Source organism: Peromyscus californicus, unplaced genomic scaffold (assembly GCF_007827085.1).
Source record: "Peromyscus californicus insignis strain IS unplaced genomic scaffold, ASM782708v3 Scaffold_5__1_contigs__length_169319896, whole genome shotgun sequence".
NCBI classification, from domain to species: Eukaryota; Metazoa; Chordata; class Mammalia; order Rodentia; family Cricetidae; genus Peromyscus; species Peromyscus californicus.
Genome location: NW_026294573.1, coordinates 103,232,576 through 103,376,754, shown reverse-complemented (window position 1 = coordinate 103,376,754; position 144,179 = coordinate 103,232,576). Strand labels below are relative to the sequence as shown.

Sequence of the window (144,179 nt, the reverse complement as noted above, 5' to 3'; positions counted from 1 at the left end):
CAGTCTTTCCACTGCTGGGATTACAGCCCCATTACAACCCCAGAGCACCCTTCCAGCAGCCGCCAAGATGGACCGCTCTGGTACTGTGCAGGACAGTAAAGAAACAGCTGACTTTAAGGAGTCGATCTGGACAAAGGCCTTAATTAATTCATTTGCTAATTAGTCTTTCTCTTCCCTCTTTTTGTCAAGCCTTACTTCCAAGACAATACCGTAGGCACTCGGAGTCTGTATCCTTAGGGGTGAGAACGAAGGGAGGCAGGGAGGTGATGCTAAGGCCAGCATGTGTCTATAAAAATATTACAACTGTCCTTACTCAAAGAACACGAAATTACATCAGAGCAATAGGTAAACTCTACACTGCAGACAGCCTTCTTCCAGCAGAGACCCGTGTCAAACTTAGCACATTTAACTCCCTCTCTGCAGCATCACAAGCGTTTCTCTCCAAACTAGCTGCCCTCCTCCCTCCCCTTCAGCAATCCCTCTGTCTCCCTTCCCCCACAGTGACTGCATACCCTCTCCTTTTCCCCATTCCACGGCTGCTACTGGACTTTCTTCAGTGACAGCTAGCCCTTTGCCGCTCTCTCCCTCTCCTCTGGAACTGACATCCTTTCCCCTTTCCTAAGATGCACTCAAAGTAAAAGCAACTCACCTAATCACCCACCCACCCACCCCACCCCCGTGAAAACGGACTTCTCCCGCATTGTACAGCAGGAGAGGGACTTATCCCAACCCTCCCAACTTCCTTCCCCCTTCAGGCCCGGGACAGCTGCTCTTCCTCTGGGAATTCTCTAAGTGCGGTAAGTCCAGACCATCTTGAAAAGAACTCGCATGGCCTTCTGTGGCATGCACGCTTTTTACCAGGGCCAGGTATGTATGTATTTGTGTTCGGGGCAGGAACAAAACTCGGGCAATTTCCTGGAAAAGACACCTTATGAGGAGGCCTCTTTCCCCATTCCCGCTGGGCTGGCTTAGCCTGTGCAGTGATGAGAAGCATGACCTGGAGGAGACCAAACGGTCCCCGAGATAAGTTTCCAAAGCTCTTCTCCACGAACTCAATAAAACCTCTCGGAGCACATACACCCCCCCACCCCCCACCCCCGGCAGGAGTCTTTCTCCCCCCCAGCTCCCCAAATCCGCTTCCCAGGGCACCAAACTCCCAAGGCAGCTCCCGTTCCTCCCTCCCACCCCTCCAGGTCAGCCCCCAAAACGGGTTAGCTAGCTACCCTGGTGGGTGTGCCAGGGCGCAGGCCCCAGCCCCCTCCCCGCAGCCACTCTAGTTCTCCGGGGCTAGGGACTCTGCCTCCTCCCAGCCCCCTCGGCCGGCGGCCCCGCGCCAGCTCCAGGGTGGCCCTGGTTCCCAGCCAAGACACGACTCTAGCTGGCTTTGTGACCTTGGGCAAGTCACTTCCCCCGGTAAGCCTCAGTTTCCTTCCCGGCCGGACCGATCCCTCCCGAGGTCCTGCCCTGCCCACCCCGCAGGAGGGGGGCTGCCCAGCGGGTGCGAAAACGCTTTGTGAGGCGCTCGGCTCGGCAGAGGTGCGGGGCTCCGGGGGGGGGGGGGGACTCCCGGGCTGGACAAAGCTGTTGGCGGACCAGGCTCCTCCCTCTCCGCGGGACCCCGGCCCCGGACTGACCCTCGCCCCTCCCCGCACAGCCCGCTCCGCGCCGCCCCGCCCCGCCCCGCCGGCGGACCCCGTACCTGCTCCGGACGCTCTGCCGCAGGCGCCGCCACCCTGCGCCCCGGTCCGAAGAGGCCCGTGGCCCGGGGGGCTCAGGCGGCCGGCGGCGGCAGGCTCGGGCCGGGGCGGCGGCGGGGGCGGCGGGGGGCGCGGGCGGCGCGGGGGCCCGAGCTCGGCGGGGCCCGGCCTGGGAGACGACGGCCGAGGCTGGAAGTGCGCGGCGGCGGCGGCGGCGGCGGCGGCGACCGCGACCGCGGCGGCGGCGGCGGCGCTTCCGCTCATGGCGGGGGCCGCGGGCAGCAGCTCGGGCTGCGACTCGACTCCGGCACGGCGGGCGCTGGCTGGGCCCGGGCCGGCGGCGAAGGAGGCTGTGGCGGCGGCGACGGAGGCGGCTCCCGGCGGGCCAGAAGGCGGAGCCCGGCCGCGGCGGCGGCGGCGGCGGCGGCGGCGGAGGGGGCGGGGACGCCGGGGGGCGGGGAAGCCGCGCCGCGCCGCCAATGAGCGCCGGACTCCGAGCCGCGGCTCCCGGGCGGCGTCCAGGGGGATCCTCGGCCGCCGCGGCCCGCCCAGGCGGGGAGGCCCCGACCGAAGCCCTCGGCAGCCGCGCCTCCCCCCACCCCACCCCACCCCGCGCCGCCCCGCCCCCGGCCCGCCCCCGGGGCGCGGCCGCGGGCCTCCGGGGCCCAGGCCGACCGCTGCGCAGGCCCTGCCGCTCCGCCGCCTCGGGCGGTGTCTGCACCGGGGAGTGTGCCCGGGTCCGCCCCGGTTAGCCTCAGCCCGCCCGGCGTTCCACGGCCTGCGCGGCGCCGGCCTGCTCCCCGCTGCTGCCCCCGCTGCACGTCGGTCCTCCCTCTCGGCTGTTTCCTCAAAGTTTGTGCCTTTGAGACACTTAGCGAAGAAACTCTCCCTTCGCTTCTGAGGCTGATTGGTGATAGATCGGTCTCCGCGGACCCCCGGAGGACCGCAGAGGCGGAGACCGAAGAGATGGAGACGGGCGCCCTTTCCTGGGTCCTGGAGACCCATTTTGAATTCCCAGCCAAACCCAGTCGGGCTTCAGCCCTGGCCCTCGCCCCCAGCTCTGACTTTCTCTTCCTCTTTCTCACTTTAAATGTCCTTGTTGGTGAAGCACTGACAGGAAGCCGGCCAGGCAAACTGGGCCTGATCGCAGAAGAGGGAGAGGCTGTGAAGTGAGGAAACACTTGGGGATGTACTGAAGGCTTCCCTATTATTGGAGGAAGATTTCTGCGGATTCAGAATCTCCCCCTCCCCGTCCCCCACCCTCCCGGCCTGCCCTCTCTTTCTCAAATGCGATGTTGGCGGCTGAACCCATTTCCTTCCCTTCCTTCTCTGGCTCTCGTTATCCGTGGAAGAGCAAAATAAACTCAACCATGTGCCGAGTGCCTCCAAGTACAGACATGTGGGTGAGGGTGCAGCTAAGCTGCTGGCTGGATTGTTTTAATAAAATATTATCCTCAGCCTTTCCCTGCGTCGTGCTAAGCAAGGAGGGCAGGGCAAGGAGGGCGATCTTTGGCAACTGGAGTTGAAAAGAGATGCTTCAACTCCACATTGACACTAGACGATGCTGCATTGTCTTCCATCTCTCCGGTCATTAGCAATGCTCAGAAATGGAGAAGCGATGGTAATGAAGATATTGTCTGGGCCTTCAAAGAGCTTGCAGTCTCCTTGGAGTTCAGAGTCTCAGACGTTAAGCATGAAAGTCTCATGGGGGAGGTCATTCTTAATCACGTAAGAAATCTGTGGCCAAACTTCTGAGCTACACCCAACCTATCTCAAAAAAACAAAACAAAACTCTTAAAGGTGAGTATTTCACCAAGAAGGACAGGTTGGGGAAAGCTGTACTGGAACACAGTGAGATTACCTTTGACCAAAGGACCTGAGTTCTGTCCATGAGTGTCTTGTCACAGAATCTCAGGTAATGTATTTTCAGGCTGGGGCCTCCATGCTAATGCCCACTGAAGAATATCTGTAAACCACTGTTCAGGGGCACCTTTCCCTTCATGAGTCTCAGCAGTCTTAAGCAAAGTTTAGTCTCTTTTTATCCCCAGAGTTCACACACCAGCTTCCGATCTTACAACTGGAAGTTGGAGCAAACACCTTAACTTACAGCGCTAAAAGGAGCGGGCTAGTCAGCCCAAAGAACTCATCCAAGGATGCCTTGAGACCAGGCAGGAATAAGGGAGAGGGGCCAGCAAAGCCCTGAATCACGTCACCATGCCCCCAAGACAGGCAAATGAAAGCACGGCCAGATCCTGTCTGCTGTGGCCCTTATCACTTCAATGGCCACCCTCCGATGGTGTTAGCAAGGAGAGATGAACACTGTGGGTGTAGGAAAACCACAGGTGTAACAGGGTTGGGGCATAGCTGAGGTGTGAGCGCCAACTGGGAAGCGGAGATGTGGTGCATGTACTCAGGGCACTGTTACTCAGCTGTAAAGAACAATGAGAGCTCATCATCTGCAGCTAAATAAGTGGAACTGAAAAACATTCTGTTGAGACAAGTATTGCATGTTCCTCTCACATGAGAAAAATTTTGCAAAGTAGACCTGATAGGCCATTGAGATGGCTCACCAAGTAAAGACGCCAGTGGCCAAGTCTGACAACCAGAGTTCCATGCAAAGACCCACATGGAGGAAGAAGAGTTGGTTTTTGCAAGTCAGTGGACTCCTCTGGCTTCCACACAATCTCTCTGGCATGCACACACACACTCACAAATAGATAAATGTGATAATTTTTTTAATTAAAAAAAAAAAGTAGGCCCAGTGGTGGTGGTAGTGAACGCCTTTAATCCCAACACTCGGGAGGCAGAGAGAGGTAGTGAGTTTGAGGCTAGCCTGGTCTACAGAGTGAGTTCTAGGACAGCCTGGGCTACACAGAGAAACCCTGTCTCAAGAAAAAAAAAAAGAAAAGAAAAAAAACTTTAAAAGATAATTAGACATCAGAGATAAACATGGTCACATGTGCCTATAATCCTAGCACTGGGAAGGAAGAGGCATGAGGAGTGCAGATTTAAAGCCAGTCTGAGTGACATAAAGAGAACTTGTACTTTATGCACAAATGACTAAATTAAGAATTGTAAATAGATAAAGAAAAATGATGTTAAAAATCAACAGGCAGAGCCGGGCGGCGGTGGCGCACGCCTTTAATCCCAGCACTTGGGAGGCAGAGCCAGGCGGATCTCTGTGAGTTCAAGGCCAGCCTGGGATACAGAGTGAGTTCCAGGACAGGCGCAAAGCTACACAGAGAAACCCTGTCTCAAGAAAAAAAAAACAGGCAAATAGAATAGTGATTACTGGACATTGGGAAGGGTGGGAAATAGGTGGTTGGATTTGATTGGTGCTAATTTGTTTATGGCAGTGTCAGACTGGACCCTGTTAATATGCATAATTAATATGTGTTTAAAAGATCTGGCCAGATTATGAAGTCGTGAATGCCGTATTGAGGAGGCATTTGAGCTTACCTATAAAGTTAAGTGAAGGGCTTGTTGGAGTCACCATGACTAGGACATACTTTGGAAACACTTCGGCTGCTATATGGAAAGTGGTTTGGAAGGAAACAAAAAGACAGGCAAGAAAACAGGCTACAAAGCTTGTAGGCAAAGGGTGAGGAAAATCCAAACGGACGCAGATGGTAGGAATAGACCGGCAGAAGGGGTAGAGTCAAAAGGGTGGGTGGGGCCAGAGAGATGGCTCAGCGGCTAAGAGCACTGTCCTTTAGTAATTTACTTGAAGGCGCGCGCGCGCGCGCGCGTGCGTGCGCGTGTGTGTGTGTGTGTGTGTGTGTGTGTGTGTGTGTGTGTGTGTGTGTGTGTGGCTGTGTGGCTGTGTGGCTGTGTGGCTGTGTGGCTGTGTGTGCGCATGCACACGTCCACATGCTTCTGCGTGTGTTTAGGCCAGGAGGTGACTTGCTGGAACCAGTTCTCTCCTTCTTCCCTGTGGAGTCTTAAGAATCTAACTCAACAGCCGGGCGGTGGTGGACACGCCTTTAATCCAGAGGCAGAGGCAGGCAGATTTTTGTGAGTTCAAGGCCAGCCTGGTCTACAGAGTGAGATCAGAAAAGGCGCAAAGCTACACAGAGAAACCCTGTCTCAAAAAACCAAAAAAAAAAAAAAAAAAGAATCTAACTCAAGTTGCTCAGACTGGTGGCGGTGCCTTTATCTGCTAAGCCATCTCACTTGTTTGCTCTTTCAGAAGACCTGGGTTCAGTTTACACCACTTACATGGCAGCTCACAGCCTCTGTAACTTCAGTTCCTGGGGATCTGACACCCTCTTCTCACCTCCACAGGCAACAGGCACACACATGTGCACAGACATGCATGTAAACAAAAACCCATACACATAAAGTAAAATAAAAATAATTTTAAAAAAAGGGCATAAGTATTGAGAAGAATAACCAGTATTTTTTGTTTGCTTTCTAGACAAGAGTCTCACTGTGTAGCTCTGGCTGGCCTGGAACTCACTCTGTAAACCAGGCTGCCCTTGAACTCGCCTGCCTCTGCCTCCCAAGTGCTAGGATTAAAGGTGTGGGCCACCACCGCCTGGCACAGAATAATGAGTATTTTTGACTTGAGCAACAAAGTGATGGTTATACAATCCTGATAGATGGGAAGTACAGAGCAGAGAGCAGGAGACTCTGGTTTAAGTCGGTTTATGTATTTGGTGCCCCTTACGGCACAAGGACTGGGACTTTAGATTTTTGTCTAAATCATTGTATTTAATAGCATGTTTTCCATATTCATCCAAGAGGTAGCACCCATTGAGTCCCCTTCCTCTCTAATGCTGAGTCATTCTCTTACGTGTCCTCACCACATTTGGTCACCCAGTTGTCCAGTCATCTGTCTAGGGACACTTTTTTGGGTTGCTTTCACTCTTTGAGTATTGTGAATAGCGCTACTGCAAATGTCGGATGATTGATTTGTTTGAATCCCTCCTTTCAATTATTTTGAATGCACTCCATTATTCACTGGAGTTGCATCAACTGAAAATATAGTATTTCTTTTTTTTTTTTTTAAAGATTTATTTATTTAGTACACAGAAGAGGGTGCCAGATCTCATTATAGATGGTTGTGAGCCGCCATGTGGGTGCTGGGAATTGAACTCAGGACCTCTGGGAGAACAGTTGGTGCTCTTAACCTCTGAGCCATCTCTCCAGCCCCGAAAATATAGTATTTCTATTTAAATTTTTCCCTTCTTTTTTGAGACAGGGTGTATAGCTACTTTTCTGTTACTGTGTTAATCCATATCCAAAGGCAACTCATAGGAGAAAGAGTTTATTTTGGCTTGGGTTCCAGAGGGAGAGTCCATTATGTCTTGAGAAGGCTCCATAAGATACTTACCGCAAACCCAGAAGGAGCTATTTCATGAAAAAGTATAAAACAATAACAGACCTATAGTTGTATGTCAAGTTTTTTGTTTTGTTTTTTTGTTTTTGTTGGGTTTTTTTTGTTGTTTGTTTGGGTTTTTTTTTGTTTGTTTGTTTGTTTTTTGTTTTTTTTGTTTTTTTGTTTTTCGAGACAGGGTTTCTCTGTGTAGCTTTGCGCCTTTCCTGGAACTCACTTGGTAGCCCAGGCTGGCCTCGAACTCACAGAGATCCGCCTGGCTCTGCCTCCCGAGTGCTGGGATTAAAGGCGTGCGCCACCAACGCCCGGCTTTGTTTTTTTTTTTTTTTTTTTGAGACAGGGTTTCTCTGTGTAGTTTTTTGCGACTTTCCTGGAACTCGCTCTGTAGCCCAGGCTGGCCTCGAACTCACAAAGATCCGCCTGCCTCTGCCTCCCAAGTGCTGGGATTAAAGGCGTGCGCCACCACAGCCCGGCTTAGTTGTATGTAAAGTTAAGGGGGAACAAAAGAGCAAAATGGTCATGCAAGTATTATAGAAGAGTGCTTTTTGTCTTTTACTAACTGAAGAAGAACTCAGGGTACACGAAGCCCAGTGGAAGTTATCATGGCGACTGGCAACACAGTAGAAACATCAAAGCCTAGTGAAGAATGAAGAGGCTGAAGCGGGAGAGGAGGTGTTTGGTCCTATTTTATTTTTACTTTACAGGCTCGGGATTTTTGCTAGTTGGTTGTTAGCAGGGGTCTCGTATACCGGGCTGGCCTTGAACTCCTGACCCTTCCGCCTCCACCTTTAAGTTTGAGAATTACTGACATGGGATACCACCACATCTGGCAAGCACACTTGTTCACCAGTTCACCACAAACACATGTGGAACTCCAAAAAGGTTTCTCTGATTTACTGGAGAATGGTGGCCATTTTTCTCACTGTTGTGAAACCGAGGTGTGTGAATCTCTCGTTTCCTTTTCTTTTTTTGTATGTAACTGGAGGTTAACTCCCAGCATCTTATGTGTGAGGCAAGTATTCTACTGCTGAGCTGTATGCCAAGCCCGAGTTCTTAGACTAGACTTCCTCACTATAAGTACCACTGCTACCCAAATTTTTTTGTTTTTGTTTTTGTTTTTTTATGACAAAAGTTCATGTAGTCCAGGCTGACTGTTAAACCTCTGATCCCCCTGCCTCCACTTCCCAGATTATGGGATTAATGATGGGCACTATTACACCTGACTTGCCTCAAATTTTTTTTATAGTTTTGCTTTTCCAGAAAGACTGTGGCCATTTATTTATCGACTTATTTACTGATTTTTACTTCAATATAGGAAATCGACTTGATTGTATGTCTTATCTGAAAGTCACTTCTTGTTTTATTTATTTATTATTATTTCTCTTTTATTTATCATTTCCTCTAATTTTTGTTTTGTTTTGTTTTTGTTTGCTTTGGTTTTTTGGACACAGTCTCCTGTAGCCCAGGCTGGCCTCAAACGCAAACTCACTATGTAGCTAAAGGTGACCTTGGTCTTCCTGCCTCCACCTCCCAAGTGCTACAGTTACTGTCATGCACACCACACATGACTTCTCCAATCTCACCACCACCACACAGGAGCCTTCTCCAGTCTTACTCCCTTTCTTCCTTGAAGGCCATCATTCCAGTAGACTTCAGGTTTGTAGATGTTTACTTAACATGTATATTATGTTTTAAAGACATGTATTTTCTACTTAGGGAAATAGAATTGTGTATCTCCCCCCACCTTTATTTTCTCTTCCTCACTAAAGCATGTTATGTATGTAAGTATGTACGTACGTACACACACACACACACACACACACACGCCATAGTATGTGAGTGAAGGTCAGAGAACAATTCGTGGAAGTCAGCTCTCTCCTTCCACCATCCAGTCCCAAAGAGTGAACTCAGATCATAAGGTTGGTGACAATCACCTTTCCGCAGTAAGCCGTCTGGCTAGCCCCAGATGTTTTCTTAAGGGAGGAAGAGTTTGCTATAGGACACTCACAGCCGGTCATGGTGACACACATCTATAATCCCAATATTTGAGAGGTAGAGGCAGGAGGATCATGAGTTCAAGGCCAGCCTTGGCTACCTGACACTTCAAGGTCAGCTAGGGCCCTATGAGACTTTCTCTCAAGAACAGACAAATGAAGTCGGGCAGTGGTGGCACACGCCTTTAATCCCAGCACTCAGGAGACAGAAGCAGTCCATCTCTGTGAGTTTGAGGCCATCCTGTCTACAAAGCCAGTTCCAGGACATCCAGAGCTAACAGCTTATCTTAAACAAAACAAAACAAACAAAAAGATTAGACAGATAAACTCTAATCTGCCGCTACTAATGACTACATAATACTCATGTTGCTCAAGGACTTGTTCAGTAATGAACATCTGAACTGCCTCCAACTCTCCACAACCAAAAACAGTGCTGCAACACAGATATGATAACATGGGTTTATAATCCCAGTACTCAGGATGCAGAAGCAGGAATATCACCCCAAGTTCAAGGCCAGCTCGCTCTACATAGTGAATTCCATATAGGCCAGGAATACACAGCAAAACCCTATCAAAAGAGAGAAGTTCCAAAAACATTTTAATGAATATCTTCACACCCTTTTATAGGAGGTGTGAGGAGGGCTCTTTGATTATAAATACAGTAAGAGAGTATGTCATACTTCTCCAGAATTACAGGTATGAGCCACCACACCAGCTCCATTTTTAATTTTTCATTTACTGGGAAGTGTGGGTTTTTGTTTTCATTTAGTCTTTTTTTTTTTAATTTTTGTTTTGAGGAAAGGTTCAGGTAGCTCGGGCTGAACTCAAACTCTCAATATATAGGCAAAGATAATCCTAAACTCCTGAGGCGCCTGCCTCAACCTTCCGAGTGCTAGATGTAGAATCCAGGGCTTCAAACATGCTAAGGAAGCACTCTACTGACTGAGCTACGCACCCCCACCTCCACCTCCACCCTCCACCCCCACCCCCCACCGTGTGTGTGTTTCTTTAAGCACATGTTCTAGGACGTGGTTCTCAACCTGTGGGTCTCCACCCCTTTGGCAGCTGCATATAAGATATCCTGAGTATCAGATATTTACATTACTATTCATAACAATAGCAAAATTATAGTTATGAAGTAGCAACAAAAATAATTTTATGATGTGGGGTCACCACAACATGAGGAACTGTATTAAAAGGTCACAGCATTGGGAAGGTTGAGAACCACTGTTCTAGGTTGTTATTTTTTTAAGTCACATCCTTAAGCTTATGTTCATCTGTTCTTTTAAAGACCAATTTGGTCTACAATTGATTGTAATACATTGAATAAATGTGCTATATGAGTCATTATGGGACTTGGAGTGAGGCAGGAAGAGGCAGAGGCTTAGAAAGGAGGAGAAGAAAACTCATTTACCAGCATCAAAAATACTATGACACCACTGAATGCGATAGCTTAGTCTTGTTGTTGTTGTTTTGGTTTTTTCAAGACAGCGTTTCTCTGTGTAGCTCTGACTGTCCTGGAACTGGCTTTGTAGACCAGACTGGCCTCAAACTCACAGAGATCTGCCTGCTCACTACCACTTCCCAGCTAATAGCTCTTAGTCTTTAATCCCTGCACTCAGGAGGCAGAGGCAGGTGGCTATCTGTGAGTTTGAGGCTAGTCTGATCTACATACCAAGTTCTAGGACAGCCAAAGCTGCACAGTGAGACTCTCTTAAAAAAAAAAATTAAAAATAAAATCCTATGACACCAACTCTTTTGTCAGGAACTGAGTAATTAAAGAGAAAGAATGAAACATTTAACCTGCCATTGAGGAAGAAATTAGATTCTTCCCTGTTTGATGAAGGGAAATCCTTCTTTACAAAAGAATGTCAGCTAATACATGTACTAGGATTGATAGAATTAGAAAATCACCATTTTGCAATCTCCACTGAGATAATTGATTCCGGGAAGGATCATTTGGAAACATTAAACTATTTCCAAAGAAAGAAAAAAATGACCAATCTGCTATTGTATGAATTCCCCCACCATTCACTTCCTCACAAACATTTCCAATTTCCTTTCTGCCCTAGTGAAAGACAATGGTGACTTTTCAATTGCAAAGTACAGTCACCTTTTCTCAAAAGGTCCCGTCTTCCATGATCTCTTCATAGTCTTTGACAGGAGAGGGCATTTCCCTTTCTTTGTAACTATCTCCTTTTACCCACAAAAGATGGGACATCAGCTGCACAGCAAATCCCCCTACACATGTAGAGGCTTAAACAAACTCTCCTTTCTCATGACTTGCTGTAGACCAAGCTCTGGAGAGTAGCTGGGGCTGGATTCACCTGAAAGCTTGCCTGGGCTAGACACCAAGATGATCCTTTCAACCTAGGCATGGTGGCACACGCCTCTAATCCTAGTACTTAGGAGGCAGAGGCAGGCAGTCCTCTGTGAGTCTCAGACTAGCCCGGTCTACATAGTGAGACCTTGTCTAAAAAAAAAAAAAGACTTTTGTACCTTCCTGAAGATGGCTGAACCAGCTAGGTATTAATTAGTAGTGTACTTCCCCACCCCACATTGTTGACTTTAGCTGCTTTTCAGCAATGTGAATCCAAGGTAAGTAATCTTATTTTAGGTATGTGAGTATTTGCCTTCCTGTATGTGTGTGCAACCCATGCATACCTATGAGTAGGGAGGTTAGAAAAAGGAATCAGATCCCCCTGAGACTGGCATTACAGATGGTTATGAGCTGCCATGTAGGTGCTGGAAATTGAACTCAGGTCCTCTGAAAGAGCAACAAGTGCTCTTAACCACTGAGCCACCCCTAGCACCTAGGTAGACTTCCAGTATACCTAGCTTCTCCCAGAGCAAACGTCCCAGACAGAAACTACAAGGCTTCTTATAAGACAATTTATGATATTTTATTTCCTACTCAATATATAAATGTGCATCATGACTAATTAATCCAGCATTGTTTCTTTTTTGTTTGCTGTGGTTTGTTTGTTTGTTGTTGTTTGTTGTTTGAAACAGATTCTCATATATTCCAGTCTGATCCAAACTTAGCAAGTGGCAAGGCTACCCTTGAACTCCTGACCTATCTCCACTCCCCAAATGCCGGGATGACAGCCCATGTACCACTGTGCTTGGCCAACATTGGTTCCTTCAGAGGAGAAAAGAACCCTAAAAACCCAAACTAAATATAAAACCCATCCATGTTTTGAGACAGAGTCTCCAGCTCTGTTACCCAGGCTGGTCTTGAATACCTAGTCTCAAGTGATCCTCCTGTCTCCGCCTTTAGAATAAATAGCCCATGGTTCCACGCTTTGGTTTTCTTCTTTCCTTTCTGTCTCTCTCTCCCTCCCTCCCTCCCTCCCTCCCTCCCTCCCTCCCTTTCTCAGCCCTGGAGATTGAATCCAGGGCCCTCCACACACAAGAATTCTACCTCCCAGCTGCCTCTCCAGGATTCTTTCTGTTTTGAGAGTGACTTTCATGGAAGTTTCCAGAAACTGGCCTTGAACTCACACTGTAGCCCAGGCTGCCCTTGAACTTTTGACCTTCTCATTTCAGCCTCCCAAGACTTTGAGATTACACTCCTGCGTCACCAGGCCCAGCTTTTTGTTTCAATGTTTGCTGTTGTCAGTGATTACTGTTTAATTTTTAATGATGTATTAAACCATATCTAGCTCAAAAGAAAATTTGAAAATTCCCACCAAGCCTTTCAAAAGCAATTTAGTTTGGTTTTTTTTTTTGTTGTTTGTTTGTTTGTGTTCCAAGACAGGCTTTCTTTGTGTAGCCCTGGCTGTTCTGGAACACACTTTGTAGACCAGGCTGGCCTCAAACTCACAGGGGTCTGCCTGACTCTGCCTCCTGAGTGCCAGGATTAAAGGCATGCGCCACCACACCCGCCCAATTTGGTTTTCATAGACCCAGGAATTGTTTCCTCTTGCCTTTGTTAACATTTATTTAAATAACAGAGTTTCAGTAATAAATACAGCCATTATAAACAAGTTTGGGGATAAAAATTTTGCCTCAGCTGATAGATTAGTAAGTACGAGTAAGCTTACTGTCTGGTTAATATGTTCATATACATGGGTGTTCATTAGCGCCTTTTACATAAGCATCAAGAAGGTTGGTGAATCTAGCCAGAGAGTTACAGAATTAGAAGGTTTTGTGTCTTTCTTTTTGATATTTTGAGACAGGATCTTCTTATATAGCCCAGGCTGGCCTTGAATTTGAAATTCTCCCAACTTAGCTCTCCAAGCTCTGGGATCCAGACGTGTGCCCCCATACCCAGCTAAAATTTTCTAATGTATCTTTTTCCAGATTTTTTTTTTTTTAGGTTTCTTAGTAACCTTAAAAATATTGTTTCTGCATATGGGTGTGTCCGTCTATGTGAGTGGATGGCACATGTATGAGAGGAGGCCAGAGAAAGCATCAGCTATCTCAACTAGAATTGAGACAGTCAGGAGCTGCCCAGTGTGGGTGCTAGGCGCCAAACTTGGGTCCTTATAGAAGAGCATCGAGAGATCACTGAGTCATCTCTCCAGCCTCTTAAAACCATTTTTTAAATGGTGTGTGTGTGTGTGAGTGTGTGTGTGTGTGTGTGTGTGTGTGTGTGTGTGTATACACACATAGGCATGTTTTGTCAAAGGGCAACTTGTAGGAATCCGTTCTCTCCTTCCACCAGAGTCCAAAGGGTTTAATCAACGGCAATGCATGGTAGCAGGAACTTTACCTTCTGAACTATCTTGCCAGCTCTCCGATTATCTTTTGTTGAACCTCTTGGTGGGAAGTAACATAAACCACCTTAAGAAACACTGAGCTTGTCGGCTGGTACAATGCCAAGTCGAGGGGTAAATGATGTGATGTCCACTTCCAGTCTTTCTCCATCATATGTTGACATCATGTTAGACTCCATCTGATGGTAAGATTGTGGCAGCAGCTGCTGGCACAGAACAGCCAACGTGAATCTCTCTCAGTGATCCGAGCCAAAGTCTCCAACTACTCTTTGTCGACTAAGAATGAGGATATACAACCCTTGTGCTGACCTGTGGCCAGGGCAACGGGACAAACTGATTGACTTAGGAATGAGTCCCATGCCTCCCTGAGGCCTGACCTAACCCAGTGGACTGAAAAGAATTGCCTTGGAGCGTCACAGCCTACAATTGTTGAAGTCCATTCCTGAGGTAATGATTGGTGGGGAAGGCAGAACCATCTGCTGCCTGAGGGCAATTCTAGCATGAGGTTCTCCTCTGTCCCCCTTCCTCTGTAACCCAGTATACTTCACTGCACAGAGCAGGCATTGCTAAGGCTTAGTACAAACGAGAAATTTGCATTTCCCTCTCCATCCACTGTGCACCTCACTGCATTTTATGGGGAAGAATTTACCAAGCAGGACATCAGTCTTCATTTGGCTGAGTCTTGTCATCTTTTGATCTTTTGTGCAGTCAAGGGGCCTCAAAGCATGGGTTCCTCCAGGGTTTGGACGCAAAGACCAGAGAGCGGTGCTCCTTAGAGCTCTCCCGAGGAAGTACTTTGTCGGTCTCGCACGGTTGTTTTCCAGCACTCCATCTGGTGAGACTGAGGCGTCCCTGTTTCCCTTTGGGCTTCACTTTTGGGGGTTCTTCTAGGGTCCTCCCCCATCCTCCTCCCTGAACTTAGCTTCCCCTGGCCCCTTGCTTCCCTGCAGCCACAGCTGCTTGGCTCGAGGGCACTCAGTCGGCACTGTCGCCTAGGCAACCCAGAAGGGGGCTTCAATCTACTGTCTCCCCAGAGGAGCTGGGCTGGCCCAGAGCCAGGAAGAGGCAGGGGGCAGGGACCTGACTGGCCCTGAGCAGAGCATGTTGGGAAATAAACAGACTGCTGGTGCACTGCCTGCCATGAGGCGGGTGGGGGGAAAGTCATGGGTGTGATTGTGTGTTGAACAAGCGAATGGCCAAGGATACCAGCAACCAATTAAGAGAATAGAATGGGACAGAGAAAGTCGGCATCGTACGCGTCTTGGACTAAGATCTTTAGGCCTGGGTTTAAAGGCTGAGCCTTAGTGTTAATTTCTAGGGTTGTCATAACAAAATACCATAAACTGAGTGCTTAAAACAACGGGAATTTATTGCCTAAGTCCTAAGGTCCAGAAGTCCAAAATCTCTGAAACCTGTAGTGGGATTCTCCTATGTTTCTTACCAACTCCTGGTGGTTTGCTGGTAACCTCCTGCATTCCTTTGCTTATGGCTAGGTAGCTCTAGTTACTGCTTTGGGGTTCAGTGACATTATCCCTGTTTTATTTCCTGAGGCCTTCTGCTAAGGACTCTAGTAAGGGCAGGGCCTACCTTATTCTGTAGGAGGTCATCGATTTATTTTTTTTGGGAAGGAGGTGGATATTTTTGAGACAGTGGCTTTAAACTCACTCTGCAGAGCAGGGTGGCCTTGAACTCTTGATCTTCTTGCCTCCACCTCCTAATGGCTGGGGTGACAGGCATGTGCTGCCATGCTCAGCCTATTTGTATCACTTTGTTTCTTCACCTATTCCCACCCTCTGCCTCTTCTTTTCTTTCTTTCTCTTTTTCTTGCTTCCTTCCTTCCTTCCTTCCTTCCTTTCTCTCTCTCTCTCTCTCTCTCTCTCTCTCTCTCTCTCTCTCTCTCTTTCTTTTTTTTCTGTACTGTAGATTGAACCCAAGGTCCCACCCACAGCAAGCAAGCAACTGTACCAACTGAGTTATATACCCATCTCTGACTTCATCTTAGCTAGTTACAGTTCAGTGACTGTGTTTTTAAAGGAGGTCACATCCTAAAATGCTAGGCTTTGAAGTGGGGCATGATATAACCCATAAGAAGGTCTTAGATGAGGGGCTGGACACATAGCTCAGAAGTTAAGAGCACTGACTGCTCTTCCAGAGGACCTGGGTTCAATTCCTAGCACCTGCATGGCAGCTCACACCTGTCTGTAACTCCAGTTCTAGGGCTTCTGACACCCTCACACAGACATACATGCAGGTAAAACACTAATGAACATAAAATAAAAACAAACTTTTAATACATACATATATATGGAGCTCCTAGATGAGTATAAGGATGAAGATTTTAGTGATTATTTATTTATTGAAACAATGTCTCATATAGCCCAAGCTCACCTTGCGTTTGTGGTTTTCCTGCCTCTACCTCCCACCCAAGGGCATGAGCCAGCACACCCTACCTTTGCCCTCATTAGTACAGGAGAGCCATGGAGGGCCCGGGAACAGACAGCAGTGTGTCAGCCTGTGAGACCCAGTTTGTCATCAGATGCTTTGTGTGTCTCAGGGCTGGTGGAGGAAGAGCGGTCCTTTTCTCCAGTCGCTAAGTCACAGCACAGCCATGTCCTCGAATCATGACAAACAAACAACCTAGCCCAGATTTGGGGGTGACGCAGAAGTGAGCCTGTCATTTGCCAACTGTGTCAACCTTGGAAGCTGAATAAGGTATCTGTGAGTTTCTATTTTGTAGAGTTGTCAGAAGGATTGTATGTGTGTGTGTGTGTGCGCACGTGCACGTGAGAGAGGGAGGGGGAGGAGAGAAAGAGAGAGAGAGAGAGACTGAACAAAGAAACTGGACATGTTGGCATCTGTTTGGAGTCCCAGCACTCAGGAAGCGGAGGCAGGAGGACCAAGAATTCCAGGCCAACCCGGGCGGTCTAAAAAGTAAAACCATGGTTCAACACAAACAAAACAGAAATGAAACGAATGCCTGACAAGTAACTCAGTAAAGGGTCACAATTATTATGCAAAAGCAAACGGCTCCTTTGGCAAAGGAGAACAGGAGAAGCCCTCGGCAGCGGCAGCGCTGGCTGTCACTCTGCAAACCCTGGAACTTCAGCCCTCCCCTTCAGGAACAGCCAGTGCTCACAGGGGCACAGAACTTCCAGATTTCCCAGCACTAGCTCATCCATTCCTCTGTCACTATGCCATCTTCATGGCAATCCCATGGGACAGGGAGGGCTGCCACCGCCTGAGACCCAGGTGAGTCCCTTCAGAGACCCTCAACAGACGATGCTTCATCTCTCGCTCCCAAGTGCAACCCTGCCCGTCTTTACCCTTCCCTCCCGCTGGAAGGCCCTTAATGCTACATAGTCATTAAGAGGGTAAGAGAAGTTACAGGTAACTGTTGGGGGAAATAGCTCTGATATACTGTGGATTTAAAAAAAAAATCAGATTGCAAATTTACTATTTATAGTAATACTATATTACTATGTTTATTTAGCACACGTATATTTCCAGGTGCATACGGTCGTCAGGAAGGCTGCACATGAAATTGTTAACGGTGGCAAACTCTGAAGCTGTGAGGTGGATGGTGGCCGACGAGGACTTTTATGCCACTTCTTTTTTTTTTTTTTTTCAAAGAGTGTGTATTATTTTTATCATGAAAGCATTTGGTATTCAAGCAACATTATAGGCAGACCTTGAGTCTGCTCTGATTTTCTTCAAGGAAATCCTTCATGAATATGTATAGACTACCTCTGGAAAGATATTTAAGAAGCTGATGGCAGTGCTTGCCTCTAGAGAGGAAGTCAGAGGGACTGTCGTTTGCAGGCGGGGATGGAAGAAATGGACTTCTCGTTGTAGCTTCTTTTATAAGATTTAATTTGTTTTCAACCAAGTGCATGCATTATAAATTCAAATAAGTTGAAAGAATATTATTAAAAGCTTCAGTGGTTTATAATTACCAGTGAATAATTTGTAACCCACCTTCTGACTGATTACAACACACCAGTTATTCCTACTGGATTGGATACTAAAGCCAAATGCTCACATTCAAGCTCAGGGCTTTTCATTCTGAGTCCGAGACTTTTTATATTATATCACCAGTGTGTTAGTAACTTCAAAGGGCACACCTTCACAAACCCACTGTCCCCCAGACCCAGCTTCAGGATCAACAAGCCGTGGCAAGAAGTCATGACCATGGAACTAATTTACAACCCTATCTTTACAGAACCAAAAAAGTCAGGTCACAAATTTACTTCTTTTTTTTTTTTTTTCCGGAGCTGAGGACCAAACTCAGGGCCTCGCGCTTGCTAGGCAAGCTCTCTACCACTGAGCTAAATCCCCAACCCCACAAATTTACTTCGTATGATAATATTTTATCCTTGTATATATTTAGCACACATTCTGTATTGTTTCACCCTCTGCTCTTTTTTCCTTGAAGTATAGCTTACTTGTAAGAAAAAAAAAGTGTATTTGGCTTACTTAATTACGTTATGATTCTTGTTTGGTGTGTGTGTGTGTGTGTGTGTGTGTGTGTGTGTGTGTGTGTGTGTGTATGTGTACACACAAGCATGTGCCACAGCACTTTTGTGGAGGTCAGGGGACGACTTGCAGGAGTTGGTTATCTCCTCTGCTATGTGGGTCCCAGGGATTGAACTCAGGATGTCAGGCTTGGCACCAAGCCATCTCCATGTCCCTTACTGTTGGTGTTTTGAGGCAAGGCCTCACTCCACAGAGCCCAGACTGGCCTGGAACTCATTGTACTCCAGGCTGGCCTCAAAGTTAAAGCAATCCTCCTGCCTCAGCTGTTCAAGTGCTAAGATTACAAGTGTGAGCCCCCCCCCCCCCCCCCCCCCCCCCCCCCCCCCGCCGCCATCTCTCACTCCAGTGAATTTTTATATATGCCCTCCCAATGTAACCAGCACCAAGATCAAAATATAGCTGTTCCATCTCTGGTTGATTCCTCCGATTCCTCCCTACCCTCTCTAGCCCTTACATCTGAAGATAGCCCTTATTCGAATTCCTATCTCCAGAGACCAACATTAACCTGTTTAGGGGTGTCATATAAGTGGAATACACAGTGTCTCCTCCTCTTCGTTGTCTGCTTCCTTGTGCTCACACTAGTTAATGTAACCTCTCCATGTGGTGGTGTGTAGCAGCTGTTTGATCTTTACCAGACTGGAAGTGCAATCATAGGATATATGTATATTTAACTGTATGTATCCTGTCAAACAGCTGTCCACTTGTAAGAAAGGTCCACTTGTTCCCCAGCCTCACTCTGCTGTGACCCCTCTTGGCTCCATGGTCCCCCGTCTGTCTGGTCCTCTGTTCTGACAGACTCCAGTGCACTCTCTGAATGCCTGGCCACTCTTCTGCACCTTCCTCCCTGGGATCAAGCCCTAACCTCCCCTGACCCCAACCCCTGATCAAATCCTAGCACTCATCACAAACAAATCCAATCTCAGGCTGAGACCTGTCTCCAGCGGAGACTAAGCCCTAATGTGAATCACAGACTGCCCTCTTAGACCACCACACACTGAGTCCTAATCACAGCCACAGGGTGGCCCCACCCCCAGTTCTAGCCACTGACACCAGCAAGACTTCACTCCCCTCTTAGATGGTGATTTAAATTGACCTAATCTGAACTCAGTATGGAGGACACAGAAGGGCCAAACACACTGTCCAAAATGATCAGAAAACGTGAAACTGCAAGAATAAAATGCATTACAAAGCAAACTACTGTCCCAAAAGTGTCTCCTTGATGATCAGATGTTAACTGTGACCGAATCTTCCTAAGTTAGAGAAAGAAACTACAGTCAACCCCACTCTGATATGTAATAAGGAACAGGCTGGGGGTGGAAGTGGGGGTGTGTGTCTCAAGGAAGCCTCGAGCTAAGCTAGTCCTGCAGACGGTGGTAGAAAGAGACTAACCTTCCTCCTGTCCTCCCAAGATGGCAGGTTTATTTTAAGGGTGTTTTCAACAGCTTGAGAAATGGATTCCGAGAACGTTAGGGGAAACCTCTGATTTGGGGAGCTTTTGTCCGTGATGTCTTAATTTTTTTTTTTTTCCTAAACAGTGTATTTGACTCCTGGTGAGGTTTGTTCCTTCATTAAATTCTGATTATATTGCTGTTTACATCACCACCACCACCACCCCCTGCAGTGGCTGTTGGGAAGGGGAAAAGATTCAGAGCCTTCAAGAAGGAAGATTGCTTGGCTCTGTTTGCTCTGTCTGCTAATCAGCAGCAAGCTGAGAAAGTCATTTTCACTTTCGTGCATGTCCTTGAGAAAGCGTGGTTTCCTCTTTAACACTGGGAGGAGTGACCAGGCAAGGGCCCGGGGCCTCTGAGGACTGGCTAGGGGAGCCTCAGGAGGGGAAAAACAGGCTTTCACAAATACGTGTATTTTTTCCTCTCTGGAACAAAAGTCCTGGTTAGTGTGAGATTGAGATTTCCAAAGTCTTAAGCATTTAAGTGGGCAAAACAACTTGCAGGTTGTGGTCACGTGACCCGTGGAAGAGCCCCTGGGATTTGTGTCAGAAAACCTGGACAGTTCCGCCGCCGCCATCTGCGTGGCCTTTACTAACCCCCGTCTGTCTCTGGGCCTCCTCCAGGTCTGCAATGATAGCAATACACTGTGTACACCGCACACAGCACACTGTGACTGGGCCTTTCGTATACAGTGTCTTACTTAATCTTTATAACGATCCCGAGGAGACGGGAACTTTTATTCTTCCGAGTTTACAGAGCGGCTGGCAGGGATTTAGAGAGAGAGAATTCGTCAAAGGTCCTAGGCGTGACGGCGCACGCCTTTGATTCAGCTCTCCTGAAGCAGAAGCAGGTGGATCGCTGTGAGCTCAAGGCCAGCCTGGGCTACATAGGAAGCTGTAGACCAGACCAGCTAATGCTACATAATAAGACTCTGTCTCAAAAACCCAGAAAAATAAAAAACAAAAACAAAAACAAAAAAACCCAAAACATTTACTTTTCTTTCTTTCTTTCTCTCTTTTTTTTTTCCCCCAGAGCTGAGGACCAAACCCAGGGCCTTGCGCTTGCTAGGCAAGTGCTCTACCACTGAGCTAAATCCCCAACCCCAACAAAACATTTGCTAACGGTAACACACAACCACATAGTCTGTCTGTGTAGTTTTGGTTTTAATATAACCCTTCAACGTTGTTATTCGTCACTGATTTGCAGATTGACTTTGTTTCACATCTTTGTGTTTGTCTTTGGGTACCAAATACTACTTGGCTCAAGAAGGAAGTAATCTTTTTGTTGGTGTATCTATTGAAGAGGGTATGGGTAAAGGTTTCCCCTTTCTCATTCTTCCCCCCTGTTTTAATTACATTTATTTTGTATGTTGGAGAGGGCACTTGAGTGTTAAGGTAGGCACGTGGAGGTCAGAGGATGCCTTCCAGGAGTTGGATCTCTCCACTGTGATCAAACCGAAGCCACAGGTACAGCAACGGTCACCTCTCTCCACTGAGCCTTCTTGCCAGTCCTGCCCTTTCTCCTTGTCTTAGGACAGACTTGGGTGAATGTCCTAGCTCTATCCTAGAGATGCCAGCTACAGAACCAGGCAGAGGGCTAGTTACTTTTTCTGTCTCTGAAATCACAATACCTGACAGAAACAGTTAAAAGAGGAAAGACATTTTGGCTCACATGTTTAGAGGGCTTTTGTTCATTATGATGGGGAAGGCATGGAGGAACAGCTGAGGTCATGGTGGCTGTGGCTAATGCTACTCACATTACAGAGGGCCAGGAAGCAGATCCTGAGGCTTGAACCTCCAGGTGGACTATCACTTTCTTTCTTTTCTTTTTGTTTGTTTGTTGAGACAGGGTTTCTCTGTGTAGCCCTGGCTGTCCTGGAACTTATTCTGTAGATCAGGCTGGCCTCGAACTCACAGAGAGTCACCTGCCTCTGCCTCCTGAGTGCTGGGATTAAAGGCATGCGCCACCACTGCCACCACCACCAGTCAGTGAGCTATCACTTTCAAAAGCCTTCCCCTCATGACCTACTTCTGCCAATAGGTCCCACCTCTGGAAGTTTCCATAGCCTCCTAAAATAGTGCCACCAGCTGAGGAATAAATATTCAAAACATGAGCCTGTGGGGTTCATTTCAGATTCCCATAGCAGACAGCATCACTTATGCTAAAAATAACTCCTGGCTGTTCAGGTGCCTCTGGGACAGAGTGTATCGGTACCCAAAGGAAGCTTTGATTTTAGGCTTCCCTAGTTATAACGACTCTTACTTGCTGGTTCTTTGGTTTGTGGTGCTGGAGAATGAACCCAGGGCCTTGAGGCTGTTAAGCAAGTGTGAAGGCTGATCTTGACTGTCAGCTTGCCTACACCTGGAGTCAACTAAAACCCAAGCATCTGGGCGTGCCTGTGCAGGGTTTTCTTGATTGGATCATTTTGGATGGGAAGACCCACTCTATGCCTGGATTGCACCCTCTGTGGCAGCCCATAAAAGGATGTGGAAGAAGGATGCTTTTGCTTTTTCTTCATGCTTGCCATCATTTTTGTTGGCATGCTCATATATCCTGCAGCTGGTATTACAACACAAGTCCTTTGGGAGTCCAACGTAGATTTGAAGACCAGCAGAGACATTTGGCCTCGTGAACTGAGCACCTACCAGATTCTTGGCCTTTCCTTTGAAAGACCACAGCCATTTTGGACTAGCTGGACCACAGCCTGTGAGCCCCTCTAGTAAATGCCTTGTAGCACTCATGCCATCAGTTCTGCTGGTCTAGAGAACCTTGACTGACACATTGAGTGTGGTGCTGAGCCACTGCCCAAGCTCTGCAGTGACTCACAGGACAGGGGTCCTCTCCTATGAGCCTCCTGACAGGTATGACCACAAGACTCAAGATCTTAATTCCTATCTGGAACAGGGCATCTCCAAATTAGGATCACTATCACACCTGCTGACCCTACCTCTTTGCCCCCTTAGTCAGTTAGGAGCATCAGGAAGCCTAGTCCACTGGGTCACTACAAGAGTGCCCCTCCCCCAAAGCACAACCTCCAGATGAGGTCTCCTTGGCACAGGGCTTCTCATCTTGGACCCTTCAAATGAATATGATGCCAACCAAGGCTGATGATATTTGAACGTCTAGTTGAAGCTAAAGACAACTTAATAGAGGACATTTCATGGCAATCCTGGTCAAGTGGAATTGAAGACTGGATTCCAGCCCTTTTGTGTTTAAGCCTAGAGCCATGGTTCTCAGCACTGGCCCAATACTGGTCTGACATTGAAGTGCTGTTGAGTCACTTGTAACAAGAGACACGGCAGTGAAAAAGAACAGCTACTACATTCAGCATAGATGAAGCTCTCAGATGGTGATGCAGGACAAAAGCCAGACACAAAAGAATGCAAACTGAATAATTCCACTGATCTAAGGTCCAAACACAGGCAAAACTAACCCAAATAGTGGTTCTCCCCAAAGGTCCCTGACTGGAGGTGGAAAAGGATCCCTCCAGGAAGCTGTAAATATTCTGTGTGTTGGCTGAAGGTACAGCTTAGTGGTGGGGTACTTGGCTAATGCACAAAGATCTGGATTTAAAGATCCCCTCCACCACATACAATGGGCATGGTGGCTAGGCTATAATCCCAGCACTCTGGAAGTAGACTCAGGAGGATCAGAAGTTTGGCCTGGCATGGTGGTGCACACCTTTAATCCTAGCACTCAGAGGCAGAGGCAGGTTGATCTCTGTGAGTTTGAGGCCAGCCTGGTCTATGGTGAGTTTCAGGACAAACAGAGATATAGAGAGACCCTGTCTCAAAAAAATGAAAACAAAACAAAACCAAACAAACAAACAAAAACCACACACACACACACACACACACACACACACACACACACACACACACACACACACACGGGGTGGGGGGGGGAGGAAAAGAAAAAAAATTGTTCAAGATAACTCAAGAAAGGACAATGACTACTGAGTGGAAATTTGGGGAATTAGAATATGAGAATCTTTCACAAAGTGTCAGAGACCTTACAACTTTCCTAACACACCATGACCTGTGTCCCTTCCATTTATTACTTATTTCCTATGCTAGACTTTGGGATACAGAATGAGAGACTGGTCCCAGGTCTCTCTCTCTCTCTCTCTCTCTCTCTCTCTCTCTCTCTCTCTCTCTCTCCTGTTAAGACCACTACTCAGAAAAGTGATGTCTAGAATTTTAAACTTTGTGGGTGTGTGTGTGTGTATGTGTGAATGTGTGCAGACATGGGGCCAGAGGACAACATCACATCTTTCTCTATTGCTCTTTGCCTTATTCCATTGAGAATAAGAGTGTTTCTCATTGACCTGAGGCTTGCTCCTTTTTGCTAGGCTAGCTGGCCACCAAGTTCCTAAAATCTGCCTGTCTCCACCTGCAATGTTGGGCTTGCAGGTACATATGGCCATGTTGGGTTATTTAAAAAGATTTTATTTTTATTTGTGATTGTGTGTGTGTGTGTGTGTGTATGTGTGTGTGTGTGTGACTGACTGATTATGTGCACATGTGTGCATGTGCTATCAGAGGCTAGAAGAAGTATAAGATCTCCTGGAGCTGGAGTTACAGCAGTTGTGAGTCACTGAATGTGGGTGCTTGGAAATGAACTTGGGTCCTCTGCAAAAGCAGTGGACACATGCGAACCATTTCTCCAGCTCCATTCCTGGCTTTTTAAGAGCAGGGGATTAGAACTCAAGTTCTCATGCTTACATAGCAAGCTCTCTGACCTACTCCCTAGCCTCAATGACTGAAGTTTTACTTGCCAATTTGTATGATGGAATTCCTTTCAAAATGAAGCCTACCGACAACCCCAGGGCCTTGGGTTTCTAGAAACTCTAGTGTTCCCATGTCATTTTCCCTAAGCTCTTGCATGCCTGTAATCCCAGCATTTAGGAGGTGGAGGCAGGAGGTTCTGAGTTCAAGACTGACCCACAGTCTTCCTTTTTGTGTGGTTCTGGGAATCAAACCAAGGCCTTGCCTGTGCTAACTAGGTGCTCTTTCGCTGGACTGCTCTCACAGCTGCCTCTAGGCTTCTTTTCCATTAAAGAAACCATATTCAACTTTGTTTTTTGTTATTTATTTACAACCAATCCAAATATGATACACTAAGAAGAACATTGTTTGTTATTAAGAAAAAAAAATAATGATGTAAAATGACACTTGGGATCCTTGTTGCAAATACCTGGAGAGTTCCAATTATCTTCTGGGTGATGTCATCTTCTGCATGCACCTTCCCCCAGACATGTTAGGAGGACCCGGTCTCTCTGGAATTCTTTGGTTTTCCCACAGCAGTTTGTTTATTCCGTCAGGATAACACTTATCACACTGAGTTTATGCCAGTTCTCTCACGCACGTTTATAATTCCGGTGCTCTGTTTGCTGCATGGGCGTGGCTAACACCAAGAGAACCTCGAAGGGGAGGGCTGCGTGTTGCTGTCCACGGTCCTGAACTTTCTAAGCATTCTGTGGCGTACGTGTTTTCTTATCACGAATTCGCTAATTACACTCGACCAACCTCACTAAAGAATTCTGAGCAGGCAAGGGAGAGGTAAACATATGATAAGAGAATGAGGACTCAGAGAGAGGCAGACAGAGGCCGCCAGAGAAGAGCCATTGAGAGGAGGCCAGGGAAGAACAACAACAAATAAGAAATGTTTTTCAAAGAATGTCATCAGAGTCAAGAAAGATGGACAGCTAGCCAGGTGTAGTGGCGCATGCCTGTAATCCCAGCATTTAGGAGGTGGAGGCAGGAGGTTCTGAGTTCATTCTTGGCTACACAGGGAATTTGAGGCCAAACTGGCATATATGGAACTGTCCTTAAAAGAGGAAGAGGAGGAGGAGGGAGGAGAAAAAGAGGAGGGAGAGAAGGAAGAGGAGGATGGGGGAGGAAGGGGAAGCAGGAGGAGGAGAAAGGGGAGGAGCTGGCTCACAAGGCCCACAGCTCCTTGGGGTTCTACTGCCAGATGATGATTTCAGGCAGAGGGAGAGACATATTCTTCAGTGGTGTAGCCAGTGGTTAAGTTGTCCATGTTCCTGTAAGTGACCCTACTTAAACTCATTGGTGTACACACACACACACACACACACACACACACACACACACACACACACAGGCATGTGAACAGAGCATTAGAAAGGCAGGGGACTATTTGGGAAGGAGAAACATAAAATTTTTATAATGAAGAAAATTATTATGTATGAGTGGTATATGATAATAAAAACTAAATAATAATAATAATAGATATGTGAAGTTAAGCTCCCCCCCCAAAAAAGCAACAACTAGATTGAAGATTTTGCCAGGCTGACTGGTTAGAACTTTGTGGTTGTGAATGAATGAAAACACGAGGACATGGCTCCTGCAGGTATGGGTTGAGGAGAAGGGTTATTGTAGACATGAGGGAGAATTCAGCCAGAAGCACCTGGAAGGGTCAAGACTGAGCATGACCAGCAGACTGAAGCAGGTCATGGGGGGCATGATAAAGTAAAAGGGGGGATAAGAGGCTAGGAGTGAGCCCGTAGACCAATTGGCCAAAAGACCACCTGACCAAAATGGCTGAGATTATATAGAAGAGAGAAGCTGGGGGAAGGAAAGAGGAAGCCCGGCCCCGGGAGAGAGAGGTTTAGGGTAGGGGGTGGGGTGAGAAGTGCTGGGAAGAGCCACAGGTACTGAGGGATGCTGGAAGAGCTAGCCAGAGCCTGCTTTAATATGTCAATAGGCTCCTCAATTAGCCTTTTGTCCTTGGTTTCTTTGATACCTAATGCTGAAGCGTTGGAATGTTGCAAATCTGGGACCAAATTATCCGGGGCTATCTTTAATGCTCTCTAATGGCCATTCAGTGACCAGGTCTGTGTATGACTCAACATTTTTGTGGTTATCAGGAAAAATCTTTTGAAATGCATGAACAGACCACTAGTTTCCACCAAGGAAGGAGCAAAGAATGTCATCAGATAGCGTCTGAGGCCTATTACAGAGATTCCCCCTTTGCTGTTACCTGGTGTTTTCACCCATGTGTTTTTATTATATTGTATTCATTATTTATTATTCTAGGTATGGTGGAGGAGAAAAGAAAGCTTATTGTAGATAAAAGGGAGAGTATAGGTAGAGGCAGGGACATCTGAGAGAGTCCAGAGTGGGCGTGACCAGACTAAGCAAGGCCACGTGGAAGACAGGGGAGGAGGAGAGGGAGGGAAAAGAGAGGGGGACCAGGTGCAGCAACCAGGAAGCCAAAGGTCCAAAAGGCGGTTAACCAAAGTGTATGGATTATATAGGGAAGAGCTTCTGGGGAAAAGGCGGGGTATACAAGCCATACCCTGTAACAGGTAGGGACTGAGGGATGCTGGGAGAACCTGGAGGCCAGGTCAGCTTTGATATGTTAAACGGGCACTTCAGCCATCTGTCCTGGGTTTGAAACTTAACAGTCTGTACATGTGTTTATGTATGTGGACATGTATTTGGAGGGCAGAGGACCTGGGGATCAAACTGAGGTCCTAAGTCTTGGCAGAAAGTGCCTTTGCCCACTGAGCCATCTTATCAGCCCTCCACTAGTGTGTGTTTTAAATGCCTTGATTTATGTCTTCTGTTCTCTAACTATAAACACATACAATTCTTTCCATGTTGGGACATGTTGAGGCAACCTGAATCTATGTTCCCCAGGTCATGCTAACTCATACTTGGCTCCAGAGCACACTCTTATTTCCTTCTGAGGCGAGAATTGTGTTTTGTACCAAGAGATATTTAAAGATGTGTCATAAGTTTGTGTTCTATGCGATACAAAGTTGTGCAAATGTTGATATGAGGAACTATGTTTGTACAGACAGAGAAGCAACATGTCTTGGGAGGGAGACATGATCTCGCTCACGCCCAAATTTGTGTGTGTTTGCTTTTCCATCTTGATTGCATTTGATGAGTTTTAAAACAAGTGCAGAGGGGGCTGGAGCTACGGCTTGGATGGTGCTTACTCAGCAAGCCAAAGCCCTGGATCCACCCCCAGGGATTTACTGCATAAACTGTGTGTGGCCCATTCCTGTGATTCCAGCACTCTGGAAATCAAGGCAAGAAGAACAGAAGAAGTTCAAGGTCCTCATGGGCTCCATAGAATGCTGAAGTGCAGCCAGGGATACACAAGACTCTAGCTCAATAAATAAAAAAATATAAAGTCACTCTTGATTTTATTCAAAAGGCCAAGAAGTGACTAAATTAATTAATAATTAAACAAATGCTTCTGGAGCCAGGGATGCAGTTCAGTGGTGTAGGATTTGCCTAGCATGAACGAAGCTCTGGGCTCATTCACTGGTAGCATATACACACATACACAAATAAACAAATTCTTTTTTTTTTTTCCCAGAGCTGAGGACCAAACCCAGGGCCTCGCACTTGCTAGGCAAGTACTCTACCACTGAGCTAAATCCCCAACCCCAAAAATTCTTTTAGTGAAGGATTTGTATAGAGACATCTGTTTTACAGGTAACTCCAGGTACTTTTAATGACTTCTGCATCAGTACTGGGTACAAGAAGTTCTCTCCCTCGGTGAAATTTGGAGGGTGCAGTGTTTTTTCCCATAATTCCCTTATGCTTGCCTCGCCAACCCTGTGGTTCCCTCCTGCAAAAGATTCTTACACAGATCTTGTTTCATATTCATGCTAGGTGCTAAAAACGCATTATCTCAGTTAATCCCCCAAACAGCCCACCATATCATGGTAATTGTTCTCATTACAATTAGATTCATGTCATGGATCTTTGAGGTTGTTTTTGAATAGCGGAGACAATGAACAGTGATTAAAAAATGTCAAGGGTCTATTCATAGTCACCTGTCTCACTCCCAAAATAGCCTTTGAATATTTGAAGTCATAAGACATATCTTATGCATCAGTAAATTCTCAACATTACCTAGTATGGTTTCTAACACATAGTAGGGGCTCAGAAATAATTGTGAATAAATGAATCAACTAATGGAAATGTACAATAATTAGCATTGTATTTGAATAATTAAATATATTTATACATAATAGAGCAAAGATACATATGGGAAATTGTAAAACTTCTTTTTTTTTTTTTTTTTTTGGTTTTTCGAGACAGGGTTTCTCTGTGTAGCTTTTGCGCCTTTTCCTGGAACTCACTTGGTAGCCCAGGCTGGCCTCGAACTCACAGAGATCCGCCTGGCTCTGCCTCCCGAGTGCTGGGATTAAAGGCATGCGCCACCACCGCCCGGCTATTGTAAAACTTCTTAACTGTAGTTTAAAGTTTAGAAAAAGGTCTATACACAATGTCTGAGAGATGAAAAAGTGCTCCCTACATAGACCAGGCTGGCCTCCAATCTGTAGCCACCCCCCTGCCTCTTGACATGAGCACTGGGATTGCTCATATATGCTGCTATGCCTAGCCCCACAAAATGCATTAATTTTCAGTTAAGGATAGAGAACAAAAATAGTGAAATAACCCCCCTTACATAAACCAAAACTTGGGGGCGGCGGGTGGTCCTCCAGTTTATATTCTTCCTTCTGTCTCTTCTTCCTCTTCCCTTTTTGTTCCCAAATAACTGTGGGGATCCTCTGTGTTGATGCCCATGAAGGTTTCAGACTTGACTTTCAAAGAATTTACTTTTTTTTTTTTGGAGCTGAGGCTCGAACCCAGGGCCTTGTGCTTGCTAGGCAAGCACTCTACCACTGAGCTAAATCCCCAACCCCAAAGAATTTACTCTTATTGAAGCAAACACACCCATCTCATCCCAAACAGGACACAAAATAGTTTCTTTTAGAGCCAAATATGAATGACCATGGCCTGAGAACACAGATTCAGGCTACCCCAAGTTCCATGTTTGAGCATGCTAACAGGCCCATGAAGCTTTACAGCATCTGAACAAAGCAAGTCACAATGAGGCACTTTTCAGTACATTGATAGGGTCATCTGGGAGGGTTCCCTGCTAAGGCCACAGTTGCTATCTGAGGACATTCTTAGCATTTTGATCGTTGGAAGCTTCTGGTCTGTTGAGTTAATACATTCCAAAGGGTTTCACTTGCTAGTCACATGGATATTAGATGAGCCACAGAGGTGGGCAAGGAATGGCTATTAACTGGGTAGAGCTGGGTGTGGTGGCACACACCTTTAATCCTAGCACTGGGAGGTCGAGGCAGCAGCTGTTTGTAGGTCTAAGACCAGCCTTAGGTTAGCATAGCAAGTTCCACTTGCTATGCAGAGCTACATAGAGACCCCGTCTCAAAATGGGGGAGAGGTTTAGAGATAGCCCCAAATAAATTGCAACTGGGCTCTGGACCTGCAACATTCCAACCTCTCCACACTCAGCCTTGCAGCAAGTTCAGGGTGAGTGAGACTTCTTTCCTGGTGATTTCCTTCACAGGCTTTAGTCAAAAGGGAAAGGTCATGACCCTAGAACCCCTCCACAAGGTGCAATGTTCTACAGTGATCTCAAGCCCACGACTTTGCTCTGAGCTGCCTTCTTGCCCTCGTGCACCCCATTGTAGACGGAGTGTTCTTTGGTCTGCCAGCTCACAAATAATGACACAGAGACTTATTATTAATTATGAAAGTTCGGCCTTAGCTTAGGCTTGTTTCTGACTAGCTCTTTTTTGTTTGTTTGGGTTTTTTTGTTTTGTTTTGTTTTTTCAGACAGGGTTTCTCTGTGTAGTTTTGGTGCCTGTCCTGGATCTCACTCTGTAGACCAGGCTGGCCTCGAACTCACAGAGATCTGCCTGCCTCTGCCTCCCGAGTGCTGGGATTAAAGGCGTGTACTCCCAACCCCCACCCTCCCACCCCCACCCCCCAGGCTGACTAGTTCTTATAACTTAAATTGACCCGTATTTTTTAATCTATGTCCTGTTGCATGGCTCATTACCTCATTTCTCTATACTGCCCACCATGCTTCCTCCGAGTCTGACTATCGACTCTGCCTTTCTTTTTTTCTCCCGAGTCCTTTCTGCCCCGGAAGTTCCGCTTAATCTCTTCCTGCCTAGTTACTGGCTAGTCAGTTCTTTATTAAACCAATCAGAAGGCACCTTGGCAAAGACACATCTTCAGAGTGTAAACAAATATTTGGCAACACCCCATCTTGGAAGACTTGCCTGATCTTGTTTTCTAAACACAGAAGCAAAAAAACAAAAACAAACAAACAAAAAAACCTCTTCCCTCCTCAGTCTGTGAGCACCCACGGTAGCTGGCAAACTACAATAATAATGAGACTTTCAAGCCTCAAAATCATGTTAAAGCAACTCAGAAAAAGGACTGTAACAACTGGGAGGCTCTCCAGAACCTCTAATCCAACTGCCTCATTTGCAATATCTGGATGCCAGAGGCCAGAAGGGTAGATAGAGGATACTCCCACAGACACATGGCAATTCCTTACCAGTGCCCATGCTGAAGCACAGGCTCCCAACCTCCCTGTGTTCTGTTATTTTTTAATTCCCGATGTTTCTTCTGCTGATGGGTAAGACCTCAGGCTGGGACCTGAGCAGTGACTGAAACATGACCGTGAGGCAACAGAAGCCTGCACTCCTGGGGTTATTAGCTTATTCTAGATAGTGCAAGATTACCTTTTTTGTTTGTTTGTTTGTTTCTTTTATTTGTTTATTTCAGACAAAGTTTTGCCATGTAGCCCAGGCTGGCCTTGAACTCATGGCCATCTTCCTTGCTGCAGCCTCTTGAATGCTGGAATTATGGGTATGTATCTGAGTACAGAGCTGGGATAAGCTTTTAGGACAGAAACCATTTTTTAGAAAATATTTTACGTGTGTGTGAGTGTGTGTGTGTGTGTGTGTGTGTAAGCACACATACATATACACTTGGCATGCAGGTGCCCACAGAGGCCACAAGAGGATGTTAAATCTCCTAGAGCTGGATTTATGGATAGTTGACAGCTGTTCACCATGGGTGCTGGCAACTCCAGCTCCCAAGTTTTTGTTTCATTTTGTTTTGTTTGAGACAGGGTTTCTCTGTGTAGGCTTGGTGTGTTGGTTTGAACGAAAATGGCCCCAAAGGGAGTGGCACTATTAGAGGTGTGGCCTTGTTGGAGGAAGTATGTCACTGTGGGGGCGGGCTTTGAGGTCTCTTTTTCTCCAGCTTCTCTCAGTGTGACTGTAAGCTGACTTCCTGTTGCCTGCAGCCTCAATTGCAGCTCCACATCTGCCTCCATGCTGCCATGCTCCCTCCCATTCATAGTCACAATGGTCTGAACCTCTGAAATTATAAGCGAACCACTCTCAATTAAATGTTTTCTTTATAAGAGTTGCCTTGGTCATGTGTCTTCAGAGAAATAGAAATCCTAACACACTTGGCCTTCCTGGAACTTGTTCTGTAGATCAGGCTAGCCTCAAACTCATAGAGATCTGCCTGCCTCTGAATCCCAAATGCTGGGATTAAAGATGTGCATCACCACCGCCCGGCTTCCACCTTTTTTTTTTTTAATGTTTTAAATTTTGATTTATTTTTTAAAAATTTGTTTGTTTGTAATGTATGAGTGCTCTATTTGCATATATGCCTGCACGACAGAAGAAGGGTGTCAGATCTCATTCTAGATGGCTGTGAGGTACCATGTGGGTGCTGGGAATTGGACTTAGGACCTCTGGAAGAGCAGCCAGTGTTCTTCAATGGTGAGCCATTTCTCCAGACCCCAACTTTTTTTTTTTTTTTTTTTTTTTGGTTTTTCAAGACAGGGTTTTTCTGTGTAGCTTTGCGCTTTTCCTGGGGCTCACTTGGTAGCCCAGGCTGGCCTTGAACTCACAGAGATCCGCCTGCCTCTGCCTCCCAAGTGCTGGGATTAAAGGTGTGTGCCACCACCTCCTGGCACAACTTTTTTTTTTTTTAAAGGTAGGATCTCAGGTAGAACAGGCTACCTCAAATTCACTATGTATGGGAGGATGATCTTAAACGGCAGATCCCTGTCTCTGCCCCGCAAGTGCTGGGGTTACAGGTATGTCTCACAACATCTGGTTTATGCAGTGTTCAGGATGAAACCCAGACCTCTGTGTATGCAAAGAAATCACTCTACCAACTGAGCTGCATCCCCAGCTGAATGACACAAATTATTCTCATTAATCTTTTTTTTTTTTTTTTTTTTCAAGTCAGGGTTTCTCCATGTAGTGCCTGTCCTGGATCTCACTCTGTAGACCAGGCTGACCTCGAACTCACAGAGTCATTCATCTTAATGTTCAAGAAATACAAGGGCTGGAGAAATGGTTGAGCAGTTAAGAATACTCACTGCTCTTCCAGGGGACCCATATTCTTTTCCCAGCACCCACATAATGGCTTCCAACACTCTAACTCCAATTCCAGGAGATCTGGTGCCCTCTTCTGGCTCCTCAGGCACCAGGCATACACATGGTACACAGATATATATTTATACATATAATTAAATTTAAAAATATATAAAATGTACATTAAGCTTTGGTTTTTGAAATTTTTCTTTTACATTTTAACTTATTTTGTGTGTATGTATGTGGGTAACTTGTATGTGTGTGGACGTCAGAAGAGAACTTTCTCTCCTTCCACCAGGTGGATCCTGGGAATCAAACTCAGGTCCTTAGACTTGGTGCAGTGACCCTACCCGCTGAGCCGTCTCGCCAACCAAACTGAGTTTGTCGAGGAGGTGAACGAGTGATCAACAGTTTCCCTTTCCCTTGGGTTTGGAGAGGTTAAGAGCACTGGCTGTTCTTACAGAGGATGTGGGTGTGCTCTCAGTGTCAAGCAGCCCACAACTGCCTGTAACTGGAGTCCAACGGAGTCTGACACCCTCTGCTGACCTCCTTGGGCTCCAGACATGCATGAATGCACATACATATGTGTAGACACTCACACCTACAGTAAAAAAATAAAAATAAATCTTTAAAAGAAAAGTTTTGGTCAGGCACACACCTTTAATCCTGGTGCTCAGGAGGCAGAGGCAGATGGATCTCTGTGAGTTAGAGTCCAGCCTGGTCTACACAATGAATTCCAGGTCATCCAGGGTTACAGAGTGAGGCACTTTCTGGAAAAGCAAAAAGGTTATTTTAACTATCGCCCCGCTGACGTAATGGTATCACGCAGGATTCCCATTCTGGGGGTGAGGAGGTGGTTCAGTGGGTAAGGTGTTCGCTGTTAAAGTATGAACACGTGAGTGCTGGTTCCCAGTAGGTTTGTGAAAGCCGGGGTATGGTGAGGTGGCACACAGTTATTTATAACCTCAGAGCTGGGGCAAGACAGATCTTGCAGAGTTCACTGGTCATCCAGTCTAGCCAATCCACATGTCCATGTTCAGTGAAGAGACCCTGTCTTAAAACTAAGGTAGGCAATTATTTAGGAGGACACCCAGTATTAGCTTCTGGCTTCCACATTTATGACCACACTTGTGTGCCTGCACCCACACACTGACACACACCCCCATATGAACACATATATAGCATACATACACCTACACATTAAATTAATTAAGTAAGTAAGTAAAGTTTCCTTTCAGCCTGTGAATATAGCTTAGTTGGTAGAGTGCTTGCTTAGCATGCATCAAGCCCTGGGTTTGATCCCAGACTGAATGTAGTGGTGTAAGCCTGTAATCCCATAACTTGGGAGATGATGCAGGAGGATTAGGAATTAAAGTCTTCTTCTATCATAGCAAGTTTAGGACTTGAGCTCCATGAAAACTTCTTTTTTTCTTTTTTTTTTTTTTAAGAAAAGAGGGGCTGGAGAGATGGCTCAGAGGTTAAAAGCACTGCTGTGGGATGTCTTTCTGTACACTGTGAATATGTGCTGCTCTGATTGGTTGATAAATGAAACTGTTTTGGCCTATGGCAAGAAAGCTTACAGCCAGGTGGGAAATCCAAGCAGAGATACAGAGGAAAGAAGATCGGAGTCGAGGAGACACCAGTCCACCGTTAAAGGAGCAACATGCCAGCAGACCTATAACACCATGGCCACATGGCAACATATAGATTAATAGGAATGGGTTAAATTAGGTTGAAAGAGCTGATCCACAGGCCATTTTGTAAGTTTGTAAGTAATAAAAGCTTCTGTGTATTTACTTGGGACCAAGTGGCTGCAGGATGCGGGTGGGAGAGATTCAGGTGGGGAGATTCTTCCTGGCTGTGGGGCAGGGCAGGATCGGAGAAACTTTGGGCTACAAGCACTGGCTGCTCTTCCAGAGGTCCTGAGTTCAATTCCCAGCAACCACATGGTGGCTCACACCCATGTATAATTCATTCCAGTTCCTTCTTTCTGGCCTGCAGTGCAGGCATACATACAGACAGAACACTGTATACATAATAAATAAATAAATAAATAAATAAATAAATAAATAAATAAATAAATAAATCTTTTAAAAAAGGAAAGAAAGAAAAAGAGAAGCAAAGGGGGCAGATGAGATGGGTCATCGAGTTAAGACATTAATTGCCAAGCCTGATGACCTGAATTCAACCCCTGGAGCCCACATGATGAAAGAAGAGAACCAACTCCTGCTGCCTGTGCACACACACACACACACACACACACACACACACACACACACACACTAAATAAATGAGTAAATAAATAAAGTTTTAAAGTAAAAAATAAAGGGAGCTGGTGAGATAGCTTGACCTAAGTTCAGTCCCTGGAATCCACGGTGGAAGGAGAGACCCAAGTCCTGGAAATTCCCCTCTCACTTACACAGGCATGTCCCCACACTCACACACACGTCATGCACACACAATGACAATAAAATACATGTTTAAAAGTTAGTACATGAATCCCGAACAAACTGTGTTTGTTATACTTTGTCCTTCTAAGATAAGATGAAGGACTTAACCAATATAGCTGCTCAGGACGTTGTAAGAAAACAACTAGACCTTTGGTATGTTTAGCAGGCCTGGGCTAAATGCAGCCAGAGGTGGACACTTTATTGAGTAGGAGAAGAAGGCTGCTGGATAAGGGAGCCAGGCTGTGTTTGGGAGCGCGATGGGAATGACCACACATTCAAATGTATCTTGGATTAGCAAAGGGTGGTGGAGCAGCCCTGTGACCTCTTTTCCTATAATCACAAGTGACAATGGAAAGATCAGGGTTTGAATCGATCCTGTAGGAAGCTGAGTCACGTAGCCCCCTCTGAATTTATTAGCTGACTTGGTTGTGAGGGGTCATCATGGGGCTGTCAAGAGGCTTTGAAAGGGACAGTGAAAGATGGAGGGTTGGGGGAGGAAGAGGACAAAAGAGGAAGCCAGGTGGGAGGGACTATAAGAAGAATGGGGCTGGTGAAATGATTTCAGACTTCGCCTGCTGAAATAGTCGTTTTTGCTACAAGCTGCTAAGTTCTCTTATGAACACATGTCTAAGGTGGCAGATGAATATATTTAAATTTTTTTTCCCTGAAACATAACTCTCCATCAGGATGTGCCAGAGAAATGCCAAGGAAAGATAGCAGAAGGAGGTAAATCCCTGAATGAAGTCGGTGATCAAGGGACTTCTGCATGGACAGTGCAAGACAAGTCCTCTTGGTCTCCTGGGTGCAGCTGACCATCTCCTGTTGGACTCTGGCGATGTCCATGTACCTTCTCGTGGGATTGGCGTGACGCTTCACAGGCTTCTTGGTTTGTTTGTCATTGGCAGCAGATGCCAATGCTCCAGAGTGCTAGCATCGTGTTCTAGTCATTTTATTCTCAATCCCCCCATGGAACCTACCTGCAGGACATGTAGCTGTAGCATGCATGAGCCTGAGTCTAGGATTTGGAGCCATGTCCTTCGAGGGAAGACGGAAATCCAGGGGACAGTTGGCCTGGAAAAGGGACAGCTATGGGGGACAGATTCCCTGTTTTCAAATATTCAAAAGATTATCTGGAGGCCACATTCGCAATGGACTCTGTGGTCCAAATGTCCAGCTGGGACTAAGGAAGTGAGTTTTAGCAGCTGTTGTACAGCAGGTGTCTACAGGTAACAACAACGCTTTGCAGCCTAGAAAATCGCTAAGATGGTATGTTTCTATTTAGTTATTTATTTGTGTGTGTGTGGGTGGGTAGGTGGGTGCTTCACCATATGTGTGCATGTGGCAGGTATCTTCTGTCATCCTTTTTTTTTTTTGAGGCAGGGTCATTTATGGAATCTGGTGTTCACCAGCATGTAATCCTCGGGATCCTCCTCTCTCTACCTCCCAGTGCCGAGATTACAGGTGTGTGCCACCACACCCACTTCTAAAGCTGGGAACTAGGACTCCCTGCTCAGGTCCTCATGTGAGCCCAGAGAGCGCTTTACCCACTGAGCATCCCCCATCCCTTATTTCATTGTTTCAAATTCATGATTAGCATTTTGAAACAAGGTCTCACTGTGTAGTCCAGGTTGGCCTCAGCTTTGTGATCCTAAATACACAGGTGTCTGCAGTCGTTACTTTTCCGTTGCTGTGATGAAATGCCATGACTGAGGCAGTTTACAGAAGGAAGAGCTTATGTGGGTTTATGGTTCCAGAGGAAGAGTCCGTTATCAGCGCAGGAGGCATGGCAGCTGAGGGCTGGAATGGGAAACGAGGGACCACATCTTCAACCATGAGCACAAAGCAGAGAGAATGAGCCAGAAGTGGGGCAAGGCTATGAACTCTCAAAGCCCTCCTCAGTGCTCTGTTCCTCCAGTGAGGCTGCACACCACATCCCCACAAACTCCCCAAGCACCAGCTGCTCAAATGCCTGAGCCCGTGGGGGACATTCCCATTCAAACCACCAGATCCCTCCCTGGCCTCCTTGGGCTCCTGCCCACCTCTATCGCAATATAAAAAAATGCATTGAGTTCAACTCCAAAAATCTCCACAGTCTTTAACAGTCTCACATTGTTCAAAAGTCCAAAGTTGCCTCTAGGACTCAAGGTACTCTCTCGACTGTCACTCCTGTAAAATAAAAAAAGCAAATTACACACTTCCAGCATTCAATGGCACAGAATATACATTAGCATTCCAAAAGGGAGGTCCAAAAGGGGCACAGTGAGGAAATATTGGTCCAAAGTAAGATGGAAACACAGCAGGACAAAGCCCAAACTCTACTGCTCCCTGTCTGGTCAAAGAACGAGAGTTTGGATGGTTCAGCCCCTCCAGCATCGCTGCCTGCAGCCTGCATCTCTGTCTTGGGCTGGCTCCATTTCCTGTGGACAGCTCTCTTTAGCTGAGGACATCTCATGGTTCTGGTATCTCCTACATATTAAGGCTTTCACAAGTTCGCACAGTGGCTCCTCAGGGCCTTCTGGATTCCAGACCCTCTTGCAGCAGTTCCAGCACTGACTGGTACAGCAACTCTCTGAAACCCCAGAGGAAGAGTCCACAACCGCCTCGTTCTTGCATCCTTCATGCCCCTAAGCCGGTAGCACGTGGATGACACTACCTACCTAGTTCAACTGCCGGCTTGGGATCGAGCCTCACCCCTCCAGTTGTCAGCAGAAACTTTGATATGTTGAAACTTTCTAGCAGTAGAAGAACCCTTAAGCTCCATTCCACGAGATGAGAGCTTAGCTGGGTGGGGTCTTTCCCTGAAGGCACCCCTCCCATTATGGCAGCACACAGCAGGACTGCACGTATAGTCCTTAGGAGCTTGTTTTCCCATCTGCACCTGAAGGTGGGAGAAGAAAGTCTACTTTCTATTCTTGTGCCCATTTCCACCAGTATAAAATTTATAATGTTGAGAAATAAAAGAGCTGGGAGTGGTGGTGCACACCTTTAATCCCAGCACTTGGGAGAGAGAGGCAGACAGTTCCGTGAGTTCACAGTCAGCCTGGTCTATATAGCAAGTTCCAGGACAGACAGGGCTACATAGTGAGACCCTGTCTTGAGAGAGAGAGAGAGAGAGAGAGAGAGAGAGAGAGAGAGAGAGAGATATTTTGGAGAGTTTTGTTTTATTTTGAGATTCTCTTGTAGCCCAGGTGCTTAAACTTACTATGTAACCAAGAATGACCCTGAACTCCTGATTCTTGTGTCTCTGTCTCCCAAATGCTAAGATTATAGGCATGAGCCATCACACCTGGTTTATGTGGTGTTGGACATCAAACCCAGGGCCTAGGCAAGCAATCTATCAACTGAGCTATGGCTCCAGAGTCCAGAACTTTTCTTTTTCTTTTCTTTTCTTTTTTTTTTTTTTTAGTTTTTCGAGACAGGGTTTCTCTGTGTAGCTTTGCGCCTTTCCTGGAACTCACTTTGTAGACCAGGCTGGCCTCTAACTCACAAAGATCCGCCTGCCTCTGCCTCCTGAGTGCTGGGATTAAAGGCGTGCACCACCACCGCCCAGCAGAACTTTTCTTTGTAATAATTTCATATCCAGAACCTAATTTTTGTTTTAGTTTTCTGAAATAGGGTCTTGCTTTGCTCCTCTGATTGGCCTTGAACTCTTGGTCCTTCTGCCTGTTTCCTCAGGGTGTGTGTGTGTTTGTGTGTGTGTGTGAGTGTGTGTGTGTGTGTGTGTGTGTGTGTGTGTGTGTATGTATGTGTTCAGGTGTATATGAATGAACATGTGTGTGTGTTTGTGTGAAGGTCAGAGGTCAACCTTTAGACTTCCTGTGGTTTGAATGAGAATGGTCCCCACATTTGAACCAAGTGTTTGAATACTTGGTTCCAGGTTGATGGAACTGCTTGGAAAGGATTAAAAGGTGTGGCCTTGCAGGAGGTAGGGGGGCTTTGAGGTTTCAAAAGCCCACACCGTCTTAGTCAATGTTCTATTGCTGTGAAGAGACACCATGACCAAGGCAACTCTTACAAAGGAAAATATTTAGTTGGGCTGGCTTACAGGTTCATTACTGTCATGGAGGGAAGCATGATAGTCTGCAGGCAGACATGGTTCTGGAGAAGCAGCCAAGAGTTCTGTATCTGGCTGGGCATGGTAGCACACACCTTTAATCCCAGCACTTGGGAGGCAGAGGCAGGCAGATCTCTGTCAGTACGAGGCCAGCCTGGTCTACAGTTCTAGGATAGACAGGGCTGTTACACAAAAAAACGCTGTCTTGAAAAACCAAAAAAAAAAAAGAATTCTATATCTGGATCGGTAGGAAGAGAGAGACACTGGGCCTGGCTTGAGACTGTGAAATCCCAAAGCCCTAACTTCAATGACACATTTCCTCCAAGAGGCCACATCTCCTGTCAAGTAGTGCCCCCCACTAATGACAAAGCATCCAAATATTTGAGCCTGTGGAGGCCATTCTTTCAAACCACCACACACACCATTCCCAGTGAGCTCAATCTGCCTTGAGATTATCTCAAGGTGTAAGGTCCCAACTTCTGCTCCAGCTCCATGCCTGCCTGCCAGCTGCCATGCCCTCTGCCACGATGGTCAAGGGCTCCAACCCTCTGAAACTGTGAGCGCCAAATTAAAGGATTTCTTCTATAAGTTACCTTGCTCATGGTGTCTTATCACAGCAATAGAAAAGTAACCACAGTAGAGTTATGTCTTTGGTTTCATCCACTTTGTTTTGATTTCTGAGAAAAGAGCTCTCATTGGCCTGGGGCTCCACAACTAACCTATGTTGGTTGGAGAGAAAATAAAGAGAGCAGGGTTTGGTGGCACAAGCCTTTAATCCCAGCACCCAGGAAGTAGAGACAGAAGGGTCTCTGCAAGCTCAAGACCAACCTGGTCTACATAGTGAGTTCCAGGATAGGAAGGACTAAATATAGAGACCCTGTCTCACACTCCAACCACCACTGAATAAAAGCAAAGAACTAGACCATGAAACACACAACCACTTCATGAGGATCTCGGGCAGGGGGGAAGGCTATTTCTTTCACTACCCACTCCAGCTCCCTAAGTCTTTCACTTCCTGACCCTCTACTTCCATATTTTAAGATAGGGTCTCCTGTGTAGCCCAGGCTAGCCTTAAGCTCAGGCTCACCCGGCCTGTCTCCTGAGTGCTGATCTTAGGAATGTGCACTGCCCATACTTCCACTCCTCACTGTTTACATCATCTTCTCTCTCTGCAACCCCAACTTGTACCTGCTCCCCTCCTCCACTGGTCCCTTCCTCCCCGCACTTGCTCCCCACTCTCCTCTTCCCCCTCCCCCCTCCTCTCCCCATGAAACACTTCAGGCCTACTTGTACCTTCAGCTTGTGTGTGTGTGTTCAGTGTATGCCTGTGCATGTGTGTGCAGGGGAGCTCACCTGTGCAGGCATGTGTGGAGGACAGGGGTTGACATTGGGATGTCTTCCTCAACCATTTCTCTACCTTGTTTTTTGAGATAAGGTCTCTCACTGAACCCAGAGATCTCCATTTTGATTAGATTGGCTATGAACCCCCAGGATCTACATGTCTCTGTCCCCCGGTGCTGAGGAACATGCCTGACTTTAACATGGATGCTGAGGAACCTAAACTAAAGCTTCGTGCTTGTGAAGCTAACACTCGACATGCTGAAGCCATCTCCCCAGCACCCTCTGTTTGCTTTTAGAGACAGGGTCTCATGCAGTCTAAGCTAGCTTTGTACTCAATCATGTAGACAGGGATGACCTTGAACTTCTGATCTTCCTGTCCCCACCTTCCGAGGGCTAGGACTCCAGGCCTGCAGCACCACACCCAGTTTCTATTCTTAATTTTTGATTTCCCTACATAGAGAGCAGGTGCAGGAAGCAGAAAGAAGAATTTGAAATGCTAACGTTCAGTGTTTTCTTCTTTTATCCTTATCTCAATCATTAATATTTGCAGAATGAGTTCTGAGAAAACACAGGAATCCTTTGATCATTGTCGAGTATTCCAGAAGAGAGTTCATATAATTCGAGGTGGGTTGATCAAAGTCTACAAAGTACTTCAGAGGCAGGCAGCCAGGCATGGTGGCTCAGGCCTGTAACCTCGGTGTTTGGAGGCAGAGGTGGAGCCTCAGGAATTCAACCTTATTTTCAGATACACAGTGAGTTCAAGTTGTCTGGGAGAGTATTTCCCAAGGAGGGAAGACCCACCCTGAATGTGGTTGGCATTGTTCCCAGGGTCTGGGTTCCCTCGCTGAGCGTCAGTATCCATCTCTCTGCTTCCTGACCGGGGATGCACTGGAACCCAACACCTCCTCCTTCTCCCACCACGACTTTCCCGCCATGATGGGCTCGTACCTTTAAACTATGAGCAGAGTCACCCCCTCCTTTCTTCTTCTTCTTTTAGCATGTGTTTATTATCACATTACTTACTTATTTATTTTGTATCTCTGTGTGTGCGTGTGTGCAAGAGAGGGTACGAGCCACCGCACTCCATGGAGGTTGGAGGGGAGTCAGTTCTCTTTTTCTACCAGGTGGGTCCTGAGGATTGAACTTGGGCCTTCAGGCTTTGGGGCATTCACCTGTACCCACTGCACCCCCTTGCCATGGCCCTTTCCCTTTCCTCAGTTGCTGTTGGCAGGTTTTTGTTGTTGGTTGGGGTTTTGTTTTGTTTGTTTTGTTTGCGTTATAGCAGTAAGAAGAGCAACCGTGGACGGAGGATCTAGTTCAGTTGATGAAGTGTTTACCTGGTATTCGTGAAGTCCTAGGTTCAATTCCAGTGCCACATAAACTAGGTGTGGTAGTGTGCCTATAATCCCACACTCAGGAGCCGGAGGTTAGCGGATCACACATTTGAGGCCAATTTGAGTTACACAGGCAGACAAAACAAAGCATCTCCCCTGAGCAATCAGCAAGATACCTCAGCAGGTAAAGGTGCTTGCCACTAAGCTGGGTGATCTGAGTTTGATCCCTGAGGCTCACGTGGTGGAACGAGAGGACAATTCCTAAAGTTTTTCTCCATCTTCCACATGAGCACTGTGGTGTACACACAAACACACACACCACACACACACACACACACACACACACACACACACACACACACACACACACAAGTAAAGTGTACATGGCAAGCAGGAGGACCTGAGATGTTTTGTTTGTTTGGTTTGGTTTTGGCTTTTGAGACAGGGTTTCTCTGTGTAGCTTTGGAGCCTGTCCTGGAACTTGCTCTATAGCCCAGACTGGCCTCGAACTTACAGAGATCCTCCTGAAGGCCCTGAGTTTTATCCCCATACCCAAGTCCAAAAGCTGGGTGTCATGGTGCTCAGTTGTATCTTGGTGCTGGGAAAGTGTAGACACGCAGATCTCTGGAGCACGCTAGCCAGCCAGTCTAGTCTAGTTGGTAAGAGTCACCCCAGTGAGAGACACTGTCTCTCACTGAAAACAGGTGGATGGTGCTTGAATGATTCCAGAAGTTGTCCTCTGTAAGTGCACCACCCCCCACAGATACCCACGCACTTAAAAACACATACATAAAACAAACAAACCCCACCAAACAACAACAAAACCAAAACATGATCAACAACAACCCCAGAAGGATTCTCAGAGTAAAAGGAGGAAGGTGATACTACACAAGAGACCAGGTTCAGCTGGCCCCGAACCCACCTCTGACATTCTGCCAGTTTCTGAGAACCCCTCACTTACTCTGTTGCCAGTCGTGTCTGGCATGGACAGGAGTGCATCTTCTCTCAGCCCGGCAGAATTCCGGAAAGATGCTGTCCCTCCAGCACAGAGGTTTTTATAACATGGAGCAAGGTTTAATTCAGAGGAATTCCTGGCAGTAATGAGAGCAGAGAGAGGCAAGGCACCGCAGAGGCATTGGTGAGGACAGAACCCTGTTATCCAGGATGTCGTGTATTTACATAGAGGGACCTCCCGCAATGGAGCTGTTGAGTCTGGAAGGAGACAAGGCACATATGGGGCTTGACATTCTCCTCTTTCTCTTTTTCTCTGGTACAAGCCCCTATGGATATAATGAATATTCTAGAGTGTTCTTTAAACTGTAAGTGTTGTGTGAGATCAGCAATTGTCGGGACTCAAGTGAGGGTCAGGGATGTATTGCTAAAAGCTATCTCGTACTTTGGATGGAGAAAGCATTACAATTGTGGATACAGTTCAATGGTAGAGTGCTTATCTCGAATACCTGAGGTCCTGGAGAGAAAACAAACTACACACCACACACATACACACACACACACACACACACACACACACACACACACACACACACATACCACACCACGCACACACACACACACAACCAGACTTCAAGAAAAAGAGAAAACATTACAGAAAAGACTTGAGAGAAATGAGCATAATTAAGGTTCTCCAGACACTGGAGAGTCTGGTGTACCAGGCAAATACATGGCGGAAGGGTTTGGGGTACATGTCGGAGAGTGACAGAAAAGGAAGATGGAAGCCAAGTGTATCGATACTAACATGTGGATCTTGAAATCAAGAGTCATATTTATCAAGCACCTAATGGTTTCCAGTGATTACAATGGTGTCTCGCTTAGGAGAAAGAATGGAATACACTTGACACTGTGTTTAAAGAACTGTGTACTACCTTGTGGGTGATGGGGACTTTGAGCCTGAATTCAGTTGCCATAGTTCAGTTTCTCTTTATCTCCTTCACGGTGCATATCAAGGACCTCTAACATACTTTCTGTCATGTGCCACAAGCTCAGAAATCCCAGGGTGCACAGCCAGTGGCATTTAAACTAATAAACATGGCGAACCAAGAGAGTCCATATGTGTACTAGACAGAAGTCAAGTGTGTATGTTTGAGTCAAGTGTATGCAACATATGAGTGAGCAGAAACAGCAAACATAACCTTTAGGAAAAGACAACAGGCAAGTGCAAGCTACAAGAAAACAGAACATGCATTATTCATACCGTAAAACAAATCCAAGGCAAGAAATGTCTATTTAGCTATTTACCTAGAGAAAGCCGCTACTGAACAATGCTTACAGGGATGGGCCAAATTTACAAGGAAAGTATCTTTGGTTTTCTTTTTCTCTTGTCTTTCTTTCTTTCTTTCTTTCTTTCTTTCTTTCTTTCTTTCTTTCTTTCTTTCCTTCCTTCCTTCCTTCCTTCCTTCCTTCCTTCCTTCCTTCCTTTCCTGCTTCTCCTCCTCTTCTTTTCTGAGCTCATGTAGCCCATGCTGACCTCAAAATCCCCACATAGCCCAGGCTGCTCTTCAATTTCTGCTCCTTCTGCTTCCACTTCCCAAGTGGAAATTGGGATTACAGGCATGTATGCATTGACTCTTGAGTTTTCTTATTATCTACAAGACGGGGCTGAGATGTAGCTCAGCTGGTACAATACTTGCCTAGCATACACGAAGCCCTGGGCTCTATCACCAGCTGCTGAATAAACTGTGTGTGGTGGTGGCCTATGTCTGTAAGCCCCGTACTGATGAAGTGGAGGCTGTTGGATCAAAACTTCAAGGTCACCCTCAGCTACATAGCAAGCTGAGGCCAGAGTGGACCATGAGACACCTGAATCATAAAAGGAGTAGTGTAGTCAGGCAGTGGTGGTGCACGCCTTTAATCCCAGCACTCAGGAGGCAGAGGCAGGTGGATCTCTGAGTTCAAGGCTAGCCTGGTCTACAGATCGAGTTTCAGGACAGCAAGGGCTCCACAGAGAAACCTTGTCTCAAAAAACCCGAACAAACAAAAATGGGTGGTGGTGGTAGCAGGAGGCTGGTGAGACGGCTCCGTGTGTAAAAACACTTGCCGCTAAGCTTGGCAGCCTGAACTTTACCCCCAGAACCCGCAGGGTGGGAGCAGAGAGCCGATTCCCTGAAGTTGTCCCTGATCTCCACAGTACCTTTGTCCCCTTTGTCCCCTGCCCCACCAAATAAATAAACAAATGTGAGAAGGTGGGTGGGGAATCGCGAGGAGAAGAGGAGGGGGAGGTGGGAGAAAAAGAGGAAGGGACTTAAGAGTTCCACATGACAAAGGTGAGGGAGCTGGGCTAGAGAGAGAGGTGGCTGGGCGGGTAAAGCCGGTGCCCTGAGTTCAAACTCCAGAGCCCACATAAACATGGAAGGAGGAACCCAAGTCCGCAAAACTGTCCTCTGACTCCATGCATGCACTTAAGGTGTGCATACACGTGTAGAATAAATTAAAACAAAAGATGAGGGACTCGCCAGCGTGAGAAGGATGCATGGTGGCAGTTTAGCTTCTCAAACGCACAAGTAGTGTGATCAGAGAAGTGGAAAACCAGGCAGTTGGGCTCAGAATCACACAGGAGTTCAAGGCCAGCCTGGGCTACATGATATCCTCAAAAAAGAAAAAAGTTAAATTTCTACAGGACTTGACAATTATTAGTAAGAAGACAGTAGAGTTTGGTTTCTTTTTTTCCTGACTTCCTGCAGGGAGAAAAAAAAATAAGAACTCTTGAGAATGAAAAGATGTTGGGGTAGTGACCTTCTTATGGTAAGTAGTGCCCCACCCTGTTTTGTAATGGAAGAGACGCTGATGCCAACTCATGGTTCAGGTGAAGCTGATGCGTTTCTTTTCTTTCTTTCTTTTTTTTAGAGATTTGTTTATAATGTATACAGTGCTCTGTCTGCACATATCCCTACAGGCCAGAAGAGGGCGCCAGATCTCATTACAGATGGTCGTGGGCCACCATGTGGTTGCTGGGAATTGAACTCAGGACCTTTGGAAGAGCAAGCAGAGCTCTTAACCTCTGAGCCATCTCTCCAGTCCCAAGCTGATGCATTTCTACGTGCAGTTACTGATGTGGACTGGCCCCCCCAGCTCAGAGTCCTGACGCTGTTTCCCGTTTGCCCGTCCCACCCACCTTCACTATTCTAAGCTACCCTAAAGCATGCAGTGGCATGTTTCACACAGCACCAAGGACACACGACAGCTCGGTAGACACCATGACTAGAAGTGGGCAACCATCTATGAGAAAGGTGAAAGGATCGAGAGAGTCACGGTTTTCCAGACACTGGATTAACCCCGGGAATTGTGTGGATCTAGACACGGGAGAAAAAGACCCTCCTGTTGCCTCTCCTGACATCCATTGTGTCCTTGTAGCTGAACTCATCTCTGTGGCAGGAGACTTGTGGCTTACAATGATGCTGACTAACCTTGTTCCTAACTTCAGAGACGGGCGTGTGACAAAGGCCTAAGCCACTTCACACAGAACATTCCCTTAAGGGCAGGAGCTATCCAGTGATAGGCCCAAGAGCCAAGTCAGGACAGTTAGAGCTAAAGAAATCCACTCTGCAAGACATCTGTGTGAATTGAGCCCTGTAAAGACAAGCAGAAGTCTCCTTTCTGCAGCAACTGAGCAAGACAAGGTAGATGGCCGGAGCTCCGGCAGCCTCTTGCCTCCTTGAGGAGAATCTGAGGCTCCAGCCCACATAGAGAAAGCTGGACCTTCTAGTGACATTGTTTGAGTCATTTGAGCCTTGTCTGGAGTCTGCCCTACCACTGGGGTTCTATGTATGTGAGCTAATACATTTCCTCTATTGAAGCTAGCTTAGGTTTGGATTCTCTGTGACATGAAATGGCAAGGATCTCTAGTTTCATTGTGCTTTTCAAAGATAGATCTACCAATTTATTTTCCGTTCTGCATGCCTTTTTTATTGTGCGACTGATACTCTTCCCGCAGTAGGTGGGTTCTGTGTTCACAACTCTTGAGAAGGTCAGGCTTGTGGTTGCTGTAACCAACACAGCACATCGAACCTCTGAGACTTCAGAGGCTGAGGCATCAAAAGGCCCAGGTTCCTTCTCTGCCTCATCACTCGACCCTTGCTTTCAAAACTCCACATAGTGTCAGGAACTGCATTTGACAGGGCACATGTAGGCGTTGTAACCAATAGCCCTAGGTGAGGTCTCAGCTGACAGCCAGAACAAGTCACAAGACATAAGTGAAGGAGTCTTGGGAGTGACTACAGTCCCCAGCCCTCAAGTACTCCAGGCAAAACCCCAGACAGCACGGAGCAGAGGCAAGCCCTTGGAGCTGTGCGACCTGTCTGATATGCCAACCCACAGGAGTTACGGAATAAAATAAATACCAGAGATTGTTTTAATGCAACTCACTTTAGGGAGTAATTTCTTCCTCAGCAATAAATGAACTATTATTACAGAGCCTTAATTAATACAATTCGTATTCTAAGAATAGTGGAGGATTGGGAACATGGCACCACTTTCTTGCTTAGCATCATGCATCAGGCCCTGGGTTCAATCCCCAGCTTCATAAAATTAGGTGTGGTGGTAAACACCAGTAATGCCAGCACTTGGGATAATCCATGTCTCTGCAATATAGAAATAAATGTAATAAAAATCAAGAACAAAACAAAAACCCAAGGTAGACCACTCCTGAAGAATGATACACAAATTTGACCTCCAGCTTCCACAGGCGCGCGCACACACACACACACACACACACACACACACACACACACACACACATGCATATGAACATGTACACACCCTTCCACACACTCACATTCACACACACATACCACACACACACAGAGCAAAAAGTTCCCTCAGCCCCTACCTCTTTTTAGTTAGTACTTACATGTCCATCCTCTCTGCCTCCCAGAAAACAATTGCTCTGATTTTGGATCAGTTTTGCCCCTTTGAACGTCAAGAACATAATCTAGTGTGTGTCATTCTGCCTTCACTCAGCACAGCTTTTTGATTCAGATGTTTTTGCGTGAAATCATAGTTTCTTCTCATGGATGAGTAGTATTTCATGGTGTGGATATGTCTATCCATGTCCTTGTTAGATTTGTTCCAAGTTTAAAGTACGGTAAAGTAATATGAGCATCATTCAGCATTGTGAGGGATATGTTCTTGTTTCCTGAGAGGGTGGCTGCTAAGTTACCGGGTAAGTAGATGCTTAAGTTCATAAGAAATACTGAACAGTTTATCTAAGTAATTGTCTTATTTTGTGCTCTTCTCAACAGCAAATGAGAGTTCTGGTTACCCTACCTTTGCCAATATTTGGTATGGTTAGTCTTTTGGTATCTGTTTCATGATCTTTTAAAGTTGCATTTCCCTAGGTATAGAACTGTTTTTTTTTTCATCTGTTTCCGTACTCTGCTTTGAGGCCACTCCTTGTGGGATAAGGAGTAAATAGTGATGTTAGGGTTTGGATGGGAAGCATCCTTCCCAAAGGACACCTGTTGAAAGCCTGGTGGTGCTATTGTGTGGGGACCGAATTGTGAGGTCATTAAGCTCATCAATGTGTTAATCCATCTGTGAATAATTGAATGAGCTAGGAGGATGTGGGTCAATGAGAGCACCATTTCGAGGGGTGTGCCTACTCTGTACTTTTTTCTTTGGCTTTCTCTCTCTGGTTCCTGTACCATAAAGTGGGTCACTTTGCTCCCTGACATATTTCCTGTCCTGGGGTACTGCCTCCTGGCTCACAGGTTCAGAAGCAATGGAGCCACGTGCCCATGGACTGATACCTTTGAAACTGTGAGCCCAGAGAAATCTTTCTGGGGCCGGAGAAATTGCTCAGTGGTTAAGAGCAGTTGCTGTTCTTGCAGAGGACCAAGGTTCGATTCCCAGTGCTTACGTAGTGGCTCACAACCATCTCTAACTTCAGCAGCAGGAAATCCAACACCCTCTTCTGGCCTCCTGGGGGCACCAGGCATGCATGTGGTACACATACATACATGCAGGCAAACAATGATAATATAAAATAAAAGCATTTTTTTTTTAAAGTGCATACTGCTCATGCTGAGGACCTGAATTAGGTTCCTAGCACCAAGTTTCGTGGCTTACAACTGCCTGTAACTCTGCCTCTTCCTCCTCCTTCTTGAGACAGGGTCTCACTTGTAATGTAGCCCAAGCTGGTTTCTGTTCCTCCATATATAGGGGTATTTTTGGTGCCTGGTATCTGTAGAGGTCCAAAGAGGACATCAGATCCCCTGGAACTGAGGTTACAGATGGTTATAAGCCACCAAGTGAGTGCTGGGAACAAAATGTGGGTCTTCCGGAAGAGCAGCCTGTGCTCATAACCTAACTGCTGAGCCATCTCATCACCCATAACTGTTTTCTTTAAGATTTATTTATTTATTATGTATACAGCGTGTATGACTGCAGGCCAGAAGAGGTACCAGATCTCATTACAGATGGTTGTGAGCCACCATGTGGTTGCTGGGAATTGAACTCAGGACCTCTGGAAGAGCAGTCAGTGCTCTTAACCTCTGAGCCATCTCTCCAGCCCCTGTTTTCTAATCAAGGGTAATAGTATTTGCTTTCTTGCAGGGGAAATGCCTTGAGCCATTCAGAAAATAACTGTTTGCTTTTTTCAAACCACAGAGAAACTCCAAAGCTTAAGAAAACCAACAATAGAACCAGTTAGATTGCTCAGCAGATAAAAGTACTGATGTCCTGAGTTCAGTCTCCAGGATCCGGGGTGGAAAGAGAGCATCGGCTCCTGACAGTTGCACTACAGCCCCTACATGTGCCCCTACTCATACACACATAACACACACACACACACACACACACAAATAAAATACAATTTTAAAAAGTAAAACAACTTAACTGTATCCAGCATTGTGGGTATACATCTGTGATCTTGACAATGGGTAATCAGAGGCAGGAGGATCATCACAAGTTGGAGGCCAGTGTCCACTACCTACCTAACTCCAGACCAGTTAGGGTTACATAGGGAGATCCTGTCTTTAGGGAAAAAAAACCATATAGATATATAAAAAAGTAAAAAAGAAAACCAAATCCTATAAAAGCAAGCCACAGATGCTTGGGCCACATTTCAATTTCCAGAAATATGGTGCAGTGACAGAAAAAGAATGGGTTTGGGAGTTAGAAGTCCTGACTTTTTCTTTCTCATCTCTTTTCTTTCTTTCGTTTTTGGAGACAGGCTCTTACTCTGTAGTCCATGTTGGCTTTGGACTAGGTCTTGGTCTGTTTTCCATCGCTGTGAAGAGCCGCCATGACCAAGGCAACATATAAAACCAAACTAAGCCATTGAATTTGGGACTTGCTTACAGTGTCAAAGGGTTGGTGCATGACCATCACGGCAGAGAGGGTGGTGGCAATTAATAAATAATAATAAGCAGAGCCCACAGTTTATATTTTTTTTATTGTGGAAATTTCAAACACACACAAAAGGAAAAAGGATACCTAAATGCTTTCAAAGCTTCAGCGTGCCTGTAGAGCCAGGGATCTGGACAGTGCAGATTCTGTGCAGCAGATCTGAAGAGGGACCTGAGGCTCTGCATCTCTCACAAGTTCTCAGGCAGGCAGGCAGGCATGGCACCGGAGGAGTAGCTGGGTGTTTACTTCTGATCCACAGGCATGAGGCAGAGCCAGACTGTGCCTGGCCTGGGCTTTTGAAATCTCAAAGTTCCCCCCAACTCCTCCCCCCGCCCCCATTGACATATATCATTCAACAAGAACACACCCCTACTCTAACAGGCCACACCTCCTTCCAAAAACAGTTCCACCATCTAGGGACCAAGCATTCACATATATGAGCCTATGGGGGTCATCTTTGTTCAAACCACCACAGACTTCCCATGTAGTCCAAACTGGCCTCAAAGTCTCTGAGATCCACCCTGCCCCCAGCCTCCCCGGTGTAGGGATTACAGGGAGTGCCTAGCTAAAGTCAGGGATTTATACCTCTGAGTGATGGGGATCTCAGATAAATCATTTGGTTTTCCTACATTCCAGTTTACTCTTCTGAAATATGCAATAAACGCTGTAGAGGCTTCTACAAAGATGAAGTACATTGATAATTGCTATAATTTAATCATAATGTATTGCAGTTAGAATACACTTTTTCTGGTACTAGGGTGCTTTATTCCTATTAGGTGAATGCTTTATCACTGAGCTACACCCCTACTTACCTAATTACTGATAAGCAAATTCGAAATATTTGCAAGCTGTGCAGTGGTGGTGCATGCCTTTAATTCCAGCACAGCAGAGGCAGGTAGATCTCCGAGTTTGAGACCAGCCTTGTCTACAGAGCAAGTTCCAGGACAGCCAGCGCTACACAGAGAAACCTGTCTTCAAAACAAAACAGAAAAGAAATATTTGTTTTCTGGGCAGCCTCCATCTTACCCCAATCAATATTTGATAATAACTTTTAAGAAATATTTGCTAAGGAATGGAGGATGAGAACATAGGGGAATGGGAAGTTTGAGCTAGAACAGGGACAGAGTGGGAGAACAAGGAAAGAGATGCCATGATAAATGAAGACATCATGGGAATAGGGAAAACAGAGTACTAGGGAAGTTCCCAGGAATCCACAAGGATGACTCCACCTTAGACTACTGGCAATAGTAGAGAGGGTGCCTGAAATGGCCTACTCTGGTGACCAGATGGGTGAATACCCTACCTGTCATCATAGAGCCTTCACCCAGTGACTGATGGAAACAGATGCAGAGATCCACGGCCAGGTGCCAGGCTGAGCTCCAGGAGTCCAATCGATGAGAAAGAGGAAGGCTTCTATGAGCAAGGGACATTGAGATCATGATGGGGAAACATATAGAGATGGCCAGCCAAACTAGTGGAAACGCATGAACTGTGGACCAATAGCTGTGGAGCCCCCATGGGACCGGACTAGGCCCTCTGGATAGGCGAGACAGTTGTTTAGCTTGAACTGTTTAGGGGGCACCCAGGCAGTGGGACCGGGATCCATCCCTGGTGCATGAGTGGGCTTTTTGGAGCCTGGTGTCCGTGGTGGGACACCTTGTGCAGCCTTGGTGCAGGGAGGAGGGGCTTGGACCTGCCTCAACTGAATGTACCAAGCTCTGCTGACTCCCCATGGGAGACCTTACCTTTTAGGAGGTGGGGATGGGGGGTGGGTTGAGGGAAAAGGCTGGGGAGTGGGAGGAGGGAGGAGAGAGGGATCTGTGGTTGGTATATAAAATGAATAGAAATTTTCTTAATTATAATAAAAAAAGAAATATTTGCTATACATGATCCATTTCATTGTTATAATTTTATAGTATTTATATATTAAACTTTTATTGCATTATTCTCTCTCTTTGTGTGTGTGTGTGTGTGTGTACATGTGCATATGTGCCACAGCAAGTGAAGAGGCCAGAGGACAATCTGTGGGAATTGGTTCTCTTTTTATAGCATGTGGGTCCTGGAGCCTGAACTCACTCAGGTGTCCTGGCTTGGCCGTAAGCACCTTTACCACCGGGCTATCTCGTGAGCCCACTGTTTATATTTTTTTATTGTGGAAATTTCAAACACACACAAAAGGAAAAAGGATACCTAAGTGCTTTCAAAGCTTCAGTGTGCCTGTAGAGCCAGGGATCTGGACAGTGCAGATTCTGTGCAGCAGATCTGAAGAGGGATCTGAGGCTCTGCATCTCTCACAAATTCTCAGATGGCGTTTTGTGTAGCTAGGATGAACAGGCTTGCAAGTGTCAAAATACATCCTTCACAACTCCTAACTCTTAGCTAACGTCGCCTCTACTTTCTTAACTAGCTGGCCTCTTTCCGAACTATCTTGAAGTAAATCTCAGATGTCCTATCTTTTATTTATTTATTTATTTATTTATTTATTTATTTATTTATTTATTTATTTATTTATTTATTATTAACAATCAAATATAACCTAGGCTTACCCCAAACTTGCTGGATAGCCGAGGATCATCTTGACTCTCCCTCCTAAGTGTAGGGGTCACAGGCACCACCATTCCTGGCTCATGGGGTGCTGGACTCATGCTTGCAAAGCCAGCACTCTGGCTCTGAGCATCACCCTTGGCCCCCTTTCCTTGCTTTTTGTTCTTTGCTTTTTTGAGACACATCTCACTGAATTGTCCTGGCTAGCCTTGACCTTGTGAAGATCTCCCTATACCTCCCGAGTGCTGGGATCACAGGTCTATCACACTCGGCTAAAACAAAGGTAATTAATTTGTTTTGCTTGTTCCTGTTTAAAATGGGTTTCAATATGCAGCTTAGACTAGCCTTTGAAATCATGATCTTCCTGCCTCTGTCACCTGAGGTTTAATTACATTTTTGAAAAGTTGTGGGGAGCTGGGTGTTGCTTTGAATCTCAGTACTTAAGAGGCAGAGGCAGGTAGATCTCTAGGAGTTCAAGGCCAGTCTGGTCTACATATCAAGTTCCAGGCCAGCCAAGGCTGTATTACATGACCATATATTAAAAAAAAAAAAAATCGGGATGCCACAGAAGGAGTGTGGAGGTCGGGGAGACTTTATGGAGTCACTTCTGTGTGGTGGTATTGTGTTCCCCAAAATATTGTGTACCCTAATAAACTTATCTGGGGTCAGAGAACAGACAGCCACTAGATACAAAGGCTAGAAAATGGTGGCACTCACGCCTTTAATCCTAGCATTCCAGAGACAGAAATCCCTCTGGATCTCTGAGTTCAAGGCCACATTGGAAATAGCCAGGCATGGTGACACATGCCTTTAATCCCAGAAAGCGAGCCTTTAATCCCAGGGAGTGGTGGTAGAAGGCAGAAAGGTATATAAGGCGTGAGGACCAGAAACTAGAAGCATTTGGCTGGTTAAGCATTTTGGCTGGTTAAGCATTCAGGCTTCTAGCAGCAGTTCAGCTGAGAGCCATTGGGATGAGGACACAGAAGCTTCCAGTCTGAGGAAACAGGACCAACTGAGGAATTGGCAAGGTGAGATAGCTGTGGCTTGTTCTGGTACTCTCACCTTCCAGCATTTACCCCAATAACTGGCCTCGGGTTTGATTTTATTAATAAGAACATTTAAGATTCATGCTACACTTCTGTCCTTTCATCTTTACGTGGGGGTTGAACTCAGGACACAGGCTTTGTGGGCAAGCATGTCTGCATCGTACCAACCATCCCACAGGCCCTAGTCACAGCTTGGAAAGGTTTTTGTTCATCATTTTGCTCCTGGACTTAGGGGTCTAGACTATTTCCATGTTGACTAGAACTCAGACACTGGATTTTGAGGAAATAACATGGTCATATAACCCTAGCATTCTGTGTGTGAGACAAGGTCTCTGCAGTCCAGGCTGGCCTTAAACTCTGACTGTGAGGGTGACATTGATTCCTGATCCTTCTGTCTCCAAAGACTTTTTAAGTTTAATTAGGAATTATCCAAATTTATGGGGTATAACCCAATGCTCAATATATGTATTATATATATATAACATACTATATACTACCTACAGTAATATATAATACATTACGTATAATTACATATTATATACATAACTATACATATTATATAATATATCATATATAATTAGACAATATCATATAATTATATATAACATACTATATACTACCTACAGTAATATATATTACATATAATTACATATTATAAACATAAGTACACATATTATATAATATATCACATACAATTAGACAATATCATATAATTACATGTAATATATAATATTATAATGTGGTAATATTGTATATAATATTATATGATATATATAATATTTTATTTTCTCTCTCTTTCCATGGCTGAGAGCTTCACAATTGCTAGGCAAACACTCTGTCACTGAGCCATACCCACTACTAATCCTGTATGCATCTCCCTCTCACCTCCTCCTAAGCTGAGGACTAAACCCAGGGCCTTGTGCTTGTTAGGCAAGCACTCCACCACTGAGCTAAATTCCCACCCCCATGTATGAATCTTTAAAAAACATTTCCTTTGAAACTTCAGCGCTGCTGTGTAATCAAGAGCACCCGAGTCTAAATCCTAAGAGCCCATGGAGCGGGACTGGATAGATGTAATCCCAGCATTCTTTATTTTTTTTTTATTTTTTTATTTTTTTTTTGGTTTTTCAAGACAGGGTTTCTCTGTGTAGCTTTGCGCCTTTCCTGGAACTCGCTTTGTAGACCAGACTGGCCTCGAACTCACAGAGATCCGCCTGGCTCTGCCTCCCGAGTGCTGGGATTAAAGGCGTGCACCGCCGCCGCCGCCGCCGCCACCACCACCCGGCAATCCCAGCATTCTTACAAAGGGATGGGAGGAGAACCCTTGGATGCTTAAGAGCCAGGTAGCTTGGTGTTGGCAAGTGGGAGACAACAAAGAAACTCTAAGGGGCTGAAGAGAAGGCTCAATAGTTAAGAACACTGACTGCTCTTCCAGGTGACTCTGGTTCCATGCCCAGCACCCACGTGGTGGCTCGCTACCATCTGTAACTCCAGTTCTGAGGGATTTGACACTCTTCTGGCCTCTGGCACCAAGTATGAACACGGTACACAGACGTACATGCAGGCAAAACACCCATATACACAAAATTAAAAAAAAAATAAGAGAGAAAGAGAGAGAGAGGGAGAGGGACTCTGACTCATCAAAGAAAACAAGGTGGAAAGCAAGAATCTACTCTATGGTTGTCCTGTGACCTGCTCATGTATGCTATGTCATGTGTGTGTGTTTGTAAATTCTTATCTGATTCAGTGCCTTTGAACCCTCACCCATGATGGGCATATGCTCTTTCCTAGATCTCAGGTTTGGCTTTCTTTTTTCATGACAAGGATGCTTTATAGATGATTCTGTGGTGTACATGTCCATCAGGAGTTACATAATGATTGTCGTCCTTCTGTCCATAGTCATTTTAAGGTAGCCATCTTCCTAAGCGATGGGATCGGTGGTTAGAGTATGCTGCCACCAAGTGGTAACAGTAAGAAACTGCTCTGAGATCCTAGGAAGGGAGATTTTCCTACAACTAATTACAAACCCCACCCCGCAACACATTGAGATGCTGGATATGGAACCCAGGGCCTTGCCTGTGTATACTAGGCAAGGGCTCTACCACTGAGCTATATCTAAGCCATCCAGCCCGTATCACTACTTAAATGGGTGGATAGATAGATGGGGTCTCACCATGTACCTGTGGTTGGCCTGGAAATTGCCATGCAAAATAGGTTGGCTGCAAACTCATGGCAATCTTCCTGCCTCAGCCTTCAAAGCGCTAGGGTCGGATTACAGGTATATGTTACCATGCCTGGCACCACAATGCTTCTTTACCATGACATTTACAGGCAATGTTTTTGGTTTCATTGTTGTTGTCTAAATACAGGTCTTGTGTATCCCAGACTGGGCTTTAACTCACTATGAAGCCCAAAGGTAACCTTGAACTTCTCATCCTCCTGCTTCCATATCCAGAGTGCTGGGATTACAGGCATGCCATCAGACCCAGTCTTATGCCGTTTTAGGGAGAGAGCCTAGGGTTCACACATGCTAGGTAAGAATCCTATCAACTCAGCTGCAAGAGCTGAACAAGCTACTTTTTAGAGTAAACTGATGCTGTGACTCCATGGCACATTGTAATAGCTAGAAGGCATTGAGCCCAAGAACCGCATGTCTTACAACATCCGGGTTACTAAGGCCAAGCATGCCAGCACATGCCTACAACCCTCTCAATTGAGGGGTGAAGCAGGAGGGTTGCTGCAAGTTTTGAGGCCAGTCTTTGATAAATAGTGAATATAAGGTCAGCCAGAGCTGCAGAGCGAGACCTTGTTTCAAAAAAACAAACAAAACAAAACAAAACACAAGCCCAGCCAAACCAAACCACCATGCAGGGAACTTCTCTTCCAGGGAATCCAACACCCACTTCTGGTCTCCACAGGCAAGTTCTCAGGGTTTCTGAGAACTCATTTTGCCCTCCCAGCAGCCCTCTGGAGGGACTGAAGCTGGTCCAGGCACTACTTTTCCCCACGTTAGAGTTCCTCTGTGCCCTGGCATGTGTGTGGAGGTCAGTTTTTACCTTCTTCCTTTGTTGTGAGGCTGAATCTTTCTTGTCTCTGCCTTTGTTACTCACTCCAGGTTGGCAGGACCGTAAGCTTCTGGACTATTCTCCCATCTCCCTCTCTCATCTGACTGTAGGGATGTTGAGACCGCAGATGTGCGCCATGGCATCTGGCTTTTTATGTGAGTTTTGGGGGTCAAATTCCAGTGATGTGGCTTGCTTGGCGAACCCTTGTAAGCGTGGAGCCGTCATCCTGGCCCCAGACTCTCTTTCCTCGTGTTAGCTGTTCTAACCCCTCTGACTGTTTTCACTGTAAGTTGGTTGAAAGCATTCCCTCAGCGAGGCATGGTGGTGCACACCTGTCGTTCCAGCGCCTGGGAGGTGGATTAGGATTTCAAGGCCAGCCTTCGCTGCACAGCAATCTTTAGGCTAGCCTGAGCTCTACAATAAAACCAGATTAAACCAAACCCACAAACTGTCTCTTTAGTAGTGGATAGGAGTTGTTTTCAAAACAAAGACAACGGTATGCTGAATATCCTTATCATGTTGTATGTGGAAAAAAGTATCTATACAATAAATAAGTAGAATTGAAATCCCTGCACCAAAGCTCCACGCCTCTTCAAATTTGGTAGATAATATCAAATTAGTCATAAGCACATCATCGACAATCGCCATACTCCTATTAACAGTGTATGCATTGTTCTTAATGCATTCTTGTTAATACAGACTACTATTAAACCAATATTTGATAACTCATGAATAAAACATGGTTCTTTACTAAAGTTTCAGTTTGCATTTCTCTTAGAGGTGCAGTTGAACGTTTTCTTATTGATTTGTACAAATTGTATGTTAAAGAAGCCAGTTCTCTGCACAAAAGTGGCAATTGTTTAAATTAATTTTTTTTTCTTGAGAAAGGTTAGTCTTTTTTTTTTTTTTTTTTTTGAGACAGGATTTCTGTGTGACTTTGGAGCCTGTCCTGGAACCCACTTTGTAGACCTTTGTAGACCAGGCTGCAGGCTGGCCTCGAACTCACAGAGATCCGCCTGCCTCTGCCTCCTGAGTGCTGGGATAAAAGGCATGTGCCACCACTGCCCGGCATGAGAAAGGTCAGTCTTGATCTCACTCTGTGCAGGCCCGGAGCTTATGATTCTCTTGTCTCTGCCTACTGAGTGCTGGGGTTACAGGCGTGTACCTCCATTAACTACTTTTTCCCCCCTAGGGCTAAAGCAAACTCAAGCTTTCACACAGGCGAGGCAGATGCTTTAGCCATGAGCTGTATCCCTGGATGTTTACTTTTCATTTTGTTTCTGGAACTTGCTCCCTAGAGAGACAGAAACATCTCCTCTCCTTGTAAAGCACCAAGGACAAATCAGACTAGGATTCCACCAAAGTCTAACTTGGAGAGTCGGTGAATTATTTGGTTTGCAGAGCGTGGGTGAGGGGTCACTTACAGGGCACAGGTGACCCCAAAGCAACGGTACCCCTGGAAAGTCACACACCAGCATGGAGGATGACTTCTCTGTAGCTCATAGATAGGGTCTCCACCCTTCAGTTAAACACCCATAATCACTATGCTCTAGCAGGAGTCCCCCTGCAGTTAGGGCAGAATTACATGGGGAGGGCTTGGAGGCAGAGGAAGGAACCGGAAGAATCTCAGGTGAGAAGCCAATGACCCTCCCCCACTCTCCTCTGATGAGGAAATATCAGCAGTGAGAAGGCAAGTAGCTAGCCGTGATAAGGATGATGGTTGATCTCTGCTGGAGGACCCACCGTGAACCATCTGAATGTAGGGTGCCTACAAATACTTCAGATTTCAAGATGTCCTAGATTAGGACTATTACTTTTATCGTAGTTCAATGACCAGAATTAGAAAATTTCACAAATCCCTGAAGTTGTTTCAAAATCAAATCCCAAATGTTTTTCTTTTGGAGATAGGATCTTGCCACACAGCCCGAGCTGTCCCAAACTCACCACCGTGGTCTACTTGCCTCGGTCTCCTGAGTGCTGGGATTGTCACGTGCCACCATGATCAGCTTTGCCCTGAGGAAGCTCTATTTTTTTCAAGACAGGGTTTCTCTGTGTAGTTTTGATGCCTGTCCTGGATCTTGCTCTGTAGACCAGGCTGGCCTTGAACTCACAGAGATTCACCTAGCTCTGCTCCCGAGTGCTGGGATTTAAAAAAAAAAAAAGCATGCACCACCACTGCCAGCTTGCAAATATTTCTAATTTGCTTATCAATAATTAGGGATGTGTGTGTGTGTCAATTTATGGGAATGATTTCTCTCTTTCAACAATGTGGATTCTGGGTGTTGAATTCAGGTCATTGGTAGCAAGCACCTTCACCTGCTGAGGCATCTTGATAGCCCTAAACCCAGCCTTTTCTTTTTCTTTTTCTTTTTTTTTGTAAAGCAGCTTTAAAAAAATCCATCTCATTAAGGTTGAGAGCAGTTGTGGAAGACGCACAGTGCCTGCACACACATCTGCATCCACACCTACACCCACAAAACACTTGCACATACATGTATACACCTCATCTTTTTTCCCCCAGCAGAACTATGACCCAAATCTTAATTTTGTGTGGTTTTCCACTTGTAATTGCATTGGATATAAAGTTCAGGGTGTGGTTTGTAGCCTGTGGCCAATCTGGGTGACCTCAGAAGGCAGAGAGTCTTGCTATAAACAGCACCTTCAGAGTGTGGACTGCAGCTCTTTCCTGTTCCACTGATGACTCAGCCATACTTGGGCACAAGGATCCATGGCAGCCATTCCATCATGAGACACCCCTATGCCCCTTGCCTTAGTAGGCCAGGCACACTCCTCTGTTGGCTAAGTAGCTGCTCTGGCTTTCTCTGAAATACATGTCCACTCATCTCTGTTTCCAGGCCAGCATCCCCCAGAGCATAGGCTAACATCAAAATTCTTCAGACTGAGTCCGCTGTGTGTCAGTTTTTCTGTCTTATACATCCTCTGCATCTTCTGTTGAACAGATTCCCCTTTCTCACCAACCCTCCCTGTGTTCTGGGCTCTGCCCAATTTGCTTTTCCCCACCAGCCTTGTGTTTTCTTGCCTTTGTGCTTCTGCATACTTACTAACACCCCCCCATCCCCCCCAACCCCCCCACCCCCGTCTTGAGGATTCTCTCTCTCTCTCTCTCTCTCTCTCTCTCTCTCTCTCTCTCTCTCTCTCTCTCATTTTATTTTCAAGATCTAGTGCTCGAATGTTTCAATTCCGGTCAGAATTAATTGCTCCAGTTTGAGCTCTACCCTGCATGGCTGGCTGCATGCACATCTAATAGTGCTTCTGTTTGGCTCTTTATTAGAATAGCTTGTTTATGAGTTTCGCACTTCTGTCTTTGAGCTCCCTTGGGCAGAAGCCACGCCTCTTGTCTTCTTTTCTCCGGCAGTGCCTTGGAAAGGGCAAAAGGTAGATAGATGCTAGTGACTGATGAGAGAATGAAGAGCACAAATTATCCTTTGTGGCAGGGGCAGGCACTTGTGTATAGGGATGATGCATGTACGTGTGTGTATATTAGTTGTTTGGAAAACTGTAGTGTGTTTTGGTACTGCCATTAATGGAGTGTTATTGGTAGAGATGTTCCATTCCAAATGGCCTGACCACTCAGTTAGACACTCTTGAAACAGGGAGCAGCAAAATAGGAATCCAGCCTCCTTATTGCCCGAACAAGGAAATAGGCCCACAAAGGGACAGGCTTTGATTTCCTGGCACAGAGGTTCATGTCTCCTGCCTTTTTGGACTGGGCTGTTTTTCTCTGCTGTATAATTATTATTTCTTTTCTTCTTTTTGAAATAGGGTTTCTTTGCATAACCTTGGCTATGCTGGAACTAGCCCTGTAGAACAGGCTGGCCTGGAACTCAGAGAAATCCACCTGCCTCTGCCTCCTGAGAGCTGGGATTTTAGGCTTGGGCCACCAACACTTGGCTAATTATTGTTTCTAATGCAGTTATATTCAAACTATTTTGAATATATTCACTCAAAATCTTGGAAATTTTAAGTAGACATTGAATTTTTCATTATAATCTTGAATAGTTACAAAGGATGCACTTTATATATGGTAACCATTTTTTTTTTTTTTTTTTTTTTTTTGGTTTTTCAAGACAGGGTTTCTCTGTGTAGCTTTGCGACTTTCCTGGAACTCGCTTTGGAGACCAGGCTGGCCTCGAACTCACAGAGATCCGCCTGGCTCTGCCTCCTGAGTGCTGGGATTAAAGGTGTGCGCCACCACCGCCCGGCGGTAACCATTTTTGGTTGTTCATTTTAAAGGCAGGGTTTCATGTAGCCCAGGCTGGCCTCAAACTTTCTATGTTGTTGAGGCTAGCCTTGAACTCCTGATCTTCTTGCCTCCATCTCCTAGGTATTGAGATTACAGGCATGCCTATGCCTCCCCCGCCATCAATACAATTTTTTAAGAGTGGAGAAATTTATTAGTTTTTATTACATTTACTTTTTTTTGAGAGGTGGGGAGCATGCGCCACAGCATACATGTAGAGGTCAGAGGTCAGTTTGTGGGAGTTTATTCTCTCCTTCTGCCATGTGGGTTCCAGGGATCTCAGGTCATCAGTCTTGGCAACAAGTGCCTTTACCCCCTGAGCCATCTCTCAAGCTGGAGTGGAGAAAGCCAGCAGGTAATCAAGTGATCCTCCATGCAAACTAACATGAACAAAGAGGATAACTATAAACATTTTAAAATCAAGTCGTAGCTTGTTCAAAGTGTACTAGTTAGGTTTCGGTTTCTATTACTGTGAAAAACACCATGGCCCAAAGCAATTTGTGGGGAAATGTAGTAGAATATTATTTTACGGTGTGTTATTTTTGTTTATGTTGCATTTGTTTAACTCTGTGAAGCTGTGTTACTGTGCCTGTCTGAAACACCTGACGGTCTAATAAAGAACTGGCCAATAGCAAGGCAGGAGAAAGGATAGGCAGGGCTGGCAGGCAGAGAGAAGATATAAAGGAGAAATCTGGAAAGGGAGCTGGGGAAGGAGCCAGAGAAGGGGAGGACATCAGGGACCAGCCATCCAGCTAGACAACCAGTAAGTCACGGAGGAAGAGTAAGATTTACAGAAGTAAGAGAATGGGAAAAGCCCAGAGGTAAAAGGTAGACGGCACAATTTAAGTTAAGGAAAGCCGGCTAGAAACTAAGCCAAGCGAAGGCTGGGCATTTATAAGTAAGAATAAACCTCCATGTGTGACTTATTTGGGAGCTGGGTGGTAGGCCCTCCACAAAGGAGTAAAATACCACCAACAACAGAGAAATGGCTTATTTCAGCTTATATCTTTTTTTAAAAAAATATTTATTTATTTGTTATGTATACAGTATTTTTTCTGCATGCCTGCACTCCAGAAGAAGGCATCAGATCTCATTATAGATGGTTGTGAGCCACCATGTGGGTGCTGGGAATTGAACTCAGGACCTCTGGAAGAACAGGCAGTGCTCTTAACCTCTGAGTCATCTCTCCAGCCCCTCAGCTTATATCTTGTAGCCCAGCATGAAGGGGATTCAGAGCAGGGATTCAATGCTGAACCTGCAGGTAGAAGCTGATGCAGAGGCCGTGAAAGAATCCTGCTAACTGGATTGCTCCTCTTGCTTTTTTATACAACTCGGCACTCCTGTCCAGGGGTAGCACTACCCATGCTCCCACATCTATCAGTAGTCAAGAAAATACACCACAACCTTGCCCACAGGCCAATCTGATGGAAGCATTTTCTCCATTGGAGTTTCCTCTTCCCAGATGACCCTGGTTTGTGTCAAGTTGACAAAAAACAAAAAACAAAAAACAAACCTAACCAGTTCATTTTGTATTTAATGGACTGGAACTATCTGGGTGATTTAACACATCAACTATCAAAAATACATAAACAAAAATTACACCACTTCCTTCCATTGTTATTATTATTATTTTTTGCACTGCTGTAATGGACTCTGGGGAAACACACAGGCCTCTGCTACTGAGCTATGTCCCCAGCCAGCCAGCAAGTCACCTCTTTATCATTCACTTATTTCCTTTCTCTTTTCCCCCACTCTTTATATTTCCATCCTTCACATTATCTTATTTTTTTCCTTTGCTTGAAAATCTTCTATCCAACACCTTAAAATATTTCACTGTAATAAACAAAATATATAGAGGTGGATTCAGTTTGCTCTTTATTGCTATGATAAAACACCATGGCCAAAAGCAAGCTGGGGAGGACAGGGTTTATTTGGCTTACAGGTTACAGTACACCAGGAAAAGCCAAGGAAAGAACTCAAGGCAGGAACAAGGAAGCAGGAATTAAAGCAGATACCATGGAAGAATGCTGCATACTGGCTTGCTCCGCATAGCTTGCTTAGCCTGCTTTCTTACACACTCTGGGACCACCTGCCCAGTGGTGGTACCACTGAAGCCGTAAGTTTTTTCAGTCCCACCCGGCCCTGAAGTCCCGAGTTTCTCTGGTCCCGCCTGGCCCTGAGGTCCTGCAGCTGCTTATAAAATAATCACTCAGAGGCTTAATATTAGTTGCAAATTCTATGGCCTATTGGCTCAGATTTCTTGCTAGCTAGCTCTTACAACTTAACCCAGCCCATTTCTATTAATCTATGCATTGCCACGTGGCTTTGTGGCTTACTGGTACTTTCACATCTTGCTTCCCCTGGCGGCCGCTTGCAGAGTCTGCCCCACTCTCCTTTCTTCTCCTCTCTCTCCAGTTGGAACGTACCACCTCATCCTATTCTGCCTCACCATTGGCCAAACAGCTTTATCAACCAATCAGAGCAATACATATTCACAGCGTGCAGAAAGACATCCCACAGCATACCACCCACAATAGCTTGAACCTTTCACATCAATTATCAGTCAAGAAAATGCCCTACACAGGGACTTAAGAGATGGCTCAGTGCTGAAGAACACTGATTGCTCTTCCAGAGGACAGGGGTTCAATTCCCAGCATCCATGTGGTACCCAGACCAGTTCCAGGGGAATCTGATGCTCCCTCTTCTGGCCTCTGCAGGCACTGCACACATGTGGTGCATAGACAAACACAGGCAAAACACCTGCACATAAAACAAGAATAAATGAATAAATAAAAGAAAGAAAAAAGAAAATGCCCTAGTTCCTTGTCTACAGGCCAACCCAATGGAGGCATTTTCTTTCTTTTTTTTTTCTTTTTTCTTTTTGGTTTTTTTTTTGAGACAGGGTTTCTCTGTGTAGTTTTTTGGTGCCTGTCCTGGATCTCGCTCTGTAGACCAGGCTGGCCTCAAACTCACAGAGATCCACCTGCCTCTGCCTCTCGAGTGCTGGGATCAAAGGCGTGCACCACTGCCTGGTGGAGGCATTTTCTTAATTAAAGTGCCCTCTTCTTGGATACCTCTAGTTTGTGTCAAGTTGACAAACAACAACAACAAACAAAAACAAAAAACAAACAAAACAAAACAAAAAACCCCCCAAAACCTAACCCAAACAGGGACCTAGTGGGATGACTCCTGAATGGAAGTGTGACGAGAAGGCCAGCCTGCCATCAGGAAGTGGTGGTGGCTGAAGCACACTCCATCAACAATCACAAGTATGGCTAAATAGGCGTCCAGGAGCGTGCCCGTGGATGTTCTGAGACCGGAAAATGTGTCATGAAAGAGATGGGGGCTCCAAATGTGGACACTGATACTAGATTCACCAAAATCGCACTAGGGAATGCCTGTGTCGTATTCCTCTGTGTGGCTATCCATGAAAAGGACTCACTAAAAAGCTCTGTACGTTGGTAGCCTCTGTCCCTTCAATACCAGACAATCCATGAAGATGTGAATTAACTGTTGATTGTCAAATAATTATAAAACTGCAAATACTTATACTTTATTTTTTCTTTCCTATGGCTGTAATTAATATTTTTTTCTGATTAGGGCTGTTGCTATAATTTAATTTATACTACCTATCAAAGTTTAATAATGAGCAAACAGTAAATATGTGAGAAAACTTCTGAGTTCATGACTGGGTATAATAGGGGTGCTACGATGAGAAATACTTTTATTGGAATACTGGATGTTTATGGTACATTGAATTTTTCTTTTTTGGTTTTTTGAGACAGGGTTTCTCTGTGTATTTCTGCCTGTCCTGGAGCTCTGTAGACCAGGCTGGCCTCGAACTCAGTAATCTGCCTGCCTCTGCCTCCTTTTCTTTTTTTTTAAAAAAAATTTACTTATTTATTTTTTGGGGAGGGGTGAATGAGGAAGTCAGAAGTTCTGGGGATTGAATTCAGGTAGTCAGGACTGGTGGCACCGGCACCTTCACCTGCTGAGCCATATTGCTAGCATTTTGATGGAGAGTTAATCTAGCTCCTAAGGTTTATAACTCATAGCAACAGATTTTAGTAAGAATCAGGAAATGGACGGGATGGGGAAAAGTAGCTCAAGGTTAGAGTTCTTGCTTAGAAGAGTCAAGGCCAGGGAGGGTTTGGGTCCCTATGAACCAGAAGGGAGAAAAAGAGATCAGAAGGATGGTTCAGTGGGTGATGGAGATCGCGGTGATGGAGATTGCTGCCGAGCTGACAACCTCAGTGATTACTTGGACCCACATGGTGGAAAGAGGGAACCAACTCTTGAAAGGTGTCCTCTAACCTCCACACGTGTGAAGTGATACGTGTGCTCAAACACACACACACACACACACACACACACACACACACACACACACGAATAAGTGAGTGTAATAAAAAACAAAGAGACCATAAGAAAGTTGATTATGTGAAAATTTAACAGGTTGATGTCTTCCAGAAAAATTTTCATACCCCTATGAGATATACACGCTGCAGTTAGTAGAAGCAAGCTACCAAAAAAAAAAAAAAAAAAAAGAAGACAGGAAGATAAGTGGGTTTTGGGTGGTTTGGGGAGCAAGAAGGGAGATTTAGGTGGATGTGATCAACGTACATTGTCTACATGTATGAAATTGTCAAAGAATAAATAAAAATATCTTTTAAAAAAAACAAGAGGCAAGGCCTTAAGTCTTCAGCCAGCATTTCAAGGGAGCACCCGGCCACCTCTGATCCTGAGCATTGAACACCCTCCCTAAGCGCCTAGTGTCCCTTAGAAGTTGGAGCCTATCTCGCCCCGCCCCATTATAGCCCCGCCCAGTCCTCTCCGGGCCCCGCCCCACCTCCCTGGGACTGGGCCTTGGGCTCCCGTGGGCCCCGCCTCTTCCGGCCCGCGAGGTTTGATTCCTTTGGCGGGCGGAAGCTGCTGGAGCTTGAATCCCGTGAAGATTCCCACCGACTGCTCTCTGTCCCAGCTTTGCTGGGTTCTGCGGCGGCTGCTTCGACCTTCTGTCCGGTTCGGTCCCGCCGGGCCTGCCGCCCCTCAGGTCAGTTCTCCCACCCGCGGACCGGGCTCTGAGCTGTGGGGCGCGGCCGGGAGACGGAGCTGCCCCGGGGTTCCGCCCACCCGTGCGGTTCTCCGTGAGAACTTCTAGACTTTTTGACCCAGGATTTTCACAGGTGGTGGTGGTTGCTTCTTTTTTTTTTTTTTCTTTTTTCCTGCCGTTCTGAGACGTAGTCTTGTGTGGTCCAGGCTGGTCTTGAACTCACTGTAGCTAAAGCGGTCCCTGAGTTCTGCATCCTGTCTCAGCTTCCTGAGGGCTGGGGAGTAAGGGCATGAGCGCTCCCCACCCCCATCCCCCGCTCCCGGAGTTAGTGATGGAGTTTGGCGCAGCGGAGGCTGCTGTAGATGGGAATTTACAGTTCCGTTTCAGTGCTCCCGACGGTTCGCAGAAGCGGTTCAGAGAAGGGCTTGGGGATACTTTACCAACTAAGTTTCCTGGGGTGCTCCAGTTAAAAGGGAAATGTGTGATCCCCGTTTTCAGAGTCCAAATCCTTGCTCACCTTACATCTCCTCAAAGCAAGTGGCCTGAGACGCGCGTATTGTAAGGGTGCTCCGAGGCTGTAGCAGTAAACGGAGCAGCAAGGGGGCTCCTGCCAAGGAGGCTGTGGAGAGACACAGGGGAACCTCTCAGAACAGGCGTTCCAGGGCATCAGACTCACACCACGGTGAGGTGAGTGAGTGTTCCAGTCTCACCTTGGGTAGATTTCTGTAGTTGGTGGAGGAGGAGGAGGAGAGGGGTTTCAGCGTGGCCTGAAATGTTGCTTACAGGCTTAGATTCCCAATTTTTGTTCATGTTTTGGTTTCTGTTTAAGAGGTGTGAGAGAAATCAAAACAGCTTATTGCACCTTCGTGGAAACAGTGGATCTTTCCTGCCTATCTATTGTGAACCAACTAAATGGGCAGATTAGTCCCCAAATGCCTTTTGGAGTGAATGCCTCTGTGGCTGTTCTCAGAAACCTGCAAGGGAGCAGGAAGGATGCTACTCAACATATTCTAAGGCCAAATTATAAGGCATTCTGCGCTCTCATTTGAAGTGACCAGATCAGTGTCTCATGGGAGGAAGTTAATGTATTTTGTAGCAAGTGATAGCATGGCCCAAATAACATAATACTAGAAGCAAAACAAACTCAGTTTGTGTAGTCCATGCCGACCTGGAACTCACAGAGACGCACATGCCTCTGCCTCCCAAGGGCTGGGATAAAGGCAGGAGCCACAGCATCTTAGAGTTTCATCCCAAATCTCCCAGTATCTAGCTGATGCCTTGTTTCCTCAGAAGTTTATAACGTATGCCCCATTTCTTCTATTTCACCACAACCGGAGGGGCACTCAGATATCGGACTTAGGGTCTGGTTTACTTGTACACTAATGGACAGATAGTCAGGCATCTCCAATCACAGGTATTTCTTGTTTCGTATTCCAGTTTCTAGAAGATAAATAGAATGTCTAATATTAGACATGTAGAGGTCAAATATAGTAGATATAATTGCTAGTTTTCTTCCTTTTTTTTTTTTTTTTTTGAGACAGGGTTTCTCAAACAGCTCAGGCTGTCCTGGAACTCCCTTTGTAGATCATGCTGGCCTCAAACTCACAGAGATCCTCCTGCCTCTCGAGTGTTGGGATTAAAGGTATGTGCCACCACTGCCCAGGATTACTAGTTTTCTTAATAGTAGCAAAAATGATGTTCCCTGGATTTAATAGATATAATCCAGCCCCACAATGGTGTTACTTAAAGCCATGGTGATTTGAGGGAAGAGGGTAGACAGAAAAAAAGGTTTTAGTATTTGTGCAAGCCAGTCTCTTCCTAGGAACTGGAAGTTTAAGAGTCCTTTGGGAGAAATCTGTGAAGAAGTTAATTATGAGCCAAGCCTGGTGGTACACTGTGTAATCTTGTGTGTGTGTGGTGGGATTAGGCAGGAAGTGTGGAAAGTCGAAGCTGCCTAGGCTGTGGAGAAAATTTATGACTGTTGGGATTGCAGACTCCAGTCTCCATGCTGGGTTTGCTAGCCTACTTTATAGCAGACAGCTCTCCAATCAAATTTATATCCCCCAACTCCCCCATTTCCTTTCTCTTGCTCCCCCCGTCCCTTCTTTTTGAACAGGGATCCCAGGAGTTTCTGAGCTGTGTCTTGACCTCTAAACTGCTATTATTTCTTGTCCTGGAATTTCTTAGTTCTATGTTTCCAGATTTTTGGGGATGGGGTCCTACTTCATTCCCATATTTGTCTTACTGGCAAATGACCATTAAGAGATTTCTGAGTTAGTGAGGCAAGTATATTCCCTTAAAATCTGGCCGGGTGAGATGTTGTGGTGGATTGGAGAGAACAAAACTGTTCTCTGTCCTCTCACTTCCACATGCATGCTATGGCATGTGCACACCCATATACACATTTATCATACACACACAATAATTACAAATTTAAAAAATCAAATTTACATGTATGTGTCTGTGTGACTGTGTAGCATGCTGGTACCTGCAGAGACTAGAAGAGAGTGTTGGATCCTCTGAACTTGGAGTTACAAGTGGTTGTAAGCAGTCTAACATGGGTGCTAGGAACTTAACTTGGGAGAGCGGCAAGCACTCTTAACTGCCAAGCCTCTCTTCAGTCCTTTCTGCCAACCCTCCATTTTAATATAGTACATTATGTGTGACCTAGGCTAATCTAGAACTTCAAATCCTCCTTTCTGGTGTCTGCAGTGCTGTGATTGTGGGCAGGTATCAGCATACCTGGTTCTGTTTTCTTTTTGATTCTGTCTTTGATTGTACAGGAATTCTGAACGAACACACATACACTCTTTAGTTTTTTCCCCCAGTTGATCTGGAACTCTCTGTGTAGACCAGACTGGTCTCAAACTTGGAGTAATAATCCTCAAGACTCTGCCTCCCAAGTGCTGGGATTACAGGTGTGTGCCACTGAGCTCAGTCTTGTGTTTTCTGTTTTTTTTGAAAGGTATTTTTTTTTTGTTTGTTTTTGTTTTTTAAGCTTTATTTATTTACTTACTCGGTGTGTGTGCAGATGTGTGGAGGTCAGAGAACAACTATGGGAGTTGGTCTCTGTTGTGGAGGTCCCAGGGATCAAACTCAGGTTGTCAGGCAAGAGACTTTACCCACTGAGCTAGTTTGTCTTTGATTTTAAGTGGGTTTGTTGTTGTTTGAGGCATAATCTCCTGTAGCCCAGGTAGTCTTGAACTTGCTGTGTCTAGGATGACCTTGAGCTCCTGCCTCTACCTTTCAATTACTGGGATTGCAGGGAAGTACTATCACCTGGATATGTTCAAATCTTTATCTGAACTTGATTTGTATGGATGGTGTGAGGCAGGAATCCAGGGGTTTTTGTTTTGTTTTTTTTTTTTGGTTTTTCGAGACAGGGTTTCTCTGTGTAGCTTTGCGCCTTTCCTGGAACTCGCTTTGGAGACCAGGCTGGCCTCGAACTCACAGAGATCCGCCTGGCTCTGCCTCCCGAGTGCTGGGATTAAAGGCGTGCGCCACCACCGCCCGGCGGGTTTTTGTTTTTTAATATGACTAATTACTGCTTCACTGTTGCTTATATGCCTAAGATTTATTTTTATCTCTATTTACAAATGGAGGAGGTGAAGCTGGGTGGTGGTGGAGCACAATTTTAATCTCAATGTTGTGGAGGCAGAGGCAGGCGGATCTCTGCCTGGCCTAGCCCTGGTCCACAGAGTGAGTTCCAGGACAGCCAGGCTACACAGAAACCCTGTCTCAAAAAACTTAAAAAAAAAAAGGTGATATTTCTTTTATTGGTCATGTGCATTTTTTTTTCTGTTTTACAGATTATTTTTGTCATTTCGAATAAACTTCCAGGTGGACTATGAAAGATTATGATGAACTTCTCAAATACTATGAATTATATGAAACTATTGGGACAGGTAAGTATTATTATTTTTTTTGGAGGCAGAGTACAGATAAAATAATTGGAGGTATGGTCTATTTGGGTAGTTATGAGCTTTTTAGTATAATTGAAATAGCTTAAATTTTTTCTACCTACAACTAAAAAATTTAAATTTATTTTATTGTTTTGTGTGTGTGTGTGTCTGTGTGTATGATGTATGTAGGACACACATGCCACAGCATGCATATGGAGGTGAGAGGACAGCTTTGTGGAGTAGGTTCCCTTTCACCTTTATGTGGGTTCTGGGGCTGGAACTCAGGCCTGTGTGCCAAGTGCCTTTACCTGCTGAGCCATCTCACCTGGTCCTTTACCTACTTTACTAAGCAGAGCAGAACAAGGGTAGACTATTAGAGAAAGAACTTTGACTTTTAGCGTAAACGAAAGCCCCGGGGGAGTTTTGAGCTAAGGAGTGTCATCCTGGCTGCTTGAGCTCAGGTGAATACATGGGGTGGGAGAGGGCAAGGGCAGAGGTGGAAAGCTGTTGGGAAGCAATTTCAGGCAGGACAGTGACACTGGAGATGGTGGCAGCGTGGTTAGAATGACAGGGGAAGCTCCTGAGATTGAGTTATAACATAAAATATGCAAAGTGCGCAGATGTTAATGAGTACATGAATGCACAGTCATGCATTACCTGCTCAGAGAGACGTGGGCCATTTCTAGTCAGTACCTGTTTCCTTCCCCCAAGGAAGTCGTTGGTATGTTTTCCCCAAGGTAAGGAGGTGGGATTTGCTGATGGAGTACTTGGAGTGCTAGAGAAATGAAGTTCCAGGATTTTGTGCCCAGCCAGCCTCCAGGGAAAACAGTAGGGAAGACCTTGGAATAGGCTATCAGAAACTTCTTTTTGGATGTATTAACATCTTTCAGACAAATAAAGATATTTAGTTAGCCTTGATTCAGTTTTAAAACATAATTGCTTACCTTCATAGTTTTTTTAAAATTATTTATTTTTATTTTATGTGCATTGATGTCTTGCCTGCATGTATGTCTGTGTGATGGTGTTGGGTCTCTTGGAACTGGAGTTACAGACAGTTGTGAGCTGTCATGTGGGTGCTGGGAATTGAACAGGGTCCTCTCGAAGAGCAGCCAGTGCTCTTAATCTGCCATCTCTCCAGCCCCACCTTCATAGTTTTTAAGCTCAGTGAAGTTTTATATAATTTGTCGTCAGTCTCAGTAACTTTGTTGTGTTCTAGCATGTTAGTAAAGAAAATTTAATTGCAATGTTAACCATAGACTATATTCTTTTTAAAAAAGATTTATTATTTTTATTATGTTTATGTGTGTGGTCTGTGTGTGAGTAACGTGTGTGTGTGTGTGTGTGTGTGTGTGTGTGTGTGTGTGTGTGTGTGTCTGTGGCTGAGGAGCCCAGAAGAGGGTGTTGGATGCTCTGGAGCTGGAGTAACAGACAGTTTTGAGCTGCCTGACGTAAGTGCTGATAACTAAACTCTGGTCATCTGTAAGAGTGGCAAGCATGCTGTGACTTGTTAGCCGTCTCTCCAACAGTCTCTCCAACTCCCATAAAACATATTTCTAAAGAGTGAGGGTTTTTTTCCCTGCTTCTTTATTATTTATTCTTTATTTACTGTTCATGGTAGGAAAGAAAAAAACTCTATCTAGTACAGTGGTTCTCAACCTTCCTAATGCTGTGACCCTTTAATACAGTTCCTCATGTTGTGGTGACCGCCAACCATAAAATCATTTCGTTGCTACTTCATAACGGTAATGTTGCTACTGTAATATATTGTAATGTAAATATCTGTGTTTTCAGATGGTTCTTAGGCAACCCCTGTGAAAGGGTCTTGACCCACAAAGGAGTTGTAACCCCCAGGTTGAGAACTGCTGACCTAGAAAGGCTGAAAAGAACCTGGAGTCCTGGCTAACCTGTTGGAAGTGACAGAGGAAGGACAAACTTCTAGGAAAATGTGGCTTGAAAGAGCCTTTTTAAAAATCTGTGCTTGGGCCCTTGTTTATCTCCTATTCATTTTTTATACTTACTTAGGTGGCTTTGCAAAGGTCAAACTTGCCTGTCATACCCTCACTGGAGAAATGGTAGCTATAAAAATCATGGATAAAAATGCTCTAGGGGTAAGTTTGAAATGATTTTTTTCCCCTTAATTGTACAAAATAATGGGCTCCATTGTGATACTTTTATATATGGGAGTTATAGAACATTGACCATTTATCCTTCATGACCTTAAAAAAAAAAGGTTATTTTGAGTCAAGATTTCACTATTATATAGCACTGGTCTTGAACTTACTTTGTGTCAAGATTGGCCTTTAACTTGTGATTTTTCTGCTTCAACCTCATGAGTGTTAGGATTGCCAGTGTGTGTGTTATTATGGAAGGAATATATATAGCTTTTCATATGTATGTATGCATGGCATGTATGTGGGCACACGTGTAGGTATGTGTGCATGTGTATGCCCATTCATGTACAGAGACCTGAGTTTGATACTGGAAATCTTCCTTGATTGCTTTCCACTTGATTCTTTTTTGAGGCAAGGTCTCTCAGTCAAACCCCGAGCTTGCTGATAAGGCTAGTCTTGCTAGACAGCTTGCTTGCTTTGGGGATCCTGTCTTTGTCTTCTGAAGGTGAAATTCTAAACAAGCTGCCTTATCTATCTGACATTTATGTGGTTTCTGGGGACCCAAATTCTAGTCCCCTTGCTTGCATAGCAAAATGTAAAGATCTGGAGACTCAAGAGATGACTCAGAAGTCAAAAGCGCTTGTTCACTTTCAGAGGACGCAAGTTCAGTTCCCATCACCCGTGTGCAGCACTCACAACCATCTGTAACTCCAGTTTCAGGGGATCTAACTCCTCTGATTTCCTGGAACACCTGTAATTATGTACACATACCCGCGCGCGTGCTTGCACACACATAATTAAAAATAGTAATAAAAAAACTTTAAAAAAGCAAGAGATGGTTCTGTTGGTAAAATATTTACTGTGTAAGAATGAGAACGTTGCCTGGTGATGATGGCTCACACTTTTAATTCCAGCACTCGGGAGGCAGAACCAGGTGGATCTCTGAGAGTTTGAGGCCAGCTTGGTCTACAGAGCAAGTTCCAGGATAGCCAGGGCTACACAGAGAAACCCTTTTTTGAAAAAACAAAAACTAATGAGAACATGAGTCTGGATCCAAAGCACCCACATAAAAAGCTGAGCGTGAGCGTGGTGGCTTTATACACCTATAATCCCAGTGCTGGCAAGGTGTACACCATTTAGCCTAATTGGTAGGCACCAGGTTCAAAGAAAGACCCTGTCACAAAAAATAGATGGGTAACGATTAAAGACGACATCTAATGTTGACCTCTGGTCTCCACATGTATCTGCACACATGTGCACACACATGGACTTACACATATGCCACACACATATATGCCACATTCACAAAGTAAAGACCTGTATTTTTAAAGTAATCTGGATCCAGGCATGGAGGCACATACTTATAATCCCAGCACTCATGAGGCAGAAGCAGGAGGATTGCTCCAAGTACAAGGTCAGCTTGGTCCACATAGCAATTTCAAGGCTAGTGAGTACCTCAATAACAGACATAACGAAAAGTTTTTTACAATGAATTAATTCTTTTCTTTTTTTGAGACTCCTTGTTCTTTAATCCAGACTGATATATAACTCGCTTTGTAACCCAGGTTGACCTCAGATTTTCAGTCCTCTCCAAGCCTTCTGGCTGCTAGATTCTATCCAGGCCTGCTAATGGGTGTCTCTGTACTTTGTGTGAAACGGCCACCTTCTGCAGTAGTCCGAGATTCTTTCAGGATTGTGGGCATTGTACTACTCTTGACCTCCTCTGTCAGCTAGCTTCTTGCCATTGTGACAGATACTTAAGGGAAACAATTTAAAAGGGGAAAGATTGAGTTTTGTTTCCTGTTTGGGTCCAGGATCCACTGCTTTGGACCTGAGGTGAGGTTGAATATCACAGTGGTTTGAGCATGTGCCTCTGTAGCAGCTAGGAAACAGAGAGCATGCCTCTGCTAGTGGGCAACCTCCTCTATCCCACCCATGACCCAGTTTATTGAGTGGTGCCACTGTGTTTGGTGTGGGTCCTCTCTGGGTCCTCAGACACTCGTAGTATGGGCTTTGCTGATCTCCACTCACTCAAATGGGCAGATTAACTGTTACACTTGCATTGAGCTTGCCTTCATAAAATCCTCAGAACACTAATTTTGAAATGTTTTTCTGTATTTTTGAGCAGCTTGTTTTAGAACTATTGATAGGTTTTCCTACCTAGTATTAAAACTATTGATATTGATGCTTGGAACACTTACCAGGAAATTTGTTGCTTATCTGAACTGATGTTTTATCAAACAGAGTGATTTACCCCGAGTCAAAACTGAGATTGATGCCCTGAAGAATCTGAGACATCAGCATATATGTCAGCTCTACCATGTGCTAGAGACAAAAAACAAAATATTCATGGTTCTTGAGGTTAGTGGTGGTTCCCAGACAGCTAAAAGTGCTTCTTCGCTTTTTCAGTAGTTGAGAGAGAATTCTATCTTCTTACCTGAAAAATTAGAATCAATTTGTTCATTTCTGTCGCCATGATAAAGTAACCCTTGTAAGAAGTAACTTAGAGGAGATGGGTTAGCCACAGTCCAGGGTCCCAGGAAGGCAAGGCAGCACAGATTTAGCAGAGCAGAGAGAAATAAGGAAATGCTTGCTTGTCTGTTTGTGCTGAGCTTGACTTCCCCAGTCTTACACAGCTCAAGATCCCTGAATAGGGAATAGTGCCACCCAGAGTGGGCTTTCTACATCAATGAACTTAAAAAAGATAGTCTGCCACAGATAATGCCCACAGGCCAACCCAGTATAGACAGTCCCTCACTGGGACTCCTCCCAGGTGATTCTAGGTTTCATTAGGTTAATAAAGCCAACCCTTAAATAACTTACTGGTTCTTTTCTTCCACCTTTTTGTGGGTTCCTGGGATCAAAGCCATATTGCTAGCCCTTTTTGTGCCTTTTATTAGTATATATTAATTATACATAATGTGTTTCACTGTGACATTTAATACATAGATATTTATGTATATACAATTTATTTTTAAGTTTGATTATTTTACCTGCATGTCTGTCTGTGTTCTCTTTCTCTCTCTCTCTCTCTCTCTCTTTCTCTCTCTCTCTCTCTCTCTCTCTCTCTCTCTCTCTCTCTGTGTGTGTGTGTGTGGTGCCTGTGGAGGCTACAAGAGGGTGTTGGATCTTCTGGGGCTAGAGTAATAGATGACTGTGCATTGCCATGTGGTTGCTGAGAAATGAACTCAGGTCCTCTACAAGAGCAGCCAGTGCTCTTAACCTCTCAGCCATCTCTCCAGCACCCTATATAATGTCTTTTTGACCATATTAATCCTCTGCTACCTTCTCTCTATTACCACTGGTCCCCTCCCTCTTCTCAACTAGCCCCACTTCTACTTCCACGTATTTTTGGATAACCCAGTGAGTTTTTTGAGGGTTGCTTAGAAGAGCATGGGTACCTTACCAATGACTATATCATTGAAGAAAACGTTTCTCCTCCCTTATCAACCATTAACTGTATAAATCCCAGAGAGGGGGCTTTGTAAGCCCTTCCTCTTGTTGTGTGTCTCCTATATTTATGTGTGTGTGTTTTGTGGTGTGATGTGTGTGCATGTGTGTCAGACACGTGTGTTTGTGGGTATGTGTGCTTGCATACGTGCATATAGAAATTCAGAGTGTCTTTCTGTATTGTTCTTTCCCTTACTTGTTAAGACAGGACCTCTTACTGAACCCAGAGCTCACTGCTTAGGTTAGGCTGGCTGGCCAGGGAGCCCCAGGATCTGTTTGTCTTTACCTCCTTGGTGCTGGGGTTACAGATGTGTGTTGCCAACGTAGGCTTTTATGTGGGTGCTTGGGGATCTGAACTCAGGTCCTTATGCTTGTTCAGCATGCATTACCCACAGAGCCATCTCCTTGGCCCCTAATGGGCTCTTTGTAGGGAGATGGAAAAATCACTTGCCTTTGGACAATGACCAGCAATAATTGCTTAAGAAACAGTAATTACTGCTGCTTTTCATTTTTGATGACTGTACTAAATGTGGGTATGTTAACTTGAGAATGAGTTTTAGTACTTTGTTATAAAAATATAAAGCCCTGAGTGAGCTTTTTAAAATCACAGTGGTAGTTGGTTTGGCGTCTGTTTATTGGTAGTAAAACTGCTCAAGGGAAGAATTATTGTTCTCCTTCCTGGAATAATTACTGAATTGTTGGATCCTGAGAGTGTAGTTTTAGATATGCTCACTCAGTTCCCTTGCCTTTAAAGTCAAACTAATACTGAATTCAGTATGGTTTTTACTTTCCATTCCTGGGAAGTGATTTCTCTCAGCTCTAACTGTGTGACTCTTGCTGTTGAAGTACTGTCCGGGAGGAGAGCTGTTCGACTACATAATCTCCCAGGATCGCCTGTCGGAAGAGGAGACCCGAGTCGTCTTCCGTCAGATACTGTCTGCCGTTGCTTATGTGCACAGCCAGGGCTATGCCCACAGGGACCTCAAGCCAGTAAGTGGCCCTGTCACAGGCGCTCACCTGAGAGTTGAGTGTGGTCTGCTTCTTCTGAGTGTGGTGTCCATGTGTTCTGTTGAAAACCACCAGTTTTGTTCCTTAGTTTTTCTCTTTTAGTCAGAATCTGTCCCATCCGTTTTTCTTTCTTAACATTTCCATCACCTGTCAGCTGTGACATTGGATGCCCTTGGAATGAAGGTTTTATACTTGGCAAAGATGTGCCTTTGAGTCTTTTCCATTCAGTGTTCTGGGTGTTTTTTTGTTTTTTTTTTTTTTTTTGGTTTTTCGAGACAGGGTTTCTCTGTGTAGCTTTGCGCCTTTCCTGGGACTCACTTGGTAGCCCAGGCTGGCCTCGAACTCACAGAGATCCACCTGCCTCTGCCTCCCGAGTGCTGGGATTAAAGGCGTGCGCCACCACCGCCCGGCCAGTGTTCTGTTTTTATTTGGGACAATGTCTGCCTATGTAGCCCAGGCTGGCCCCAGCTTTAGATACTCCTGTCACTCCTGTCTTAGCCACCCAGAACGCTGAGATTATATTCCTTTAATTTCAAACCAATACTCCCCAGAAGGGAGCAGTTCAGTAGAACTGACTGCCTAATTTTAAAGGACTGATGAAAAATGTGAGCCGTCTTTCAGTCTTTAGGCTCTAAGGTGGGTTATACATTTAAATGTAACTTTGTAAAACGGGGTTGGGGACATAGAGAGGGCCTGTGGCAGTGTTATCACTGTTTCATGTTTTAATACCTCACTCTTTGGTCTCAGCTCTGCCTTTGGCAGAAGTTGTCTTCACTGTAGTTGGCCCTCAGTGCTAAGGACTGATGGTTTTTTCCTGCTTTCCTTTACCGTATTCTTTGAGTCGATCTCTTACTGAGCCCAGAGCTTGCTATTTTGCCTCGACTGTCTGGGCATTGAGCTTCAGGGATCCTCATATCTCTCCCTCCCCAGTGTGGGGTTGGAGGTGTGTTGTCTGTCACGCCTGCCTTCTTACATGGGTGCTGGGGTCTGAGCTTAGCTTCCCCGTGTTCGCATAGCAAACCCTTCATCCACTGAGCCATCTCCCCACACCGATCTCTCTCTCCTTTCTTTTTGTGGGAAAGTGCTCTTCCTCTGAGCACGTCTCCAGTTCCCAGTCTTCTCTCTCTCTCTCTTTTCCTTTTGGTGGTGGTGGTGGTGAGGGAGACAGGGTCTCTGTATGTAGTCGTGGCTGACCTGGAACTCACTACGTATCCCATGCTGGCCTCAAACAGATCTACTTGCTTCTGCCTCCTGAATACTGGGATCAAAGGTGTGTGCTTATCCCCAGCTTTGTTTTTTTCTTATCTTTTCATTAGATTTTAGTGATATTTTAACTTATATTGGATCTCGGCTTCAAATAGAAACAACTCTAAATCAGTTCTAGAAATGGTTAAAGGTGGGATATGATATAAGGAAATCAGAATACAGTTATCAAAATATCTTTGTTTTCTTAGGAAAATTTATTGTTTGATGAATATCACAAATTAAAGCTGATTGACTTTGGTCTCTGTGCAAAACCCAAGGTAAGTGTGAAAATAAAAATACACTTATGTCTGTAAGTATACCTGTTGGTGTGTTATTTTGCACTGACTTTCATTTAATCTTTATTGAGCTAAGTTACATCCATTTTGAAAAATGTTGATTTTTTTCTTTAGCATTGGTAGTTTTATAAGTTTGCTAGATAATTCTGAGATGGAGCCAAGATTGTGAGCCACCACTGTAGGGCTAGGCTTTGTCCCCACAGGTAAAGTATAAGAATCTGTAATGCCAGGTAACAAGAGGCCCTTATACTATGAATACTAAATCATGTGTTTGCGGTTTGAGTATGTTGCCACTAGATGATCCCTTTGTTCATTTGTGTAGAAGCTGAGAATTTGGTGCGTATCTAGTTTTTATTACCCAGATGGTTTACTGATAACTGAGAATTAGTTATACTCTGAGGTGATTCTCCTTCCTTGTGAAGAAGAAGGAGAATGGATGGCCACGGGCTTCTACGTTTATACTGCTTGGAATTCCCCTAGTTTGCATCTCATATGTAAGTCCTGGTGTTCTCTAGCATAACTTCTCTTTGAGGTGACTTTGAGCTTTTCAGCTCTGCTGTCTGCAGCAGGTCTCCTGTGTGGCTGCTTGTTGGAGGCTTCCTTCCTGGTTCTCTAATGATGCCACTCCATTGCTAAAATGAGCTGTCTACATTCATTAAGAATGTTGAAATTGCAGACTCCTCTCAGCCCTTTGTAGTCCCATGATTATTTCCTGCCCCTCAGAATTAGCAAGGTGCAGAGGGAAGCAGATTTTGCCTCTGCAGTTTTGAATGTCTGGTTTTTTCTGATTCTTCTCCCACTGATGTCTATTCTGAGATTATCAGTGGAGGCTTGTGTCTGGGAAGCAGATGATTCAGAAGGCAGTTTAAATTTTTTTTTACAGACATAAAGCATATAAAGATCATCCTTTGACAGATAAGTTACATTCTCCACAGGAGGTCGGTGGGGTTGTTTGTAGAAGACTATTAGCCTTTTTAAAAAATGGCTGCCACAGATTCAGCTCACATAGACACCATCTAAGAAAATGGGGGTGGTCTGGGAAAGATGGCCTCAGCCTCTGTGGGGTTCTCTCTTTTGGGCATGTTTCCTTTGTAAACAAAATCTTAAGGTTTCTAGGTCTTTTGCACCCTATAGGGCTCAGCATAGGAGTGCAGGAGCAACTTCATTTTCATAAGGCCTATGTTTCTGTGGGAGAGCAGGAGAGGTTGGTAGATCACCAGTTAAGGTGGTGAGTTGTCTTACTACACAGTCTGGACAACAGATTAGCAATGCATCGCCTACTTACCAGTTGCTTCTTCCTGTGAACAAAAAGGAAATTCTTCTGTATTTGTTAAGATTTGATGTTAAAGATATGGACTTAAATTGTGTGGTTATTCCTTGAATACCTGGGGGTAGGAAATCATGGGTGCTTGGATGGATATGAGGTTAATTACTGTGCAAATGAATGTCTAAGGAAGTATGGACTTGATTTGACTTAACTAAGGGGAAAAAGATCTTGTTCATGTGAGATTGAGTGGTATTGGAAATCCAGAGAATCACAATTGGCTTATGTGCATGTACATATATACAAAGAACATTTGCAGAAATCTCTTGATTATTTGGAATAGGTTGTTTGTTTGTTTTGTTTTTTTGAGACAGATTTTCTCTGTGTAACCTTGGCTGTCCTGGAACTTACTCTATAGACCAGACCCAGGCTGGCCTTGAACTCAGATCTTCCTGCCTCTGCCTCCAGAGTGCTGAGATTGAAGGTGTGCACCACCATGCCTGGCATGGGATAGTTCTTCATCTAGCCCTTTTTTTTTTTTTTTTTGAGTTCAAAAGGGAGAGTTTATCAAAGTTGAATGTTTTTAGTGGGTATTTTTGTGTTTTGAGCCAGGGTCTCATACAGCCTAGACTGATCTCAAGCTTTCTACGTGGTTGAGTCTGGCCTTGAACTCCTGAGCCTCTTGCTTCTTTCTTCTGCCCAAGTGCTGGGATTACAAATGTACACACCATGCCTAACTTGAGATTTACTAGTCTTAGGGTCTGTAACTAACAAATGTCTCATTTTTATGTTGTGGTAGGGCCACAAGGACTGCCATCTACAGACATGCTGTGGGAGTCTTGCTTATGCAGCACCTGAACTAATACAAGGCAAATCGTATCTTGGATCAGAGGTAATTGTTACTGATTAGTTTGGGGGCATATTTCTGCCATCCTTGTTGGAGTTGCTTTTTGTCTAAGGTGTTCTGCAGTTTGAGCTGGTTAGGTCAGCTAGGATGGCCCAGTGCTACAGTGGCACACCTAGTTTTCAAAGACGTTTATTAGCACAGAAAAAAACTACCCTTCAAGTGTGGCTGACACCCTGAAGCCAGCCGTCCTGTCATGGGTCCCTGCCCAGGAGGCCTGGCTTTGCTCCTGTGCACTTGCTCCCTCAAGTTAGGCAGCCCCTCTTCTTCTCTGGAGTTCAGGTGTTGCCGCATTAGTGTTTTAAAGAAATAAAACATGACTTGTCAGAGCTTGGGCGTTGCTGGGCTGAGCGTCTCCTGTCTTGCATGCATGCTTGTACAGTGGGACCTTTGGAGGGGAAACAGCCTAGGTGGCAGCTGGTCCCAGCTTTCTCTACCTGCAGGATCCACTTTTCTGTGGAACATCTCTGGGGGAGTACTTTGGAAATACCAGCTTACTTAATTTGGAACAGGAGTAAATGGGAATTTGTATATTTTTAGTGACTTCATTTTGATCTCACGTTTAAAGTATTGTACAAAAATAGAATTAAGAACTTTGGCTTATTTTTATTTAAATTTGTAATTATTTACATTTTCCTCATTTGCTTCTTTCTCAGAACATACACATTATGCAGATCCTTTTTTTAACCGTATGAATGTGAACTGAACACTGTATCCCGTTATAACTATATGTACACTTTATTATTTTTTAATATATTGTCTCTCTTTAAAAAATTCTTGCCGGGCAGTGGTGGCGCACGCCTTTAATCCCAGCACTCGGGAGGCAGAGCCAGGCGGATCTCTGTGAGTTTTAGGCCAGCCTGGTCTACAGAGTGAGATCCAGGACAGGCTCCAAAACTACATGGAGAAACCCTGTCTTGAAAAAAACCAAAAAAACAGAAAGAGAAGAAAAAAAATTCTTTACTATATCTTTGTGTGTATATTGGGTGCAGCGAATGCCACAGTGTACATATGGAGGTCAGAGGATAACTTTTAGGAGTGAGTTCTGTCCTCCCACCGTTAAGGTTCCAGACATTGAACTCAGCTTGTCAGCCTTGGTAGCAAGTGCCTTTATCTCTTGAGTCATCTTGCCAGCCCTGTTCTTGTTTGTTTTTTTATTTAAATGAGCCAAATTTTTTATTGTTCATTTCTTGCATTTGAAGTGCTCTTCTGTGACCTCTTGGCCTGAGATTCTTTGCCATAGTCCTTACCCACTAGGTAACTCCAACCAACCACTCTGTGGGCTTTCCTCCTTGATAGTTCTGAGGCCTACCTATCATTTAGTTTCTTGCTTTCGGTAACTTTAGGTTGATTTGGTGCTCAGCATAAAGGGCCTTCATCCTCCTGACATACATAGGCACATCACAATTGGAAACAGACACACAAAGACGTGCTTGGGGCTGTCTAAGGCTTTGGCACTTCTGTGCATTCACGTGCTAGGCTCTCATGGATGAGTGTGGCCTTAAACACCTCTTGTAAAGCCATCCATTACACCTTCAGCAGCAGTGCCTTTTTTTGACCATGGTGGTGGGGTAGGGTGACACTGAATCTTGAATGCACTTGAGTCCCTGCTTCTGAGAGACTTGGCGGTGGCAGGGAAATGCTTATTTGTTTATTTATTCTAGAAGAAAAATGCTTATTTATTTATTTGTTTATTTTGGAAGAATAGTTTATTGAGTATATTTCAAGAGAGCATCAGGCCGGGCAGTAACTGGGGTTATAAAGCCTGTAGCTGCCGCGCCCCCCCCCCCCCCGCCCCCCCCGCGCCCCCCCCCCCCCCCCCCCCCCCCGCTGAGGACTGAACCCAGGGCTTTGTGCTTGCTAGGCAAGTGCTCTACTACTGAGCTAAATCCCCAACCCTGCCTGTAGCTTTATGTATGTATATTTTCTGAAAGTTGGGAAGAACCTTTCCTTTTTGGTGTGTGTATGTGTGTGTTCACATGTGTGTTTATAGGTGTACATGCATTTGTGTGCATAAATCTGAAGTTGACATCAGGTTGATAGCTTCTACATTATTGAGGCAGGGTCTCTTACTGAACTCCGTAGTTCATCAATTCCAACTAGTTTTGGTAGCCAGCATGACAAGGGAGTCACTTGTCTCTGACTTCCAGGTGCTAGGCTTGGAAGTCACACTGCCTGGCTTTTATGTGGACTTGGGGATCTAAACTGCCATCCTCATGCCTGTATGGGAAGGTATTTATCCACAGAGCCAAACCCATTTTGTATCCTAAGCTGGTCTGGAACTCACTGTGTAGCTCAGGTTGGCCTTGAGTTGTTGAGTGTTCTTGCCTCATCTTCCCTTCACCAGTGCTGGGATTACAGGGTTAAGTCATTCGGCTGCAGACCCCTGTAAAATGTGTGCCTGTACCAATGATACTCTTTATATCCTTATTGCCTTGGTTACTGCATTTCTTTAGCTCTAGTTACATGTATGTATGTATGTATGTATTGTGCATGCAGATGAAGACCAGAGGACAGTTCATGGGAGTTGGTTTTTCTTTCTCCTTCCACTGTGAGAGTCTTGGGGATTGAATTTATGTTAGCCTTTCAACATGCTTCTTTACCTGCTGATCCATCTTGCTGGCACTCTTGAGCTCTTTTTAAATCCAGAAAACTTAGGCTTTCTTCATTTTCCTTATAATCAACCCCCCCCCCCCCCCCCCCCATATCACAGCATAGTTCTGGTTGGCCTTGAAACTCACTATGTAAATCGGGCTGGGCTCACAGAGATCCCTTGCTTCTGCCTCCTGAGTGCTGGATTTAAAGGTATGTACCACAATGCCTGGCTTGTTTGTGAAACAGGTCTCATATAGCTCAGGCTATGAACTTCTGATTTTGTCTTTATCTCCCAAGTGTTGGGATGATGGCCATGCTACCGCATTCAGTTTATGTGGTGCTGGGGATCAAATCAAGGGCTTCATGCATGCTAGGCAAGTGTTCGTCAACCGAACTACGTGCCCCCAGCCCTTTCTTTTTAAACTTTGGAAAAATGCACATAACATAACGTCTACCATGGTAACTGGTTTGCAGTTCAGTTTGTTAAGTATAGTCACACTGTTGTGCAATGAAGCTCTATAGTTCTCTACCTTGTAGAGCTAAAACCTGATGTTCACTGAACAATACCTCCCATTTCTACTAACCCCTCTGGCTTTTGTCCTATTCTCCATGTCGCTGAATTTGGTTATTCCATGTCACATATAATTTTTATTCATTCATTCATTCATTTAGGTTTTTCAAGACAGGGTTTCTCTGTGTAGCTTTTGGAGCCTATCCTGGACTCACTCTGTAGACCAGGCTGGCCTTGAACTCACAGAGATCTGCCTGGCTCTGCCTCCTGAGTGCTGGGATAAAAGGCGTATGCCACCACCTCCCCGTCACATAGAATTTTAATAATTTTTTTGTGAATATCTTATTTCACTTAACATAATGTCTTCAAGGTTTATCTGTGTAATAGCATGTGTCATTTAAAGAAAAAGTATGTGTGTGTTATGTATGTGAGGGCTTTCCCTGAACTTGAGGCTCCTTGGCTGGGTTGGAAGCCAACAGTCCAGTGCAATCCTTCTGTGCCTGCTCTCCTTGGAGCTGGACTTTATAGGCATGTGCAGGGTGCCCAACTTGTTACATGAGTCGTGGGATTCGAACTCTGGACCTTGTAATTGTGCAGCAGACATTTAACTATTTCGCCATCTCTCTAGCCCTCTTAATGTGATCTTAAATAGTATCCTTGTCCCATGTGAGTTTGACTTTTTTGTCCTTGTGAGATAATGTCTTAAGAACTGTACCAAGGAGTCCATTGTCATGCTTGAGTGATGCTGAACTCAGTCCTATACCCTTGGAGATTTTGGTTTGATTGTTTAAGAATAGTGCTTCATTTTAAAGTAAGCAGTTGAGGTAATTCTGGTGTTTATCCTGCCTAGGACATGTTCCGTGGTAGGGTCTCTTAAGGCTTCCACAAATTTCTCATGGGAAATGTTTCAGATTTTTTTTCTTTCCCCAGTTGTTTTTGATCTTACTTGCCAATTGATAGGCTTATTTACATTTGCTTTGGCTTATGATTTTAGTTAATTAGTGTGTTCTCTTATCTAATTTGAAACAGTGACGTGAGATGCCTGATTGTGTTAACTGGAAAGTCTGTTTTCTTTTCAGTAGGCTGTTGTAGATTTTTATGGAAACATTACGATACTTTTTTTTCCCCCTCTTTTAGTGTAATCTCAGACATAATCTGTTTTGACCACTCATGGTATTTGACAAGGCTATGTTTACTTTCTGTATTGTCTCGACTTAATAAATGAAATGGCTAAACACCTCTCAGGCATAAATGCTTAACTTCTGATCTCCTACAGCTTGGAACACAGATCACTTGTTGACTTGTAAGGCAGATTGTTCACTTTCAGCATCGTCACAGAGTCCTGGCTGGTACTCTGATGTGATTCAGTGGGCAGGACTGGGGTTACCTGGTTATCTAGTGCATATGTACCACCTAGATATGTGATGCTGCCTAGGTCGTTTTAAACTGTTTCCTCTTTATTTTTCTTTGTAAAAAATGCAGTCCTTATTTCTTACAAATCTCCCAAGGATCAAATGAGGTTGAAAGGTATGACTTACAGTTAGGCACTCTATCACTGGGCTACTTCCCCAGTAAGCGAGCTCTGGTAGAATTCTCTAAAGGAATAGAACTGACAGAATGGAAAAAACAATGTGGATTTATTAGACTGATTTATAGATTGTAGTCCATGTAATCCAATAATGGCTGTCGCACAACAGGAAGGCCAAGAGTCTAGTAGTTGTCCAGTCCATGAGCCTGGGTGTCTTTGCAGTCCCAGTCTGGTTGGTGCTGGAGTCTGAGAGGATCTGCATTGGAATCCTGACTGTATTGGGTATAATACCAGTCACAGCAACAGGATAGACAAATTTGCCAGTGAGAGTGAGGGCGACCAGCAAAAAAAAAGCTTCATTCTTTCATGCCCTAAGGCTGCTACTGGAAGGTGTGGCCCAGACTTTGGGGTGCGTTTCACACTTTGAATATCTGATCATGCAACAACACACCTTGGTTTTAGTTCATTCCAGATGTGGTCAGGTTGACAACCAAGATTAGCCACCACAGGAGCCATGACTAATAATGTGACATTATTATTGATCAAAGCCAAGTACTGCTTGAATAAATAGTTAATGCTCAGGACTCATGGGACTCAAGGATATCTCAGAAAGATGGAAACTTCTTTCTGGAGTTTAGGATTTGTAGTGCTGTTGTTCTGGCAGGCTAACTTCTAGCCTACATATTTGAAAAGTCAACCATTGAATTTTATTAAGATCTCTCTATATACAAAAGATTTTACAGCATGGCTTAATTACTTTTGCAGATGACCAGGAAGTTTCCACATTTGTTTTTGACAACCCTCAATATGTTTATATAATCCTCATATGTAACCTTAGCCCCTGGTAGCCTTAAAATTGTCTTTGAGAATCAGAGACCTGGCTTCGTTTCCTTATCGTGGCTCAGTTTCTAGCCAGTTGGGAATTATTTTCTATTCGGTATTAGCATGTAGCTAGAGGAGTATACTAAATTGAACGTCAGGAGGTCTTCCATTGAGTCAGTGACTTTGGACAAATCTTCCTTTCTGGGCTTACTCTTCACTGTCTGTAGAATGAGCAAGTTGAATTGGCTGGTTTCTTAGTGCTCTTCCAGCTTTGTGAAGATTCTGTGACTCTCTTTGTGTCCTGCCTTTTTGAAATGTGTTTTAATGCTACTTTTTCTCCCTCATAGGCAGATGTTTGGAGCATGGGCATCCTCTTATATGTGCTTATGTGTGGATTTCTACCGTTTGATGATGATAATGTCATGGCTTTGTACAAGAAGATTATGGTGAGTATTATGGGTACAGAATTTCGGAATAAAAGCTTTCTGTGCTGCTTATTGTATGCTCCCATGGATAAAAGTACCAAAAAGCAAACATATTCCGGCCTGTTAGAAGTTAAGACTATAGGTATTATTTGGCCATGGTTAAAAGGAATGGAGTCGTGGAGTCGGAGGCTGCTTTTTCTTTGCCCCCCCCCCCCCCCCCCCCCCCCCCCAGGCAGGGTTTGTCTGTGTATCCCTGGCTCTCCTGAACTTACTCTGTAGACCAGGCTGCTCTCAAGCTCAGAGATGCTCCTGCCTCTGCTTCCCAAGTACTGCAGTTATATAGGTGTGCACCATCACTGCCCGGCATGGCTGCTTTTTCTTGATCTGGATTCCAGTCATACTTTTTGTATTCAGTTTTTGAAAACTTATCAAGATATATGTTTATGATATATTTTAGTATAAATATACATATTTATCTCCTATACTCACTCAGTAAAACGTTTAACAAAACACTAGCTGAAAGTGTTCCATATTTTAGGCTGCTGCAAAATGAAATAAATATGTAAGATTCTTTTCCTGTTTAAGAGTTGTGTGTGTCTATATGTATGTGAATGCATGTATTGAGAGCGGCTGGTAGCAAAATACTATGGGAGTATACAGCAGATGACAACTAGTGTTCAGAAGGTCAACCTATCAGAACCAAGGGGTCTGTTAGAGGAAACCATCACGCACGGCATTATGGAATTGCTGCCTTTTGAATGAATTGGCTGTTTCTTGTTGTAAACTTCTTGAGCAATAACAGCTATGATTCTCCCCATTTACCATACATTTCCATGTAATGTATACATGTAATCTCATGATTATATCTCAATCTTATGGGCACACATAATTGTGGATAGTCTAGAAGATGGTTTCTTATTTAACTGTACAATTTTTATGAATAGAAACATACTAAAATATGCCTCATATTAGATATATTGTTCCATGTGGACTGTAGACACTTAGAGGTCTTATTCTCTATCCCTAGCTACTAACAAGGTAAAACTGGCCAGACAAAGTGTCCTTGTAGAACTTTCACAGAGCAGAATTGCAGGTGCCTGGCCTTGTTGGATCAAACCCTTTAGAAGAATTGTTAGCGAACTAGAAGTGATATTGCGTGTGTCTGGCCTTATTATATCTTAGTCCTTCAAGAGATCAGTAGCACCTATGTTGCCCTAAGCTTCCTCCACTGGTACTTCCCCACTTGGATTCAAATAACAATACTTTGTATTTATTTCTACACCAGTTTTTAATGCAAGATTATAGGCTAAGTAGACTAATTATGTATAGGTCCTGAGAGTCAGATGATTAACAGAAAAAGGCTGTTAATTGACTAACCATGTCTGGATATTATTAATCACATAAAATAGTACACATATTCTTTGCCTTTTCCTTAAATCTCTCATTGGTTTAATTTCTTTCCTTGTAACTCTTGTATCTGTCCATTTAAGAGTTAGCCAGAACTTTTTTCAACCTACAGCTGTTGTCAGTCACCAGTTAGCTCACCAAGTCTTTGCCAAGTGTGACTCCTGTCAGTATACTTGTCCCTGAGAGAGATTACTTTGTGGTTTTTACTAACAAGTTGTAAATGAATGGATATATATATATATATATATATGTATATGTATATATATGTATATGTATGTATATGCTTGGGAAGAACAAGGAGGAGGATGAAGATGAGGAAGAACTAAGTTTAGAACAATGAGAGTACAGCAGAAGAAGAGGCATAGGGGAGCTAAGTATAAGAACAGAAAAGAAGCTGTGTAGATAGAATTGTATTAGAAGAATAAAGTGAGTGAACTAAAGAACTCAGTGTGCTTAGATTCATTGAATATCCCTCAGATTAGATTCCCAGCTGGTTGTTAGATTCTTCCACAGACCTTGGGAGAAAGCAATATACATGTGTATGTTTATGTGTGGGCTTATGCATGTGTCTGCATATGGAGGCAAGATATGGACAGAGGATGAAACTTAATGACTGTCTGCTGGGGTCTTGTTGGAGTCAACCACAGACTGTCTAAAAAAAGGGCAAAGAATGCCGTATAATATCAGAGTATAAGTAAAAGCAGCAGCAGCTGAGGAAGAACTTGGTAGAAGTCCTACAAGTAAGAATTGGGCAGGGTGTTTATAAAAAGTGCTTTTGATAGAGTAGCAAGTACATCGTGATGGGAGAAATGTGGGGAGGAGTGTTGAGAAGGTTTTGATTGGACCATGCAGTCTTCTAGCACCTTTATGTAAGGAGAGACCCTAAGTCAATAGAATTGAAATGCAGGCCTAGTTGACTTGTGGCTCACTGTGGAATGCCAAATCTAAGGGCACAGGTTTGAATCTTCATTTAAAAAAAAAAAAAAATCAGCCGGGCGGTGGTGGCGCACGCCTTTAATCCCAGCACTCGGGAGGCAGAGCCAGGCGGATCTCTGTGAGTTCGAGGCCAGCCTGGGCTACCAAGTGAGTTCCAGGAAAAGGCGCAAAGCTACACAGAGAAACCCTGTCTCGAAAAAACCAAAAAAAAAAAAAAAAAAAAAAATCAATAGTTTTTCTTTTCTCCTAAGTTGTAAAAAACTCTTTAGAATTGATGTCTACACCACTCAGAATAATTTTAGGAAGAGATTCAATTGTCTAATCCTGCAGGCTTGCTGATAAGTGGAATGAAGGCAGTAGCCATTACCACTGCCTTGGCAGCCTGTGTGCATCTTTCCTTCTTGGGAAAGAAAAGAGATGGGCATGGAGCTGAAGGCCAGTCTCCTGGAGCCTGCTGGTGTGGCCAGCACGGTCTGTATTTCCACCTACCCCTTCTTAAGCTTTCTCTAAGCTTTGTGGGCTATCAGCTGTGGCCTTGGCTCCTGCTTGCTGAGTGTGGCAGCACTTCCTGTCACAGAGCTGTGTCACCCCAAGGTAGCAGTGCATTTAGAGTAGGGTTGGCTCACTCTGGAGCTTTGTTGTTAGTTGACAGAGTGCAGCCTTGGTCTTTGGGCAGTTCAAGAACATTTTTCCAGTTGTGTTTTGAATAAACAGTAGCTTGTCTTGAATTCTTTCCTCTGCTGGTCTTTTCTGCAAAGTAGAGCTATGTTTGTTGGTCTGAAAAAGAAAGTCTAGTATTGTAAGCTGCTATTTTATTATATTCTATGCTTCTTTGGGGAACCTGATGCCAAAGAAGTAAACTGATTTTTCCAAAGGTGGGCTGACTAAATCTGCTTACTGGTGTAGTGCAGAATCTTACACCCCCAGAATTCTAGGTGAGTGTTCTCTTTCTGAGTTCCTCCCCGGCTCTCACCTCCCAAAAGTTCCAGAAAGACAGTGTAGGGCTGCATAATCATTGAATGTTATACTTGTGCAAAGAATCTTGGGAACTTTTTCTTCCTTTGATGCTTGTTCACGCCTTAGATACATGGTGTGGTCTTCTCATGGTGGGAGGAGCCTTTGGAAATAGACTATGAGGAGCAGTTCATGATGCTGACTGAATGACGACAGAGTCACCCTCGGTACTGAAGGAAATGCTGATTTCCAGCCTTAGGACATCTGGGCCAGGTGATATTTTGAAAATTAAAGACTACTCTGGCTGTGGGCTTTGGCGAATTAACTTCTTTGTATCTGAGTTTCTTCTGTAAAATGGGTGGAATATACCTACAGCATAGGGCTCTAAGGATTTAGTGAGTTAGCTTATGAAAAGCATTGAGTAGTGTGCACTAAACATCAACTGTTATTATTAACAAATTTCTAAGTCGGGCTAGTGTTTTGTCTAAGATTTAAAATTGTTCAGAGATTAATGTGTCTTTTTTCTTTTTAGAATTTGTAATGATGGCCAGGAGGTGGTGGCACAGGCCTTTAATCCCAGCACTCGGGAAGCAGAGGCAAAGTGGATCTCTCTGAGTTCAAGGCCAGCCTAGTCTGTAGAGTGAGTTCCAAGTGTATAGCCAGAGCTACATAGAAAGACCCTTCTCAAAACAAACAAACAAAAAATTGTAATGATGTTGGGCAGTGGTGGTGTTTAATCCCAGCACCCTGTGGATTTGAGGCCAGCCTGGTCTACAGAGCGAGTTCCAGGACGGCCAAGGCTGTTACACAGAAAAACCCTGTCTCGAAACAAAACAATTTGTAATGATGATTTTTTTGTGTGTTTGTATGTATGTGTGTGCATGTGTGTGTGCATGCATACATGATGTCTGCGTATGAGCCCGCAGGTGTGCCATAGCATCCATGTGGAGGTCAGAGGACATGATTTAATTTAGTTTTAAAGATTTATTAAACTATGTGTATATGTGTGTATCTATGCATGTGAGTGCAGGTGCCTGCAGAGGCCAGAGGAAGGTGTCATATCCCCGGGAGCTGGAGTTAACAGGCATTGGGAGCCCCTGACATGGGTGTAGGGAACTAAACCTTCAGAAGAGCAGTAAGTGCTCTTAACCACCAAGAGAACGAAGGAGAACCAGGGTGGGGGTGTGGTAGGGATTCAGCTAAGAGATTGGGCAGCGTAAATGGTGAGAAGGTGGGCAAGTGAAAGAGAAGGAAAGGGTGGGGAAATGTCTGTTTTATCCTCTTAAAGTACTGGATGGGGGCTGGAGAGGTGGCTCAGCAGTTAAGAGCACTGGCTGCTCTTCCAGAGGCCCAGGTTCAATTCCCAGCACCCACATGGCAGCTCACAACTGTCTGTAGTTCCAGTTCCAGGGGCCCCAACACCCTCACACAGATATACAGGCAAAACACCAATGCATATAAGAAAAACAAAAAGTACTGGATGATCTGTCTAGAGCATTTCTCTCTTAAGTTCCTTTTGGTCACTGTCTTATCACAGCACAAATAGTAACTCACAGGAGGGAAAGTGAGGAAGAGAGAGGGAAGGTAATTTGAGGTTACCCACTTCCTGGCAGAATTGATAGGAGCTCAGCTGGTTCGGATTCAGTCTATATTCCTAGCCCGCTAGAGCGAGTCCTGAGGACTAATAATACCTGTCCTACGTGTTACTAAGCTACATAGTGTAGGGATTTTATGCTCTATTTATACTTTTTAGTAGTAATTCTTTTTCTTCCCTTTTTTTTTTTTTTTTTTTGGTTTTTCGAGACAGGGTTTCTCTGTGTAGCTTTGCGCCTTTCCTGGATCTCGCTCTGTAGACCAGGCTGGCCTTGAACTCACAAAGATCCGCCTGCCTCTGCCTCCCGAGTGCTGGGATTAAAGGCGTGCGCCACCACCGCCCGGCCAGTAGTAATTCTTTGATTAATAATTTTAATGTCAGATGTGGTAGGGATCCAACTTTTCCCTTTTCTTTTTCTTGAGGTACCAGGGTCTCTAATCAAGGGACTTGTGTACGCCAGGTCAGGGCTCCATTACTGAGCTACACCCCAAACCTAACTTCTTCCTTTTTAAAAAATGTACAAATACCCTTTTGTCTTATAAACTTGTGAAGGTAATATAGAGTGTCCATAGCCCTCACTTCTTTGCCTGTGTTGTCCGTTACAGGCACACTTGTCACACTAAGGAACTAATGCTGTATTCTCATTAAATAAACTCTTACTTGGATTTCAGCACACTTTCTCTAATGTCCTTTTGGTATTTTAGATCCCTTCGTTTTCTCTCCTTAGTTTTCTCTGATTTAGACTATCTTCTAGTGATTCAACATTTTCCTCATTGGATTAGCTGCTTATTTCAATACTACTTATCAATAACTCATCATTTTTACAGTTTCTTGTACTGAGTTTTTTTTTTAGATTTATTTTATTTTATGTGTATGAATATTTTACCTGCATGCATGACATGCATGCTTGGTGTATGTAGAGGTAAGAAGAAGGCTTCAGCTTCTCAGATGGTTGTGAGCCCCCCATGTGGGTTCTGGGAATCAAAACCAAATCCTCTGCAAGAGCAAGTGCTCTAAACCACTGAGCTATCTCTTCAGGCCCTGAAATGAGAGTTTTTTAAATAATACCAATCTCTTAATATTCATGCTTTCCTTGTCTACGGCTTCAAATGGTCCTTTTCTGACTAAATTATACATTTTCCAAATCCCTCTACCCTTATTAAATTAATGAATACCAGCCAGTAGTGACCATGTTACAGCTTGGATGCTGTGCTGTTTTGAAATATCTTTAGTTAGACTATTCCTTTTACATTCATTCTCATCGAAGTCTTGGGATATAGGTCAGATATAGGCAAATTCTTAGCTAGAATTTAACATGAATGGCCAGTAGTATAGTTTCTTGTAGAGTCTCCTTTCTCCATCTTCAGCCTCATGATTCTGGCCTTCTTTGTCTGTATTAACATTGACATTCTTCTTTTCTGAGCTCCCTCCAGTCCCTCATTAAACTCTTCTTGCAGCATTTTAAGCTTTTCCGACCCCGATTCTGCAAACTCTTTTAAACTGTGACAAAATGTGTGACATAGCAATTTGTATAGCAGAAGTGTAGTTTGTTCTGTTTCATGTTTTATCTGTCATGGTCAGGAGAGCATAGTTTCATAGTTCACAATATGGGCAGGAAGCAGAGTGGAGTGACCAGAAGGGTCCAGGGGCAAGGTACCCCTACTTTTCTAGTTTGGTTTCTGTTGCTGTGATGAAATATCTTGACAAAAGCAACTTAGAGGGGAGAGGGTCACCTCACAATTCCAGATTATAGTCCATTGCTATGGTGATGTCATGGCAGTAGGAGCTTGAGACAGTCATGCCACATCCTCTGTTAAGAGCAGAGACATGAATAAACGTTTGCTCACTTGCTTGCTTATGCTCAGCCTGGGTTTCCCACAGTTCAGGACTCCTTGCCTAAGGAATGGTACTGCCCACTGAGCTAGATTTTTCCCCCGTCAGTTAATTTTAATTAAGAAAATCTTCTACAAACATGCCCACAGACCCACCTAATGTAGACAGTCCTTCACTGAGAGTCTTTAAGTGATTCTAGATTATATCAAGTAGACAGTTAAAGCTAACCATCATATTTATGTACTTCCTCCACTAGTTTCCAGAACCTCCCAAAGTAGCACTACCAGGTGCAGATCAAACTCTTAATGCACTTTATACCCATCTTATTAATTCTCTGGACCCATGAGTCTTAGTGCTTTTTTTTCTTTTGGAAAACATTCTTGTTAAATTACAGTAGATAGTAGTAGTAGAACACCTGTAGATTTAAAAAAAGAGCTGGGTGGTGGTGGTGCATGCCTTTAATGGAAGCAGAGGCAGATGGATCTCTGAGTTCGAGGCCAGCCTGGCCTACAGCAGTAGAATCATATAAAGGCTTTACTTCTTTGTTGCCTACTTGCTCTGGCTAGTACTCCTTTACCATGTTGAATACAAGTGGTGAAAGTGAGCAACTCTTGGTTTTTTTTTTTTAAAATAAATGTTTTATTTTTTTAATGGTGTTTCACTTGCATGTAGGTCTGTGCTCAGGGTGTCAGATTCTCTTGAATGGACAGTTGTGAGCCACCATGTGGGTGCTGGGAATTGAACCTGGGTCCTCTGGAAAAACAGCCAGTGTTCTTAACTGTTGCTGATCCCTCTCTCCAGACCTCCCCCACCCCTTTTTAATATAATATATAAATATATGGTCTCATATGGCCCAGGCTGACCTCAACGTTTTGTTTTTAAAATTCACTTATCTGCTTGTTTGGGGGTGGTACTACTGTGTATGTGTGGAGGTCAGAAAACAGCTTGTGGGAATTGCTTTTTTTTTCTAACATGTCGATCCTGGGCATTGAACTTGAGTTGTCAGGCTTGGTACCTTTCCCTACATGCTTAGCCATCTCACTGGCCCCAGGCGTGTGTGTGTGTGTGTGTGTGTGTGTGTGTGTGTGTGTGTGTGTGTGTGTGTGTGCGCGCGCGCGCGCGCACTTCATGTTTGTTGTTTTTAGAAAAGGGTTTCAGTATGTAGCCTTGGCTAGCTTGCTATGTAGACCAGGCTTGCCTCAAATTTACAGAGCTCTGTCTGCCTGCCTCTACCTCCTATGTGCTTTGCTTAAAGGCATACACCACCGTATCCAGCTGCAGTTTGTAGTTTTGAGGTGGTGTCTCCTACTATATTCCAGGTTGTCCTGGAATTCACTCTGTAGCCCAGGCTGGCCTTACTGCCACGCTCAGTTCTGGGTGCTGAGATTATATATAGACTGTCACCACACTCAGCTCTTTCTGTTAATCTTAGAGGGAAAGCTTTCAGGGGTTTCCTGTGGCATATGATGCTAACCTTAGGTTTTCATTATGTTGAGGTAGTTCTTGTCTATTCCTACTTTGTTAGGTGCTTTTATGGAGTGGTGTTAAATTTTGCCATATGTTTTTCTGTATCACTGTAGATGATAATGTGTTTTGTTAATGTGATTTTGGTATGTTGAACAGTCTTCAGACCTTGTAAGAGAGACTGTATGGTCATGGTGTATATAATCTTTTTAATGTGCTGTTGAACTTGTTTTGTGAGGATTGGTACTTTATGGATAGGATGGTAAGTTTTTAGTGAGCTGATATGGAGAGTGGGGAGATGATGGTACTGACCAGCCATGAGTCTCTCTGTAGCTGTATAGAAAAAGAGTTCTTTGCTTTTGAGCTGTGCTGAAATCTTTGTGCCTATAGCATACACTTTAGGCTTTTTGTTGAAGTTTTGTTTTCCTACTGCCCCTGTTCCTCCAAGGGTGTGGAGCCTTCTGACATTTAGGCTGCCTGTCTTTGTTTAGCTGGCACATGGTTGCCCAAGGAAAAACAAAATGCTTGCTGCATGTGTGTCTTACTCCTTTGTAACAAGAATAACACATGGCGTTTGTTCGGGAGCTGTGCTGATTGATTGCCAGCCTCTGTTAAGGAGGACACTTGCTGTTACTGTTTCCTTCCGTAGTGGAGGGAGCGAAGGTAGAGATAACTTTGATAACTTACTTCCTCAGGGTCTTCTGGCTACCGAAGCCCAGAGCCCTTCCTTGTAACTACTAGTCACGATTTCTCAGTTCCGTAGTTGCTAGTGTACAAACCCACAGGCACCCAGAGGAGACATGACTTCCACTGCAAGCTTATGTTTGCGCCTATCGTCTGCAGTGTTCCCAGAAATCCCTGCTTTCCAGGGTTCCATGGTTACAAGTTTACTTCCCTAGTTCACAGTAGGAGTAGTTATGCGTGAGCTTTTCCACTGACTGAATGGCATTGCATCCTGACTAGTTCTGGTTTTGTTCATCAGTATTGTTACAGCATTCCAATAATCAGTGATTTCTAGGGTCCGTTCCAACTCTCTGTAGCTCTGAATTCTTTGACTATTGTTTTATGTTTTTCTTACTGTTATGTTGAAATTTTGAATGCTGATTCTTCTGTCATGTAATAATAACTGCCACTGCCAGTGGGCACTGTGCCACTAATATTTCTAAATTGTTTAAAAACTCAACGGGCAGGACATGTGGTGGCACATGTAATTCTAGCCATTAGGAGGTGGAGGTAAGACGGTCAGGAGTTCAAGGCCATCCTCAGCTACATAGTAAGTTCAGGTTAGCCTGGGCTGCCTGAGACTGTCTTAAAAAAATAAAATGGAAAGAAAAAAAAGGGGAGAGGGATTGGAGATGTAGTTCACTATGTAGAGTGCTTTCCTAGCATTCATGAGGTCCTGAGTTCTATCCTTAGTGTTATGTAAACTGGGAGTGGTGATGCATTCCTGTGTTCCCAGTACTTCATAAATAGAGGCAGGAGTATCAGGAATTCTTTGCTCTATAGTGAATTTTTTTTCAAGCATTTAAAACATAATTTAATAGAGAAATGATTCCTGAAGAAAAACCCAAATGAAATGATATTGAAATGAAGACTCAATAAGCCAAACTGAAAGTTAAGTGGAAAGCCTCACTACTAGTATGGATCATGTTTAAAATATAGTATCAAAGCTGGAATATAGGGTACAGATATTGATTGGATCATTCAATTAAGGTCAGGGACACATTAAAATTATGAATGGAATATGGGATACCATGAAAAAACAAAACTTCAAAATTATGGGCATAGGAGAATACTTCACCAGAAACATAAAAATGTTTTCAATAAGAAATTTCAATAGAAGAAAATGATCAAAATCTACAGAAAGAGCTTATCAGTACAAGAAGCCTAGAAAAACATCAGATACAGTGGACAGTAAAAGCTAATACTGAAAATAAAAGATGGCACTGATGATAAATCTGGATATTTTTTAAAATTTTTTAATAAATTTTTTGGATTCCCTTGTCCTCCCTCTTCCCCCCAATCCACTCCCCATTCCCATCTCCTCCAGGGCAAGGACTCCCCTGGGGATTCAGCTCAGCCTGGTAGATTCAGTCAGGGCAGGTCCAGTCCCCTCCTCCCATCACCCAGGCTGAGCAAAGTGTCCCAGCATAGGCCCCAGGCTCCAAAAAGCCAGCTCATGCACTGAGGACAGGTCCCAGTCCCACTGCCTGGGGGGCCTCCCAAACAGTTCAAGCTAATCGACTGTCTCACTTATCCAGAGGGCCTGATCCAGTCAAACATGGTATGTACTCACTCATAGGAGGATACTAGATGTAAAACAAAGGATGACTGGACTGCTACTCACAACTCCAGGGAGGCTACCTAGTAAAGAGGACCCTAAGAAAGACACAGGGATCGCCCAACAACAGAGAAATGGATGGGATCTATATGAGCAAACTGGATGTGAGGGAGGGTAATGAAGGGCAAGGGTCGAGGGAAAGAGAGCTTAGGGGAGCGGGAGATCCCAGATGGATCAAGAACAGAGAGGGAGAACAAGGAATAGGAGACCATGGTAAATGAGACCACATGGGAACAGGAAGAGGCAAAGTGCTAGAGAGGTCCCCAGAAATCCACAAAGATACCGCCACAATAGACTACTGGCAATGGTCGAGAGAAAGCCCGACCTGACCTACTCTGTTGATAGGATGGCCGAACACCCTGTTGTGATAGAACTCTCATCCAGTGACTGATGGAAGCGGATGCAGAGATCCACGGCCTGGCTGCAGGTGGAGCTCCAGGAGTCCAATTGGCGAGAGAGAGGAGGGATGTATGAGCAAAAGATGTTGAGACCATGATTGGAAAAAGTACAGGGACAAATAGCCAAACTAGTGGAAACACATGAACTATGAACCAATAGCTGAGGAGCCCCCATGGAGCTATATAGTGAATTTAAGGCTGCTTGAGACCCAGGCCTCCCCCGCCCCCCAGCTCCAGAAAAAAAAGGGAGGTGCCATCCATCTCTTACTCTGCATCATGGCTGTCCTCAGACCTCTTGTAAAACCCAATATTGTTAAAAAGAGGACCAAAATGTCCCTCTGGCACCAGTCAGACTACATCTGGCAACAGTAGGGGTGGGGTCCAAGGATAGCTTCTTGATGCTCTTAGTGCTGGGTATTGGAGAGACAAGAAAACAAAGCACATGCTATCCAGTGGTTTCCAGATGTTCCTGGTCAGTGGCTGAGGGAACTAGAATTTTAGCTGTGTTGAGATTACCCAGTTTTCCTCCAGAAACCCCAAATCCATTATAGAAAGAGAAGCTCAGTGGGCCAGGCTGTACAGTGACAGACAAATAGCTCATGTGCACACTTACTGTATTTACTAAAAGAGCAAGCTAGCAGGAAAAATACACTGAGCAGTACAGGCTTACCTGAGGGTCTGTGTATTCAGTTTTAGGCTGAATCCTATCCAAACTATCAAGATTTTTATAAAAGAAGGGATTGTTCATCGTCTGTGGAAACCGAGTTACATTAGGTTCATGATGTTCTTAATTTACCAACTTGACCGTGAGGTGTGTTTGCCTCTCTGGACCTTAAACTAACGTGCTGTTTGCTTTCCTTTGCTGTTTCTGCAAAGTCACATTCATACAGCAGATGTGGCATTAATACTATTAACTATTAATATTGTTTAATCAGTATATTTATTTATTTGAGTGCACTAGTGGATCTTGAATAAATCTTTTGGGGGCTGGCACTTACCTTAAAATAATATGAAAGTGTTCTACCCTAATAGTAAAATCCAAGGTTTTATTTTTGGCAAATTGAGTGCCTTTGCATGACATGAATGTGGTAGAAAATGTCTAATTCTTGTTTGGTAGAATTTGGCCTTCCTAATTAATATTATTTACTAATACTGTGTATTCTTTGTTTCTCCTACTCTGAATTTCATTTTTTAGTTTTTCATGTGTTTGCAAGTTGAAAATTGATTCAAATTAGGATTTTTATGCATTATTGTGGAATTTAATTTCACACATTATAGATTTTGAAATTTATTGTAATCTTGGCTCAGAACTATTGTTCCGAGTCGCGGTGTAATACAGTCTGCTGGTTGAATCTAATTAAGGTGTCGTATCACTTGCATACAGTATGTATCTGCCTAGAGTGTTCTAAAAATTCTCACTTGGGACTATTACAGTCCTCAGTTCTTGGCTTGGCTGAAAAGCCCAGCAATATTTGACAGACACACTGTGTAACTTATTTAAGAGGCAGGCTTCGTTTATCTTTGCATTTGTTGGCTATTTTAACTCAAATGCTGAGCTGTAATTTTCAGCATGATTACTTAGAGATTGTGTATTAATCTTATTAAAGTCACCTATTCATTTGCTATCACAGTATTTGAAGACAAGCATGACCATACTTCACTTCTGGTACACAAATATTAGAGTAGTCTATGTAATTTAGAAGTCAAAGTTGCATAGCCTGAAGGTAAAATTGCTTATCAGCTGTTACTTTCAAATTTAAAGAAAATGAATAACTTGTCTCTTTATGAGATTATATTTTTATAATTTTTATAGAGTTGACTATGGTGCTGTCATTGTGTGTTGGAGAGACCGCCTGTCTTTCTTAGTACCATGTGCAGAATGAACAATTTCAAGGCTGCTAGAATTCCCAGGATTATTCTTAGCCCGTAGATCCTTCTCCTCCTCCCACTTGGCTTTACCCGCTGTTGCGCTTGTTCTCATTTGCAAGGTAATCATCCTTTAAATAAAGAAATAAAGAAGCAGGGTTAAGGGGCACAGCCCTGGCTGGCACAGGGCCCTTTGTGGAGATGCCCCTCCTCAGCGGCATTGTTCCCTGAGGTCTTTTCTGTTTGGTCTTGGGAGGTATATTTTACCATTTAAATCACCCCTCTGTACTTGTAGGCTTCCCTGGACCTCACAGCACAGCACAGCGGAAGCAGCACTGCCTCCTTCTCTGGTCCTTTTCTAGCCACTGAGAAAATTGTGCTCTGTTAACAGCGTTTTTCAACCTTGGCTCTGTTGTTGATATTTGGGACCAGATCATCCTTTGCTGTAGCACTGGGGTGTACAGCAGCATTATTAGAGGTCAGGACTATCCCCCGACCCTGCACACTCTGGCAAAGCATGGGACATCTACTAAAAAGTTCCTCATGCTGGGTGTAGTGGTATTATGTAATGTGGAGTATTCCTACTTTTAGCTAAGAGTGTCCCCCCCCCCCCCCTTTGGATGTTAGTTTAAGGGCATAGTTTAGTAGTTATGAGTCTGTTTTGGAGTATCAGAAAAGCTGGGAACCTGGAACCAGACTTCTCCTTGGGAGGCGGATGGGAGAGTGGCAGCTAAGGATGTGAGACCCTAACTGAAGCTGTAGGAGTTGCTTAGTGCTGCTGTAGCCAAGAACTTGAGGGTTGTGGCTGATTTACTGGCACAGTTGGGGCTGGCACCAGCCAGTATAGAGAGGGTCGGAGAGTAAGCAGCAAAAGGCTGCAGCAGTTAGCATGAGGCAAGGCCACCCGGAGCTCACGGAGTCTGACCAGTGAGTGACAGTCAGAGGAGCATGTTCTGATCAGAAACTCCGGTAGGCAGCTCCAGCTCTTCTTTCTGTGGGACCTTGACAAGAGCAAGCTGAAGCTTATGAGAGAGGCAGGCAGACGGGCAGTTTGCTGAGAATGAGAACAAATCCAGTTCCCAGGGGGAGACTCGTGAGAAGCCTTTGTGTCAGGAGTTAGGAAATACTCAACTATGGGAGGGGGCCAGCGAGTGGTCCAGCTCCATATTACAGGAGAGTTGGCTGCAGCATCTAAATCCCTCCTTCCTTGGGATAAGAATTGGGGCCAGGTAGCACTGAGCCTTCGCATTGGGGTTCAGTTGGCTATAGGTAAAGGCCAATAGGGAGAAATAAATTAGGGATTTTGTTGCCATAGTCTAGAAACAGATTGGGTCAGTTTCTGACTCAGGCAAGCATTAAGACCCCCTAGCAAGGTAAAAATGAGTGGGCTCTCTGTGTCACATTGAAGACTGAAGAGAAAGACAGTGACAACTTTGGAACTCTGGTTACCTCTTTAACGTAGTGGAAAACCAGCCTGCCATGTAGTTCATCTGTGTATTTCTTTTTTTTTTTTTTTTGGTTTTTCGAGACAGGGTTTCTCTGTGCAGCTTTGCGCCTTTCCTGGGACTCACTTGGTAGCCCAGGCTGGCCTCGAACTCACAGAGATCCTCCTGGCTCTGCCTCCTGAGTGCTGGGATATTTCTTTTTCCTTTTTTTCTTTTCTTTTTTGAGATGGTCTCACTATGTAGCCCTTGCTGACCAGGAACTCACTATATTCTCCAGGCTGGCCTCGAACTCACAGAGATCTACTTGCCTCTGCTCTCCCAAGTACTGGGATTAAAGGCCTGAGCCAAAACATCTACCATATTGTCCCCAACTTGTAAGCTGGTTTGACTTGTAAGCTGGTTTGACTTCTGTTATACCCTTACTAGTGTATGAGTGGATGGATTCACGGAGTCTCCTTTATTACAACTGGTTTTGACTTTCTTTCTATGCCTGCCTGTATCTCCCTGGACTACATTTCTAACAGTCCTCACTCAAGGGATTTATTTTACTGTGGCTTTCTGTGGTTTAGGAGGCCCTTTGAACTCGGCCATAGGTTCTTTCGTGGTATTACAAACAGTTGTGTAATAAATACTACCATTCTTACATTTTTGTACACCAAATTATTTGCTTAGATTAAATTAATGAAGTTGCTGAATTAAGGATATACAGTTTTGAGTGTCCTAATACATATTTACAAGTTATTCTTCAGAAAAACTTATACTCTTGCAGATAATATAAATACTCCTGGTCTTGAGCTCTTTCTAGTAATAATGTGTGTATTTAAATATCTATCTTTCTAAAAGTGTTTTGGTTTATATGTGCTTCTAGTCTCAGCTACTCAGGTTGAGGCAGGAAGATAACTTGAGCCCTGGCTATTCTGGGCAATTATAGTGACACTCACCTTAGAAAAACTAAATAATATGTTTGTCAGTGTTATGAAAGCAATATCTTAAACTTTTTTTAAAGATTTATTTTTATTTTATGTCTAGGATAGTTTTGCCTTCATGTATATATGTGTTCCTTGTGTGTGCCTGGTGCCCATTAGAGGTCAGAAGAGGGTGTTGGATCCCCTGGCACTGAAGTTACAGATGGTTGTGAGCCACCTTGGGGGTGGTGGGAACTGAATTGGGATCCTTATAAAGGAGCACAGTCAGTGCTCCTCATTGCTGGGCCATCTTTGCAGCCCCTTTTTCTTTGAGACAGGGCCTCTCCTTGTCTCTGTTTTGTGTGTATTATGCATGTATGTATGTGTACATGAAGGTATATCTGTGGAGGTCAGAGGACAACTTTTGGTTCACGCCTTCCACCTTGGTGAGACAGTCTCTCTCATTGTTCTGCTGTTGTGCTGTGTAATTCAGGCTAGCTGTCCTATTGGCTTCTGGGTGATTCTGTCTCTGCTTCCTGTCTCCTTGGAGGACTGCTGGGATTACAGGTGCAGCAATAAGCGTTTTTAGAACGTGGGTCTCTGGGATTGAATTCTGGTTGCCCAGCTTGTGTGGTTAGTGCCTGTACCCATTGAACCATCTCTCCTACTTCTGCTTGTTTTTTGAGACTATTCTCCTGCAGTCCAAGCTGACCTTGGGTTTGCATGTAGTTTAGGAAGACCTTGAACTCCTGCTCTCATGTCTTAAGTGCTAGGATTACTGATGAGTTGTTGTGGTATAACCTTTTTGTGCACTGTGAAGATGTGTTGCTTTCATTGGTTTAATAAAGAGCTAAATGGCCAGTAGGTAGGCAGGAAGAGGTGGGACTTGAGGACAGGGAGGCAGTTCTGGGATGAAGGAGAGGGCAGAGTTGCTAGATTTGGGGAGAAGCAAAATGAACATGCAGTATTGAGGAAAGGTACCAAGCCATGTGGTAAAACATAGATAAGAAATATGGGTTAATCAAAGTTGTAAGAGCTAGTTAGTAACAAGCCTAAGCTATTGGCTGAGCATTATGATTAATAATAAGTCTCTGTGTGGTTATTTGGGAACTGGCTGTCGGGACAGAAAATTCCACCTATAGTGAGTGCCACTACACCTGGTTTTATACAGTGCTGAGGATTGAACCCAGGGTCTTGTACATGTTAGGCAGTCATTCTTCCAACTGAGCCACATCCTCAGCCCTTAAATTAATTTTTTGTTAAATTAGTTGAACATAATTTGATGCATGTTGGCTATTTAAATATCCTGTCTGTTCTTTGCCTGTTTTCTTTTAGAGTGTATGCTTTTTGTCTAATTCCTTCCTTAAGTCAAAAAATATTTTTTTTATTTTATAATTTAATTTAATTTTACATATCAGCCACAGATTCCCTTGCTCTCTCAAATCCCACCCCCCCAGTCAAAAAATATTAATTGAGCACTTTATGCACACTAGGGCCAGACACTATTTTGGGTCAACAGAATGGCAAATTCTGTATTAAGGAGCTTGTTTTTGAATGTAGTGAGGAATAAAATAGAAACTGATGGTGGTAATAAGGACTGTATAGCAAGTAGGAATGACGGGTGGAGTGCTGTGGTGAACGTTGCAGGGCAGGGTGGTCTTCACTGAAGCACACTCTCTGCTGGCAGCTAGCGCAGGCATGGCAGACAGGGATCCATGAATGCTGAGGCCAAGGCAGGCTGCTTTCATGAGTGACTCGTGTGGTGAGGGAGAGTGAGACATTAGATGAGTTTGAGGGGTAACAAGAAGTGGGATGGACATGAGGAAACGGACCACCCTGAGCGAGATTGGGGGGGGCACTAGGGAGCTTAGAGTAGTGGGGCGACATGACTTGCCCCACTATTTTTAGGGAATATGAGTGGTAGTGAGTGAAGACTAGACGTCAGGGGACAGTGGTGCAGTCTGGATGGGCCACAAGAGGCTTGTGATGGTGTAGATGAGGTTGCCAGATGTGTTTTGAGCACAGCCCAGATGCTGATGGGTTGAATGTAGGTGTGGCCAGAAGAGAGGTTGGAGTCTGGCAGTCGCAGAGTGCTTCACCACTCACTGGGCAGGGAGGCATGGAAGAGCCGATGCAGTGCTTAGTGACTTGCAGGCCTTTTAATATAATTAGGTGTTGTGATCTTTCATCTAGGCAGGAAAGTCTTTTCCCCGATGGCTGTGAATCTTGTTAGTGTTTTGCTGTTCAGAAATGTCAAATGTTTGTTTTGTCATGATAGTCTTAAAGTTTTTGGTTTTGCTGTTGTGTCTAGAAAAAATTCTAAAAACAACTTCCCCTGCTTTCTCTAAGTACTGTTAAGATTTTGTATTTGATTTAATTTGGGTGAAGTTAATTTTCATGCATGCTATGAATTACACATTCAACTTAATTTAGGTTTTCTCAAATAATTATCTTGTTATTTTAGCATCATTAAGAAATTTGATGTCTGCTACAAGAAATTATTGTATTATTTCCCCAGAATTGGAAAAGAGGATGTTGGTGGCAGGTTCTATCCAAAGGTATTTTCACCTGAATTAAGGTTTAACAACCTCCTGGCTTTGTCTTTGCTTGATGGTATAGTGACCAGGATGGGCCAGTTAGCCAGGTTGTAAGCATTTCTTTCCTTAGTCTCTTCCGTTCCCTCAAAAGATGTTTGCCTTAGGAAATGCTTTTAGAGGGCTGGTGAGATGGGTAAAAGCACTTGCCTCACAGACCTGATGACCTCATGCCTGATGACCTCACATCTGATGACCTCATACACCTGATGACCTCCCAGACCTGATGGCCTCACGCCTGATGACCTTATACACCTGATGGCCTTCCAGACCTGATGGCCTCCCAGACCTGATGGCCTCCCGGACCTGATGGCCTCCCAGACCTGATGGCCTCCCAGACCTGATGGCCTCCCAGACCTGATGACCTCACGCCTGATGACCTCATACACCTGATGGCCTCCCAGACCTGATGGCCTCCCAGACCTGATGGCCTCCCAGACCTGATGACCTCCCAGACCTGATGGCCTCCCAGACCTGATGGCCTCAGCTCAATCCCCAGAACCATTGCAAAGGTGGAAGGAGATAACCATCTCCACAGAGTTGTTTTCTGATCTCCACACACACCATGTCACACATGTGCCTGCATTCGCATGCACATATTCACACAGTATTGACAGTTATCAGTTTGTTCAGTGATTAACAGTTCTGCCCTGTGTACCATGTGTGTTAATGACCTGTTTTGTTTTGTTTTGGAGCTGGGTACCAAACTCAAGGCCTTACCCTTGCTAGGCAGACACTCTACCACTGAGTTTATCCCCTGTCCATTGTGGCCTATTTTTAACTACATGTCCTGCTGTCAAATGTGTTTTGCTGTTGCTTCACTGTGTCAGCTGATAATTGCTCTAAGAGGATCAACTCCAGTGTGCTTTGGCAGTACAAAGTGAGTGTAGTATTCTCTCTGCTCTTCCTGTAATCATAGTATGGATTCCTAAGCCTGTGGGTATAGATATATTTCACTGTTAATTGTAAATATATTCTCAGTACTGTAGTCCTATTCTGACAGGTGAATAATTTAGAGATGATGATAGTATTTAATTCTACTGGATTTTTTTTTGTTTTCTGGCAAGAACTAGGAGTTGTTCTTATTGACAATGTTGACTGAATCTTGTAGTTGGTAAAGTATTGAAAGTTACAGAAGCAAATTCTAGCATCTAGCTACCATAGAATATCAGCAAGCAGGTTGGACCTAAGTCGTCTTCTATGTTTTCTTTGCTTTTTTTGTAGAGAGGGAAATATGATGTTCCTAAGTGGCTCTCTCCCAGTAAGCATTCTGCTTCTCCAACAGATGCTTCAGGTAAAGATTGTTGTTTATTTTTAAATAATATAAGCCCATTGTAATCGTTTGGTTTTAACTTTTAATGTAACTGTGGGACTGCAGCATTTATCATTATCTATTAGCTTAAAAAGGATTCCAGTCATCCTGTATCTTGTAAATATCCTTTCTGAGAACCTCTGCTAATCATGTTGTAAACACAGTTGCTTTAGACCTCGTCTGTCCTTTGATGATGTGCTTTTTAAAAACCTTTATTTATTTATTTGTTTGTTTAATAATCATTCTGTTTTCCTCTAGCTCTTGGCTCTCCTCTCCATTTTCTTGTTTCTACTTCCTGCACATTAGGCATATAAACTACTGAACAGATGCTTGGATGAACTGATGTGTGGTCTATGGGCCCTGTGATCTATCTAGTGTGCTTTTCAAACTTCATGTGTCAGAATTGCCAGGTGGGCCTGTTAAAACACAACTTGCTAGGCCTTATCCCAGTTACCTAACATAACAGATCTCAGGCAGGACTAAGCATTTGCATTTCTAAAAGGCTCCTGAATGGTGTTGGTGCTGATGGTTTTTGGGACCACTTTGAGGAATGACTCTTTGGTGGAATGATGGTGAAAGGTGCTGAAGTCTGGGTATTCACCCTCTTAACCAGTCAGTAAGCCTATCTTCTAAACTGTGGTCTATAAAAATGGAAAGGGTGTGTCTGAGCCCACCTCACTGCTCTGTCGTGGTGCTTTGGGATACAATGAATTGGGAAATACTTGGAAATAGTGAATTATTTTATTTATTACGTTTCCCTGAATATCTTCCAGTTTTCCATCGATTAAGTCGTCTTTACCTTTAATTTAAAATGTACCTCAGGCTCACCCCACCTTGCATTAAGTTAGAGCCAGACCACCAAATCTCCATAGTGAGATTGAAAAATGCCTCAGCCTTTCTTCTAGACCCCAAAACTTAATCTTTGTTGATTAATTTTTCTCTCCTCACATTTGAACATCACAAATGGAAACGAAAGGTGTGCTTTTCAGCTTGTTTCTATGTGATTGCGAGTGAATCGGAAGTAGAGATTGCAAATTCAGTGTGAATGCCTGGCATTGCGCTTGCTTGAATACTAAACTGGTGACTATTTCCCATGAATAGGTTTTCCAGCGAAAAGACTATTACATCATACAATAGATTGACTGAACTTCATGAATAATGTCCGTACCAATGCAGTTCGTGTTTGTTAAACATTTGTCATGTCGGGCCTGCGTTGGTTGCTGTAGATTTCTTGCCCTCAATTGCCTTTTTAAAAAGAATTCATTCCAAGGCCATTTTAAGGTCTTTGACAGCGTTGTTTGTGATGATAACGTTTACATCTGTTCTGGTGCATTTTGAGTTCTCAGGAGGAAAGGTGTTGTAGTCTCTGTTTGAAATGTACTTCACTGGCCACTAGGTGGACCCAAAGAAACGGATTTCTATGAAAAATCTCTTGAAACCATCCCTGGATCATGCAAGATTACAACTGTCCAGTTGAGTGGCAAAGCAAGACTCCTGTAAGTATAATGAAACCCAGTAGTTTGTTTTCAGAAGTTTGTGTGACTTCAGAACCTGTGATGATATGCTCTAAAGAGGAAAGAAAGTTTATTGTCCTGGATCGCTGTTGGGAGACTTATAGCCCAGTCCTATATTACCTGTCAGTCTTTGGGCCAGTGAGTGGTTGCTTAACCTGTACTACACACGAGAATCACTTAGAACCTTAAACAGCAGGGCCTGGCAGAAAGAGTGCCACGTGTCTCTAGTTCCAGTGTGTAGGAGACGAGAGCAGGAGTTCAGGAGTTCAGCGCCCACCGCCCTCAGACAATTCCGGCTTTCCATCCCACAATATTGATGAGTGCTTTTCAAAGCTCCCAGCTGTTTTCCACGTGCAGTCAGGATTGTGAACAGTGCTCTGGGAGTTTTGAAGGAGTTATTTAACTCTCTGCTTAAACCTATTTATTCATCTGTAGAAGTAAGTTTCAACCAGTTCTGCTTCCCAGTGTAGTGACGAAATCACATCAGTTTCTAGATATCTGAGTTTGAGGGGTTTTTTTTTGTACCCTTAATATTTATTTATTTATTTATAAAAATGTAACAGTAAGAGTTGAGTGTAGTGACACATACTTATAAGCCTAGCACTTGAGAAGTTGAGTTTAGGAGGATTGCAAGTTTGAGGACAGCCTGACCTATATACTGAGACTGTCTCAAAAGGAAAAAAGCAATCAATAAATCTGTTACATATCATGAGTAAATATTTTTGTGAAGAAGAAAACATTGAAAAATAAATTTGACAAAAGAGTGGCATGTTGATGTCTTTCCAAGTTTTCTGTGAGGTCTGGCATAATAGCAGACACCTGTATGGTCTTCCTGTTCCTCCATTTAGAAAACATGACCTCACCCAGACAGAGAGGGAACATGGGGATATTCAGTAGGCCTTTCAGATAGTGTCTGATAATTCCTTAAAGTATGGTCTTTTCTTTTTTAAAATATTTATTTTAGTTTATGTGTATGGGTGCTTGCTTATGTGTACATATGTATGCACACCATGTGACCAAGGAGGACAGAATGGAGCATGGGATCTCTTGGAACTGGAGTTGCAGGGTGGTTGTGAGCCACCATGTGGCTGCTGGGAACCGAACTTTGGTCCTGAGCAAGAGTACTGAGGACTATCTTTCTCTAGCCCCCAGTTTGGTAATTTCTTAAAGATTAGTTGTAGGTGGAATATGAAGTCAGTGAGCACTTTGGACTCTCATAAAAGTCATTAGTCCTGTTCATGGGCTCTTTTTTTCCATGTACCATTCTGTATTGGTCATGTGGGAAAATACTTGTGCGGCCCTGAGTGGTGCAGATTTTCCAGTGCTGACACATTTTCCAACACAGCATTAAAAAAAAAACCCCACATTTCCTAAAGTCACTACTGACCTCATCGGAAAAGACATTTTCAGTGTTGGAAAACTGTCAAAGCTTGTATGACAGTCACTAGTTTTTTTTAACAATTCCTAATTTTTGCTTGAAAGATAAAATTGCATTGTTTACAACAAATACCGGCCGGGCAGTGGTGGCGCACGCCTTTAATCCCAGCACTCGGGAGGCAGAGCCAGGCGGATCTCTGTGAGTTCGAGGCCAGCCTGGGCTACCAAGTGAGTTCCAGGAAAGGCGCAAAGCTACACAGAGAAACCCTGTCTCGAAAAACCAAAAAAAAAAAAAAAAAAACAAGCAAACAACAAATACCATTAGTTAATTCACTTTGTTTGGCTTTGACAAAGTATTTCCAAAATATCCCAATCTGAAATAACCAGTAGGAAGTGGTATTCTATGACTAAAATGTCTAATTGAAGATTTACCCTAGTCACATAGGTTCCTTGCTCCAGGACAGCAATGACTTTGCACCTGACACTTCCATCTTATACTAAAAACACACATGTTCAGTGTTGACATGTAATAGGATTCTTTTCTTTGCTTCGTCAAGGACTTAATAGCACCTGGCTTATTTGGGGAATTATGAGTACCTGACAACACCCCTGTCCTGGAACAGCTGGATTTCCACGGAAGCACCAGTTTCACTCCTTGCTTTTGTGCTCCCAGTTCAAATGTCAGCACTGTGAAATGTGAGAAATAGTATTGTAGAGATAGTTTTGTGCCTGGAGGCCCTCAGGAGACTGCAGATCACACTTTAAAAATTGGTTTAAATATATCTGCCCTCTGAGTCCATCACAGGTACATGTAATGCACATACCTGTGCATATATCATATATACATCATTTTACACACAGACACATACAGACTCACCCTATATGTAGCTAGAAAATGGAGGAGTATTTTTATAAACCTTTGCAGATAATTGAGACTTTTCTCCACTTCTGCTGTGGTGTATGATATGCACATGGATTGGAATAGCTTGGGGGATGTGTCTCAGACATGTCACATGTAGACACATGGAGCATTTGCTTTTTGAATAATCACATCAGTGAATATAAATTACTCTTCTTACTAGCTATCTAGTCTTAGAAAAGTAGGACTTTTGCTTCAAGCATCTACTCTTCTCCCCACTTTTCAGGCCATACAGACCTAACTAAAACTCTTCCTGATTCTGCTTTGATTGTTAACTCTTACCCTATCTCTTATCCTTATTCTCTCCAGGCCTCCATGATGTAGTGGATATCTGTGGAGTAAATGCAGCTTAATCTAGAGATTACCAATGCTGAGAAACCACGAGTGTGAGTGTCTGAGCAGTTCAGCAGAAGAAACAGGGAAACTGATGTGTCCTTTGTGAGTTGGAGATTAGGGGATGCAAATGCCTGTGTTCAACCATTGGGGGTCATCATTTCTCCATGTGTAGAAGGCTTTTCATGTCTTTTGAGCCATGATTCTAATATGATAGAATACACTACTGCTCATGTTAGAAAAGTTACCAAAATGAAGAAAATCTCTCTCATAGCTTGTTTGATTTTGAGACACAGTCTCATGTAGCCAAGGCTGGCTTGGAACTTCAGAGCCTCCTAACTGTGCTCCTGAGGACAGTCTCTGATTTAAACATCAGAGGTTTTGTGTGTTTGTTTTCTGTTCTTTTTTTTTTTTTTTTTTTTCAATTTGGGCCATAGTATAAAGCAAAACCTAGTTTTGAGTGTTCCCAGGGCATACAGTTAATATAATTGCTAGTCAGCTGTGGTAGCATACATCTATAATCCAAACTCCTTGGGTGTCTGGGCAGTAGGATGACAAATTTGAGGCTGATCTTGGAAACATAGTGAGACTGTGTCTTGAAAAAAAGAAAGGAAAACAAGCTAGGTGGTAGTGGCGCACACCTTTAATCCCAGCACTCGGGAGGCAGAGGCAGGTAGATCTCTGTGAGTTCGAGGCCAGCCTGGGCTACAGAGTGAGTTCCAGGAAAGGCACAAAGCTACACAGAGAAACCCTGTCTCGAAAAACCAAAAAAAAAAAAAAAGAAAGCAAATAACTGCTGATCTGGATGTGGTGGCATGTTCTAGATCTTGGGAAACCGAAGCAGGAAGACTGACATGAATTTGAGGCCAGTCTGGGCCACCTAATGAGTTCTAGGCCAGCCATAGCTACAGTGTGAGACCCTGTCTTAAAAACAAATAAAACTATGGCTCAGAGGTTAAGAGCACATATTTACTGTTCTTGCAAAGGACCCAAGTTTGCATCCCAGCACCTGTAGCAGGTGGTGGCTCACAACATTCTGTAACTACAGCTCCAGGGGATCCAACACCTGACCTCCTCAGGCACCTAGACACGTATACACAATAATAAAAATAAATCTTTAAAAATTGCTGGTATTTGTTGAGCACTACACCAGCATGCTATTTGTTATAAGATTCAGGTTTTATATTTTACTACGGAATGATATGGGTAGAACTCTTTGGATAGTACTTTCAGGTCAAGTATTGTTCCATAGGCTTTGCTAACTCATTCAGGCTTTGACTAGCTCTCTGAAGCAGAGCCTGTTATTTCCCTATTTTGCAGATGGAGCAAAGGATGTGCATTATTATGAAGTAACTTGTCCACAGTCGAGTGGCTAGTATGTGTAGAGTAGAAAACCAGAATTTGAATCAAGCAGGAGGGCTGCAGCATGGAAAGGACCTGGGAGGTCAAGTGGATTAAACCCGGGGTCTGTATCCTGCCTGTCTGCAACCTTTGTGGCAAACATTCCTTTTTTTTCATAGAATCATAGATAAGTAGCATCATGGCGTGGTAGAAAAGTCTGGCCAGGAACAGAAACATAGATAGGCAGCATCTTAGTGTGGTAGAAAAGTCTGGGCCAGGAGCAGAATCATAGATGGTAGACAATATTATGGTGTAGTAGTAAAGTCTGGGCCAGGAATCAAAAATGCCAGTTTTGGGGGCAGATAACTGACTTCTTAATCTTTGTTTCATCACCCATAATCTGGACATTTTACTTTGTGTTCTGTCTGTCTAGAGGACCTTTACCCATCAGCTTACTCATCTGCTCTGCCTCCTTACAGAGCTGTTGCAGGGTAAAAATGAGTTGTAAATAGAAGAGATATAAGGATTGTTGTCGCTTTTTGAAGTATTTGCTTTTTTCTTTCAGTAGTGTGTGTTATCAAGAATGAACTATAAAAATAATTCTGATTTACTTGGATATTTAAGGCATAGATGCTGTAATAATTCTACGCATGATCTCCTCATGCTATTTTCATGCACAGCTCTAGTACCCAAGTATTGTATCAAATAGAAGTTATATTCAGTTCCATTTTCTGCCCTAGTGAACAGGAAATGTAGCAGGCACGGATAATCCAAAATAATTGGCTACTTTTGGACATGCATTTTTGTCCTTAACCTGAGTATACATAGCTGAGAGTTCAGAGCACCATCAAAGTATTGAGTCCCTTTGGAAGACTCAGTTTAAAATGAGAGTCCTTCTTAGACCTTTGTCACTCCATCCTTTTTATTCTAGTTTAGGAGTCCAGGAGAAAGCAAAGTACCTCCTTCATGCCTGCTTCTCTTCTGCATAGCATGTTAGATTTGCAGGGTAGGGAGGTGTGGAGAGACAGGCTGATTGTCTTTGCCTTTTTAAAACGGTTTTGCGTGTTTTTTTTTTTTTGCATTTGTGTGTGTGTGTGTGTGTGTGTGTGTGTGTGTGTGTGTGAGAGAGAGTGAGAGTGAGAGAGAGAGAGAGAGAGAGAGAGAGAGAGAGAGAGAGAGAGAGAGACAAGGCCAGAGAAGTTGACTTTCCTACCATGTGGGGCCCTACAGTCATTCCAGGTCACTGATCTTGGTGGCAGGAGCCTTTACTTACTATGCCATCATGCTAGGCCTGGTTGTTTTTTGTTGTTTTTTCCCCTTCTTTTCCTTTTAAAAATAGGCTCTCCCAAAGCTGGAGCGATAGCTTAGCAGTTAGGAGTACTTACTGCTTTTGTAGAGGACTGGGTTCAGTTCCCAGCACCCATACAGTGACTCAAAAACATCTTTAACTCCAGTTCCAAAGGATCTGAGTTTTTTTGTTGTTGTTGTTTTTGTTTTGTTTTGTTTTTCGAGACAGGGTTTCTCTGTGTAGCTTTGCGCCTTTCCTGGAACTCACTTGGTAGCCCAGGCTGGCCTCAAATTCACAGAGATTACTCCACCTGCCTCTGCCTCCCAAGTGCTGGGATTAAAGGCGTGCGCCACCACCGCCCGGCAGGATCTGACTTCTTTGGGCTCCAGGACACAGGTGGTGCACATATATACACATGTACCTATAAAATTAAAATAAATATGTAAAATATAAAATAAAAATAGAGTCTTCCTATATAGCCTATACTGGCTTTCAATTTGCTACATAGCCCAGTCTGGCCTTGAATTCTTGATCCTCCTGTCTTTATTTTTTATTTTTTATTTTTTTAAGATTTATTAATTTGTTATGTATACAGTATTTTGCCTGCATGTGTTTGCTTTTTGTGTTTTTTCAAGACAGGGTTTCTCTGTGTAGCCCTGGCTGTTCCATAGACCAGGCTGGTCTCAAATGCAGAGATCTTCCGGCCTCTGCCTCCTGAGTGCTGGGACTAAAGGTGTGCACCACCATCACCTCGCTGATCCTCCTGTCTTAACCTCCAGTGTGTTAGAATTACATGTGGCATCATACCTGGCTGAGAAGTGTTTCCTGTTTAGGGGATAGCTAGTATCTGGAAAGAACTCCATAAATCTCTTATTTGAGCTATGATATTAATAAAAAGATGTCCAACTGGGTGTTGAAGTGTTTGGGCTTTTGAAGTTGAGATCATCCTAAATAGGAATCTGTACTCTGAGAGTCACAAAGGTTAAAACAAACCATTGAATACATGTCTTAGCACTTTGGAATTCTCCAGTGCCACTGGTATAAATCTGTGTGGTCTGTACTTTTTTTTTCTCTCTCTAAATAACCTTTGAGTTTGTGCTTGTCCAGCCAATAGTGCAAGTTTGTCTTGATTTCTTCAGTGTGTTCGACCTTCAAGAACAGGATACCATAAATTGGGTGGCTGGGAAGTTCAAGACCAAGGTCTCTGTAGTGTCTGGTGATGATTTGCTTTTCTATTTTTGGTTGTTTCCTTCACATTGTATCATCCTTCTATAGTGGAAGGATTGAAGGATGGATGCCTTTGAGGCTTATTTTTGTTCAGGAGGACAGATCGCACTCTTATCTCATCACTTTGCAAAATCCCCACCTCCTAACACTATCACGTTGGCCATTAGGATTCAGCATCTAGTTTTTAAGGAACAGAAGCAATGGATCACAGAAAAGTCACCATCTTTTCTGTTTCTCTCCATCCATGATGGTGGGGTAAGTCTCTCTTGAGCGCACTGTTATCATGTGACGTTCTGCATGAGAGTGGGTTATGATACTGCTGTATCTGATAACTGCTGTATCATTTAGAGGGGAAAGTGGCCTGTAACAGGTATATTTAAATTTCTGAAAGGTTATCAAGTTAAAGAGGAAATAGGGTTGTGTATATTAATAAAAATAGTTAACCATTTTTTGGGGCCTTGTTTAGATGCTATACTTGAATATTCCCGTGTGTTACATATGTGGCATGGCATGTACCATCTCTCTCTCTCTCTTTTTTTTTTTTTTTTGTTTTTTTTTGAGACAGGGTTTCTCTGTGTAGCTTTGCGCCTTTCCTGGAACTCACTTGGTAGCCCAGGCTGGCCTAGAACTCACAGAGATTACTCCACCTGTCTCTGCCTCCCGAGTGCTAGGATTAAAGGCGTGTGCCACCGCCGCCCAGGCGTACCATCTCTCTTTTACAGATACAAAACAAGCTCAGGGAGGTGTAGTGGCATACTCAAGGTCACACGGTTATAAAGTGATGTCACAATTAAAACCAAGATGTGAGCTGTGAGACTGCACTGACTCGGTGGCTGGAGATCCCATGGGGACAGACATAGGTGACAGGGTGAGACTGAGCATCCCAGCTGTTCCAACTTCCCTACAGAGGGGGACTTGAAGCAGAAAGGAAGACATTATTTCCTGGAGCTGTTACAAAGAGGTCTTCCTTTGGAAATCATGTTCCTTGTGATTCTCTTCACATTCGGTCTTTTGAGTGTTTTCCAGCTCAGACAAGGCCATTCTTGTCATTTTGTTCTTAGTGAGGTCCACCATGCAGGGGTCTGAGGACTTGTCATTGCTGTCCTTAAACAAATTGGAATTGAAGCAGAGAGAGTTTCAGTGTGTTTCAACACGATGGTGTGCTGTACCTTCTGTGTGAAGGTGGTTGTGTTGCGTCTGTCACACACTGTCACAAGGCCTCCTGGGATGGTACAGACCTAAACATGACCCAAAGTGTAATCCGATACAAGTCAGAGCCACCCATTGACCATTTGTGTCAATGCTGATTTCTAAACATGGCTGCTCTTTGAAAAAAATGCCTGACAGACTTGGAGTAGACATGCAGAGGAATGTGACCCCTTTACAGCATGGAAACACTGTAACAGTCAGGTGATGGGATAGGAAAGCCAGGAAAGAACTCACCTTCTTGAAATGTTGTTGGCCTCTGATTGCTTGTGGACAAATGAGGACTAGTGGGCTGAGAATGTAGCTCAGCAGGAGAGCATCTGTCTACTGTGAGACTGTGGGTTCCAGTCTGAGCACAGCAAAAAAAAAAAAAAAAAAATCATGCATATTGATGTGTACCCAAAAGTTTGATAAATTCATGTTCTTTCCACATGTTGCTGTTGGACTTTTTTGAAGTGATTATGTTGATTTTTAAGTTTCAGAAGAAAATATTTGTAAACTTAACAGTTTATGAAATTGTGTTTTATAGTTGATTCACCTTGACGATGATTGCATAACAGAGCTTTCCGTACATCACCGTAACAACAGGCAAACAATGGAGGATTTAATTTCATCGGTAAGAACTTTTCATTGGTAAGATCTGGTACAGCATGAATTTAAGGGTGGTAGCTTTTGTTCATTGTCCTTTTATTTTGTTAGTACATTGACAGTGATAGAATGTTTATAAGACCCACGGGACCATCATGAATTTAAGCGAGGCACTGACTGTATATTCATGTATGATGCATTTCTTTGCTTATGTCTTCTGGGTCTCTTACAACCGTATCTACATTTATTTATTTGCTTATTCTGTGTGTGTGTGTGTGTGTGTGTGTGTGTGTGTGTGTGTGTGTGTGTGTGTGTGTGTGGTGAGCACATGCTTACCATGTAAGTGTGTAGAGCTCAGAGGACAGCTTGAAGGAGTTGGTTTTCTCTTTATACCATTGGGTTGCAAGGATTGTACTCAGGTTGTCAGGCTTGATGACAAGTGCTTTTACCCACTGAGCTCTCTACCAATCCTGGATGTCCTCTTTAAACGTGAACACTGCCCTTTGGACATGGATTGGGGAAATGTAATGAATAAACACTTGAGAATCAGAGCAAACGAATCCATAGAGAATTAATAGTTCTGACTTTCACTGTTTTAAAGTTCTAGAATCAGAATTCTAGTTCTGCTGTAAACAAGAAGACAACATACTTACACACCTTTTTTCAAGAGCTGGGCGTCTAGCCAGTGGTAGAGCACTTGCCTAGTGTAGTTTGAAGCTCCGGGTTCTATTTCTAGCACTAGAACTAAACAAGAACAAAAAGTTTTGTTTTCAGGCAGGGGCTTGGATGTAGCCCAGGTAGCAAGCCTCAGATAACATGCCCCACACTGTCTCTGTCTGTCTGACTGACTGTTAGACAGACAGACAGACAGGCAGGCAGACACACACATGCACACGCACACACACACACACACACACACACACACACACACACACACACACACACACACAGAGTTTTTCTGTATGCTGTATGCCTCAGGCTGGCCTTAGCCTGGAGCGCTGTATGTAATCCAGGTTAGCCTTCTACTCAGTTTTCCAACTTCTGCCTTCCCAGTGCTGGGATTGCAGGCATCTACTACTGCCCAGCTCATACCACAGTTTTCTTCCCTAAAAACAGTCCTGTAGCATCATGCTGTTCATCAGCATGTGAAATGGGTGCTATGAAATCATTGGCAGGATTTCTGATATTGGATCATTTTTGCTTTTTTAGGTCCTTGATATCTAGGCTAAACATGTGGTCTTTTTCTAGAGACAGGCATTCACAGCTCTTGAGTCCCGTCTGGTATGGCAAGTGAGTCCCATACCCCCTCTTGCTCCTGGTCCAACACTAGGTCTTTTGTCACCTGTGCTTCGTATTTATTTTCTGTTTTCCATCTCCAGGGTAGAAACCTTAAACACTTGGTTTTGAAACAGAGCTTTACTGATTTGCAGTGAGATGTAAAGGGTGCTGCATGCAGTGGCTCTGGACTGTTTACAGAAAGTGACAGCTCCTTAGCCTTTAACAGTACACATTTGAAATTTAATGCCAGGCCTGGTGGTTCACACCTATAATCCCAGTCCTCTGAGGGCTGAGGCAGGAAGATTGCTACTACGGTGTGAGACCATCTCAAAAACCAACCAGGCATGGTAGCTCACACCTGTAATTCCAGTACTTGGGAAGGTGAGACAAGCCTGTGCTGCATTCTGAGATCCTGTTTCAAAAAATGAACAAAAGCCAGCTCCTGGTCACCATCTAAGATTGGTGCTGCACTTGGCTTCAGAAAAGCTTTTTATTGCCTAGGAGGCAATTAATGCAGAAACCTATAACTGGCCAGAATGCTAAGTGTAAGTGATGGTGGAATGCTTCACCCCAAGTGAGCCATCACCCTCTCCAAAGTTCTGGGAACATCTTGGAAGAATGAGCAGAAGGAATGTGTGAGCCAGAGGGTAGAGAGATGTGCTGCAGAAAGATGTCTTCTGGATACGACACGGCAGCTGCAGACAGGAAGTCCTGCAGCTGTGGTGATCTGCACAAGATTGGGCCTGTCAGCATTCATCGCGGATGGACTGTTGGCAGCTAATGGTTTCCGGGGGAAGGGGCGTTTTCTTTAGTGGTGTAGCCACCGATAAGTTGTCCACTCTCCAGTAAGACTCTCTCCTCATGCTCTTGCAAGCAGCTCTCATTAACCTCAGTGGGTCACACCAAAGGAGCATGAAAGAGGAGGAGATTCGTTGGGAAGAGGGGTTCACTGGGAGAGGGAGGGCTGATGAAAGGGGGTTGGGGAATGAAAACAGCTAAAATTTATTAGTACATATATAGTAAATATATATATATTTCCTCAGAAAAGTTATAGTACAAAGTTACAGACACCTACATAAGAAGAGCTAGGATGGTAGCAATGAGCTTCCAGGCATTCATCGTCCAGCTTCAACAGTCGTTAAAATGTGCCACCTTTAGGGCTGGGAATGTAGCTTAAATGCAGAGAGCTTGCCTCCCGTGTGTGAAGTACTGGGTTCAGTCTCTGGTCCCACAGAAAAAGGGGATAATAAGCCAGTTTTAACTATATCTCAGCACTATAATTTATTTTTGCCAGCTGGGATATTTCAGAGGATCTTGGATATGTCATCTTAGCTAGGAAAAAAAATTGTTTGAATGAATTTGACAGTTGTTTAAAATCTGCCTGTTAGAACAATCAGTTTAAACATCATTGGAAAAAGTCTTTCAAATGGTATCCTGAAAATTCTCTCTGCAGTTTTCAGACTTAAAAGTGAAAATTGAACTAATTTCTTTCCTTCTGATGCAGAAAATAGAGATACTAAGGCATTTTAGAACTTACTTTCTGCTGCTAATTTCTTTAAAGGTTCTGTCAGTTATTCTGAAAGATGAGCGTGAGTTTGAGCCAGGGTCTCCTGTAGCTTGACTGAGGATGACCTTGAACTGCTCCTCCTGCCACCACCTCCCAAGTACCATGCCCATCTCACAGTGTTTCTTCTTTAGTACTGCTCTTCATTTGTGTGTATGTTTGGGGTGGGGAGGAGAGGGCGAGTGAGCACAGGAGGTCAGTGGACAACTTGGTGGAATCCATTCTTTCTACCATCAGATGCCTTTACTGAGCCACCCTACCAGCTTTTTCTCATTCTTTTTGAGATGGGGTTTCTCTGTGAAATAGTCCTGACTGTACTGGAACTCACTCTGTAGACCAGGCTGGCCTCAAACTCACAGAGATCTGCCTGCTTCTGCCTCGGATTAAAGGTGTGTCACCACCTGGCTGTTTTCTCATTCTTAAATGCTTATTTTACTTATATTCAGTTCTAAAGATGAATAAATAAGTGTCCTCACTTTAAATGAGGGATTTTTCAGCTGTAGTCATATCTTGGAATTACTCATGAATTTTCTAAGTAATCCTAATGTCTAAGTCCCACCTCCAGAGATTTATTTGGTCTGTGGTATTACCTAGGCATAAATCTTTTTTTTTTTTAGATTTATTTATTATTATGTATACAGTGTTCTGTCTGCATGTATCCCCACAGGCCAGAAGAGGGCACCAGATTTCATTAGAGAGGGTTGTGAGCCACCATGTGGTTGCTGGGAATTGAACTCAGGACCTTTGGAAGAGCAGCCAGTGCTCTTAACCATTGAGCCATCCCTCCAGCTTGTCATAAAACCCTTTTTGAAACTTCCTGAATGGTTGCATTGTACTGCTAGGAGTTGAGTTGTACTGTTTTAGGTTCTTGTAATCCAAAGTCCAGAGTAAACCTCGCCCTTCCTTAGGTGCTTATTAGAAATTCAAAAGTTTAGGTCCACCACAGATCTACTGAATCAGAATCTGAAATTCCCCAAGTGATTCATTGTACATTTGAGCTTGAGAGAAGTATTAGTCTAGGTCAGCTCTTAATTAGAAGTGTTTTTTCCCTTCAGAGGACATTTGGCAATGTCTGGAGAGTTTTTCTTTTCCTTTCCTTTCCTTTCCTTTCCTTTCCTTTCCTTTCCTTTCCTTTCCTTTCCTTTCCTTTCCTTTCCTTTCCTTTCCTTTCCTTTTTCCTTTCCTTTCCTTTCCTTTCCTTTCCTTTCCTTTCCTTTCCTTTTTCCTTTCCTTTCCTTTCCTTTCCTTTCCTTTCCTTTTTCCTTTCCTTTCCTTTTTCCTTTCCTTTCCTTTCCTTTCCTTTCCTTTCCTTTCCTTTCCTTTCCTTTCCTTTCCTTTTTCCTTTCCTTTCCTTTCCTTTCCTTTCCTTTCCTTTTTCCTTTCCTTTCCTTTCCTTTCCTTTTTCCTTTCTCCCTCCCTCCCTCCCTCCCTCCCTCCCTCCCCGCCCTTTTTTTTTAAAGACAGGGTTTCTCTGTGTAGCCCTAGCTGCCGGAACTCACTCTGTAGACCAGGCTGGCCTCGAACTCACAGAGATCCACCTGCCTCTGCCTCTTAAGTGCTGGGATTAAAGGTGTGTGCCACCACTGCCCAGTCCATAAAGAACTTTCTAAGCTCTAGCCCTTGTAACTCTAAACTGTCTAGAAATGAAAAGCTTGGTAGAAATGTTTGAAAATAAAGTTAAGGTGACGTTTTCAAAAGTAGGACTGAGAGACGAAAAGAAGGAAGGGTTAAGAAAGATGTACCATGCATATGACTATTAATAGTAATAGAAGGCTGAGGAAGGTTAAATAGTGAAGGGGGAAAAAGCAGTAAAGAAACTTCACGATAACCAGGATTAACAGAGGATGAAAACATACGGACCCGTTACTGCCTCTTCTAGTGGAATTTTAGAAAGCTGGAGAAGGACCATGAAAGTTTTCAGAAACAAAAGCCAACAGCATGGGAGTTAGGGAGCTCTTTTAAATATAGCTGTGCCAGAATCAAGAGGAATAGTGTCTTCCAAACTATGAAAATTATTGTTGGTCTGTAACTCTCTACTTGACCAAACCAGAGTCAAGCATAAGGCTAGAATGCTGTCATATCAGACATGTGGGGCTTTAAAACATTTACCTCCTGTCAACCCTCAGAAAGTTACTGGAGGATGATTTCTACCACCAGAGTGTCAATCAAGAAAGAAGAATGCTTGGATCTAGGAAAGTGAGGGTACATTGTAGCATGGAGGAGAAAAAGTTGCTAGACAGGCAGGTGGCACACGGAATGCCAATATCTGGGAATGTCTCTAGGACATTCTGGGAGGAGGTAGGTTAGCTGATGTACCGTGAATGTTGAGAGGTAACAATATTAGATTTTGTGGGAGAAGTAGAATGATAAACTTAAATAAATTAATTTTAAGAATGATATAGTTCTAAAACAACAAAAAGGAAATACAAGAATGCTGAATCTTTCTTACTCCTCTGTTTTTGTGTCTTTCTTTCTTTCTTTAGCTCTGTGTGATTTGGCTGCTGGGCTTATAACCGATCAGTATGGCTATTATTAAGATGTTAAAATATGTATATAAAGCTTAGTAAATAGCCACTGTTCTGACTGTTACCTGTCCCAGATACCCTGGGTACCACTTCCCCTACATCTTGTCTACTTTTATTTTGTTGCGCTGGGGATTGAACTAGGGTTGCACATGCTAGACTAATTGAACTACTTCTTAGCTCTGCATCTCACAATTAAATAGTTAACAGTTGATGTGGCAGGGTCCCAGTATCTTCTTGGCCACCTCTTGGTCTCTGTTCTGGACTGGTTGTGTCATGATAATAATTAAATATTCAGAACATTACCCCCATTTAGTTGTGAATACTACTTACAAACTCATTATGATGTAAATTTGGAATGATTTGTTTAAAAATTACCAGAGGAGGAGATGGAAGATGTGTGTAGGAAAGAAGTTATAATAGATCAAAATTCTTTTTTTCCATAACTAAAAGTTCTATGGAGAGTACCTGAAGATAAAACAATTAGAACTACAAAGGAAATTAACTTAGAAATAGGAAATTGATAACAAAATAGCTTCAAGGTGTTTAGAAGTCCTTTTTGCACAGGGCAGTTTCAGGTATGGGGGTATGTTAATTAAATACCTTGTCTCTGCAAAGCTGTTGACTTAGAATTCTGAATGCCTATTGGATTGAAAGACCAATTTACCTGGAATAGCATTTCCTTACACACTGCAGTGTCTTAACTGCTGATCTCCTTTTCCTTCAGTGGCAGTATGATCACCTCACAGCCACCTACCTTCTGCTTCTAGCCAAGAAGTCTCGAGGGAAGCCAGCTCGCTTACAGCTTCCCTCTTTCTCCTGTGCAACCTCCAGCCCCACTCCAAAGGTAAGTTCTAGAACCCTTGTGTGAATACCTGCTCCTCTTGCTGGCAGCCTTGTTCATGAGCAGACTGGCATGGCTATCAGCCGTATGCAAGAAAACTTCTGTTTCTTCTGCAGCCCCGGGCCTTGTACGTTTGAGGCAAGCACTCTACCACTGAGCCTTTTCCAGTTGATTTAAACATTCTTGAAGAGAAAAATGGGAGTTCTGAACTTGAATTCTCAAAGTTTGAAGTTAATATAGCATTTTAAAAATACTTCCTCTAGCCTGGCGGTGGCGCATGCCTTTAATCCCAGCACTTGGGAGGCAGAGGCAGGTGGATCTCTGTGAGTTCAAGGCCAGCTTGGTCTACAGAGCGAGTTTCAGGACAGCCAGGACTACACAGAAAAATCCTGTCTTGAAGAACAACAAAAAAACCGCAAACCAAAAGCACATCCTCTACCCTTCTTTTTTCTCCATAAAAGCACATCCTGATTATTATAGGAATAGACAGACTAAAAGGAAATACAGGATTTACTTATAAACCTACTAGCTTTAGATGATATAATTAATCCTGTAAAAGAAGATTTACTATTTTTTATGTGTATGAGTGGTGTGTGTGTGTGTGCCCGCGCACGTACATGCACACGCATCTAGTGCTGGAGGAAGCCAGAGAGGGTGTCAGATCCACTAGAACTGGAGTTGCAGACAGTTGTGAGCCACCATGTGGGTGCTGGGAATTGAACCCAGGTCCTCTGCAACAGCAGCTGGTGTGTTATCCACTGAGCCACCTCTCAAACTCTAGATTTAGTTAATCTGTAATGTGTCTTTCCCGTCTACGCTTGTCCTTGTACATACAGAGTCTTTAAAGGGGGTCAGGCCGATGAATACATGATACATCTCATATGATGTATTTTAATATAAATACTTTCATGTTTATGTTACTGTTGGGATTTAGGTTTCTGCAGTTACGATAGCTTGTGCCATGTAAATTTGTTCCATGAGAGTTGTTTTTAAGCAAGTTGTGATTCTTTTTCTGTTTCTCCTGTTGTGAACATTTATAGAGATGCAAGCAACATCTCATTCCTCCTAGATGCTCAGATTTGTTTTCATTTGATCTGTCTTCCATAGTTGAAGCTTATTTTATATTATTTGTGTGTGTGTGTGTCTGTCTCTGTGTGTGTGTGTGTGTGTGTCTGTGTCTACCACAGCATGCATGTGGTCAGAGGATAGCTTTTGACAATTGACTCTCTCTGGGGATTGAATTTAGGTCTTCAGGCTTGATGGCGAGCATCTTTACCCTCTAAGCTCTGTGTTTGTTCCCACTCCTGCCCCCATTGCTTAAAATTTTAACTGTCTGCTCTTGGTAGACTGAAGCAGAAGAATTACTATCCTTAGCCAGCATGGGTTACATATATCAATTCAGCCCATCCTGTGGCTGTAAAGTGAGACCCTGTAAAACAAGCAAACACAGGTGTCTGGATACTTTGTTAGATGGGTGTAGGATTTTGTAATGTAATCTTCCCTCACCTTAATTCAGATTGCAATTTAATGACTCCAATATTAGGAAGACATCCCTTAGGGTTGCAGCTGTTGCTCAGTGGTAGAGTGTTCATTTAGCATGCGTGCCTGAGGCCCTAGGTTTGATCATAGAATGGAAAAAATCAGAAAGAAAATGTTGCTTTGTTATCCTCAGAGAACCATAGGTGATCCTCTTTATAGATTTAACATAACCCAATGGACCTGAATTAGGCTATTCTTTTTTCTTTTAGATCTCAGACTGTTTTTAAATAAGTTAAAACCACTGCTTTCTTGATCTCTAGTTGAATCATCCGTCTCCAGCTTCCTTTATCTCCCTTACAGTCTGCTTTTTATTGCCTGTCAGTCATGAGCTGTAGGTCTAAGCGGATGCTAAGGTCTTGCTAGACCTTATGAATATCTCCCATCTTTTCTCCCTTCTTGATCTTTTGACCAAACTCAGGATTAGATATCGGTGCAGTTGACCACCATGTGAAGTCTGTGAAGTGAGGTCTTCTCATTCCCAGGCTGGTATTCTGTCTAGGTTTGGAGGGTTTTGTTAGGCTGGTTAGCATGTCTTTTGTCTGTATACTTAGTGAATCAACCTGTTCCTTTTCTTGCTGATTTGGTTAAACCCTTTTAACCATCAGGTTCATTTGAGTCCAAGAAGGCTTTACAATATGGGCTTTGTTTTTCATCAGGGTAATTGCAGAAAGGTATTATTTACCTCTACAGTTAGAATAGTTACTTTAGCTAAACATTTCAATTTACTCACCTCAGTTAAGATACCTGGGACATTCTTCTGAGCCATTGGCTTTTCTTGTATCTAAGTTGGCGTGGTCTCAGTAGATGGCTTCCTTGATCTAAAAAGGATCCAAGTGGGAAGATCTGAGAAGATATTTATTCTACCGCATAGTGAATATTTACCTAATAATTTCATTATTTGGACAGTCATACTAGTGAACCAATTTTTATAGCAGATGATATTTTTTAATGACCAGAAAATAAGTAGAATCAAATTTTGAATTCTTTTCTGGTGTTTATGCAAATGAGTGAACCTTGAATAGGCCATATAGTTTCTTTGAGCCCATTTTCCCCTGATAGGATAGCCTCTTTTTCTAGGGTTTTGTTTTTAAGAAAATAAGTAATTCTGACTTAGCAATCAATTGATGGTGCTCTCAGTGAGAAAATAATGAAGTCTGACTGAGGAATCACCAAAGCCCACACAGTCACCAACAGTGTTCAGGAGCCATGGGTTTGGAGAGCAGATCTATTGAGTGTGGTACTTGCTCTTGAAGTAGTCCTGCTGCGACAAAGTATACATACACAGGGCCACAGGGACTCTACACCTCAGGCAGTGGGTTCCAGGTAAAGGGGCTGCTGTGGGGACTCTGGAAAACAGGAGTGGCCACCATTGGGAGATCCAGACTGGACCAGCAGTTGAGCTTGAATTTAGAAACATGGAAAAGAGGAGCATAGTGATTGGGACAAAATAAATGTAATTAGCAGAGCTCAGGTACCAAATTGTGCTCCATTTATCCTGATGACAGTGGGCAGACTTCTTTGATAGGGAAGAGCTAAACTCTGGGGAACTTTGAAATGCTGGGTCACAGTGGTTGACTGTTTAGTAGGTCATGGGGAACCATTGACTTCTGAACAAGAGAGATGTAGATGTAACCAACCGTCTTATTAAATAAGAAACACAGAGCCAATACAGAGATGAAAGCCAAGAGGTCAGAGCAATAGCTAAGAGCTAAAAACCTTACCCTTCACTGTCGCTGTTGTCCTACCTCTCCAAAAGAGACCTATTTCCTGTGCGTCTGTCTTTTTTATAGAGTTTCTGTTCTGCCTTCTCATTGGTTGTAAACGCAACCACATGATCTCCTAGTCACTGCCTGTCTGTACAGACCTCCAGGTCTTCTATGGTTGGTATTGAGATTAAAGGCATGTGTCTCCATGCTGGCTGTATCCTTGAACACACAGAGATCCTCTTAGCTCTGCCTCCCAAGAGCTGGGATTAAAGGCGTGCACCACCACCGCCCAGCTTCTATGATGGCTTGCTATTAGCTCTGACCCCCAGGCAACTTTATTTATTAACATACAAATAAAATCATATTTCAGTACAAATAAAATATCACCACAGAGAGAGGCAAAACAGTGATTTTGAAAAATGTATCCAGTGGTAGGCTGGAGATGCCTCAGTGGGTAAAGGCATTTGGCAAACTTGACACCTGAGTTTGATAGCCAGGTTCCACATGGCAGGAGAGAACTGGTTCCCATAAGCTGTCCTCTGACCTGCATGTTTGAGCATACACACACACTGAAATAAATAAATGTAAAATTAGAAAAAATGTACATAGAATTGTTCAGTCAAAGATGCTGTGTGTATGGTTATTGCCTACTGTAGATAGCGTCATCACAGCCATCTTTATACAACACTGAACTTTCCCCCACTAGGCCTAACTTAGCATCAGTGTTTTTCTCAGCCTGGCACTCTATGCAGTGAATTCTTATTGATAGTAATTGGCAACCCTGGAGAACTCTCACAGTAGGCAGAGAGGGCAAGGTTGCCTGTTTGAGTAACGTAGATATGAGAAGATTTGGACTTGAACTGCATTAGCTGTAAGTTTGGGCATAGGGATGTAGGTATTAGAAATTCAAGTAAACGTGCCTGGTCAGGTTAACAAGATGCTGAGTAGTGTACCATAGTCTCAACCTTTAGGCTATGTCTAGCATACTCTTAGTTTGTATAGGGCAAGGATGAAGGAAAATAAGGAATCTGGTGGTAGTGTTAGCATAGGCCCCTAGTGTCCTGTTTGTGAACGATCTTTTGTAAAGCTAATTTACTCCTGGCAGAAAAAAATGAGCTATACTGTGTGTTTTTAAAATTTACTTATTTATGGGGCTGAAGAGATGGTTCAGTAGTTAAGAGCACTGGCCGCTCTTCCAGAGAAACCAGATTTGATTCCCAGCACCTCATGGTGCCTCACAACTGTCTGTAACTGCAGTTTCAGGGGATCTGACACCCTCTTGGCCTTTGTAGGCATGATGCATGTATGTGGTGAATGAACATACATGCAGACAAAAGATGCATACATATAAAATAAAAATTAAAAAAATAACATTTTGATTGAGATTGTATAATATATATGTAGGGGTGGGTATACATGCCATGGCATGAGTTTAGAGGTCAGAGGACTCCTGTGTGGAGAGTTCTAGGGCTCAAACTCAGATGGCCAGGACTGCAGGGCAGGCGCTTTTCCTGCTGAGCCACTGTGCTGGCTCCTGTTACACAGTCTGTCAGCAGCTACGTCCTTCCCAGCTTCCGCTTGGTTGGGGCTTTATTTGTAAACTTGCAAATGAGTTGTCTACTGTCACTGTGGAGTACTGATAAGCTAAGTAAATTATATACCATCTAACATCTAGCTTGTCTCTTGTCCCTGCTCCCAGGGTGTCTCCCTAGGCCTGCTATGTGCTGTTGTAAAATTTGAATCGTGGTGTTGTTTTTGCTAACTTCTTTTACCTTTTAAATTAATAGTCAAAGAATCTGAGCCTGGAAGATATGACCACAAGTGACGATAGCTGTGTAGCTGGATTAATAGACTATGAACTGTGTGAGGATAATTTATCAGCTCCCCAGACACCACAGGTAGGTAGTTTTATTACTACTTAACGCAGAATGCGTGTCTTAATTATAAACACATCTAGTCTAAGAGGAAATCAAGTCTGTGCTTGTAAATTTGTTGAATCTCTAAGCCACTGAAGACATTAATAGAGATTATTGGAATATTAATGAAAGAGAAGTTAAGAAAACCAAAGTTCCATTTTGGAGCTCGTCATTGCTCCTCCCCTCTTTAAATGAAGTATAATTTGCATGTAGTTAAATAGTTGAAATTAACCCTTTTTAGTGTTTAGCCCTGTATGTTTGACAACATAGAGCCACCAGGAATTGTGACACAGTAATTCCATCGCCCCCTCCAGGTCCCTCAGGCCCCTTTGTGTGAACTCTCTCCTCTTAACTCAGGGCAGCAACAGATATGTGTTTCTCCTCTTCTGAGAATTTTTGTTTTAATCCTGCTTTGTTTGTTGGACTTCTTAGGTGTGCGGTTCAAAGTTTCCCACCAAATATGGGACTTTAGAACCATTTTTTCCAAATACTATTTTTTGCTCCATTATTAATCTGTCTTTATTCTTTTTTCTTTGTGTTCCTCAGAGTAATTTGATCCACTTGTTTCCAGTTTGCTGCTTCCCTTTCTAATGCCTCCTGAAATGCTTCGAATTATTCTAATGCTGAGTCATCTCTCCCCTCCTGTCTGTCTGTCTGTGCCTGTCCTGTCACCCACCCCCCACCCCCATCTTTCTGTGTCTGTCTGTCTGTCTCTTTCTTGACTGGACCTCACTATGTAGTGCTGGCTCCCCTAGAGCTCACAGTGTAGCTAGCTCCCAGACAGTGGCAATTCCTTCATGCCTCTGCCTCCTGAGTTTTGAATTATAAGGATACACCACTATGTCCAACTAATTTTTAAAATTACTATACTTTTCAATCCTAGAATTTCTGGATAGTTCTTGTAAATAATTTTGTCTCCATTGATTGTCTATTAATTGTGGTGTTGGCCCTATACTTTAGTTCTTTAAGGCCTAGCTTTTTACTCTTAGAGTCCCAACCTCATTAGGTTGTGTTGATGTGAATGTGGAAGTTGAGAAAAATTTGGCAACAGCAAAATGTTTATGAGTATAAAAGGATCCAAGATTAATTTAACACCAGCATGTGATGAGCCTGAGGTGTTCCTGGTTGTGTTTGCCTGTATTGCATCATGTGATTTCTCTGTAGCCTCCATCCTGAGCACTCAGCGTATGAGCCGTGCACCACAGATACTACACATGCTCCACAGTGGGCCACGAAGGTTGCTTGAGATGCCTTGGCTCAGATTTGAGGTCATCATTTCCTTAAACTTCTCTTCCTGTTTGGGAATTGAAATGTTGATCTGCCTGTGCTAAGGAGAACTGAAGGACACTGCCAGGTGTCCGGCTGTTGCCAGCAGTGGCCTCTGGGTAGCATTGATGTTCACAAGAACAGTACAAGGTGACTGGCTGAGTGTTAAGGTAGGGTGTAAAGAAATGACCTGTCTTCTTCAGTGTGCTTTATTCAGTACCTTTCTTCCTCCAGGTTACCAAGCACTGGGCAGAATCAAATGATGCGGCATCTAAATCACCAGCTCCAGTAGTATGCAGAGCATTGGCAAATAAATTAAAGGACAAAGAGAATGTGGGCACTCCCAAGTCTGCTGTGAAGAACGAAGAGAACTTTGTGTTCCCAGAGCCAAAGACTCCAGTTAGTAAGAACCAGTATAAGAGAGAAATACTCACCTCGCCAAACCGTTACACGACACCTGCAAAAGGTATTTGCTAAGGGGACTAAGCGGAGGCTTAAAGGTCAAATGTCATTTTTACTGTTGTAAATGAACACATGGACTTCTGGAAGTAACTAGCCTTGTTCTCTGGCTTCTAGGGCGGGTTGGCTGCCTTTACATATATACTGGCATTGGTGGAAATGGAAACAGTGCTTACCCTGTAATTCTCAGATGGTGTTGTTACTTTATTTTCCACATTTTTAAAAAATATTTAATTTACATTTATGTCTCTGTGTGTATATGCTGTGTGTGTGTGTGTGTGTGTGTGTGTGTGTGTGTGTGTGTGTGTGTAGGGGGGTATCCAAGGAGGTTTAAAGAGGATGGTGGGCCCCCTGGAGCTGGAATTACAGGTATTTGCCAGCCACCTGATGTAGGTGCTGGGAATCAAACTCTGGTCCTCTCTGGAAGCACAGCAAGCACACTGAGCTGCTCAGCCATCTCTCCAGCCCCTCCCTCCCACCTGTGGGATTGAAGCATAGCACCATAGGAGAGCAACTTAGAGCTTGTCATGTTTCCACAGTGGAGGAACCTGAGACTCAGAGGAGCGAATGCTATGCCAAGGTCCTATGTCCAGCCTTAGCCTCTTCATCCCCACTGAGGATGACTGAGGCTGGTGTTTCTGCTGAGCTCTTACCATCTGGTTCTCTGTTGTGGTAACTTGGTCCTGCCCTGCGCTGCAGCAGTACTGCTGGAGTCCAGAAGGCAGGGGATCTGTGACTCCTCCCATTTCCCCTGGTTTCCTTTTCACTGTAATCTTCAGCAGTTATTTCAGCTGTCCCCCAGGACACGTGGTGTTTGGCCGCTGTCTTATCTGGACACATTCTGCTGTGTCAGTGTAAGGCCACTTTGCTAGGATCAGGTCTCCCGGAGACAAGCGGTCGATGTATGCAGCAGAGCTCTGTCGTGTTTACTGCAGACTTTCATGCTTTGTAGTAGGGTCATATTTGCTGAGTGAAGAAATAAACCAGAGCTGGAAGCAGTTTTATTTACCTTGATCTATATAAAAACGGTCTGTGTCGTTTTTAACCACAGCAGCTAATTTATCGTCTTTTCCCCAGCAGTTGTGTCCTTCTGTTGTGCTGTATTGAGATCCTAATGAACCCCAACTCTAAGGGTTGCCCTGTGAACTCCTGCTAGGCCCCTTCTCCCATTGTGCTTCTAGTTTGCTAGTAGGATCGACCACCACTTCAAGAGGCCATCATATTATACATGAAGGCATGGTGGAAGATTTTGCTGAAATATTTGCTAGAGTTCCATTATTGTGTTAATGGAATTTTTCATTTCATCAACTCATAGTCTTCTCCAAATGTGAGGCCAGTTTGATATGATGAGGTGTGTTTGTGTGTGGTTGTCTGCACTTGTCTCAGTAAACTGCAGGTTTATTAAGAGCATAGTAGGATCTCAAAAGTGGTTGCCATTTCATCTTTCCCCAACAAAGGTTTCTGTCTTTCATTATTCCTCTTAATATAATTGCACTGTCTTTTAATTTGTTTATTTTTGCTTTTTTGAGACCGTGTCTCATGTAGCCCAGGCCAACCTTAGACTCACTGTGAATATGTAGGTGAAAAGGATCTTGGAATCCCCCCTCCCCCGTGCCCACCCCCACCCACCCCCAACCCCACCCCCCGAGACAGGGGTTTCTCTGTGTAGCCCTGGCAGTCCTGGAACTAGCTCTGTAGACCAGGCTGGCCCTGAACTCAGAGATCCAGCTGCCTCTGCCTGGGATTAGAGGCATGTGCCACCACTGCTCCAGCTGACCTTGAATCCTTTTTTTAAAAATAATTTATTTAGCTTTATTTTATGTGCATTGGTGTTTTGCCTGCATGTATGTCTGTATGAGAGTGTCAGATCTTAAGAGTTACAGACAGTTTTGAGCTGGCATGTGGGTGCTGGGAATTGAACCTAGGTCTTCTGGTAGAGAAGTCAGTGTTCTTAGCCAGTGAGCCATCACTCCAGCCTCCGACCTTGAATTCTTGATCCTCCTACTTCCACCTCCCAATCCTGCTGGCATTGTAGATGTGCACCACCTTGCTTGGTGGAGACAGAGGCGGCGGAGGGGAGGGGAGAGCGCAGAAAGAGAGGAGAGAGAAGAGAACTTGTGTGTAGACCAGAGGTCAGTCTTGATTGTCATCTTGAGGAATCACCTACTTTCCTGAGACAAAGTCTTAGTGAGACTGAGGCTTGCCAATGAGGCTGAGCTGTCTGTCCAGCAAACCACAGGGACCCCATCTGTCTCTGCCTCCCCAGTGTTGGAATTAGAAGTTCGTGGCAGTCCATACCAGGCTGTTTTTTCTTTCCACCAGGGTGCTAAGGACCTAAACTCAAGTCTTCAAGCTTCAGTCATTTCCCCAACCTCATTGAGGAACCTCAAAGAAACAAACACAACAGCAACAAGAACCCTTTGACAACAGTCTTTATTATTATACTTTTTTATTGTTGATGCTGTTAATGGAATTCTAAAGGGTTTGAAATGTGGATGGTTTGAAATGTAGTTTACACATCTTGTCCCTGCGAGACTGTGTTAGTGAAAAACTTAATATTGGCTGTTTTCTTTAAAGAGAAGCGCCTCCACAGAGAGCAAGTGCTGAAGATGTAATTGGTAGCTTCCACTAGTGTGTCTTACTTTTTTCTTTTTTTTGACATTAACAGTAATTCCTGTGTGTGACTCCTATGTAGTCCAGGCCGTGGTAGTTGTCATAGGGCAGCTATATATGTACCACATTTCTCTTAGGACACAAAGACAAACTTTTTAAAAACAGCTATTTTTAATTACTATTTTGTTGTTCTTGTGAGCCTCGAGGGAATAGAATTTATTAGTTAAAAACAAAGTCCCCACTTAAAAGTGCATTGTCAATATTACCACTAAAGTACATAAAACCTGTGTGTATGTGTTTTCCTGGGATTGAACACAGGGCTTTGGGAGTGCTAGGCAAGTGCTCTGCCACTGCGATACACCCCCAGGAGATCATTAAAAAACAAAAACAAAAAACAAAGGCTACTCAGTTAGTGGTAACCAGATCTGTTGATGCCCATCTGTGGTAGACCCTACCCTATGTAGGGTAAAGCACAAAGTTCTGGAATAAAGAAACAGTCAATTAACAAAACTCACACGGAACTTTTTTCAAACTTCAGAAGGAGATCAGTTTCTTTACCTAACAGGAATTAAATGGGGTTCTGAATCGAATTAACACTTTTCAAGTATGCTTCAGTTTGTAGTGAGGTTTATATTTTGTTTTAAATAATTGCATGTAAAGCAAAACCGTTTTTTTTTTTTTTTTTTTTTGGTTTTTCGAGACAGGCTTTCTCTGTGTAGCTTTGCGCCTTTCCTGGAACTCGCTTTGGAGACCAGGCTGGCCTCGAACTCACAGAGATCCGCCTGGTTCTGCCTCCCGAGTGCTGGGATTAAAGGCGTGCGCCACCACCGCCCGGCCGCAAAACCATTTTTTTAAAGGGGGTTTTGTTTGTTATATACCTTAGACTGGACTTGAACTTGCTATATAGCAGAGGTTGGCCTTGAACTCTGGAGCAGCCTGCCTCTGCCCCCTGAGCACTGGGATTACAGGTGTGCTTTATGGCACAAGATGATTTTGTTTTTAATATACATCATCTGGAAACATTTTCTTATATATATATTATATATAATAACATATATTATATATATAATTTTTATTTAAAAAAAGATTTTCTTTCCTTTTACATACCAACCCCTGATCCCCCTCCCTCCTCTTCTTCCACTACTCCCAGCTACCCCCATCCCACCCCCATCCCCTCCTCACAGAGAGTAAGGCCTCCTTTGGGTAGTCATCACAGGCTGTTATATCAAGTTGGGGCCAGACCTAGCCCCTCCCTCCTGCATCAAGATTGAGTAAGGCATTGCACCAGGAAACATTTTTTTAAAATTATTAGAGCCAGAGCCGGGCGGTGATGGTACACGCCTTTAATCCCAGCACTCGGGAGGCAGAGGCAGGTGGATCTCTGTGAGTTTGAGGCCAGCCTGGTCTACAGAGCGAGTTCCAGGACAGGCTCCAAAGCTACACAGCAACACCCTGCCTTGAAAAACCTAAAAAAAAAAAAAACAATTATTAGAGCCAGCAATTTTACTGGCCAAGTGGTACCAATATTTTGGAGTCAATGAAGGAAGTGATGTATGTATTATTGATTGGTATTGTCAGATACACATGGTGTGTATTTGCTGTTTTTCTAATAGCTAGAAACCAGTGCCTGAGAGAAGCCCCAGTCAGAACGCCAGGGAAATCCACAGGAGCAGACACGTTAACAACGGGTGTCATCAGCCCTGAGAGGCGGTAAGTATTGCTGTTCAGACTCCATCCATTCTTAGTGTAGGTCATGGGATTACTCTCCCCCATGAGGAAGCCTGGCGGAGGGAGTGGAGCCGAAGCTACCGGCATTGGGATGACTTGTGTGTGAGGACGGGCCGTGGCCGAGCATGGGACTGTGCTGGTGCTCTGCCTTCTCGGGCCCAAGTCATGAACCCAGAGTGGGGCCTTAACTAAAGCACAGCAAGCTGGAAGGCAGGGTCCCTGCCTGTGGCCGTGCACTTCCTTCTGCTTCTCTGCCAGGAGAGTCTGGGTGTACACTAACAGTCAGCATTCCCCCAAACGGTAAAACCACTAATTTAGGTTACAAAGAAAACCAACTCATTTCTCTAAAGGCGTAAGTGAGCCTTCACTGCATTTCAGTTTTTTTTTAGAAGCATGATTTATTTAGGGGAAATAGAATATAAACTATTGAATGCTGCTGCAGCTATTATCTTTTTTAAATGCCTTTGGTATTACGGTTGGGTAAGAAGATAGTCTCAGTTATTGGAGGTGTACACAGAAGTGTTTCAGAGTAACGTATTATGATACCTTCAGGTGGCTGAGCAAGCATGCACATGTACTTAAGCTGTGTATTGTCTGTTTACATAGAGAAGCCATTGACCAAATCTTACTAGTTGTTGACCCTAGGAGGGCATGTGGATGTCCGTTGTACTGATATGTTCATGTTCCTATGTTTGATTTAAATAAAAAAGTGAAAGATCTGAGCCTTGGCATAGGCCTGGAATCCCAGCTACTTGGGAGACTGAGGTAGGAGGTTTGCAAGTTCAAGGCCAGCCCAGGGAACTTAGTGAAGATCTTGTCACAAAAATAAAAGGTAAAAAGAAGGGCAGGGGTATAGCTCATTGGTAGAATGCCTTCCTAGTGTAAGTGAGGAGCTAGGTTCAATCCCTGTTATCTCCTAAATAAATGAACAAAATGTGAAAGGACAAGTAGTTTGGTGGGGGAGTGAACCTCTTTCTGATGGGAGATGGCTTTAGTGCCCCTCCCCAGAGGAGGATTGAGGTGGTCTGACTCTGGCACACTTACCTGCAGCCCTTGGTGCTGTAGAGGGGCAGGCACAGCAGCCGGGAGGGCCGCAGGACCGTGCCGCTAGCGCTCTGTTGGTCTTGAAGGTGCCGCTCAATGGAGGTGGATCTCAACCAGGCACATATGGAGGACACCCCTAAGAGGAGAGGAGCCAATGTGTTTGGAAGCCTCGAGAGAGGATTGGACAAGGTTCTCACGGCACTTACAAGGAGCAAGAAGAAGGGCTCCGCCAAAGACGGGCCAAGAAGGCGAAAGGCAAGTGGACCAGAGTCTACTACCGATTTCAGAATCGACTCTTAACTGGGTGTCTCTAACCCCAACCTCTTTGTAGGGTCTCTAACCAGGGCAGTCGTCTTCCCTCAGCCTCCCAAATACTGGGGTTACAGGCATGTGCCACCACCACCTCACCGGGTTGCACTGATTTATAGTCTCTCATTTTCTCCCTCCCTCCCTCCCTCCCTCCCTCCCTCCCTCCCTGTGCGTGTGCGCGTGTGCGTATGTGTATGTATGCATGCCACTGCTCGTCCACCCAGTGTGGGATCCAGGGATTAACACAGGTGTCAGGTTTACATGTCAGGAGCTTTTACCTACTGAGCCATTTTGCCAGTCCATCCTTTTGCTTTTTAAAAAGAAATGTATTGCTGGGTAGTGGTGGTAAGAGTTCCAGCACTCAGGAGGCAGAGGCGAGCAATGTCTTGAGTTTGAGGCCAGCCTAGTTAGTCTACAGAATGTCTAGGACAGCCAGGGCTACACAGAGAAACTCTGTCCTGAAAAACATACATACATACATACATCAAATAAATTTACTGATTTTTAAAATTACCTACTTTAAATTGCCTATTCATCAATACACAGTTTTTTTTTTTTTTTGGTTTTTCGAGACAAGGTTTCTCTGTGTAGCTTTGCTTCTTTCCTGGAACTCACTTGGTAGCCCAGGCTGGCCTCGAACTCACAGAGATCCGCCGGCCTCTGCCTCCGGAGTGCTGGGATTAAAGGCGTGCGCCACCACCGCCCGGCCAATACACAGTTTTTGAGTAGTTAGTGCATGCATGTTCTTATGTGGTGGGTTTTAAGAATGTATAGTTGGGCTGGAGAGGCTCAGTGGTTAAGAGCAATTGTTGTCTTGTAGAGGACCTGAGTTCAGTTCCCAGCATCTACATGGTGGCTCACAACCTCCCATAATTCCAGTTTCAGAAGAGAGGATGCCCTCTTGTGACCTCTGTAGACACTAGGCACACTCGTGATGTATAGACACACAGGCAAAACAGTCATACACATAACATAAAATAAAAACCTAAAAATAATTTTTTTCAAGAATGCAGAGGTTATTTAGGTACAGTCACCCTCTTCAAAGAACATATAACTTTAATTCAAATAATTCAAAATCACACACATTGATCACAGGACAACATAGAGGTAGGGAAACATGGGATGTATATAGGAGAAATTAAGAGCTGCTTTCACGTTGGAGACTTGTGCCTAGTTGTCCTGTTTCTGGCACGTTTGAAGAGTCCCTGACACAGATGCTTTCATAGGTTTTCATGAAATATTTGCATGCATTGGAAATTAACTGGAACTTTAAAAACAGTGGTTTATTGTGTGTGTGCACATGCATACATGTGGAAGTCAGAGGACAGCTTGCAGGAGTCTGGTCTCCTTCCACGGTGTGGGTCCTGGGGATTGAACTCAGGCCATCCAGCTTGGGAATAAGTACTTTTACTCACTGAACCATCGTGGCAGCCCTCATTTGAACGTTGAGTTGTAGTATGTGTGAGGAATATAGTGAGTGACAGGCTGGGCAGACAGGCTGGAAGGGCATTAAGGGCCTGGCTAAGAGGTTTGCATCTTATTTAATAACCCTGTTATACTTTTAAAGAGTTAATCTATTGGTGTAGACAATATACTTGATAGGGAAGGAAAAAAATAGGCTATTAGCAGTTCTATTGCTGTGAAGAGACACCATGACCAAGGCAACTCGTATAAAAGGAAGCGTTTAACTGGAGGCTGGCTTACAAGGGTTAGTCTGTTGTCATGGTGGGAGCATGGCAGCAGACATAGCCGGCAGATGCTGGAGAAGTAGCTGTGAGCTGCATCCTGATCTGCAGGCCGCAGGGAAAAAGGAACTACTGGGCCTGGCATGGACTTGAAGCCTCAAAGCCTATCCTTAGTGACACACGTTCTCCAACAAGGCCACACCATCTTTTCAAACAGTTCCACTCCCTGGTGACTAAACATTCAAATATAAGAGCCTATGGGGCCGTTCTTTTTCACACCACCACATTCTATTCCCTGGTCCCCAGAGACTTGGAGCCATATCATAATGGAAAATGTATTCAGTTCAACATCAAAAGTGTTCATAATCTTTCACAGTCTCAACACTGTTTAAAAGTCCCAAGTTCAGCTGGGTGGTGGTGGTGCACGCCTTTAATCCCAGCACTCAGGAGGCAGAGGCAGGCGGATCTCTGTGAGTTTGAGGTCAGCCTGGTCTACAGAGCAAAATCCAGGACAGGCACCAAAACTACACAGAGAAACCCTGTCTCAGGGAGGAAAAAAAAAAAGTCGAAAGTTCAAAGTCTTTTCTGATACTCATGCAGTCTCTATACACACACAATCCCCCCCCCCCCCCCCCAGACAGGGTTTCTCTGTGTAGTGCTGACTGTCCTAGAACTCGCTCTGTAGACCAGGCTGGCCTTGAACTCACATAGATCTGCCTGCCTCTGCCTCCTGTGTGCTTGGATTAAAGGCGTGCGCCACCATGCCCAGCACATTTTTTTTTTTAATGGGGATAATACAGTAGTTTCTGATGGAGACAGTCTTACTCCCCACTGCTGTGGTAAAGCAGCTGCCTCAGCTGGCTGGTCTTGCAGTGTTCCCATTTGAAAAGGAGTTTTGAGCTTTTGTGTCAAGGTGAAGTCTGACTCCTCCCGTTTCTTTCTCAGCTGCACTATAACGTGACTACAACCAGACTGGTGAATCCTGACCAGCTCCTGAGTGAGATAATGAGTGTTCTTCCAGAGAAGCACGTGGACTTTGTGCAGAAAGGGTGAGCCGTTCCTGACCACCACGTTCTTCACTCTGCTGCCAGTCCCTCCTGGTCCCCACTGAAGCGTTCTCCCCCACTCTCCAGAAAGATGCTCTGGTGCCATTGTTCAGAGTTGGTTGTCTTTACATTTTCATCTCAGAATTGGGAAATCTGGACTTCCGTTTATTTTAGGACAGTCCTCTAGGTCCTTTCATTTTCTGCTTTGTTGTGCTATTTGTCAGTTGTAATCTTAATCAGTGAGATACTTTGGACAAGTGGAAGCTTGTAGATTGCATCTCTGTGACCAGCTACCGTATGGAGTTAGTTTTCGGTGGGTTAAGGAAGGTAATTCAGCTGAGTATCCCTGCTGAGTGAGCTGTCAGAGGCTCCATGGTGTGATCTCATGGTCTGAATAGCCAGTTCTCTTCTGAGCATGCAAACTGTTCCTATTTCTAAGAATTTCACTAAGTACTTTTTTTTTTTTTTCTCCCTGAGACAGGATTTCTCTGTGTAGCCCTGGCTGTCCTGGATCTCACTCTGTAGACCAGGCTAGCCTCGAACTCACAGAGATTCATCTGGCTCTGCCTCCCGAGTACTAGGATTAAAGGGATTAAAGGTATATGCCACCACTACCCAGCCACTAACTACATACACTAACTACATTTTTTTTTTTTTTTTTTTTTTGATTTTTCGAGACAGGGTTTCTCTGTGTAGCTTTGCGCCTTTCCTGGATCTCGCTCTGTAGACCAGGCTGGCCTCGAACTCACAAAGATCCACCTGCCTCTGCCTCCCAAGTGCTGGGATTAAAGGCGTGCGCCACCACCGCCCGGCAACTAACTACATCTTTAAAATGACTTATTTATTTTAATTTTAGTTTTTATGTGTATTGATGTTTTGCCTGCGTGTATATATGTGAATCTCATGCACGCCTGGTGCCTGCAGAGATCAGAAGAGGGCATCAGATCCCCTGGAACTAGAGTTATTGATCATTGTAAACTGCCTTGTGGGTCCTGGGGATTGAACCTGGATCCTCTGAAAGAGTAGTCATTGCACCTAACCTCTGAGCCATATCTTCAACTCTGTTCATTTATTTGATAAAGAGCCTTCTATGTATCCCAGGCTGACATGGATCTCCTGATCTGGGTTGCCTCAGTCTCCCAAGCACTGGGATTACAAGCGTCTATCACATCAGCTTCTAAAATGCCTTTATTAAACAGCTGTGTACAACTGTTTATTAAATTTACCAAAAGCATGCAGACAGGATAATCTATATAGAGTTTGGTTTTTTGTTTCCTTGTTTACTCTTTTGAGACAGGACCTCATACTGTGTATCGTCCAGACTGGCCTCAACTTTGTATCCTCCTGCCTTTGCACCCAAGCTCTAGATTATCTCTGGCTGACCTGGATTGCAATTGACTAGTCCAGGGTGGCTTTGAACTTGTGATTGTCCTACTGCCACCTGTGAAGCACTGGGATTACAAGCTTGTGCCACCATGACTATTCTAGAGTAATACTTTAAAGACAATCTTTTGTGAATGTATCATCACTCATACTCTGTAGGTGTGTTACCTACGTGAACTTCTTTCAGCCTCATTAGAACATTTGTCTCACTCATTCTCAGTGCTTCTTATTCGTGCTGGTGTTTCTCTGGCCCCAGAAGCTCTAGCTGAATCTCACAGGCCTGTGCTGATCTTCCTTTGGCATGTGACTCAGCAGCAGATCACTAGCTGAAATCTAACTAGTGCTTTGACCTTCTGACATCCTGAGCAACCAGAGTGGTCTTGAGGTGGCCCTCTCTGTTCGGTACTTTCTGTCTGCTTTACCTTGTGACGAAAAAAGGGGCAGCATTCAGCTTCTCAGTGGTGTGATAGCTCATATTCTTTCTTCCAGTTCTACAGAACTAAGCTGTTCTTCACCTTCCTGTGGAGACTCTGCTCCCTAGGATGTTCCTTTTGACATTTCTGATATTGCTGCTTATATTCTAAGATACTCTATTCTTTCCCTCAAACTCACTGTACTAGGCAAGACAAAGAATGATGTCTTGTGAAACTTCATAATAAATCATAAAAAAGTGCAGTTGTGCTTGGTGGCATTTGCATGACTGAGTTTGAGGCCAGCCTAAGCTTTATGGTAAGTTCCAGACTAGTCCGGGCTATATGGAAAGATGCTGTCTTTGTTGTTTGGTGCTTGTTTATTTTTGAGACATTCTTATGTAGCTCCAGCTGACCTCAAACTTGCTATGTAGCAGGGGATAACCTTGAACTCTTGCTCCTACTGCCTCTATCTCCCAAGTTCTAGGAGCCCATGGTTGCAAGACCCTGTCTCAAAACCCCCCCCAAATTGTCATACTTCTGAACAACAGTGCCTAATCGTATGCTTAAATATCTAGAGAGCTTAAATTTAAAAGAAACCTTAATGTTTTTGTGTTTTTATTTTTGAAGATCAATCACTAAGACAACTCTAATATTTAAAATGTAAAGTAATTAATTTTGTTTATATGAGTTCAGTCCATGCCACTTTCATAGTCTAAGCCCTATTTTGTGTTGCCACTTTGACTGCATATGCCCTATGCCTTCAGTGTGGGGATGCACTTCCCTGGTCTTTCTTTTGCTCTTCTTTTTACTGTAAAGTGTATCATAACTTCTAAAGTTGTATAGGGAAAATCTCAAGGCAGATTTCTTTCTAGAAGGTTAATTGCTTCAGCTTTATTTAAATGAAAGTCACAAGTTTCAGAGATAGCTCAGTGGTAGAGCGCTTGCCTAAAAAAAAGAATTGTCTAAATCTCCCTTGTTTTCCTTTGTTGGGAACACTGTGGAAATGACCTCACATTCTTGTATTACACTGTTGAAAAGGCCACATAAAAAGTGCCAGGTTTCCCAACTATGCATGGCTTGTACGGCTATTTCAGTAGGGCTCTCCTGTGGTTTGAGGGAGCATTCTGGTCAAGCTTTCTCACCTTTCCTTGGATCATCACTCAGCTTCTGGGGAAGCACCAGTCACCCCATCACTCAGCATGGCTAGGCCAGCTGGAAACTGCATGGAGAATTTATTGCTTAGAGAGAAATAAGGGCTCATTTCCCACCAGCTCTTAGAAGCTAGAGACCTCTCGAATTATCCAGAATACTTCTGGCTCCCTAACTACCTGGTATCTTAATGTTTTTCACAGTTACACACTGAAGTGTCAAACACAGTCTGATTTTGGCAAAGTGACAATGCAGTTTGAACTAGAAGTGTGCCAGCTCCAGAGACCTGACGTGGTGGGCATCCGGAGACAGCGGCTTAAGGGTGATGCCTGGGTTTACAAGAGATTGGTGGAAGATATTCTGTCTAGCTGCAAGATGTAACTGATGGATGGTTTCCATCCTGCCTGGATGAATGTGGATGTCATGCTGTGCACAAGAAGACCCGTGTGATTGGTTGGATTTTCAAGCCCTTTGGAAGCTCATTTCTAAATAGCCATCTTCAAGACCAAGACCCTTTCACCTTTTCAACAAAAAATTTTATTTTGTGGCTGAATCCAAGGCAACCAACCCTCTGTCATTTTCTCCTACTCTTTTTTAATCATGTGGCTTGGCATGTGAGTAACTGTTGATTTTACTGTGTTCACTTCCATGGGGGAATGGCAGCTCTTCCTGTGAGTCATTTTGATGTGAGTTTCTTTCTGAACTAAAACCATTTGTGAATATACCAGGCTTCTCTTTGTATCTGATTTTGATCCAAATAAACCTCGAATGGCTTTCTGACTGTTAAGTAGAGACTATTTGGAGTGTGTTTTATCTGTTATCAAATATGCCTTGGGCAGAAAAACAGATAAGAATTCATTTGCATAATTTTTTCCTGTCTCTGATTTAAGTAGGATTTATTGAGATCGTTAACTAAGTCACAGCTGTGGTTACCAGAGTTAAACAACACATTTAATATGTGGTATAAAAGCGTATTGACTCCAGTAAGTATGTCCAGTCAACAATGATAAGTATCCGAACTGCAGGTCCCATGAAATGTTACTTTATGCTAATCTCCCTAAGTCTCAACGTTGGCCCCAAATTTGTATTTTTATTTCATTTTATTGGTCTCTAAAGGCCAGAACTCAAGTTACATTTGTATGGATTTTACCAATTAAACTAGTTGGAGAAAAAATAGCAGTGTTTCTGGTCAGTAGTGAGGGAGTGTTTGTCATTCATTTACTCAATAAACATTTACTGAGTGCTTCCAAGCACTTGCTGCTGGAGCTGAAGCTGGTACTGTCTAGCAAGCCAGGGAGCTCAGAATCCGTCATGAGGGCCAGATGTTTTCAGTATTCACACAAGATCTGAGGGTAGAAGTGATGTTTTGGGGAAAATAGCATTTATTCTTGACAAATCCACAGGGATGATACACCAGACAGAGGTGGGAAGTATGATGTTCTTAACAGAATGTATGCAAAGGCAAAGCCTTTTCAGGTGGTGCTGAATAGAAGTTTTAAACGGGAAAGGAAATGACAGTAAGTATAAGAGAATAGATGAGCGTTGGAAATTTAGCCAAGATAAGGCCTGACGGGACCTGAGTGCCCCGCCCCGCTGAAGAGAGTGCCTTGGGTAAGCAAAACCAACTGCCGAAGGATTTACACTGTGCAGTGACAACTTTATTGACATGTAAGTCACATCTTACAGATTCTACCGTTTATAATTCAGAGATTTTAAAGGTGTACTCATGGGACAGTGAAATGGCTCAGCAGGTAAAGATGCTTGCTGCCAAGCTTACCCAGAACCCACATGGTGGAGAAAACTGACTCTTACAAACTGTCTTCTGAATCCTGTGTGCATGCTCTCCTCCCGCTCCTCTCTCCCATGACAAAATATGTGTAAAATTTTTATTAAATAAGGATTGGGAGATAGCTCGGTGGTAAAAGTATCTGCCATCCAAGTATGAGAACCAGAGGTAGGATTCCTAGAACCCTTGCAAATGCCCACCTGGAATTCCAACCTCAGAAGGTAGAGTCCCCAGAGCAAGCTGCCAGCTCTAAGTTTGACTGAGATACCTTGCTCAATGAGTATGGTGGAAAAATGATGAAGGATGATTACTGGCACCAACCTTAGGCTCTGTGTATATGTGCATAAATGCACACACACACCTGTGCACACATGTATGCACATGTAGGAAAGTGAGGAGATAAAGCTCGTTTGTAGTTATGCAACCATGTAAGATTTTCATTCCGACAGAAACCGCCACTGGAAAGACTCACTCTCCATCCCCTCAGCCCATAGCCCTGATGGACATACATTTGCTTTCTGTCTTTACAGATTAACTATTCTGCACAATCCATATAAATAGACTGTAGTTTCACGCTGTTGCTCTGACAAATACCATGACCAAAAAGCAACTTAAGGAAGGGAAGGGTTGGCTTGGATTACACTTCCGGGTCACAGTCCATCAATGAGGGAAACAGAGCAGGAACTCAAAGGCAGAAACCATAGGGAAATACTACTTGCTGGCTCTCTTGCAGACCCATGTGTACCTATCTTAAACACAAGTTATTTATGTGTGTGGGCTTGTAGATATTAGTGCAGGTACCCTTAGAGGTCAGAAGGGGGTATTGGATTCCTCGGAGGTGGGCTTAAGGGTAGTTGTGAGTCACCCGGTGTGGGTACTGGAAATTGACCTTGGGTCCTCTGAAAGAACAGCATGTGCTCTTAACCACTAAACCAGTGGTTCTCAACTTGTGGATCATGACCCCTTTGGGATCACATAGACATTAGATATTTACATTATGATTTGGATGAAGTAGCAATGAAATGATTTTATGGTTGGGGTCCCCACAACACGAACTATTGAAGGGTTGCAGCATAGGAAGGTTGAGAACTGCTGTACTAAACCATTCTTCAGCCCCAGCTCACTTTCTTATATGGCTCAGAACCACCAAGGAAAAGTGTTGCCCACAGGGGGCTAGGCCCTCCTACTTAATGATTAAGGCAGTCCCTCACAGAGATGTCCAAAGGCTATGTCAGGTTAGCAAAGCTATCTAGGACAAAAATAGGGCTAGAGAGATGGCTCAGTAGTTAAAAGCACTTGCTCAGATCAGGAGGGGGTTCAGATCCTAGCGTCCATGTCAACCAGCTCACAGACATCTGTAATTCCATCTCCAAGGGCCTCATAACAGGCACACACACATACACATATGTGCATAAATAAACCTATTTTTTTTAAAGCTAACTAGGACAAAATAGATCACATATGTCGCCTGTGGGATCTAATTTCTCTAACGTTTTCAAGATTTATCATAATTCCTGTATTAGTACTTCATTCTAATTAATAGCTGTAAAACACTCCATTGTGTGGATATAGTACATATACATTTTATCAGGTGATAAAAGGCATTTTGGATATTTACACCTTTACATCTTAGATAATTCCAGTGTGAACATTTGTGTGCAAATTTGTGTGAACAGTTTTCAGTTCTTGTGTGTATACCTAGGAGTGAAATGCTGATTACTCGTAACATTTTGAGGTACCACCAAACTTTTCAAAGACACTTTATACCATTTTACCATCTCATCCATGATGTATGCGATGTATTTTCCACACTCTGCAACACTTATTATTTATTATTTTAGCCATCTCAATAGGTGTATCTTACCATGTACTTCCCTAATGATGAAAGATGTTGAACATGTCTTCGTGTACTTTTTCATCTATATATAAAAGCAACGTCTATTCAGATCCTTTGCCCAGTCTCAGTTGGGGTTTTATTTGAGTCATAGGAACTCTTTACAGATTATAGATGTAAGTTTGGTCTCTACTGTCATAAGGTGACACGTGGTGATTTGACAGCATGTGATGTACAATGTTTTTCTCATTCTGTGGTGTTTTAAAGTTTATTTTTATTTTAAATGTATGTGTTTGTGGGTTTGTGCATGTGACTGCAGGTGCCCTTGGAGGCCAGAGGTGCTGGATCTCCCTGGAGCTGGAGTTATAGGTGGTCGTGATCTGCCTGACGTGGGTGCTGCGAATCCAGCTCAGGTTGTCCACAAGAGCAATAAGTACTCTATAAATGACTGAGCTGTCTTGCCAGCACCTTATTCTGTTCTGTTTGTTTGTTCAGCTTTGTTATGTCTATGGGTTTCCTAACTTGATGGTAAATTTTAAGGAACAAAAGTTTTAGTTTTCTGAAGCCCAGTTTATCTGTTCTTGGATGGCATAAGACAGTGTTTACCCTTCTTCCTCTATGGAGAATGGCATAGAAAGTGAACCTCAGTATTGTTGTGTTTACCAAAACCCACAGTAAATTCATATAGTGTAAGCCCTTATACATTAGTAGTATATCACTTGGGGATTTTTGATTT

The 144,179-nt window shown here is 44.1% G+C and overlaps 2 protein-coding genes and 1 non-coding gene across 6 annotated transcripts in view; 1 reads left to right on the top strand and 2 right to left on the bottom strand.

Annotated features, from left to right (window-relative positions):
- The window catches only part of Rnf38 (ring finger protein 38), a 125,531-nt gene extending 123,555 nt beyond the window's left edge, over positions 1 to 1,976 (bottom strand). For 2 of the 4 annotated variants that reach the window (XM_052716215.1, XM_052716216.1), the window contains exon 1: positions 1,700 to 1,976. In XM_052716215.1, the coding sequence (XP_052572175.1) occupies positions 1,700 to 1,961 (262 nt within the window). In that variant the 5' untranslated portion in view covers positions 1,962 to 1,976. The remainder of the gene's footprint in view (positions 1 to 1,699) is intronic. The other 2 variants (XM_052716222.1, XM_052716224.1) reach the window with 1 other exon arrangement.
- Positions 1,977 to 29,350: 27,374 nt separating this feature from the next.
- Trnaa-agc (transfer RNA alanine (anticodon AGC)) lies at positions 29,351 to 29,431 on the bottom strand. The gene has a single exon. It is a non-coding gene; the product is annotated as a tRNA-Ala (tRNA).
- A 36,923-nt stretch (positions 29,432 to 66,354) lies between these two features.
- Melk (maternal embryonic leucine zipper kinase) lies at positions 66,355 to 140,930 on the top strand. The gene is given in 20 exon segments (XM_052716543.1): positions 66,355 to 66,456; positions 70,266 to 70,361; positions 72,381 to 72,466; positions 74,714 to 74,830; positions 76,766 to 76,909; positions 78,382 to 78,450; positions 80,532 to 80,624; positions 86,440 to 86,538; positions 105,479 to 105,517; positions 105,519 to 105,548; positions 106,963 to 107,001; positions 107,003 to 107,062; positions 115,301 to 115,387; positions 121,451 to 121,570; positions 126,600 to 126,710; positions 128,229 to 128,460; positions 132,680 to 132,776; positions 133,925 to 134,093; positions 136,778 to 136,881; positions 140,027 to 140,930. Coding segments are annotated over 19 exon segments (1,932 nt in total). The 5' UTR covers positions 66,355 to 66,456; positions 70,266 to 70,303; the 3' UTR covers positions 140,205 to 140,930.
- The last annotated feature ends 3,249 nt before the right edge of the window (positions 140,931 to 144,179 follow it).